This window comes from Megalobrama amblycephala, linkage group LG6 (genome assembly GCF_018812025.1).
Source record: "Megalobrama amblycephala isolate DHTTF-2021 linkage group LG6, ASM1881202v1, whole genome shotgun sequence".
NCBI classification, from domain to species: Eukaryota; Metazoa; Chordata; class Actinopteri; order Cypriniformes; family Xenocyprididae; genus Megalobrama; species Megalobrama amblycephala.
In genome coordinates, this window is record NC_063049.1 from 32083321 (window position 1) to 32227499 (window position 144179).

Genomic DNA, 144179 nt, shown 5'->3' on the forward strand with positions numbered 1-144179 from the left:
CCTTTATGTGATATTTGCATTGGTTAGGATGCTGCATGCTATGTCAAAGACAATAATGACTTTAATAAAAGGCCTATAGGCACAAAGGCATATTCAAATTACACATGGACAAAACCATTGCTGGCACTTCTTTTTGATAAACTATTTAATTTATTCTGTGATATTAAAAAAGGGGGAAACATTATCTCTCCTCGTGTGAACGAAGGAAATGAATAGTGAATAAAGCAATTAAAATAATTATAATTAAAAAATAATACAGTGACAGCCACTGTAATGTGAAATGAGACTAAACTACATTACAGAGTGAAGTTTTTAAAGATGTTTTACAGTGCTAAGATAAAGTTCAAACTGTAATTTTCATATCAAGTGTTCCATTTAATGCTTTTGAACTTATCCACTTCTTAAATTACCTTATTTTTCCTAAATACAGCAGCAAATACTATAATTGTACAGTACATAAATCTGTTTAATAAATTAAGTTAATAAATTAAATTTTAGTAACAAATACACAAAAATGTGGCACAGTGATGAAAAAAAGTGTCTTTTTTTATTAAACATGTATTTACAATATAGCTGTACATTTACATTCATACAAAACAGCCCCTAAAATAATTAATATCAATAGATGTACAAAAGAGTTTGAGAGAGAAATATATCAAAGGACACTTCAGTTTCCAAAGAGAAAGATAAAGATTTGTCAGTCCAGTCCAACATAATACAACCATTTGTGTGTGTGTGTGTGTTTGTGTGTTAGCAGGGAAAAACAATATAATAAATATCATCTGGAAAAGAAAAAAAAATACAGTGCCACTTACTTTACAATGATTATTTTGTGTATTGGAGTAAAGAACAGATAACATCTGTTGTGTTAATTTAATAGATTTTCAAGGAAGTGGTTGATATTCAACAACCACAGGTAAAAATGTATAGGCATGACAAAATCTTTACTTCAGAGTCAATACTGATTCTGTATTACAGGCAAATATTAAAGGACTAACTGCTACAGTTACGACCTACTCAGAATTGTCTGTGGAGATTCTCAGTTATCCAGATCATTGAATGATGTCTAGTGTTATTCTTGTCATTTAGACACTGTGAACTGATCGTGAAATTCAGTGATACATAGTTTGAAACAGGGACGGCCAAGACATATTATCCGTCTCAGATCTGATGTGCTGTGACAACATATGATCAGATTTTAAAAGGGATGGTCTCTGATTTTTATTTTAGTCAGTCTTCAGATGTTCTTCTAATGTTGAACCTTCAGAAACATGTTATTACCAGATGTAAATGGGGTCAGATTGACTTAGGGAAGAGTGGATGGCCCATGACAGCAGTTTTGCCCCAATTCACATCTGTGATCGTGATTCACATTGTTAGCGTAACACAGAAAGTCCTGAAACGGCACTGTGTGTGATAAGGTTAAATTCCATCATCGGTTCACAACATCATCGTGTCAACAGAGAAAAATGTCCAGGTAACCTAGAACAACTCAGTCAATCCAGAATCACACTACTGTTCAAATGTTTGGGGTTGGTATGATTTTTTTTAATGTTTTTGAAAGAAGTCTCTTATGCTTAGAAGGCTGCATTTATTTGATCAAAAAAACAGTAATATTGTGAAATAGCCAAACTAAAATAATGTTTTTCTATTTTAATGTATTTTAAAATGTAATTTATTTCTGTGACAGCAGCCAGGATTCTTTGATCAATAGAAAATTTAAAAGAAGAGCATTTATTTATTTATTTTTCTTTCTTTACTGTAGCTTTTGATTAATTTAATGCATCCTTGCTGAATAAAAACATTAATTAAAAAAAATCTTACTGACCCCTTAAGGATTTGTTCATCATCAATATGGCAGATATTTCACATCATAACACAGATGGGTAATGTTACATTAGACAGCATCATGTTTAAATCTACAATATTTCTGCACATTTTTTTTTTTTTTTTTCAATTTCAGAATTAAGCCACTTTACCGAATGAGTTTGGTCTCTGTTAGCAGCTTCTTTGTGAAACAAAAATCATTTCCTAAGGACAATTTTAAATTGTCCTGCATGTTTGCACATTAACTCGTTTCATTAACAATGCTTTTAGGCAGAATAACATAAAATTATAAGCCAGGTTTGGACAAGCTACTGTTCTTGAAGCGTTATACTTTTCAAATAGTGTACCACGACTTCCTCCTACAATTTTGCCACTTCAAAGATGTTTCTGGTAACCTAAAAAATTCACAGGCTTTAAAATATGTGTTTAGTTTGTTGTTTTGTTAAGAGTACGATTAACACTTCAGAATCTGCATTCATGCACTAAAGATGACAGTGTCATTCTCCATTCCAGTTTCTATCCAGAGGGCATTTTATTGAATTAATACAAACACCTCCTAACACACCACTCACATCCCATAAATGACCTAATGTTGATTGATCCAACACTTGGGGCAAGCACTGTGAAAACTACAAGCTACTACTTACACAGATCAGAAGATTCCGCTGTTCCCAAAGCGAGGGAATCTCCAATTAACGATCCTTACTGGATAGAAAGGGCCTCATGACACGTTTGCCGAAGGAGACACAGGAGGAACTGACAGCTGAACTGAAAACTACAGGGTCGGATCGTCCATCAGATGTAGTATTCTTGCATGCTGTCTCTCATGGAGTTGTGAAGGTGAAACTCTGCCCTGTAAGCAGCTTCAAGGCTACGTTGGTGCTCCTTTTCTTGGAGGCTTGCAGTTCTTTGAGCTTGTCGATGTTGGTAAAGGAAACGGGTCATCACTGCCAGCACACAGACTGTACTGAAGACTGCAGCTGTCACCACACCTGTGAATCAGAACAGACACTCAGATTATGGGTGTCTTGAACTGGAAATGGGGCTGCTCACATAGGACCCATTCTTGCATTTCAAAAAAAGCTAAATGGAGACCAATGGAACAGAAGAAAAGAAAGGTCTGTCAAGGCACAAATTTATATATTAAAGGGTTAGTTCACCCAAAAATGAAAATTCTGTCATTAATTACTCACCCTCATGTCGTTCCACACCCGTAAGACCTTCGTTCATCTTTGGAACACAAATTAAGATATTTTTGATAAAATCCGATGGCTCGTGAGCCCTTTACAAATCTTTGTGTATCAAACGATCTCAAAATTCCAAAGTCACTTGATTTCAGTAAACGAGGCATTGTTACGTCATAAGTGTTTCAAAATTTCAATGGTTCACATGACTTTAGTCATGATTTGAAACAAAAGATTTGTAATAGAGGCCTCAAGAGCCATCGGATTTTATCAAAAATATCTTAATTTGTGTTCCGAAGATGAACAAAGGTCTCACGGGTGTGGAACGACATCAGGGCGAGTAATTAATGACAGAATTTTCATTTTTGGGTGAACTAACCCTTTAAAAGGGTTGCATCCTTTCAGAAAGGCCTCTTACCCTTTAAAAGAACATTCCATGTTTAAGTTAAACTTAGTAGGCTGCATAACAGCATAATGTCCATTATCACAGAAAATATTTTGGATCTTGCATCTTTATATGCCACACCTGTGAGGTTGATGAATTATCTTGGCAAAGGAGAAGTGCTCACTAACACAGATTTAGACAGATTTGTGAACAATATTTGAGAGAAATAGGTCTTTTGTGTGCATAGAAAAAGTCTTAGATCTTTGAGTTCAGCTCATGAAAAATGGGGGCAAAAACAAAAGTGTTGCATTTATAATTTTGTTCAGTTAAAAAAAAAAAAAAAAAAGAATAAAATAAAATAAATAAAATAATTACAATGACAGTAAATGTGCCAATAAATGCAATAATTGAATACTCACACATTCTAAAATTTTTCTTTCTCCTTTAATGGAACATTTATGCTGCCAATAAATAACTAACAGTCAACAATCCCTTGTGACAATTTTAATGGAGATTTTATTACCATAAGTTACTGCGCACAACAAATTACCAATACAAAGTCATTACCCGTTTCTGAAATAAAGAGAGCAAAAAGGAAAGATGTACATAAACAATACGTGTGATAGTGAAAGCTCATTTCATACTTCACTGACTGTTACAAATGAGACAATGAAGCAGACTGAGGTGGTAAAACAAACCTCCGATTACAGCTGAATCAGGCTGGCTGTCGTCTTCCCGATGCTCGTTATCTTTTCCCACCTCCTCTCCGTGATCTACAAGATGGTAGAACATGCATCACACAGAAATACAGCACAGTCTGAACTCTAAAGACATTTTTTTTTCTCTGACAGTGCAATATGTGCGTGCAAAATGCAGTTGCTTTACATTTTAAGGGTTTAACCCTTTTGTTTTTCAGAATGACCATTATACCTCATTTTCATTATATTATTTCTTCTTTTAAAAAATATCTGTTCAAAGTTAAAAAGTTATTTTTGTGTCTAAATCTATTAATTTCAGTTATGACAGATTAGTGCTTGTGTTGCTTGGCAACTCTATGTAAAAATGGTTTAAAAATTCTGCATCGTTCTCTATCATGTTTCAATGATATCCTGTGCATCTGATGTTTTTTAAAATTATAAACTGATTTACATAAATTAGCATCTGTATCTATCTGTATTGTACATTTTAAAGAAATAATTGAAAAGATAATGGCTGATATAAAAAAAGGACTCTCTGGTTCTCTAACATCACATAAATTTTAATATAAAATGGGACCATGCTCATTGCCTCTTGCAATTATGTTTAAGTGTTCGCTTTTTAAATTGCATCTATTTTTCTTCTAACTAAACCAGCCATAGGAAGTCTTTATTATGCCAGTAGTAACTATAAAGCTATTTGAGCCATTAGTAGCACAAAAAAGCACACCAGGTGACCCACTGTCATCAGAATTACCATGGTGAATTAGGAGATGTTTACCACCAAACACATAATTGTGGTGCCCATTCTTTTTTTAAATTGTTATTTAAGTGATGGATATATGTCTGACAGCATTCCATACCAAAACCATTCCTTAAATTGTATTGCAAAGAAATGCTTTACTTAATGCTCTCAAAGGCAAAAACGATCCATTCTCAAACAGCGTGATCATTTCGTACTGATTTCTAAGAACTTACCTAAACGAGACACCGAGGTTGAAAGATCAGCTAATGCTCCGCAATTTGATTCCAGTAAATGTCCTCGTATGCTGACCAGAGAGCTACCTCTGTTCAATAATGCTGCCTTCAATGGAGCAACGTGGTTGTACTGGACAGATGAGAAGCAGCCGATGAATCCTTTGGACCCAGCATGAGCTACCTCATCATCCATTACATCACTTCCTGTTTGGAAAAAAAAAAAAAAGTATATAGGTTAGACATTGTTTCTGTCACACACATTTACAGTAATCACTCATTAAAAACATTTATTTGAATTGTGCATATTATTGTAAATTGTGCATTTATTTCAAAAGTTACAATACAGACAGGCACGAACACTTGAAGTTTCAGTGTTTTCCAGACACAGGCACAATTTTGCTCATGTGTTTCATGATTGTCAGATACCTTGAATGACTGAAAAAAGATAAAAGGTTTCAAACTGAAGTCAGCCTTCATTGTTGAATCACCCTTGTTTAATGTCAGGAAAGGGGAAAATTCAAACCTATCAAGTATCATGACAGGTTCTGAATAGTCAGGGCACTATGTGCGGGAGTATTTTAGGTGAGGAAGGTGCAAAATAACATTCATGAGTATGTATCAAGATTTTTATCCATATTACAGATAATGTTAAATCCCCCAAAGGCTTCAATTAGTGTCTTTTTAAATAGGATCAATTAGATTCATTACCTGTGACTTTTCCCAAGGTCAGTGACTTCATAGAGTTAAATGCTGCTTCATATGAAAGTGTGTACTTCTTATTTTCATGGTCAACCTATAAAAAATAAATACATAAATAAAAAAAAAAGGGGCAGTTGAATGAATACATGATAAATCACTCACTATATCTGTCCACAATTTAGCATATTCAGTGTCTTGGCATCATAGTTTGGTTTGAATCAAATAAACTCGCTAGGAGTAATAGTTTAAAATTCAGAGCTTGATTTTCAAAAAATCCACATTCAAACCAAAATATCTGACTTTCTTTTGGTTGGAGCTAATGACTGTAAATTAGAAAGCTGTCCAGCACGATGAGAACAATATATATACAGAGTTTGGTGACTTTTGTCAAAAGGTGGCGCTACTGAGCCCCTCCACCACGTCTGTTTTGAAGGCTTTGCCCATGTCTACTGGCTGAGACCTCTAACGTGTATGCCAAGTTTCATGCAAATTGAAGCATGCTAAGAGTCTCAATCCAAAAAGAATATTAAGGTTTGATCCATTGCCATGGTAACAGAACTTAAGATATCAAGAATCCTTTTGCAGGTCTACATCTGCCGTGTCTTGACATTATTCTGACGAAGTTTGAAGTGAATCGTGTAAAAATAAGGGCGATCTCAAAGCATTTTGAAAGTGACACATTTCCTGTTGCCAGTTGGTGGTGCTATGACTTTGACTCACAGTAGTCACATCCATGTGATTGGCCTCCTACAATGAACACACAGCTGAAGTTTTATCAAAATCAGTATATGCAGAAGTTATAACACACTTCCTGTTTCCCTATTTTTTGCCATAAATTCGTTTCAACGCCACGGCCAAAAATCTGCTCACAATTTAGCATCCTTAATGTCTTGAATTTACACTGACTGAGTTTGGTTGCGATCGGATGAATCCCCAAGGAAAAGTACATCAAATTCCAGACCATGCATTTTTTAAACAGCCCATAATAGCTAACTTCCTGTTGGGCTGGCGTGAGACTTAGAGTGCAAAAGTTGTTCAGCTCGATGAGATCTATAACTGTATGAAGTTTGGTTACTGTAGGTGAAACGGGGTGCGCTACAGAGCTCCTCAAATACAACCATATAAAAGGGTGTGCCACAGAGCCCCCCCACGACCCCCCCATGACAACTTGTGCCCGGCCGAAGATTACTAAGTGTGTGCAAAGTTACAAGAGTTTTTGAGCATGTTAAGGGACCCAAAAGTGCCCAAAAATGTTACCTAAGGAAAACAATAGGGCAATTTAACCAAAGCAATCAATTTCAGTTATGTAATGTCTTTTGTGTTCTAACATTTGCTAACCATAGCATGTTTTTATGTATGCAGTGAAATATAACACCTGAACAAACACATCCTTTCCCTCCCGCTGGATTTGAACTCTATGCATCCGTCCGTCTGCCAGGCTGCTCAGGATGGGGCTAAACACATCCGGTCTCTTCTCCTTATGCAGTTGGTACCAGATTTGTAAACTCCCTGAGAGGAACAAATCAATGCATTAGCATATTTGGCAAACGTTACTTATAGCTCTAGTCAGGGATGAATGATTTTGTTGTGAGCATGTTGTAAATCATTGTAAAAATCCATTTTATTATCCAGTTGGTACTTGGATTAGTCAAGCAAAAATTAAAACCATGTAACTCCAGTCATGGTGAATTATGTATGTTCCGATATAATAGTGAGTCATCCTGTAGCGTTCTTACAGAGCTCAGCAGATGGACTCCTCAGCACCAGCACCCAAGATGAGTCTTGCATAAGTCTAAGACAACGCATTTATATATAGACTATGCAGGACCTTAGCAGCTGCTCTTAAAGATTTATAAATATTAATTCCCTGGCAGCCTCTAGCCCTTTTTACTCTGTATTGAATTTGTCAATACACATTTATTTGTCCCTCCTACACACATATAGTGCAAATAAAGGGTCAAGGTGCAGGTTGTTGCTGAGATTCCCTCACCAAGTTGGTACAGTTATATCTGAGACGTCTCTTGACTTTCTTTGTGTGCCAAGGATTACTGCACTTTACACTTTCTGTCAATATTTCTAAAAAGCATTGTGATTGGTTTTAGCACAACAAGAATGTGGGTGGTACTATTATGTAGGAATGAGTGTTGCACAATAAAATCCATATTTTGGTAAGCTGGGTGAAGGCATGACTGATCTTAAAAGAATAGCTCTTTCTGCTTTTTCTCAGCCTCTTGTGGTTCCAAACCTGTATGATTTTCATTCTTCCATGGAACACAAAACTTGGGACAGTGGGATGCCGCTCTTTTCCATACAATGAAAATGAATGGTGACCAAAAGGACAAAAAGCACAAAAAGTATCATAAAAGCAGCCATATGATTTAGCACTATATTTGAAATCGTCCCATATCATATCATAACCGTATCATATCATAACCGCCATATCCCACCTCAGTAGCAGCAAAAGTGTTTTGCAATAAACTATGAACACAATAAGTACACTGTAGGCTACTTATTTTTTGTGTAAGTACATACAGGACACCTATTATAAAGTGTGACCAAATGTCCATTTTCTTTTTGAGTACTACAGCATTGGCTTTTCCTAGTAAATGTTTTACTTAATGCTGAAATATGTATCTAAAAAGCTCTGTGTGACACACAAGAGCATTCAGCTAGACAAAACCAGCATTCTTGTATAGTGTAGAAAACAGACAGTCTAACTAAAAAGTAGAAAGCACATGAAATTTGGCATTGGCCAATTTCCTGACACATAAACTAGGTTTTGAAGCTTGAATTAAACGTTTTGGGTGAGTAACTACATTTTGCAATAGAGTTCTGATGTTCCAGCAAAAGCTGTGACAATTACACTTACACTTTAGAGGATGTTAAGACAGTTTTAAAAAAATTTGCCAAAGCGATTGAGAAAAACTGTAATGTGAGCTTGAAGAATAGCATAGAATTAGGAGTTCTGGTTATGTGAAAAAGCCTGATCTTGCTTGGCTGTTAATGTTTTGCTAGTTAATTGTGATTTACTGTTAATACGATTTATACACCTTCCAGTGATCTACAAGGCTGTAAAACTGACAGTTAAAGAACCAAATCAGCAGGATTAATCAACAGCCTTGCGGCCTTAATCTAATTAGAGAAGAACACAATCAGAGAACTATAACTTTTTATGTTTCTTTAAATTTAATCTCGCAATACAGTATTCCACATAATAGGGGATGTGAGTAATTAATTTAATACTGCAATATCCCTATTATAGACATATAAACCTTTCATAAACTAATGTGATCCAGCATGATATACGTTTGCACAGCCATCTCACCGTTCCGTGCTAAGATGATGGCTACATACTGCTGGCTGAGAGTGTTGACTGTGAGCAGCATGGCAGGACTCTGAGTGGTCTGGAAACTCAGTGCCATGTTGTCCCTGGTCTTGCTGTACTGAGAGGGGACAGACAGCACTGTGGCCGACCTGTTCTGTATGACAGAGAATGGCTCCTGAAATATGTAGGTGACCGACGCTCCTCTTTCAAAGGACATGGACACCTCTGTGGACACAAAAAGACCAGATGGATATTGTCACTGGCTATAAATCTAATCAGAGTACACCTGATTTCCTACAAGTTTTGTTTAAACACTTTAAGCAGGGGGTATGTGACCATAGAAAATCCATGAAGACAAACTCTGAATGTTGGCTTGATAAATCCTTGTCTGAATATATATATATATATATATATATATATATATATGTAAGTGTATATCAGTGTAATAAGTTTTGTCCTGTAAGTTTGAAGGCTGTACAGCTTTGAAGTCAACATGAAAGACCATTTACAACTATTTTTCTATAATATGATGACAGACAGAAGGATGGAAGGAAGGAAGGAAGGAAGGAAAGAAAAAGAAAGAAAGAAAGAAAGAAAGAAAGAAAGAAAGAAAGAAAGAAAGAAAGAAAGAAAGAAAGAAAGAAAGAAAGAAAGATTTAAAGGTTTAAAACAAGGGTTAGTTCACCAAAAATGAAAATTCTGTCATACTGAAACTGCCAAAGTCACATGACTTTGTTCAGTAAAGGAGGCTTCATAACATCATAAGTGTTTCGAAATTTTAGTGGTTCACCACTGGGGGCGTGACTTTGGCAGTTTGATACACACTCTGAACCACTGATTCGACACAAAAGATCCATCACATAAGATGAACCATTCATTAGAACCATTAGAGCCATTCAGAACTTCATGAAGCAGTGTTTTTAAATCGCCCATCACTAGATACTGTTGAATAAAGTTATTTTGTTTTTTTGCCGCACAAAAGGTATTCTCGTCGCTTTATAACATTAAGGTTGAACCACTGTAGTCACATGAACTGTTAAATATGTCTTTAGTAGCTTTCTAGGCATCTGAAAGTGTTAATTATCTTGCTGGCAATGGAGGCCTCACTGAGCCATCAGATTTTATTAAAAATATCTTAATTTGTGTTCTGAAGATGAACGAAGATCTTATGGGTGTGGAATGACATGAGGGTGAGTATTTAATGACATAATTTTCATTTCTGGGTGAACTAACCCAAAGATTTACAACCATATTTAAATATTTAAATATTCCACATATCACAATAAATCAATGACTATTGCAGCAAGAATCAAACAGATACTTTGGCAATAATAATTACAATTTCTTTTCTGTCAGTTTTTGAATAATGTGCATCATCACAATGACGAGTCCTATTAGATACAGACTATCAGACAGACAGACTAAGGCAAGAGCACAGAAAAGTCAGACTTTCTCATCTCATCCTCAGTGCCTTTGATCAGCACAGCTCATCAGATCAAACTAAAGGCAGCTTAACACAAATCTGACTTTCTGATGTCTTCATGAATACAAATGTGTGGATTTTCCCTCCTTATTTACTGACAAAGATTATACAACCTTTATTATATTGTATTATATAACCTTATATAACAATATTTCTGTAAACATTCAGAAAGGTATATGTTTTCAAGTACATCTGCCAGTATGTCAAAACTTTCATTAACAAGAAGCTAGAAGATTCCACCCACATAAAAATAATGGCAAATTCAAACATAGCAAGGTTAAGATAAGCCAATAATGCTTTGTTGTTCTGTATTAATGGCAGTTTTTTTGTGAACTGAACGATACTTATGTAAAAAGTAGCTTTGTTTCAAAGTCTGTACATCAAGATGTTCAAAAATCCCACTCAACACATACGCCTCCAAGACTTCTGTGCTTCAGTTCTCATACAGGCAACATCAAAGCTCTCCAATCCAGCATCAGAGAGCCTTTGATAGAGCCGAGTTATTCAACGACTGGCAGCGCTTGCCCGCTGACATATGGGTAAATTATTTTTACAGTACATTATGCAAATATATAGGCATCACTAAGTCAACCATGAATTCATGTTTTATATTACATGGCAGTTTCATCATGTCTGAGACAAAGATGATGCTGTTGGAAGTAGGCTATTCATTATTGCATAATGACTGTCTGCAAAAACAATTCTATTTTACATTTAGGATTTTAATTGTTAGATTGCATGTGATTATTAAAAAGGAAATTAATTTCATATTTTATTCATTTATTTATTTGATTATGTTTATTTGGTATTCACCAAGTCATAGTAAAAAGCAGATTCTCTCAAATTAAGTATGTTATTAGTGATTATGAATAGTCTTTTTAAGTGCTTTCTTTTTTTCTGTGTTTTGATTTGACGGTTATAAAAGGTTTCATTTATTGACATCACTAGTTAAATTTGGAATATTACCTTCTGTGCAAGAGGGTCCCCCATAAGCAGAGTTAGTGCAGTCGCACATGTAACCGCTGCTCTTCTCAATGCATTTCCCCCGATTGTGACAGAGCCTAGCTGAGCTGCTACAGTGACCCGCACACCCTGAACTCACTCCTGGTGTCACTTTGGCCCGTTCCTCCATGTCAAAACTCACTCCGTTCATGTTTAATGACCGAATACATCCAAGAAAGCCTCTTTGTCTTGTGGCTGTGCCCCCTGAGAGACGAAATTATGGAAATAAGAGCAATCAGAAATACTTTTCAGTGGCAGATGCATGAAATGACACCTACTAGACTGAATGAAGAATAACAAACAAATACAACTCCTTCCTTTCTGTAATGCACATTCAAAAGGTCAGTTTTACCAACAAACAGCTGGTTTCCAAGCTGCAGGCGAAGGTGTCCATCAGGTGGGGTTTCTATGATCCGCAGGGGCAGCTGGTCGACCTGCAGGCATGCCTCTTTCACATTGCGTTCGGCTCGAACCCAATGCCACTGCCTGTCGTTCAGTGGCACAGGAGATTTGACGGTCAGGACTACTGGCCCGTCGCCCGCATTAAAGGAGAAAGTCACTGCTGATGGAGCTGGGTGCACAGGAACATGAGGATTTGAAAGCAGCCTGAACAAGTAGAAAAACTAACACTTCTAAAACCGCTAGCATTAAAGCAAATCATAGTGCAGGGGCTCTCAACCCTGGCCCTCGAGATCCGCTTTCCTGCAGAGTTTAGAGCCAAACTAATCTGCTTGTAACCTTCTAGTAATCCTGAAGACCTTGATTAGCTTGTTCAGGTGAGTTTGATCAGAGTTGGAGCTAAACTCTGCGGGAAAGTGGACCTCGAGGGGCCAGGGTTGAGAACACCATAGTGTGTTAACATTAGTTGCATCTATATTAAAGGTGCCCTAGATTCAAAAATTGAATTTACCTCGGCATAGTTAAATAACAAGAGTTCAGTACATGGAAATAACAAACAGTGAGTCTCAAACTCCATTGTTTCCTCCTTCTTATATAAATCTCATTTGTTTAAAAGACCTCTGAAGAACAGGCGAGTTACGTAACAGTCGGGGTGTACGCCCCCAATATTTGCATATGCCAGCCCATGATCAAGCCATTAGACAAGGGCAGAACGTCTGGATCTGTGCACAGCTGAATCATCAGACTAGGTAAGCAAGCAAGAACAATAGCGAAAAATGGCAGATGGAGCAATAATAACTCACATGATCCATGATATTTTTAGTGATATTTGTGAATTGTCTTTCTAAATGTTTCGTTAGCATGTTGCTAATGTACTGTTAAATGTGTTTAAAGTTACCATCGTTTCTTACTGTATTCACGGAGACAAGAGCCGTCGCTATTTTCATTTTTAAACACTTGCAGTCTGTATAATTCATAAACACAACTTCATTCTTTATAAATCTCTCCAACAGTGTAGCATTAGCCATTAGCCACAGAGCACAGCCTCAAACTCATTCAGAATCAATGTAAACATCAAAATAAACACTGTACTTACGCGATTAGACATGCTGCATGACGAACACTTTGTAAAGATCCATTTTGAGGGTTATATTAGCTGTTTGAACGTTTTTTATGTTGTTTAAGGCAAGCGCGAGCTCCGTGGGCGTGGAGCACGAGAATTAAAGGGCCACACACCCTGAATCGGCTCATTTCTAATTATGCCCCAAAATAGGCAGTTAAAAAAATGAATAAAAAAAAAATATGGGGTATTTTGAGCTGAAACTTCACAGACACATTCAGGGGACACCTTAGACTTATATTACATCTTTTAAAAAAAAGTTCTAGGGCACCTTTAACGAACTAAAAATACACAATTTTGCAACATTTTGGTTAATGTAGTTAGTTTCTACATACATACATACTACATATACGTACATACATATTACTACATATACATCCAGTATATGTTAATCAGTGAGATTTTAATTAATACTTTTATTTAGCAAGAATGCATTCAACTGTTTAAAAGTGACAGTAAAGGCATTTATAATATTACATATGATTTCTATTTCAAATTCTGTTCTTTTGAAATAATAAGAATAAATATTTATAGAATGGTAGTGTATATTAATATATTTTTAACATTTAAATTTGTATAAATTAACATTATTTTATGTACTATGGACAAACATGAATTAACAGCAAACAGTAATATATTTGTAAATTAAAATTAACACTTAAAATAATTAAATGCTATTTACAACATTTTTTATATAAAATATTACCCAAGTTATATTACAATTTGAGGCATCATTGCATTAACAATCAGCCAATCATAGTTCAAGGCTCAGTTTCCTCTCTAATGATTTTCCATGTGTATTTCATCATTACACAGTGCCTCAAAAAGTTTCTCAACCCATTTATTTATTAGTCTGTATGGATTTGTACACCAATCGATAATGGATGGATAAGAATTGAATTTTGTTTAGTTTTATATTAAATTATTTGTGCTATTAGATTTCTAAAACAGAAACCCTAATATGACATTTCTACAGTCTTACAAATGTATGATGATGACTCACAGCTCAGCTCAACCCTGATAAAGTCTTGAATGCCCCTGTTTTCCAAAAAGACCCCGGAGGGGGAAGCAGTCTTGAAGTAGAAGGAGACATCGAGGGAAAGCTCTGCCTGAAGGGCTGGGAACTGCAGACTTGAAGCCGCTTGATAAAAAGATACAGCATTCCACAGAGACTCTAACAGGGAGGAAGAAAGATATATGTCATATATTTGATAGTCTGGACCGTTTACATATTCCTTTCATACATAAAATTATCCGCCATTTGTGTTCTTGTTTTCAAACATCATGTTTCACAACAGAGGAACAGATCGGTTCAGTTCACGTACTGTCACCAGAGCACTGCAGGGGTCCCACGACATACATGGCTTCAGAGCCTTGTCTGTAAGTATCGCCAATCACAATCTCCTGCACTGGCAAGTGCTCCTTATATGAGAGGACACCAGTGTCATTCTCCCTGTAAACAAAAGCTCAAATTCAAAACAATACTAATAATAGATGTATAAGGCAACAAGTACATAGCAACAGCATTTAGACGAAAAAAAAAAAAAGACTGCACACAAATAGACCATGGTTCGCATTCACTAATCCTTCATACAGTAGCCTATGCATATACTTATATAATGCAGAAAACATGCAAAAATCATCAATTTACTTATATTTTTGATGCATTTTAAAATAAACTAAAATGAAACATGGATACGTTAGATATACACTACTGTTAAAAAGTTTGGAGTGGTAAGATTTAATTTTTTGAAAGAAATGAATGCTTTTATTTAACAAGGATGCATTAAATTATTTAGAATTAGAGCCGTGTGGAGTACGTTTATGATAGATGGATGTGGATGGAGACACAGCTCATACTCATTTAGTAACGCTCACTGCCATTATAAAGCTCGGATGCATCAGGATATTTATTAATATTTCTCCAATTGTGTTCATCAGAAAGAAAAAAGTCATATACACCTAGGATGGCTTGAGGGTAAGTAAAGCTTTAGGTAATTTTCATTTGAGTGAACTAATCTTTTTTAAATTTATACAAAAAATATATTTAAAATAGATGCTGATATTTTGAAACATATATTCATCAAAGAAAATTGTATCACGGTATCCGCAAAAATATTAAAGCAGTACAACTGTTTTCAACTGAGATAATAAAAAGAAATGTTTCTTGAGCATCAAATCAGCATATTAGAATGATTTCTGAAGGATCATGTGACACTGAAGACTGGAGTAATGATGCTGAAAATTCAACTTTGCATCACAGGAATAATTACATTTTAAAATATATTAAAATTGTAAACAGCATTTTACAATATTACTGTTTTACTGTATTTTAAACAAATAAATACAGCTTTGGTGAGCGTAAGAAGCTTTAAAATAAATAAATAAATACATATCGTAAATTCTAAATGTGATAAATTAGTGACCCTAAAATATGTCTTACTTATTTCAGAGTAAAAAATTATAACCGGATCTGGTATAAATTCTGAACAAAAGTAATCTAGGCTTATATAAGGTGTTTACTGTTTTTCATCAGGTTTTGAGCCTTGTCTGCGCACATAATTACGCAACTTGTTCACAATTATCAGTGAATGAGACCCAGCGTTACTAAAAGTAAGGTCTATCTCTGTAATCGAACAGACATAATGAGTTGCATTTGCCTTGTTACCATGACATTCTGTCTGCATCACAGTTGCAAAAGTAGTTCATGTCGACACAGTTCTCTTCTAGTCCGCAGGAGCACTGCTGCACCCCTGGCTGGTATCCACCCCAGTAGGTCCTCTTCTCTCCTCTGCGGTCCACCCACCAGGACAAAGGGGTGCCATCTGCAACAACACCAGATGTATTCAAGTTATGGAGAACCTGTATAAATGTAAGGCTCAAGAAATGTAACATCAATATTGAATTAATGCACAACAAACTCATTGTTGCTATTTTAGACCTGCACAGTCCTCTACCGCCTCCCAAAATAAAAGACAGTTCTATGCATATAGGCACAAATATTAAAAACAAAAACAAAACAGTTTTTAGTGCGTTAATAATAATGTAGGGTATAAAGACATAATTTCATATGCAATTGACTAAATCACACACTGACATTATAGTGCTTTTTTTACTTACTTATACCCCAGTTAATGGGGTAGCCATAGGTAGTGACTGTTGATATATCAAAGATGTTAAGGTAAAATTTCAATGATCAAATAACTGATAAGCAAACAAACAAACAAACAAACAAACAATTATGTATGATCTTCCCTATGTGGTCCATTTTGAACATGCGAAACAAATTTATTAAAAATGTAAGGAAAAGTAACAGTAAAAGTGACAATAATTACTTGATGACAGTGACTATGGGAAATCTGATACCCTTGATTTGTGTGAAAGAGAGAAATTTGCAGTCTCAATAATAAATCTGAAAAAACTGACAGATCTTTAAACTGACTGTTTAATTTAGCACACTAAATCAGAACACTTGTGATAAGGTGTGAAACTGTAATAATGACTTCCAATAAATCTTTGGTCTGCACTGCATATTAACTCCAAGTGGAATTTAATCTGGGCAATAATTATGGTTTCGGACTGGGATGACTGCCAGACTGAAAATAAATATATGGATATTCTTTCATTCTCTGCTAGCTTATGAACTACAAGACATCTGTAACTTAAATAAAACTACATTTGGGATTTCTCTTTTATATTTTAAAATTTGATAAAATCTATTGAGATCTACTTCCTGAATGTGAGTGAGTGAGAAACACTTTATTCTTTACACTTTATGTGATGCCATGATAATTATAACGTAATTACCATAATAATTCACCCACACCTCTAAATTGAAAGAAAGAATTGTCAAACTAGATAACAACCCTCAAAATAAATATTTTAATTGTGTTAAACAACTATGATGGAAACCAAACAAGAAATATTTAAGCCTTTTTTAAGCCTTTAACATTAATATTTCTCTTTAACGTATTGCTTTATGTAATTTAGATATCAAATGGAGCATTTTCATCATAAAATATACTACTACTACTAATAATAGTACTTCCAACATAACTCTATAAACATCTTTAAAATTCAATAATTTTTTGTATCTGTTGAGAAATATTCACATGGCATGTTCAACTCATATAACTGTACATTTTAGTTTAATTTAAATTCTGTTTTTTATTCTTCACATATGTAAATAAGTAGTGCTGGGGAAAGTTACCTTAAAAATGTGTTAAAATATTGTGTTGCTTTCTAAAAAAGTAACTAATTGTGTTACTTTTTATGGAAAGTAATGTGCTACGCTACTTTTGCATTACCTTTTCTCACCTGGGCTGGGCTTGTTTGTTTGTTTGTTGTTTTATATCAAACAAAACAAAAGTTTCATACTTTTAATAACAACAGGGGAACAGAGAGAAAACTAGAATTTCAAAAGCAATAAAACAAATTATGCTTTTTTTTTTTCAAGACAGCTGGACCAGAAGAAAGAAGATTTTTTTTTTTTATGATACAATAGGTAGAGAATAATAATCTTGTTTATAGTCTGCAGTGACATGATATCTCCCTCAGGGGAACTGAGATGCATCAATTTTTCATAAACTGAGGAAAACTGCACATGACTCCCTTCAAGAGCAGCCAAAACTGAAATAACAGCTTTTCGAAATCTCTCTCTTCCTTCCTCCAGACACTGGATGACCATTATGACCTTTCTCACATACGTTTGTTGAGATGCTAGTGATGCATCTTTTGTTGAGATGCTAATGACTAGATAATATTGCATACCAATATTATCTAGTCATTCACTTCATAAAAAGTGTCTGTCTTCATTTATTTTCTCATGATGCTTTGACAGACCAACATGTACATAGGCAAAATTCTCTTCAAGAGTGGCATGTCTAATTTTGATTAATATTTCATAATTCATCATAATTCAGAAAGAATAAAGAGAGGAAAGAATCATCTACCTGACAGAGGGACCCCTCTAATCAGTCTAGTATATCTAGCATTGATTGTTCTTTCAACAATGTTGATGCATACCAAAACACTGAGAGACTACTGTAAGACCAGCACTTACCCCAGGGGTTAAAGAGCCGTGACCTTCTGCAGTGGTAGGCGATTCTCTGCTCACAGTGCTCCGACAGAGAAACCAGGGCTTTCAGCTGTTCAGATGAGGTGCTATAATTGAACCATCCGACATGTGGCTTCTGCTGCGTAGAGCCTCGTACTCTGACTGCATTCGAGCTGTTGTGATGAACCACCGTCCACACTTTGTTTCCTGTGAAGTTTGTTGCAGGACATATAAAAGGTACAAAAAAAATGAGTGTCTTTTTTATCATTTTAAAAATAGGAGATATAGGGCCAAATTTACTAACCCTCTTCTGGCGTTAAAAATCTACTGTCAGGATTTACTTCAGGATTTAAATTCTGAAGAAGCATTTAGCATTTTAGTACGTAAAACAGCAACTGCATGTCAGTAGATACTATATTCTGTACTGTATGAAGTTTTGGCTGTAACTTCAATTGTACAATATGTGATTAAAATGTAATTTTTTAAATATAATCAGGGTTTGAAATGAACTTTTACACACCTGCCAATTTGGCTAATAAATTACAGATACAGATATTAAAGATACAAAGATTAGCCTTGACAGGCTGTCAATTCATAAAGTGATAAGCAACAGTTTCCTCACAAAATCAGCGTACTGAATTCAGTGTATTAAAGCCTTCTTCCCTTGACATTCATTCATATCGCACACGGGACGATTCATTCATTCACTTCAAGAATGAGTTTGAATTTAAGTGTTTGAAAATACAACTGTGTAAACGGAAAAAGAAAGGGTGATCTATATTATCATATTTCATATGAAGCATAGACATTATTCAAGCCACAATACTGAAAAAAATAAAAAATAAAAATAAAATCAGAACAATCTTTCGGCCTAGTCACAAATATTTGTCCCAAGCTATTATTAATGTCATGTAATGTAAAACTATGAGAATAGCATGATTCTGGAGTTATAGTTAGACATTACCGTCAGATGACCGGTGCTGCTGGTGTGCGGACACAACGTAGGCTACTCGAATTTAAAAGATGTAACGCTTCCCGTCCAGAGTACGACCCTCTTTACACTTTGTTTTGCTAATGTTGGAAGCTCGTGGTTTGGGGACATAATCTATGAATCATACCAAATTGACTAGTGAGTTATGTATTACCAAAGAAGACTACAGAATAACACAAGACGGGTCACTCGTATTGTTTTGAATGGGAGAAAGTATAACGCGCAATATGGCGGGATAAGTCCCGCCTTCTAAATAAGAGCCAATGGCCGATTGGTAAAGTCATCGCGTCACTTCAGCGGCCGTTAGAAAAACAGTCAGACGCGCGCCTCAGAAGAGACGCGCATTTAAGTCTGCACATGCGCATTAGCTTGATCCAGCCTGAAAAATACAGTTTTTTTGTCATGATTTGAGCCTTTAGAAACTAAATTTATGAGCCGGTTGTTGTTAGATTTCATTGGTGATTTCAAATATGAAATTTAATCGTAAGGTTGGCGAACAGTTTTGGAGAATTTGATGTTTCCCCATTCAAAGAGATTGCATGATGCCCAGGATGCCCGAGAGGTGTTTCAAAGATGGCCGCCGAGTGAAATGACTTGTCTTAAAGGGACTTTGGTATTACCCACCACAGCTGATTTTCACACGCATTTGGTAGGTTGGCGGGTATTCATTTCAAACCCTGTTTATAATGTATATAGGGCCTGTTAAAGAGAGTAAAACACATGGGAAATATATAAGTTTTGTCAAATATAACATTTGAGCTGGGCTGAGGACAGGAATAACTGACCTGTAATATTGCAGTAGACCTGAACGGGATCAAGAGGGCCACTTCCATCAGGATCTATAGAGAAATATCCAGAAGTGCTTCCTGCAAGCCTGTAGTGTTCACATGAAGCTTCATAGACAGCTAGGAACATAAACAGAGAATAAAAGATTTCATCAAAGCACCTGAAACATTTCATAAACAAGATAAAGGCCATTGTTTGAATCTTATGTACAAAACAGTGCTGTCTAGATGTCTGTACTTTTAACAGACATTATCTAAAGATGATTCCTGTTAAAAACTGACTTTGAGGAAAAACACAGATCTTCAAATACAGGATCAAAGCTTCCTAAAAAATGTATTTGATAATCTCCATATGTCATGTTAGTTTCTGTATCATGTGCATGTTTTCAAAGAATAAGCTCTAATTTAAATACCCAAAGGGAACACTGATAGTGAAATGTAAATGTGTAAAAGTAAATGTGACCCAATAACTGTTACTATTTAGTTTAAAAAGTCTAAAAGTTAGGTGTTGTGAATAAAACCTTTCCAGAAATGCTGTGTGTAAAGTAAATCTCACATAATAAAAAAACAGTAAGTGTGTTTGAAATGTAGGAATCCATTGCGCAGACCTACAGTTATGGCACGTAGCTCCACTGTATCCTGTACCAGTGCAATCACAGGTGAAAGAAGACCACGTCTGGGAACACCGGCTGCCATGCTCACAGAAATGATATAGACACCTGCCATAGAAATGGAAGAAACAATGTATAAAGAGATACACAAACATTTAGTTCAATACATATTCACTGTGAAAGGAATGAGAACAAACCCAGCATGACCAAAGGTTACAATGTAGATTTAATTTAATCAGAATAAAAGCAGTCAGCATTTATTTTTAACAGGCTCATTTCAAATAAAAGTCCTCAGTCGACAGAGAACCGACTACATGTCAATCTCAAGTCAAAATCAATTTTCTGAGACTGAATGAGTATGTCACTATACAATTAAGTTGTCTGTTGCCGGCATTGAAATAGACCTTAACATGGCCTCGCCGCTCAGACGGCATCAAACAGTCTGTTAAATCAAGAGAATCGTTAAGCTTTTCGACAGAATATTTAATATCAAGTGCAGCTGGATCTAATTTACAAAGGGTAAAATTAATATTTAGATTTGTGTGAGGAGAGAATCAGAGACAGGATTGTCGCTTGACTGGAAAAAAAATGAATTTCCTTTTCAAAAATGTATTTGCTTTTCTATGAAAAGCACAAACTCATTTTGGTTTATAATCTTTAATAAAGGAAACCTTTTATAAATGAAAGAGCAAAATAAACTAAACAAATCTAAAAGCTTACTCAATGGAGGCAATTCAGTATAGTATTTGATAACAAGAAATGTCATCTTAACCCAGCACTGAATATTTAAAAAAAAAAAAATACGGTAGATGAATATTAATTTGCAAACTAAAAATGTTTAGGATTTAGGATTTGATTTAGCCAATTTCAGCTCATTTAATCTTTTCTGATTTCCTCAATAACAGTGCTACATGAACCCTTGATTTCTTCTGTGAAGGAGAGTCTTGTTTCAATGCAATGGCTGTCGATAAACTAACACACAGACATACTAAAAATTGATATGCTTGCAGGAGATGTGTTGATTAATAGCGCATTAATTTGTCTGCTTAACTTTCACAATTACCAGCCTTTTAGGCCTGCATATATTATTTCACAGAGCTCAGTTTGCACGCCTGGTCCCTGAAGAGCCCACTTTACGAGGCCTCCACGTGCAATACAGCCATTCAAACAGCCATTAACCACTACAGGGAGAGTCAACTGCAGGCTGGATACTGTTTCAGGTGATGATTTCATTACCTCTGTGCTATTTCTAGTCATGCTTGGAAAAAGGCTTTGCTGGACCATAAAATTATGCCAACCAATGTGCAGAACTGCTCTGGAGCAATAAACCGCCCAGTGAAATTTTAGTGATAGAGGTTGCTGGTAAGGGGACATTGTCTAAAGTAAAAGTCGATGACCTGAAAATTTGTTGTTAGGTTTGTGACGTGGAAAAAAACATGACACTGTGTGCGTTTTCAATGAATAATAGACAGTTGATCTGCATTTGTGATTTTAACTGGTCATATAAGTCTCATTAAGTCGCATAACTGTCACTTTAATACTTCAGTAACATTAAAAATTTAGAACAGCATTAATATTATTAGCAATAAAAATCAATAACTGTAATATAGAGACATAAATCAAAGAACACATTCATCAAAATGGGAATTAAAAGATAATTGTTTCATGAGAATGAATGACCTTATTATCAATGGGACATGCACAGCAATGTTTAGGAAGTTAATTTTGAGGGTTTCCAAACTGATGCCAAGGATCCCCAAATATGATGATACCTTTGCAAAGGAACGTACCCCCTCTTCAAATGTAAAGGCAGCTATACCTATATGCTACCATTCAAAAGTTTGGAGTCAGTTTTTTTTTTTTTTTTTTTTTTTTTTTTTAAAGAAATTAATATTCATCAAGGATGCCTTAAATTGATCAAAAGTGACAGTAAAGACTTTGACATTGTTACAGAAAAAAAAAAAAAAAAAATCGAAATAAAATGTATTAAACTTTTTTGGTTTCCACAAACAATCATTTTCAACTGTGATAATACATGAAGACTGGGTAATGGCTGCTGAAATTTCAGCATTGCCACTAATAAATTACATTTGTTTTAAATTGTAGTAATATTTCACATTTTTAATGTTTTTACTGTATTTTTGATCAAATAAATGCAGCTTGATCATTTCAAAAACATTTAAATATCTTACCAACCCCAAACTTTAATGGTACTTTCATGCATAAAATTATTATTTGCTAAATTCAGTACTAGTATAGATTACTATTTAAACTATCTGAAAGAATATAATTAGTGATAAAATTTACTAAAAAATTTAATTCTTTAATAGGCTCCAGCATCACCAGGACCCTACATGACAAGCAGTTGGATGCAACAATGGATGGATATTTCTATTGGATTTAACTTATATTTAGTTTTTAAACTTATTAAATTAACAACATATTCAGGATTAATTCTACAAAATGCAGTCAATAGAATGAAGTAATTAAAATTTGAAGACCCCTGAACTAAACTACATGCTATTAGCAAAACAATACACATTTATTTAATATATATATATATATATAAACTATACTTTGATATTATTTACTAATTGAAACAGAATGAAGTTACAACATTGCCACTTTTATTTAGTCAGTCAACACTGCCGTTATGTGATTGCCAAACTAGTTCTGATAAGCTTATGTAGCTCATTTGCAGATACCTCAACCTGAAACAGTTTCCCATGTGTCACCACCTTCAGACAAAATAGGACTACATCATTAAAATAAAAAAATAAAAAAATGAATGTCTTCCACTGAGGCTTCATTAAGTTAAAAAATGTAAGTGCTAGACAAAATTTTTTTTATATTGTCTCCATGGAGAAGCTCTCTTTGACAATATCCAAAACCCAAAAGAGGGCAAAGCGTTGCAGGGGTCAGCTATTTTGGCACTTGATTATCAGAGACACACAGTCTGAGGCTGCGTACAGAGGGGACAGAGACGGAGGAAAGGTTCAGTCTAGCAGCCAGGAGCATTCGCCCTCTGGCAGGCTCACAAAAACTGTCACATAGCTCACAGCGGAGGCCCTCAGACTATGACAGCTGCTCATGAATGATTTAGACTTGCCACTGATGGAGGGGTCTTGTCATGTTCATACAAGTTCACTATTAATAAAATCCCACTGTACAGACAAGCCAGAGGGACATGTCCCTGCCATCAAATAAAAACATACTGAGAGACTGAATTAAAGCTAGTATGGTGATCTGGTTGAAGTGATTTGAGTGCTTTTGTATAGAATAATAAGTGCAAAAATTCACTGAAGGTAAAAAATATTGTTACTGGGCTAGAACTGAATAATGTTTGAATTACAGGGATAGTTTCAGGTTTGTGTGCCATCCAGAACTGAATTGAAAATGCCTTTAAAATTTTAGTTCAGTTCCTGAATTTGACCTGAAGTAGCAAACAGGATGCAGAATTGCAATTTAAATGTAAGGAAAATAAAAATTAAAATAAATTAAATTCACAGAAATTCAAATATGAGTTTTAAATGTCACCGATATAAATTTGTATTTAGTTTATATATTTCATCATACTTAATAAATAAATGGGGTGAGAGACAGACTAATTGATCAAATTATTGAATTGATCAAAATATTATTTTAAAAAATATGATTATTTTAAATATACTAAAAGAGAAAATGGTTATTTTAAATTGCAATAATATTTCAAAATATTACTGTTTTTACTGTAATTTTGAAATAAATTAAGCATTGGTGAGCATAAGCATGACCTTTTTCAAAAAACAAATAAAAAAAAATCTTACAGACCACAAATATTTGTACAGAACTGTATATCCCCTTTGTCTTCTACAGATCTATAACTGAAGATCCCACCTTCAGTTGTTGCCATTTATCTTGTTTACTCAAAAGAAAGTTAATAAGGAGACAAGATCAGAAATCCCCCATCCAAGCAGGACCCCTGTAGACCTGGGGGACAGCAGGGGTCATGTGGCTCATGGTCGATGAGGCCTCTGATTCCAGTATGCAGTAATGAGAAGAAGTGCCAAATGAACCACTGAGCTTGTTAGTGGGCCACAAACCACAATGAAAGTACAAATGAACTTCTTCCAATTCTAATTAGGGCTCTGCCAATAGCTCAGACGGCAAGACCTGAGGCCTTAATGACAAAGAACAGCTCTGATACGTTCAAGTTTCCAAGGTGCTATGAATAAAATAAAATCCAATGGATATTTTTGTGGTAGACAAATGTAAAACAGCAAAAGAAATATGGATGAGGCATATGTTCAACTGTGAAATGAAAACTGCACCTGTCACGAATGCCACATAAGTCAAACTGTAGCTGACTGTAGCTTCCTAGATGGCCTTGCTGGACTGACAGAAGATCAACTGGTTGGTTGTTGACAAGGATGAGCCGGACGCAGCCTTGAAAGGCCATTGTGGGACTGAAACAGCTGGATTTGTTGTGGAATACAGGACATCCTGAAAAATGAGAAGAAAATAAATGTGACTGTAGGTATGGATGTTATAAAAGAAAAAATGGTAACACTTTACAATAAGGTTCATTAGTTAAACATCAGTTAATGTATTAACTAACATGAACTAACCATGAGCAATACATCTGTTACTGTATTTACTAATCTGTTAGTTAATGAAAATACAGTTGTTCATTGTTTGATCATGTTAGTTCACAGTGCAATAACTAACGTTAACAAGATTTTAATAATGAATTAGTAAATGTTGAAATTAACATTAACAAACATTAATAAATGCTGTATAAGTGCAGTTCATTATTAATTCATGTTATTATTAACTAATGTTAAACTAACTAATGTTGTAAAGTGTTACCGAAAAAATAAATCTAAAATCAAAAACTGCTTCAAAAGTGATACTGATGTTATCTATATCTTCCCAATTTCACACATCATTATCTTTTATGGCTTCATTTATCCCACCAAAATACAGAAAGGCAAAATTCTTAGGGCAAAATTGGGGCCATTATGGCCATTTTTTATTATATATTTTATATAATTCATTTAATATTTAATACATAAATAATATTTAATTTAATACATAATTACATTTATCTAGAATAGTTCATCTTTAGCTCTTGCTAGTGTTACTGTTGATAAAACTATTAAAAATTGTTTCTGGTAATTGATATAAAGCTGAAATAAAATAAAAATATTAGATTATTAGAAATTATGCCTAAAGCTAAATACAAATATAAAAAACAACATCTAATAAAAATGACAAAAAAAAGCACAGCTAAAATTAAAATGAAAACTGAAAATACAAAAATAAAAGTTAATTCAAAATATTAATAAATACTACAATATTACATAAATAATATTAAAATGACACTGGCTCTTCATCTCGAATCTGTTTCATTTTAAATGTTTTAACTTTGTGAGTTACATACTCCAAGTTTTAATGAATGCAACTGTCTAATCTGATCCCAACTATAACTGAAATGATCTTTTAGTCCTTTCTGGAAATATATGCGCACTCTTTTACCTCCAAAATAGTGTTTGTCTTTTGGTTCCAGGTAGTTCGTCAGCTGGATGGTGGATGCGGGCTCACTGTCCAGGGTCATGACGATCTGCAGACCTCTAGCGTTGAGACTCACTGAATGCCACAAACCATCATTCACCCTCTGACCTGTCAATCAAAATTGCCACGTACTGTTTTAAAGAACACACCGAGTACGTATGAACATGAAACACCTTTTAGTGCAAGATATCACATGATGTTAAACAAACCACACACATACTGAAAAATCATCCAAGTCAACCGTCAGCTCTCACCAAAAAAACAAAGCCATGATGAAACAGAGAACTCTATATCACAATACAAAGTGCCAAGAAAGCAAATCTGCTGGCAAAATAAAAAACCTGCCCCCTCTACCCCCATACCCAAAAGATAGATTCTCTTTGAGGTTTGATTTAATTAATTCTGGCCATTACATGTGAAGGGCGCCCAAGCTGTGTGCGGCCGCTGTGTGTCTACAGTCTCCCCTGTGCCAGCCATCTGTTTGTCGTTTGAGCTCAAGCGCTTCACTTCTTCTATTCCGGTAATTACAACACTCTCTATTTCTGCCAACACTCCTATGACTTGAGTTAGACCAAAAAAAAATGGTTTCAGGTAGGATAAAACAGCAGCTCTAACACAGACTGGCCCTGCACAACAGATGGAGAGCGCCCTCCTTCCCCTGCTGCGTGTCGATTGTTGTTCAAACATCAGGATTTTTCACTAGACGGAAACACGCAACTGTCTGTCTCAGACACTAATCTTGTTTAGACCAGCATGTATGTTTCCTTTGATCTTTTGTCCAGAATACTGAACAAAAATGACTTTGCCTTTTTTGGGTGACGAGATAAGCTGTAAGTGCTGACTTTCATACAAATGGTTTTGTTTTGTTCACGCATCTCATTGGTGAGAAAAGGGACCATAGAAAAAGCATGTCATTCTGTGCTGTGAAAGTAATAGGATGCCTCTGCACTGCCAGGCTGGCTGAATTGAAAAACAGAGACATTTATACTCTTGATCGTTATGTGCACATAATTGCTGAAACTGAGCAGCATTTCCAATTAGACTCCTTCAAAGCAGTCATTTCAGTGGCTAGAGTGTGTCATGCCTGGATAAAAGTGACAGCTCTACCATTTGATCACTGCTGCATTTCTGTGTCACTTGCTGAAGCTTTACACCTTTTACAATTTGCCTGGTGCATGTTAAATTGCTGAGCTTAAGAATGAATGTTGAAAAGAAAAAAACGTTATATCAATTACATGATTTAGCAACATAAGTGACTGGGTTTGTTATGCTTCTCCATGTTTTTAATCAGTTTATGTACATGCCAGCATTTAAAGAACAAAGTCTTGTTGTAAAATTATGCCTATTCTGCCTCAAAAAAAAACAACAACTTGCTGGTTTTAGCTGGTTTAAACTGGTCTCCCAGCCTGGCCAAGCTGGTTTTTAGCTGGTTTAGCAGTTTAAATTAACTAGCTAGGCACGACAGTTTCCCAAAACCACATTAACGTTGTTGCACATTCGTCACTCAAACCACATTTGTTTAACAATATAGAACTGTCATTTGTAACGTCATGCAGTTGGTGGAGTATTAACTTCTTCTAATTAGGTTGTTCGAGATCATACTAAGGTCATACTAACAAGAAACTATGCTTGTAACCACAGGTTGAGGGCTGTAGTTCCAATCACACAACTTTGCGATGCTGCATGAGAAAAGTTCATTGGAATTATGGTTTCGGGAAACACTGATTTGTTGGAACATGAACCATAGTTGACCATCAATGCTTTTGGGACATTCACCCCAGACTTGGACACCAACTAAGACCAGCAAACAAACTCTCTAGTTTAAAGCCCGGAACACACCAAGCCGACGGGCAGTTTTTGTTCCTTGGCTGACTAAGGGTGCTTTCACACTTGGTTCGATTGCCTGGACCGAACCCGAGTTCGATTGCTCCCCCCTCCCCCTGCGCCCACTGGACTGTGTTCACATTAGGCTATATTATTTGGGTCCGACCCGCGGTTCGTTTGCGTCATCAAACCAGCAGCTGTTTACTACGTTGCTTAGTAACGATGGCACAGGAGAAGGCGGCAAAATGCATAACGTTGCTCTCCTCGCTTTTATATTTTTGTTTTTGAATCGTTGGTTTTGTTCATAACGGCTCTTGCGTCTATCTGCCGTGAATGTAGAATGCTGAAGGTGAGCAGAAATGAGAAAGGCTACCCAACAGCTCTCTGTTTGCAGCACGTCAGTCGCGCTCGTCGGGAAAGTGAGTGAAACACACACACAAACACAAATTATACATTTTCCGCAATTTGGTACGTTTGCATTCATATCAGAAGCGAACCGTACCGGAGTTCACTTGAACCGCACCCCAGACCACCCTTTTTAAGTGGACTCGGGTACGGTTCGCGGGTGCGCACCCGAGTTCAGAAGACCGTGTTCACATCATCCAAACGTACCGAACTCTGACGTCAATCGAACCTGGGTGCGCACCAAAAGTGTTAATGTGAAAGCACCCTAAGTTTTCTCCGTGTGTTCTGCACCGTCGGCTGAAGTTGGTCCTCATCAGCTTTTTTTCGACCGATTCGACATGTTGAATCGGAGTCGGAGCTCGTCAGTCAGTCGGGCCATCTGATCATTCTGATTGGCTGTTCAGCTACTGCCACCCGCTGGTACAGAAAGGCATTTCTTCTTACGCAGGCGCAGAACGGATGTGCTACTTGGCCATCGGGTGTTGAATATCGGTTTGGTGTGTCAGGGCAACTTTGGACCCAGATGCTGCCGACGTGAGCCAACCCCGCAGTCTGCTTTCATCGCCACTAGTTCGTCAGCGTCGGCTTGGTGTGTTCCGGGCTTAAGATGCTTTTTCTGCAGGGTTTGCCCACAAAGTTCCCTCAATGTAACTATCTGAACTGTATTTTTTAGAGGACTGGCATATAAAGTCAAGCTACAGAAGAGCAGAAAGGGGTTTACTCACCAGCTGACACTTCTGACATCTTCAGAGTTAACGTCTGGTGTGTGAGGTGGAGGCGCCCACTGCTGATCTGCAAAATCAGGTAATGAGGCTCCTGACCAGAGATCAGTGGACTGGACAGCAGCAGGCCATCAGGGTTCCAGGTGCGAAACTGCAGGCGCACCGAAAGGCCCTCCAGGACCGGTGCAGGAGCTGGCAGCGACAGAAAGCTGCTGCTGGAGCTCTGAAATGTGGCAGCCACCAGCTGTGGTTCCGAACAGGAAAAGGTCACGTTGCCCTGTGAGAGAAGGGAGAACGCCAAAGCAACAGTTTACATGCAAGCAGGGAATGACCAAATGGCAATGCAGCCTGCGTACAAATGACCCAATTGCATCTATTGTAGCTGAGTGCACATGAGGTAATCAGTTCATTTATATCGATGTCAGATGACACTGCTGAGGCCAAAATCAGATTCAGTCAAAGAGATACTGTATGAGACTGTCCTCAAAAAAGAAAAGGACAACTCCTTTAAAAAAAAATCTACTTCTTGTTACAAATGTGGAATTTGTATTCATGACAGTTTAAAAAAATATATTCCACTTTCAAGAAGTTCCTTGACTCTAAAAATAAAGTTTTCAAATATTATTAATCAGTAAAACGTTTTGCTAAAATATTTCCTTTTTTTTAATTTTATTTATGCACTAAAAACATCTTGCAAAGAATTTAACAGAGATTAAAACATGCTCATCATAGAAATGGTGTATTTAAAACGTGTATATTAACTGCAGTTGAAAAACTTAGTGGAAAGAACAAAAGAGTGTCATTTTTATCATTAAATGTACAAAATTAAAATGCAATTGAGAAAACTGGTAGCACAAGAGACTGACAAAAAAAAAAAAAAAAAAAAAAAAGCTTGAGGGTTACATGAGAATTGGAGAGGCTGAGAGCCAGACCCACAAAGGCAGCAGGCGGTCTGGATAAATGTCACCAGCGCTGCTCCACGGAGAGTAACAGAAACACAGAGAGCACATCCGCAGGACAGAAGCTCACGTAGGCGTGAAAAGGTTACTGCACTGTGAGGAGAACACCTCATTGATCCCTGTGCCACAGGGCAGTACAGACACCAGATCGCTGAACTGAGGCCTCGGCAGACCTTCTACCAACCTGACAGCCTTAAGCTGTGTAACATCAGTGCTTAATTTGAGCTGGATCCTGCCGGATCCTGTTCCGGAAAAAGTCAGATTTTGGATTTTTGCATTCCGGCATTTGTTAAACCATCCGGCATTAACAAGTGCATTACATGTTGGTGACTGTGTGTGTGTATGAGAAACAGAATGAGGCAGAGTGAGCATGAGTTTATGCAGATGTATTTGGAGGTTATGTTTTGCTATTGACTCTCAGCAAATATATTTTTGACCAATTAGCTTTCTTAAGTTCAAAATCACTCTCATTGGCTGCTGCTTACTTGCTAATTGTTTTGTGCGCAGTAAAGCATTAAGTTTAGAGAGTAGCGTATGGTTTGGATAGAGTGTATATACCTGACGAATGATTCTAAAAAGTTAATATCGCTAAAATGTCAAAAAGACAGTTAAGCCTATTTTCATTTTCCATTTCCACGAGTAAAGCTGATGGTGTTTCTGATCAAAAGAGATCCCGAAGATGGAACAGCTAATTCTAATCAGACAAGAGCAGTTAGATCAGTCAGAATCAAAAATCGGTGTAATGAAAGAGGTAACAACATCAAAGGTGAGAGAGATTATGGTAATACTTTATTTTAAGGTGACATAGTCACACGTCATTACATTACTGTAGTAATAACATCAAATTATGCATAATTACAACTAACCCTAAGCCAAACCCTAACCTTAACCGTAACTCTTTAGTAAGTACATGTAGTTAATTAATATTACTCAGTACTTACAGTATTTGAGTAAGTAAAATGTAACTATGTCACCTTAAAATAAAGTGTAACTGAGATTATCACTGATCAACTGAACGATACTGGGTCTCAATGGCACAGTGCCACAGTGCCACAGTCCCTCAACAGACCGACCATACCGGCATGATGAATACGATCCTCAACTGGACACGACCACAACGCAGCCCTGAAGTATCAGCAGAGATCGAGTCAACTAGATCATCCATTGTGAAGGCCTCATCGAGATGACAGCCAGTAGCACAGTTCCTCAACAGACCGACCATACCGGCGTGATGAATACGATCCTCAACTGGATGGAACTGAAATAAATACTTTGATTGTTGCGATTCTATCAGACTTATGATAGCAACCTGATTCGTAACAAAGCACTGTTCGCCAGAGGAGAACTGGCCCCCCGACTAAGCCTGGTTTCTCCCAAGGTTTTTTTTCTCCATTTTAACATTGTTTGCCACCTGATGTCACCTGATGGAGTTTGGGTTCCTTGCCGCTGTCGCCTTTGGCTTGCTTAGTTGGGGACACTTGACATTTGACTTGACATTTGATATTCAACAGTATTCTTGACATTTATTCAACAGTGCTTCTGATCTGCCTGCATTGACACTATTCTTTAAGAGCTGCTGTGCAGCAAAAATTATGTACCAATTATCAATGTAAAGCTGCTTTGACACAATCTGCATTGTAAAAAGTGCTATATAAATAAAGGTGAGTTGACTTGACTTGACTTGACTCAATGTAGCTATATTCAAGTATTTAGGGCTGTGCAGAAACCTATGAATGATGCTCCTATAGTTGTGCCATCACGGTTTAGTGACATCATTGTATGTTCAGAGAAAACTGAAGTTGAATAGTCACAGTTTTAATTGCAATGCTACTAGTTTTTTACAGAGCTAGATGCAATATTATCAAAGTCCCTTTAAGACAAGTCATTTCACTCGGCGGCCATCTTTGAAACGCCTCTCGGGCATCCTGGGCATCATGCAATCTCTTTGAATGGGGAAACATCAAATTCTCCAAAACTGTTCGCCAACCTTACGATTACATTTCATATTTGAAATCACCAATGAAATCTGACAACAGCTGTCTTATAAATGTTTTATCCAAACGCTCAAATCATGACAAAAAAACCTGTATTTTTTAGGCTGGATCAAGCTAATGCGCATGCGCAGACCTAAATGCGCATCTCTTCTGCCATGTTTCAGAGGCGCGCGTCTGACTGTTTCTATAGAAACCTGTGCTTCTAATGGCTGCTGCAGTGATGCGATGACTTTACCAGTCGGCGATTGGCTCTTATTTAGAACGCGGGACTTATTCCGCCATATTGCGCGTTACACTTTCTCCCATTCAAAACAATACGAGTGACACGTCTTGTGTTATTCTATAGTCTTTGAATATTATTCTTCTCTCCTCTGAAGTGATTTAGTCATGGTTGTCTAGTCATTTTTATTTAGGGAAATAGACAGAAGTGTGATGTGATCATTTAAAAGATATTTTGGTTTCTAACAAGCAGCTTTTCAGCAGTAAAACAGATCTCAAATGTGATAAAAATTTGATTTGTGAAATTTCTGAGAAATTAAAAGTGTAAAACTTGGCACAGTTTGTGCACACCTTTAATGATTGTTTCTGATATTGAAGAGGCAGAAGTAATATGTTTGGGTATGATTGTGAGAATCATAGCCAGAAGGCAGAAGTGAGAAGATGAAAAAACCCATGTCTCATAATAAACCAGCTGCTTACCACACTGTAAATCTGAGGCTTTCGTCGTTTAGCCAGGTCGATGACATTCACTCCATTGTAGTAGAGGTTTTCCATGCAGCCATGAAAGTTACGTCGAATAAAGGTTCCAGGTTTACCTGGCAGTGGGATCCCACCAAAGCTTAGCTGTTATAGAGAATGAATAAAACATCTCATTTCAAAACACAAACAACATTAAATATGTTTTTCTATTTATATATGCCATATTGCAATGTATTATAAATATTGTATATTCATAAATATTTAGATATATATAAGTGAAATGTACACACACGTATCCCTCACAGCCCATAAAAGCCGCCTCTGAACATTGTCTTGAGACTGGCACATTGTAGTGGTAAACAAAATGCCTGAAGTCTTTGGTATTTTGGACTGTCTTACATGATTTGTTTCAGGTCATGCCACAACATTTCAGTGGGTTTAAGGTCAGTACCTGACATGGCTTTTCCAAAAGAGATATTTCCAAAAGAGACTTAGCCATTACGTTGTACATTCTGTGAAGCATCATTGTTATTCTGCTTGAGCCTCATTCTGTTAAGCTCCATCTCACATATGGACAATCTGACATGGTTCTATACAATTTATGGATGCAGCCCAGAATTTATTTTTCCCATCAGTTACTGTCCAGCTCTGCTGCAGGGCAGTTTTAAACTATTTTGAATGCTTTGGATGAGGTTTTTCTTGTTGGAACACTTTTCCTACATTCCCCAGTTCTTTCTATACAGCACATCTGTCTGCAATACTGTCTTTAGTCCAGTGATGTTCCTTTACAAAGGGCACTAGATTCCATTTAAAACAGTAGGATTGTAAGGGCTTATTTAAAAAATAAATATATAAATGAACAAGACAATCGAGTAATTAGGAAGCATAAAACGACAACAGCAGTGTCCTTGCTGCTGAGGGAAGTAAAGGTCAGTCTGTGGCCAGGCGGTCTCAGTGGCAGTCAAGCGACAGAATGTCATGTCAATCCTGGATCTTGAGGACACCTTGTGCAGCTCATACACAGAACAGTGTCATCTCTCATAGGTGAACTGCTGCCTTTATAGTGCTATTAACTTCAGGTGCTCCTCATCAGCTGCGCTCCAGTTAGCCTTTGACTATTGTAAGTCTGGCTCTGGGACAGCCAGTGGAGGCCTGGGGAAACAGTGATACAAGGGGAGGCAGATACTCCATCACAGTGGATTTATGAACTACATTTTCCCTTCATTGATCAATAATGTATTTTCTTGTGGTAACCTAGCACCACACGGCTATTAAAAAATCATTTTCCTACACCCCCCGAAAGCCAAACCTGCATGATGAAGACAATACAAAATTCAAAAACTCTTCTTTTTTTTTTCTTTTTTTAAATGCGGTAGTAATATAGGTACTTTACTTCAAACACCTGCTTTTCATCTGTTGGTTGGATCTTATTTTTATTGCCCATTATCCTTTTACAGTAGTTCAATTACTTATTCAATTATTTGTTCAGTAAATTATTTAATTATACTTGGACAATGGAAATGATTTCATTTCAAAATGATACCAGTGCGCTTGATATACACTACCGTTCAAATGTTTGGGGTTTGGGATTTTTTTTTTTTTTTTTTTTTTTTGGAAAGAATTATATTCCACAAAAATATTGTTGAAAACAATTGGAAGATGAAAATAAAAAATATATATATTGTTAGTGTGAGCACTCAGAATTATTTCTGAAGGATCATGTGAGACTAAAAATATTATATTTTGCTATATTTTATTTTAGAAATATATCATTTTATTTTTTATTCAAATAAGTCCCTGTTTTCTATCATAGCTATATAAAAATCAACATACATCTAAGTCAAATGATTTTAGCATAACAGGCCATTTAAAAGAGCCAACTAGATTTCTTGCACCCCTATTTAGGCTTGTGTACAACTTACAGCACACACATTGCACAGATGAAGAATTTGCCACCTCAAATGCTTGTCATTTCCAAAAAGAGGAAAATAGAGGGTCCCAGGGTCCTACCTCATAGTCGACCTCTAGAGAGTCTCCATCACCCTTGGTCCTAAAGTGCTGAGTGTGTCTATCCAAAGTGAAGTTGACCTGCTTGTTAAAGCGTTCGATCAGAACAGAGTGCCAGTGCAGATCGTCCAGGAGACTTCCTAAAGTGACCACCATACGAGCACTGCTGGATCTCACCCGGCTGTCATCTGCCAATGAGAAGGTTTCTCATGAGTCATATATTAATAGCCATGAATAACTTCCAGTCATTAGCATGCACTTCCATTCAAAACTCAAGGGTTGGTCAAATCTTTTAATTGTTTTTTAATATAAGTCTTGTATGCTTATCAAGGTGGCATTTATTTGATCCAAAATACAACAAAAATTGTAATATTGTGAAAAATTATGAGAATTTAAAATAATTTATTCCTGTGACAGAAAAACTGAATTTCCAGCATAATTACTCCAGTCTTCAGTGTCACATGATCCTTCAGAAATCCTTCTAATATTCTGATTTGGTGCTTAAGTAACTTTTCTTATTACTGTCTATGATGAAAACACTTGTGCTGCTTAATATTTTTGTGGAAATCATGACACATTTTTCAGGATTCTATGATGAATAGAAAGTTCAAAAGAACAGCATTTATTTGAAATGGAAATCTTTTGTAACATTATAAATGCCATTTTGTGTAACGTTTTTTGATCAATTTAATGCATTCTTGCTGAATAAAATAATTCAATTCTTTCAAAAAAATCTTACTGATCAAAAACTTTTGAAATGTAGTGTATGTATTTAAAGGTGCCCTAGAATCAAAAGTTGAATTTACCTTGGCATAGTTGAATAACAAGAGTTCAGTACATGGAAATCACATACATTGAGTCTCAAACTCCATTGTTTCCTCCTTCTTATGTAAATCTCATTTGTTTAAAAGACCTCAGAAAAACAGGCGAATCTCAACATAACACCGACTGTTACGTACCAGTCGGGATCATTAATATGTACGCCCCCAATATTTGCATATGCCAGCCCATGTTAAAGGCATTAAACAAGGGCAGGCAGTATTAACGTCTGGATCTGTGCACAGCTGAATCATCAGACTAGGTAAGCAAGCAAGAACAATAGCGAAAAATGGCAGATGGAGCGATAATAACTGACATGATCCATGATTACATGATATTTTTTGTGATATTTGTGAATTGTCTTTCTAAATGTTTCGTTAGCATGTTGCTAATGTACTGTTAAATGTGGTTAAAGTTACCATGTTTCTTACTGTATTCACGGAGACGAGACTGTCGTTATTTTCATTTTTAAACACTTGCAGTCTGTATAATGCATAAACATCTTCATTCTTTATAAATCTCTCCAACAGTGTGTAATATTAGCCCATTAGCCACGGAGCACTATCAAACTCATTCAGAATCAAATGTAAACATCCAAATAAATAGTATATTCATATGATCCGACACATGCATGCAGCTTACATGACGAACATCTTGTAAAGATCCATTTGAGGGTTATATTAGCTGTGTGAACTTTGTAAATACACTGTATTATAGTCGAGAGCTCGGGGGCAGGGAGCGCGCGATTCAAAGGGGCCGCAGCCTGAATCGGTGCATAGTTAATGATGCCCCAAAATAGGCAGTTAAAAAAATTAATTAAAAAAATCTATGGGGTATTTTGAGCTGAAACTTCAAAGACACATTCAGGGGACACCTTAGACTTATATTACATCTTGTAAAAACTGGTTCTAGGGCACCTTTAATATATTATTTATTAACACATTCTCATGAATTCCATCATGATTATTTTTTTCTTCGTAACAGTACAAACACTACAATAGTCTCCACTCCGAAGTAAATATGATTAAATGTGTGAATACTTCAGCCCTTTGAAGTCGCTAGCTTCCCCCAGTACTGTAACTCACCCAGGTTTAGATGTAAGGCCAGCCTGCCACGATGAAGCTCCAGAGTGATATAATCTCCTCGCTGGCCTTCGCCATGCAGTAAAACACCTTCTGTCTGTCGACTCTTAAATCGCAGCGATATAACATCTTTCACCGTGCTCATAGACTTCTGGTTGAATCGGTAGAGCAAAGAGCTTCTGCCATCAAAATCAGCCACATAAGATCCTATGAACACATGAGATTTTTGTATGAAACAGCTACTGGAGACATTCTTATTTCACTTAAAATGTAAGTAAATAAAATGACAGTACACAGAAAAAAAAATATTAATAGGTTATTCATTTCACATTAAATGTTAATATAACATTAAAAATCATGATGAAACTAGAAGATGATCTGCTAAAGCTGTGATCTGCAGGGATTAAAGATGAAGGGATGCCTGTGACCACCTGTGAAACAACAAAAGACTTTTGGATAAAGAGGGGCAGTCATATCGTAAAAAAAAAAAAAAAAAAAAAATTCTGGCATTCAAAAAAAAAAGAATATTCAGGCACCTTGAATTTGCAGCTAGAAACATGTCAGGAAACAACATTTTTGCAAACTTAAAGGTCCCGTTTTTCGTGTTTTTTTGAAGCTTTGATTGTGTTTATAGTGTGCAATATAACATGTGTTCATGTTTCGCGTGTAAAAAAACACAGTATTTTTTACATAATTTACTTATCTGTATTCCGCTGTTTCCACTGTCATAAAAACGGGCTGATGACTTCCTTGTTCTATGAAGTCCCTCCTTCAGAAATACGTAACGAGTTCTGATTGTGCCAGCAGTTCCTGTGTTGTGATTCGACAGCTCTGAGCGCACCGTGCCCGGAAAAATCACGCCTCTTACCATAACGTGGAGATGCACGCGCTCAGTGTTATCGTAAACATGTCTTTATTTTACCCTATCAATTTGAGCCGGAATCAGACCCGGTGATTGGACTGCGGGATGAAAATAACAGCGTTTCGACGACATGGCGACAAACACACTCTACAAACGCAACTCTTGTGTATTCCTGTGGGCGGAGGTTAGTCAAAAAACTGTTTTAGTGACGTCATTAAAGAAGGAAGTAGAGGGATGTAGTCCAAACTGGCCGTTCGATGTAGGCGACTTCTGTTAAATAAAATATCTCGCTTGGCATTGAACTTTGAGCTTTAAAATTTTACAGATTTTATTTATACTCTAACAACAACAACATTACACACTAACTAAAGTTTGAAACATGGGATCACGAAGAACGGGACCTTTAAAATCCAAATTTACAAATCAAGTATAACAGCAATAGGCAATTTATGTAACCCAAGGCTGGAACACACTACAAAACTTTTAAAATCTGAACAACCTGGTCAATTTTGTAAATTTTCATTTACAATTTACATTTAATCATTTAGCAGACACTTTTATCCAAAGCAACTTACAAATGAGGAGAACGACACAATCAAATCAACAATAGGGCCATAATATGCAAGTGCTGTGACTAGTCCCAGTTAGTCTAGCACAGTAAACGTAGGTTTTTTTTAATAAAAAATAAAATGAAAAATAGATAGAATAGAAATATAATAGAATAGTAAGAGTTAGTATTAATGGGCATCATACACTGAATGAATACTTACATAGTCCCAACCTTCTTGTTCCAAACAAAATAAATTCATGCAGAAACATGTGCCTTGTTGATAGGACATGCATGACAAATACAAATAACGTGTTCTAAAATTAGCTCACAATATCAAACATTTTTGATATCCTCCAACTGGATAAAACCATAGTCTGAAGCTAAAAAAACAACACAATTTTCTGTGAAATCTGTCCACTCCGACTGCCTAAATTCTGCAGACTGGCTCTGACAACTAGCATCAGCTCCTCCAAACTGCAAAGTGGGGCAAAAATTTGGGCAACGGTCATGTAGTGTATTCCAGCATAGAACTGGAGTTCTAATTGAGCTACTTAGAAAATGGGAAGCTATAAGAAAATTAGTTCTTACAGGAGCACTGTTCCCCATTGAAGTCTTAATCGAGCAAGTTAATGGGGCTCAACAGCTCACAGCATAGACGATCAACTCAGCGAATCAAGTGTTTCACTAATGTTTAAATCTAGTGTCTGAATGCCATAACATGTCCTTAGATCAAATGTTTCACATACTCAGTTCTATACTACATACTGGTAAACAGAAATCTTTCTCAATTTTCAGATGACATATTCAGTGAATGAAGTTAATGAAGTTTGTCTTGAGATGGTCAAAAAGGCATATGAAGGAAAGCATCTGCTATGACTCATTTCCCTATTACCCTTTTAAGCAATGCAACCAGTGTGACCTATTGTTTCAAGTAAGACAGAAGTTTAAACAATTCTTTCTTTGTTGACTTTTATAAGCAATACTCATGAAAAAAAAAAAAAAAACTTTTTAACAGTCTAAATATTCTCAGACTCAAAACACAGAATGTTCTTTTTTCATGCTTGTTTGCAAAGTTTTTTTCAGAAATCTCTATATCTGTGTTCCAGTTCATTACTGAATAACGCCAATCATGATGCAAAAAAACCCCACAGCCTACGGGAAAATGAACGGAGTGAGTTTAAAAAATAGATAGAAAATGAATGCCTCCTTTTTTGGATTAGTGCAGCAAAGCAGAAAAGCCTGTATATATTCCAGCATTGAATATAATGACCTATTTTTGATAATAAGCAACTGCTCCATTTGGTGAAATAAGGATACTGTGAGCCATGAGGGATGTGGTCTGGGCATAACAGTCTTGCAGTCGTGATAATGACACTTATCTAGTATTGCACCATTCTCAGGTTCAGCTTGAGTTCACAACTGTCACAGCAGTCGGCTGATTAGCATTATGGGATATGCGGCTCAAGTTAATCTGAGCTGTTAGGTGCAATCACCGCACTACCAGTGAGCACTAGCCGTCAAATCATGTATAATTAAAAGAACATTTATGCTCTTCTTTCAAGGTTATATTCGACACTCAAGATCCAGTGTACATAATCAGACCAGTGCTCATAGATTCATCATATCAAAACGCTAGGTTTCAGATTTGTCATGGGATTCGCATGTGAATTCTTTAAGTGTTGATTAGCACAGACAGCTGAACTGTGATTCTTCATGCAGCATTTATCTGCAAAGCACAGATTCATCCGAGTTTAATACACGGATCATGCCACTGAATAATCATTGGTGCTAAATGGGGGACCTTTTTATAAATGTCTATGTAATTCAACAATTGGTCCATTTTGTGGATCTCAGTATCATTAAAAGGCACATTTCTTTTTATCTATCTAGCTAACATAGCCTATCTGGATAAGTGTCTGATATTTAAACATCTTTGTTCGGTTTTGGAAACGTATTAACAAAGAAAGTCATCAAATGACCTTCATTTAAAGAAACAAAGTGAAACTGCTGCTGTCATGCAATGAATTATCTGTGTCACTTTGATTCAACACCTGTAAAAAATACTGTGTGACTAAAAAAGGACAAAGGATAGAAGGAATGTGAAGATTTGCAGCAAGAGTTATGGGTAATGTTATCACCTTATATACTGTGCCACAACTATTTTATTACCCCTGTTACCAAGACTGCGGAAATGTGCTGTGTGAACTGCTATCAGATCTAGGATGCTTCTGTAATGTAATTCTGCAACACTCTTTTTTTTTTTCTTTTCTTTTCTTTTCTTTTCTTTTTTTTTCTTTTCTTTTCTTTTCTTTTCTTTTCTTATGGAATGATGTAAAATATGAACTGCATAATATGGAAAACTACATCTAAACTCCAACTTTAATGGTAAGCACAGAAATACTGTGTAGCCTTAAAAATAAATGCAATAGATGTAACTGGTGTGTCTCAGAAAGTAAAATGCCTGCTGGTCATTTGTAATATATATTTTAAACATGAAATACTCTCACTCACGGTAAGCACAGCCGTACACAGCCACCCTGAGGCCCACCCGACCGCCGGGGCTCCAGTCCAGAGGAACGAAGCGGAGGAACCGGGTTCTGATAGACTGACTGAGTTTATGGTGGACCGCACTGTCTGGATTCACGTTACCCACAATCCTCTGGAAATAGAAAAAAAGGAGAAGGTTTTCACTTATGATTATGGTACAGTTTGGAGTCACAGTAGTTTTCTGAAACATTAGAGGCACAAATCACGTTTTCAATATGAGAAGTATTATATATATACACCGATCAGGCATAACATTATGACCACTGACAGGTGAAGTGAATAACACTGATTATCTCTTCATCACGGCACCTGTTAGTGGGTGGGATATATTAGGCAGCAAGTGAACATTTTGTCCTCAAAGTTGATGTGTTAGAAGCAGGAAAAATGGGCAAGCGTAAGGATTTGAGCGAGTCTGACAAGGGCCAATTTGTGATGGCTAGACAACTGGGTCAGAGCATCTCCAAAACTGCAGCTCTTGTGGGGTGTTCCCGGTCTGCAGTGGTCAGTATCTATCAAAAGTGGTCCAAAGAAGAACTGTGGTGAACCAGCGACAGGGTCATGGGCGGCCAAGGCTCATTGATGCACGTGGGGAGCGAAGGCTGGCCCGTGTGGTCCGAAATGTAGCTCAAATTTGTAGCTCAAATTGTTCAAGAGAAGTTAATGCTGGTTCTGATAGAAAGGTGTCAGAATACACAGTGCATCACAGTTTGTTGCGTATGAGGCTGCATAGCCACAGACCAGTAAGGGTGCCCATGCTGACCCCTGTCCACCACCGAAAGTGCCAACAGTGGACACTTGAGCATCAGAACTGGACCACGGAGCAATGGAAGAAGGTGGCCTGGTCTGATGAATCACATTTTCTCTTACATCACGTGGATGGCCGAGTTTGTGTGCGCCACTTACCTGGGGAACATATGGCAATAGGATGCACCATGGGAAGAAGGCAAGCTGGCGGAGGCAGTGTGATGCTTTGGGCAATGTCTCGACGGGTCGAGGCTGTTTTGGCAGCAAAAGGGGGACCAACACAATATTAGGAAGGTAGTCATAATGTTATGCCTGATCTGTGTATATAATATAATGAATATAATGAAATGATTCGTTAATAATGCTACATTTTATAAAATTTTCAGTATGTCCATTTATTTTTAAATAAAATCACACGAACCAAGGGTTTAAACTATATAAAATTCAGTAAAAACTACTCAAAGTGACATTACATTTTCATGTCTTATTTTATACCACATTCATGGAAAGTGCCTTATAATAATTTATAACATGCAGGTTGATCAGGCGTTTTCTGCATAATGTTATTTATGAATGCACAAATCCAATTGAATCCAAAGTGCAGTATTTGTTTTGAAGGTCTCAACAGTTTATGTAAATGTCAACTCATTTTCATCTGCTAGCACACATAATTTGACAGTAATTTGTGTCTGACTCACTTCACAGTTGAGACTTGTATGAGAACCGATGACCAAAACACCACATGGTTACGGATGAATCACAAAGAGAAGACGTCAGCTTTTTTCAAAGATAGACTTTTCCATGTCCCTTTGAGATAAATAACATCAATAATATCATGAACTCCCCTGGTGAGCCACTCGCAGCCCACAAATGCTGTTATGATGCCAGCAAAAACAACAATCTTACATTAGTGACTTTAAAGGTTCTGTTTTGTTTTGCTTGCAGACAGACTCGGAATAAGAAATACTGCACTAGCCAGAAGTTTTAAAGATAGCACGTTTGTACATAAGCAAGCTTGGCGCATTGGAATTTGTAGAAAGATCTACTTTAAAGTCGGCATGAAACAATAAGTTGCAATAGTCTATTCTTCCCTATTGTGAGGTATATCAGAGAGAAATGAGAAAAGAGAAGAGATGTTGCTGCAAGAGTGAGAAGTTATTTTTATTAAAGGTTACAAGGGAACATTTTCTTTCTCAAAGTCTTTTGCTGTTGTTGTTTTTTTTCATTGACTGTACAAAGATAGGCTGATTCAAATCAAACAGTTCTATACTTCATGATATGATACAATTTGTTCCTTTGCTAAAGTGCTTTAGATATTGTTTTCCATTATTAAACGCATCAACATCAACCTGATCACATTTGTCATTACATCATCAGCTCCTCGCCGACACTCATTTGAGCACTCAATGACGACAACATCCTGTCCCTGACTGCTTCTTCCTCTCTCTTTTTCCACCTCTGAGAGGGAAAAAAGAAAACAACAATACATCCATCCAATTACCTATCAGTTCACCTCAGCCCAAGGGCACAGCGGAGCTCCCATCGGATCTGGGGAGATGCCCCGGTTACAGGCTGCCCACGTAAACAGTTCCTCTCTATACTTCATTAACTCTATTCCTGTATCGACTCCTGCTAGACCTCCTCCTCTTTCATAAAGCCCCCGTGCATTGCTGGCGTTATCACGGACTCTCCGTGGACCGTTTCATCAGCCCTGTTACGTCTGCAACTGTTACATCCTCATGTGATTCACCAGTCATTGTTTCCCTAAACCCAGTGTGAATCTACATCAGAAAGAAAAACCAGCACAGATGAGCTCAATTGGGGTGGGTTTTATCTTTGTTATCTGGCAGGAAAACGCTTGTTGGTGCTTGCTACTGTATGTCTCTAATGAAGGACAGATTTCAAATTCAAATAGCAAACCATGGTTATTATCATTAGCTAAAACATAACTGAGATCATTCAAATAAAACTGAAATAAAATATAAATATTAGATGAAAAATTAAAAACGCTGTAGCAAACATATCTGATGAATGCTAAAGGATTTAATATGTCACTTTCCACCAACAGGAAGCAGTTTCTGAGCTGCCCAACTGTTGATCGGGGCTTCCACTGACCCTTTCTAAACATGAATTACACTCCGTCCCCGGAGAAGCAAGGGCCCGAGAGTGTCAGAAATAGACAGCACCTCAGTGCCTCTGTGACTGTGTTTAAACGAGAGCTAAGACAGCAAAACTGTCCCCAGACAATAGACAACGAGTCTCTTCCTTTGCTTGCTTTCCTCTCTCACTGTCTCCAGTGTGCATTGCCTGTGCCTGGAAACATCATAAATGTTTTATTCACAGTCGTTCAGCGGAGCAGAAAACAGACAAAATATCTAAAGGTATCCGAAGGCCTGGCAAGTGACGATTTCTTCATTGTGTGAGAGCTGTTGGTGTGTTGCTAGCATGTGTACTGAGAGCCAAGTGAGAAACTCACACCCGAGGTGATTTTTAGAACACTTCTTCTGCGATTCTGATTCTGGCCCGTTACGGCTAAATGAGTCGCAGACTTTTACATCAATTATACTTTATGGGACCCAAATGGGCCGCCAGGCTCATGCTTTAAGCAAGCTAATCTAACGAAACCATGGACCCTCCTATTGATTGCCTATGGGGCTGCTCAAGCCTCCGTGTAATGTGAGACCTGGGAGGTATGGATGTGAAATGGAGGGAGAGAAAGAGAGATATAGAAAGAAATGAGCTGATTTTGATACATGACATGCGGTTAGCGCATGAGAACCAAATGAAGATGAACTGACAAGCAAAAATTATGCAGTTTTTTTAGGACTTATTAGGGGCCAAGCACCGAAGGTGCGGAGGCACCTATTGTTATTGTTGCCGTTCTTTTTTTTATTTTTTTCTTCTTCTTCTTCTTCTTCTTCTTCTTCCGCTCTTGAAGTCTATGGGAGCCCATAGAACCGCTTGCGGGAAAGTTGTGAAATTTGGCACACAGTTAGAAGACAGTTTGACATTTGTCCATAGCAAATTTGGAGTCTCTAACTCAATCCCTCTAGCGCCACCAGCTGTCCAAAGTTGCACTTATGTTTATGTTAATAACTTTTGAATTTTCCGTCATGAAATTTTTTTTCTGAATTTTCTGAAAAAACTACTTTTTCGAACTCCTCCTAGGCCATTACTCCGATTTTCACGGAAATTGAACCAGATCATCTTCAGACCATGCTGACAAAAAGTTGATTCCTCAAACCATTTTCGAAAAACACACGAACGAATTGTACGTAGTGCTTGCGAAAATAGAAGTGAGGCTGTATCTCCGCAACGCTTTATCGTATTCAGACCAAACTTCCTACATGTCATAACAAGCATGACCTGAGACATCATGCAGTGTTTCGGCGCAGCGCCACCTACTGGTCCGGAGATATGAAAAATGTGTATTTTTGCTTATAACTTCTGATGGGTTTGTCCAAAAATCATAAATTCAGTCTTGTTGGATTCGGGGCATCATGCTGAGTCAAATGATATCCAATTTTCCCATATCGGACATTTTGGCCGTCGGCCATTTTGAATTTCGTGCTAAAATGCTGTATTTTACGAACGCATTAACGTATCATTACGAAACTCAGTATGGGTCATCGGGACAATGCCCTGAAGGAGCCTGAGAAGTTTCGGCACTGCGCCACCTTATGGTCAAAAGTTATAATTTACAAAAATGCTAATAACTTTTGACTATATTTACCGATTGTAATGGAACTTGTCTCAGTAGATTCCTTGGGTCATGCTGAGAACATAGATATCAAATTTGCCATAGTCAGCTGAACTTCCTGTCCGCCATATTGTTTTTCTTTAAAAACCTACTATCATCTTCAGACCATGGCGACAAAAAGTTATGGATTTCAAGTCGATATGTCAAAACGTTTTCATATACCAGAGCAAAGAATTTGAGGCATGATACAAAAACGACTCTTGAAGCTGTATCTCTGCAATGCTTTGACATATTGACACCAAACTTTGCAAGTGTCATTGTCACCTCACTCTGACCATACCACATTAATTTGGTCACAGCGCCACCTATTGGTCGAAAGTGATGAAACAGTAAATCCTCATTTTTGATCATTATTCAGCTCTTTTGCCTAAAATGACCTCAATAGGTCTTTAATTGCTCCCTGTTGCAGGTGGTCTGATGCTCAAAGCCATGTTGGCTGGCTTATTGTGCCGCTTTTGTGCTTGGCCCCGTAATTGCTGCTTGCAGCTATATTTATATAATATTATTAATTAAACAAATAAATCACTATCACAGTATAAGTATACATTAAAGGATTTGTTCACTTCAGAATTTACTCACCCCCATGTCAACCAAGATGTTTATGTCTTTCTTTCTTCAGTCAAAAAGAAAAGGTTTTTTAGGAAAACATTCCAGGATTTTTCTCCATATAGTGGACTTCAGTGGGGTTTAACGGGTTGAAGGTCCAAATTGCGGTTTCAGTGCAGCTTCAAAGGGCTCTACACGATTTCAGCCAAGGAATAAAGGTCTTGTCTAGCGAAACCATCGGTCATTTTCTTAAAAAAAAAAAAAAAAACAAAAAAAACTTGTATACATTTTTACCACAAATCCTCATCTTGCACTGCTCTGTGATCCGCCAGAAAGGTCACGTGTGATATAGGCGGAAGTACCGCGGTAGGGCAAAAAACTTCATCTCATTTTCTCCTCCAACTTCAAAGTCGTCTTGTTTTATCTTTTTTTGTAAAGGACGTTAGACTTAGTCTTTGCACATTCACTTTGTAGACATTGGATTGGTACTTTCATCTGTGTCATGTGACCTTTCTAATGTGATTACGTAATGCGTGGTGCATCACAAAGCAGTGCAAGATGAGCATTTGTGGTTAAAAAGTATATACATTTTTATTTTTTAGAAAATGACCAATCGTTTCACTAGACAAGACCCTTATTCCTTGGCTGGAATCGTGTAGAGCCCTTTGAAGCTGCATTGAAATTGCAATTTGGACCTTCAACCCGTTGTAACCCAGTGAAGTCCACTATATGGAGAAAAATCCTGGAACGTTTTCCTCAAAAACCTTTTCTTTTTGACTGAAGAAAGAAAGACATAAACATCTTGGATGACATGGTGGTGAGTAAATTATCAAGAAATTTTAATTCTGAAGTGAACTAATCCTCTAATATTTTGCCTCAAATGATAATTACAAGACATTATTTTATTGTTGCATATGCATTGAACATTACAAATATTTCCTTGCATATAAGTGATTGAAAGAGAGAATGGGCTGTGTTTTATGTAGCTTTTGATCGCTTAAAGGTGCCCTAGATTCAAAAATTGAATTTACCTCAGCATAGTTAAATAACAAGAGTTCAGTACATGGAAAAAACATACAGTGAGTCTCAAACTCCATTGTTTCCTCCTTCTTATATAAATCTCATTTGTTTAAAAGACCTCCGAAGAACAGGCGAATCTCAACATAACACCGACTGTTACGTAACAGTCGGGGTGTACGCCCCCAATATTTGCATATGCCAGCCCATGTTCCCAACATTATGAAAGGCATTAGACAAGGGCAGAACGTCTGGATCTGTGCAGAGCTGAATCAACAGACTAGATAAGCAAGCAAGGACAATAGCAAAAAATGGCAGATGGAGCAATAATAACTGACATGATTCATGATAACATGATATTTTTAGTGATATTTGTAAATTGTCTTTCTAAATGTTTCGTTAGCATGTTGCTAATGTACTGTTAAATGTGGTTAAAGTTACCATCGTTTATTACTGTATTCATGGAGACAAGAGCCGTCGCTATTTTCATTTTTAAACACTTGCAGTCTGTATAATTCATAAACACAACTTCATTCTTTATAAATCTCTCCAACAGTGTAGCATTAGCCGTTAGCCACGGAGCATAGCCTCAAACTAATTCAGAATCAATGTAAACATCAAAATAAACACTGTATTTACGCGATTAGACATGCTGCATGACGAACACTTTTATAAAGATCCATTTTGAGGGTTATATTAGCTGTTTGAACTTTTTTTATGTTGTTTAAGGCAAGCGTGAGCTCTTGGGGCGTGGAGCACGAGATTTAAAGGGCCACACACCCTGAATCGGCTCATTTCTAATTATGCCCCAAAATAGGCAGTTAAAAAAATTAATTAAAAAAAATCTATGGGGTATTTTGAGCTGAAACTTCACAGAAACATTCAGGGGACACTTTAGACTTATATTACATCTTTTAAAAAAAAGTTCTAGGGCACCTTTAATGCAATGGATCATACCTAGTTCAACAATAGAATTGTATTGTATTTGTATCAATGGAAAAAGCATAGAATATTTCAAAGTTCAAAGACTTTATAGTCTGCCTCCTTATTCACAAGTTTTGAACCTTCCAGTTATTCAAGCACAACAACAGTTTTGCTGACGTAAGGCAAAGCCTTTATGGTATTGATCCAATGATCTGCTTGAAAGAACTGCCAGGATTTCACAAAATCTGCCCCCTTGAGCAGGCTACATCCACTCAGGGGGTGTGGGGGGAATGCTTAAAGGTTCACCAGTTTGAACAAGGTTTTGTGTCCCTCCTGATTAAGGACTGTTAGGCCTGTTTCATATAGCTAATTAATTAGCTATAGCTAATTTATTACAAACTTTATTGTCATGAAATTTAATTTACACAGCGAGGAGAACCATATATTGGACCATATATAGTTCAGAAAGCTACTTTATGTGTGGCAAAAATAGGCACGGCACTAACACTCAGCTTACACCTCCTTCAGCTACATTCCTGCTAAGTGGTACTGCTCCACTCATGCTTGCGGTGTGAATACTGTAACCTGTTAATATGGTCGCCAAAATAAAAATCTTTTGTGTGTGGTGTGAAGCAGGCCTTGGCTTATACATTAATGGAGAGAATGCAAGCTTGAAATCTATTCTGAAAGACAAAAAAGACAGAAGGAGAAAAGTGAAAAAGAACAAAGGACAAAGGGAAAAAGAGGGAGGGAAGAAAAATATAAAAGGTCTTTCTGTCATTACAGTGCTGCTTGAAAGAAAAATGATCCATCATATAGAGGTATCCTGGATGTCGTGATTATAACAGCTAGTTTTAACATCTGTCATGTTGTTAACGTTTTCCAGTTTGATTCCTGTCATTCTAAAGAGCAAATCCTCCCTGGAAGACTAGAAAGTCTCCGGGTAACCTTCTCACATTCTAGAAACACACAGAATGTCTGCGGAAAGAAAATGACAAAGGACGGCACGAACACAGCTCAGTAGCTCGAAGCCCCACAGGCTATAAGACGAAAGAAATGACCGTGGCAAGGCCCCCACAAAGCTTATGCAGTCAGCAATTTTCAGTCAACGTAGGCGAATCCTGTTTCCCCGCCAGGAGATGATGGCAATACAAGATGAGAGAAGATGAAGACAAAGAATGAAATGTGTCAGGGAAACTCCAGAAAGATACATGTCAACAGCTATTTCAGCTTTTGAAGGCTATCTTTAGTTCACCGAGGCCACAATATTAAGACTTAATGCGACATGAGCTCTTTTCATGTAATTCAGCACCTCGTAAAATAGTTTTCTTGTGAGATTATTGACTGGTTATTGATTAAAAATACAAGAAAATCATGCTTTTACAAGACGACGCACTTGTTTCTTTCTCTCTATCCTCCTCTGTTTCACAGCAAACACTATTACGCATCAACACACTCAGCAGCAGTAGCAGTGCAGACTGGAGAGAGCAATTATCTGTCACTTTGGGGAGCCCATTCACACCTTTCTACACGAAGACCTTCTCTGACATACAGCGGAGGCAAACAAGCTCTGCGGTTACGCCGTCCTCTCAGCCCAAAACCTTTGCCAGCTTTCCCCGCCACTTCTGATACAGATATAACACTCATTAAAACAAAAAACAAGCTTGAGAGCAAATTAGGAGTGTTTTTCTTCTTGTTCTTTTTATTGACAAGCCATTCTTTTAATTTGGCAGACACTTTCTTTTCACATAAACACTGTGAACATAAAACCCTTGATGCTGTCTAATACTCTTTACTGTTGGCTTGTCACAGCTCGCTAAAATAAGAAAAGTGAAGTTAGTTGGGAGAGAAAGAAAGAAAGGAAAAAGCAGAAGATTCATTTTTCATTACATTTATACATCTTATCCAAAGAGGCTTACATTGCATTTTAAAGATGCTTTTATCCATACATTCAGGAATGCTAATACAAGAGCGCTGAGGATCTGATGACTGGAAATATTTGTTCGCTCTGTCTTTAAATTTTGCTGCTGGGAAAATATCAGCCTAATGTACCATCTTTGCATAATGAGTTTTCACAATAATGCCAAAAGAATGAGAATATTATGTCGTCGTCGTAGAAAAAATAAGCCAAGGCAGCTGGAGAAAAACATACTACTTTTCAAAAGTTTGCGGTCTGTAAGATGGTTTGTTTGTTTGTTTTCATTTCTGAGAGAATGTTTTGTGCTCAGCAAGACTGCATGTCTTACAGTAAAAAAAAACATAATATTGAGAAATATTATCGCAGTTTAAAATAGCTGTTTTCTATTTTTATATATTTTAAAATGTAATTTGTTCCTGTGATGGCAAAGCTAAACTTTCAGCATCATAACTCCAGTCTTCAGTGCCACATGATCCTAAAGATCGCATTTAGATATGCTAATTAGCTGCTTAAGAAACATTTTTCTTACTGTCAATGTTCAAATCTGTTGTGCTGCTTAATATTTCTTTTGTGGAAACTGATACTATTTTTCCAAGATTCTTTGACGAACAGAAAGTTTAAAAGAACAGCATTTATTTGAAATAAAAATCTTTTGTAACATTTTTGTCACTTTTGATTAATTTAATGCATCCTTGTTTAATAAAAAGTAATAAAAACTGACCCCAAATTTTTTAAAGTAATATAAATATACATACTGTAAGAGATTGAATAAAAGCTTGTAATATTTCATTTGGTGTGAAAATATGTAGATTTTACTGTATACATTATATTTAAAACAAATCATTGCTTTGCGATAAATGCAGGTGTCGAAATTTAGATAAAGATAAAACGTTCTCAAAATGATTCCTGTTCGCATAGATCCGCGGACACAACTCATTTTTCTGTATTATGCGAGACAAGTAATTTGGCAGCTATCACTTTAAAAAAAAAAAAAAAAAAAGACCAAGCTTCTGCACACATACACACTCAAACACGCAAACCTATAGACTAAACACGTAAATGAACGGCAAGAATGCATTAAAGGTATTCAGGGTTTTTTCAGTAGAAAATGTGTCATTTAAGCGGCCCCTAAAGTAATAATTAACTATTTTTACAATGGAAGTGATTCAATCAAAAACCAACTTTAGCTCGATAATAATTTTTCTATTGTCACTGTGATGCTGCTTTGAAACATTATGTATAATGAAAAGCGCTATATAAATGAAGATGACTTGACTTGACATGATTACAATTGAAAATGTCTGTATGTTCCCAATACCTCACTTATAGGAATATATATTTATATCCTTTATATTTATATATATATATATATATATATATATATATATATATATATATATATATATATATATATATATATATATATATATATATAGACATGTCTTTTCTGTGATGCTTTGATGTATCTATGTGTAAAGGATCAAGCTTCTAAACGACACTTTTTTGAAGAATTAACATAAAATCAATCAACTGGTACCACAGAAACATTTAGGCTATATACAGATTACTAAATCAATCCATTACACATGACAGCACAGTGTGACTCAGTGTCTGACACCATTTCTTACTGTATATCATGTCAAAAATTCAGAGCTTTATAATGAGCCAATTGTGTATCAAATAAAAGTGCAGGTGGAGTATTAATAAAGCTGAGAGACAAGAAAAAACTGTCTGTAGTACAGCTAAACCAAGCAAATCAAACCTGTAAAATGCAGAGAATTTATTACTGCATCACTTCACACTGCTGAACATGTTACCTTTACCACTTTATTCTACATTTCCACCACATTAAAAGCTAATTACATCTTACTCGACTGTAATCTTCTCCTTTCATTAAACACACTTTGAAAATGTCATTATATCTTTAATAAAGCGCCAGTCTCGTCGTTTGAATATAATTACAAAGCAGCAATATGAGACAATGAATATTCCATCATTTACAGGCATTATAAGTGTGGAGGCCAAGCCTGAGGACAAAGACAACAGATGTGTTGGTGGATCAAGCTATCTTCAAACACCTGTGATGATTGAGAGGCTGTGGCAAGTTCAACATCATTAGTACGTTGTATTTCAGGAATCTCAGAAATTGCTGGCAGCAATTCATATGTTTGTAACTGAATTCAGAGTTCAGTTAATGGGATCAGAACTATTCAGCCCATGAAAATAAGCTGCACTGAAGATGTTCAAAACAAGACCATCATTTTCCTCTGCAGCAGCACAGGTGATGCATAATCAATTAAATCAGTAAGTATTAAAAAAGAGATTGTCAAAAAGGATGACTTCATACACTCTTTTGAAAGTGAATTTAAATAGGTGATCAGAACCCAGACGCAAAGCAAAAGAGTCTTGTATCACCCCGAAGGGGTTTATTTTCCACTAATGATCGGGCGAATGTACATTACGCCACTATTGCCAAATAAATAAATAAACTGACATGAAATATTGAGTTGAATTCAAATTATTTGATTATGTGCAAAGAAAGAGAATGAGGAGTAATATGAGAAGCACTGAACTACCACATTGTAGGAAATTGGTTGTCAGAGACAATGGTGAAATATGCAGTTTAACGATCATTACAAAAAAAATATTCAACTGCAGAATGTTGTGACTGACCAATCTGAATTTAGTATTCCAGATTGCTGTGTAATAATTTCGTATAATGACCACTAAACTGTATAATCTTCCATTGCCCCAGACAACTGATTTCCCATAGCTGTACGAGTTCAATATTTCTTCCCACATAATATAATAATTTAGACCAAAATCAATATCTCATTTGTATTTCTTCATTTATTACACAAGCAGGATAATGCACAGACAGCCAGTCATTTTCACAAAATAAGGCCCTTCGGGGTTTTCCGATAAATTGGTACCAAAATACACACACTTACCCCAACATTGTCCTCCAACATGTACTGTTTCCAGATGCGTCCGGTGTCACTGTACAGGAGCATGTAGGCACTGACCCAGTCCGAGCTGCCGTGACGACCTTGTGTGGCCACTGCTGTGACCTCCATTCGGTCCTGGAGGTCAACCTGCAGCCAGGGCGACCTGTCCATCGACTCTGGGCTCCAACCACCTCCTCCTAGAGAACCCCATTAAGTCTATTAAAATCTTACTAAGCTTTGAGTGTCAAATAGTACCCTTGCTCAAAAGCAAGACATACAGGAAAGGAAACCGGTACAGGTTTTCATTGAAGCGACTATATGAAATTATAAAATCTGCATTTCAGTTTGGCTTTTCAGTTGGTTTTGTATTCATGGGCTGAGCTGCTGTCAATCAGTAGACTGCTTCCACTCCAAAAACAAGCCAAGAGCCTCGACCTCTTGACCTCACTTAACATGTACAGCATTCACTTCAGATCGCAGAAGGCTGTCGGCACATGCGCTCCATATAAAAATGCATTTCTGCCTCTACAATCTTCCAGCTCAGAACTGTGTGGAGAAATTGGTCTGACTTGGGCAGAGAGGTTCATTACTCAAGCACTGCGGACACCACAGGAGCAGATCAGAGCAGAATTTTAAACTGGGGACCTCTGACTTGAAAGAAGCAGCGTTTACACAGACCCCCTAGAGACAGGAATCATTTAGTTTGTTACAGATGCACGCAGAGGTTGGTCACATCTATAAATAGCTCAGGACATGCAGAGATAGGGTGAAAGCAAACAGCTCAATAACGCATCAACTTGCCATTTTCTGAAGTTGTAGTTTTTTTGTTGTTGTTGTTTGTTTTGTTTGTTTGTTTTGTCATTTTAGGCATGATTTAAAAGCACATGGATGCAGTAAATATTTAATTAGTGCTTTGCATCAATGCATCTTGTACGGTATTTCTTCAATCTATAATTTATTCATATGATTTAAAGTCCCCCTGTGGTGAAAATCAAGTTTTTAATGTTGTTTATTTGTCTATGTGATATATGCTTTAAGACAAACCATGTGCAAATTCATAAGTCAACACTATTGCTGAGTATTGTCTCTTTAAAGGTGCCATCGAATGGAAAATTGAATTTACCTTGGCATAGCTGAATAACACGAGTTCAGTAAAAACAACAATATAGTGAATTTACATTCACAATGTAAAATAACTGAATATATTTTAAAATTTCACTTATTTCTGTGATGGCAAAGCTAAAATTTTCAGCAGCCATTACTCCAGTCTTCAGTGTCACATTTTGAACAGGACTTTTGAAAACTTTTGTATGCAGAAGAGGTTCAATGGGTTCATAAACAAAAGGCTCCCATAACTCTAAGAAGGCTTAAATTCCCTAGGTGTCATTTATGTTCTCTCCTTAACTGACCCAGATATGAATAAATTAACAAACAAACAAGAACTTAAACTTACCATCTCTTTTGTTTAGCTTGGCAAAATATGCAGCCCGACTGTCTGAGAAATGTGAAGAGCTCTGAAAGGAAGTTGCTGGCAGAAGAGATGCCAGAGATCCATCACAGCTGTCTGGATAACACAACAAATAAAAAACAGACAAATATTAGCTAATATGAAAATAAACCCCTCTACTCACGAATGTGTAAGATTTTCTTCAGGCAAATCCTTTACTGTTGAGATAATCTTCCATCAGACAGGTGAGATGGATCTCTTCACTAATACATCTGTTAAAGAAAACCTGATAGTGTGGAACTTCATGGCAAATTCATCTTTATGTTGTTCATATCACACCTAGTTGTATGCTAGAGAGTCTGAATAACTGAGTGAACCTTTTTAAGTTCAGACCTGTAGATTTTGAGGCACAACCTGAAAAAAAAAATGGAAATCAACGTACAGATATCAAATTAAATTAAATTTAGCAATTATTTGAATAAAATAAAACAAACACACACATAAAGATTTGACAATGACATGGTTTTACATTTTTTTTAAAGGATGCATAATCTTTGTAATTTAAACAAAAAATGGCGTAGTGGTCAGAAGCTTAAAAATGAGATGAAGAGAAAACAGGTTTCTGGGTCAAGAAAGCAACTGCTGAAGGTTATCTCTATGGTAACAGCAAAATATACCTCTGTACTTTAGTGAATGTGTCATAATTAGGGTTAAAACTCAGTAGGGGTCTTGACTTTACTGTTTGATAGAAAAGGTTATGTGCTATTTTATCATGTAAAGTTCACAGACAAGACCTATTTATACTATACTACAAAAAAAAAAAAAAAAAAAAACATTTCTAGCTCACAAAATCCACACACACACACAAAAAAAATCAGCTAGAATTTTTTTAAAAATTATTTAGTAAACATTTTGCCCATAAAACAAGCATGCTTTTACAAGGTCAATGAAAGTTGCCCCTATAATGTCCCACATCAGACTTCCAATGGCTTCAGGACACAAATACTTTAAAACCTACTATTAAACACCACAAATGCCATTTTGAACTGTAAAGACAACCGCATGTTTGTAATCAATGACTGAAAATCAAAATGAATTTAATTAGCATGTCGACAAACATCTCAAACCTTCTCCTGGGTGTCTGCTAAAGATGCTCAGCTTCTTTCACTGTGGTTTTCATTACAGCTCCCCAAATGATGTTAATTACTTTGCATTGCCAGCAAAGGCCTTGAGGCAGGAAGAAAGAGATATGAAAGGGTAATTGAATATCAATAATTACACATGGGATTTCTCGGTCAGCTCCCTACCGGTGTTGCATTCCACAAACACACTTCCATTTAAAAACATTCTGGTGTACTTTATGTTTGCCGTCCAGAGGTACTTGCGAGAGACAAAGCCTTGGAAGGGCACTTAAATAAATTGATAGCTATAAACATAATGAAATGATAGTCATCAATTCGCAGAGTCAGATATATGAATAATTACTTCAATCACAAAAAGCATAACAGAGAAATGCTGCACGCTCCAGATAACCCCTCCTTTTAAATTTAGACGACATATGTTCAGCTATTAACCTCCCACTAAGCGCTAACCACTTTTGACCTTCATACATATGTGAAGTCACCGCAGTGTCTGAATCTCTTCTCTGTATCATATTCTTATGTTCAAGCTCTCTTGACCTTTGCAGATTCCTAGTGATGCGAACAATAGCAGAAAATAAGATCTCTTTCCTGAAAGCTGTCATGAAACGTTAATTGTCAGAAAATGAGAAGCTCTTATTTAAGCAGACCTTACAATTTGCATGGATTCCTAAGATGAGAATAATGAACTTTCATCCAATTACGGGAATTTGGGTTTTGAGTATTTTTTCCAGATGATGATGGCACGACACTGACATTAAACGGAAAATAACTGCAATGTGGCATTTACTAGGAATATAGCTATTCTAGTCTCCACATCATAGCATTCAATTGTTTGGTGTTAATTGAAAAAGTTTAACACATTAAGAAGTAAATTGTTTTATTGTGAAGTCATCTGAATGAAAAGTGTACTTGCAGAAAACATAACATTAATGGGAAAAAAGGCCACTAAAGAGCACTTTAAGAAAGTACACCTTCACACTTTATACTAAATGTCAAATTAAAAGTTTTACTTTTTAAATGATTGTTTTTCTTTATCATGCTTTATAGAAGTTCAGATATTTTGAAGTGTTGACTAACAGTACATGATTATATTTGTATAGCTGTAGTACGTTATTTGAGTTTACATTTAAAGTGATTATATTTAAAATTTCATCAATTACAAATGTGTAATTACAAATATATTTAAATACATGACATATTCATTTCAGTAGAAATGAAATTGAAGTATATTTTAGTTTATATAAAGCATAAAGCATTCAGCAGTACAGAATAAAAGACAATAGAAGTAAGGGTAACACTTTACAATAACATTCATTAGTTAACATTAGTTAACTACAGTACATTAGTTAACATGAACTAATAATGAACTGCACTTATACAGCATTTATTAATCTTTGTTAATGTTAATTCAACATTTACTAATACATTACTTAAATCTTGTTAACATTAGTTAATGCTCTGTGAACTAACATGAACAAACAAGGAACAACTGTATTGTCATTAACTAACGTTAACGAAGATTAGTAAATACAGTAACAAATGTATTGCTCATCACGGTTAGTTCATGTTAGTTAATACATTGACTAATGTTTAATTAATGAACCTTATTGTAGAGTGTTTCCGAAGTGAGTAATTATGACATTACAAATAAAGATGCACTTAAATACTACTTAAGATCAGATAATTGTAATTAATATAAATTTACACTATTTTCAAGTAACAGTATTTATAGTGTCTTTGTTACACATTGCATTTACTGTAAATGCTATCGTAAATTATGCATAATTAATTACATGCAACAAATCCTAAACAAAAGCCTAATCCTAACCCTATAGTAAGTACAAGATGTTAATTAACAAGGCTCGAAATTGTACGGAGCCCCTAAAGGGAAGTGGTGGTGGAAAAAATTTGGGATGGGAGGAAAAAAATGTTTTCAAATCTTTTGTGTTCCCTCGCAAAACTTTTGCGTTCCCTCATAAAGATATTTGCGTTCCCTTGCAAAACTTTTGCGTTCTCTCGCAAAGATATTTGCATTCCCTCACAAAACTTTTACGTTCCCTCGCAAAGATATTTGCGTTCCCTTGCAAAGATATCATCATTCCCTTGCTGTGAGTGTTAATCCGAGCTCACAGCAAGGGAATGATGATATCTTTGCGAGGGAACGCAAAAGTTTTGCGAGGGAAGGCACATATCTTTGCGAGGGAACGCAAGGTTTCTCGGGGGGACGCAAAGTTTTGCGAGGGAACGCAAAAGATTTGAAAAAAAAAAAAAAAAAAAAAAAGTTCCTCCCATCCCAATATTTTTCCACCACCACGTCCCTTTAGGTGCTCCGTAACCATTTTAGTCACATATGCTCCCTAAATGTACGTGCGACCTTAAAACATATTTGCAAATAATTGTTGAGGTGCGACCTGTTTTCATTTCTCTACAAAACATTCGCTAATTACAGCACAGCATGCCTGCTGTGAGCTGCTGATACAGTGACTGGTCCACCGTTCTATCACGCAACCAATTAAACTTCATCTATATGTTCTTAAGTTTAAAGCAGATTTTAGGTTGGTTAATATCAATCACTCCCTTTCACTGCGCTTCGTTGTCACGTGACAGGGAGCTAGCGCGCAAAATATAAAGAGCTGAAGAGAGAAGATGAAAAGAACCGTTACACACGACTGGACATTAACACTTAAGTTTTTTATATTTAAAACATATGATACAGTTAAGCAACATTACAGGACCAAGAGTACAGTTTTCATGAATATCCTGAATAAAGCATCACGATTGAAAATGTAACACTGATACAACAGGTCAATGAACTGTAAAAAGTAGTTAACATTAAACCACTTACATTTTAGACGCAATAGTGACTGTTTTTGTTTTGTTTCAGCGGCGAAAATAGTTCCAAACAAAGATCACAGCAGAACCATCTCACATTTCATGACAACACAATCGTGTTTTCTTTCATTACTGAATGATTCAGCATTTTGAACGAATCGGTTGAGTCAAAGAATCAATGACCTATTCATAAACATCTGCGTCATTATTGAATGAATCATCCGTTCGAACGAATCGTTTCAATGAATGACTCAATTACTCACTCATTAACACGGTCACCTCCCGCCACCTACTGGCGGTTTAGTTTCATGTTTAAAAGTAATCATTCTTTCCAACATTTCTTATTTGTATATTAAAAAAAAAAATGAAAACAATCTCATAACATTATTTAATGCAGTTGTAATTTTCCAGTGTAAATTATTTAATTTGACTGGTAACAGCCCTATAGTATCTTATTATTCTAATTGCATTTATTGATCAAATTTATGAATTTAAAAATGAAAGATGAAGCATTTAATAAGATTAGGGGAAAATAATACCTTTATAAAGGTAAAAAAAAATGCCCTCGGGGTAAATACCACAAATATGCAGATTTAAATGTCAAAGCTGAGTGAACACTGATGAGAATATTGCTTCAGTAAATTATATTTACAACACAAACATCCTATTTTTTCCAGACAAGCAGATTTTTTATTTGGACAAGCGAATGACAAGGCTTTTTAGCTGTGGTGCTCCTAAATTTTTGAAGTTGGATGCACCAGTGCTACCAAGTAAAAAAGTCAATTTCGAGCCCTGATTAATATTATTCAGTACTTAAATGTATAATTACATTGTAAAAAAGGACATCTTAAAATAAAGTGTAACCCATTTTCATTTAATTAACATGCAATTAAGTATCTGAAAAAAGAACATTGAGTTCACACCTAAGTATATTCTTTGAAAGTAGCTATATTATTTCTGTAATACAGTAGGTACTCTTTTAATAAGTAAGCCAAAGTGGACTTTTTTCGCAAGGGTCTGTAGATATGCTAGTTGCAGAATGTTGTTTGGTGATGCGAAGAGTGAAAATTAAACAATGAAACACACTTATTATCATGCTTTAGCAGTGGAGATAATGGGAGAATCAAGTAAGGGAATTAATTATTGTGTAGTCCGGTCTCTAAAACTCACAAGTATGAGTGTAATGTGCATAAAAGTCAGAAACTGTCATGTTCATCCACACTGATAGATGGCATTTAGTGCACATTACTGAACAAATCTGCACCTTTTGATGAAAGGAATCAAAATATCTAAGTTACAATACATCATGTAGTATTACTGCACAAACTTACAAGGGCAATGACAAGAACCTTTTAGAGAAAGCCTGTGGCGGCCCCGGCTTTCCCTGTGTGCTTGTTGAGCTGCGTTTAGGATTACTGTGCCTCCAGCGTGGAGTGGCAGATTATGAGTACAGCGATCTGAGCGTGTCAGCACTCACAGGCCGCTGATCCGGGATAAGGCAGGGGAGCAGATCTGCTTGGACTCCAACTCTCTCCCCATTGTTCCACGTCTCCACGCCAGTGCACAGCAAGAAACTCTAATCTGCTGTAGAGCAAGCGAGGACACAGTGAAAACTGGCGGCCAAGCGATTACAATAATCACTGCATTCCAGCCATCTGCGGGTCGAGAGCTGTGTTCATTTAGTGAATCCATTCGGTTTCAAATAGTGTGCATGACTGGCTAGAGGGAGCCGAACAATGTTTTCAGCTCGATGAAGTAACAAGGATTGAGTGCAGATGAGGTAAAATATCATTTCATTGCTGCAAAAACCCTCTGCGTGACCTGACTTGACTGCACTTATATCATGTATGTGAACAGATGTCTGTAATACTGATTTAAGAGCCAAATGAAGAGGATCAAGCTGTTTTCATACATCTGAGTGTCTTATTCTCCCGTCGTGTATATTACATAGCAGCTGTAATACATCAGAACTCCTCAGGGATTATGCATATGACACTTTCACACGCTCTAACGGCACCATTCAACCCCTTTATGATTTAACCCTTTTATTCTTCCTATTCCTCTAATTTTTATCTACAGTCTCATTAGCTGTGAGAAACGCAATTCATATTATACCACTACACTTTGTTTATTCAAATTAGACACACCGAGTTTGTTTAAATTCACAAAACACTATATTCACACTATTTTGCAAGCTATTTTGAAAGTGTAACTCACCAAGCTACAAGCTAATCTTAATCGGGATAGGTTAAACCACAAGGCACTTTGGAAAACGAAGTTAGCTACACTAAAAGCAGCAATCGGGGGAACTTACTTAAAGGTGCTAAAGAGGATCTTTTCGTCGACTGAGAAACCAAAGACTGTTACTGAGTTTTTGAAATGAGCGCATGCGTAAGAACAACCCCTCTCCTTCGAAGGAATGCCTCCCAAAACTCGTAAACACTCGTATTGGAACACGAGTGTTTACCACCGGCATTCGCTGTGTCGTGTTAGTGGATTCATTATGTCGGACTCACCGCAGGTAACTCATAATCTGCAGTTGTTACTCCTGTCTCCTGACAAAAACATTGCATGTGGCACCTGTGGAGTGTGGAAAGTTACTGGAGCGCGCAGCCGCGCTCGTCTCTCACAAGGAACGTCATGGCAGTGATTGACAAGCCAGAGGGCCAATCCGCGCACGTCTCTCACAAGGAACGTCACGGCAGTGATTGACAAGCCAGAGGGCCAATCGTTTACGCGATGATTGGCTGATGTTTTTAAGGCCCTACCTCGTGCACAGATGATGTATATTAAAATTATTCCTTTCAGTGCACCTAATAAATAGTCTTTTATCAGTTAGTAAAGACAGTTTCAAGTAATATTGCAAAAATATATAAAACAAAACATCCTCTTTAGCACCTTTAAGGGGCAATACACATTTTTAGAAATAAAAAAAAGTTATTCAATGATAGACAGTACACTACCAAGTTTTGGGTTGGTAAGATTTTTTAATGTTTTAAAAAAGAAGTATCTTATGCTCACCACAGCTGCATTTATTTATTTATTATCAAAAATACAGTAAAAACAGCAAAATTGTGAAATATTATTACAATTTAAAAGAACTGTTTTTTGGTTTTAATACTTTTAAAATGTAATTTATTCCTGTGATGCAAAGCTGAATTTTTAACATAATTACTCCAGTCTTCAGTGTCACGTGATCCTTCAGAAATCATTCTATTCTGATTTGCTGCTCAAGAAACATTTCTTATTATTATCAATGTGCTGCTTAAAATTGTTGTGGAAATTATGATGCATTTTATTTTTCAGGATTCTTTGATAAATAGAAAGTTCAATTAACAGCATTTTTTTTTTACATTTATTTATAAAATTTATTAAAACATTTATTAAATAGAAATATTTTGTAACATTCTAAATGTCTTCACGGTTACCTGTGATCCATTTAATGCATACTTGAATGAATAAAAGTATTAATTTATCTCTTTTTTTCAATCTTCCCACAAATGTTTGAATGGTATCACGGTTTCCACAAAAACATTGAAGCAGCACAACTGTTTTCAACATTGATAATACTCAGAAATGTTTGAAATGAGCACATTAGCATATTAGAATGATTTCTGAAGGATCATGTGACTCTGAAGACTGGAGTAATGATGCTGAAAATTCACAGGAATAATAAATTACAATTTACAATATATTCACATAGAAAACAGCTATTTTAAATTGTAATACTTTTTCACAATATTACTGTTTTTAGCAAATAAATGCAGCCTTGGTGAGTAGAAGAGACTTGTTTCAAAGACATTAAACAACTGTAATGTTTCCAAACGTTTGATACTGTATATTTTCTGCCTTATTCTGTAATCATTTTTTTTTACATTGTATAAAATCCATGAGGACTTAAAATCATCATATCATAAAATACAGGAAACAATTTTCATAGATATTAATGTATTTGATTTCTTACTAAATTAAAAGCAAGAGATGAGATAAAATAAAATCTAATCTGTCAATTAGACAATGTCACAGTCTGTTGGTTTTTAGTTGGACTTTTAGTTGGTTTGACTTCAGTCACATGTTTCCTTTGTTCTAGTTTCCTGCCATTAATCTGTTACCATGGACACTCATTTAATGATCACACCTGCTTGACATTTAGTTTGTTATCTTGTGTATAAATGCCCTCTGTTTTCAGTTCCTCATTGTCCTATTGTTTGTGTCTTGCTACATGTTACCTGCTTCTTGCATTGGATTATTTGAGTTTGTTTTTAAATAAATACTTTGTTTTGGAACCTTTTTCATCCTTCTCTTCATCATCTTAACCTACATGTGACAGACAAAGGTCAGATAAACTGGTATTACACCCGACATTTCTGTCCCCCTCACTTCTGAAATGACGGCTACACCCCTGAGGGAAGCACTACACCGCAGCTTGTTAGAAGCTTTTTATTAGAAAAGATATAGAAATTGGCAGATTCAGAAGGTTTTGACTTCTAAATGCAAACTAGACATGCACACATTAAAAAAAATACCACCTGAATAGCAGTAAAGGTGTTTATGCGCAGACTGAGTGAAATCTGTGTAATAGGCAAAAATCTACTAAACATATTTCACTCAAGAATTTTCCATATTACACCAATTTCACTCCACATGCACACCTTTAACAGCATTCAGATGGTTTATTCAATGTCTGCATGTCCTGAATAAATGCATGTGTGTTTATGCTTTGACATCAAAACCAGAGAAAAACACATTGACTTCCAATTCTTATGTAAAGACTGGAATGCATGTGTGAATTACACTCTCTGTAATTCAAATCAGGCCCTTTCAGTTAGTACTTGTGCTTAGATCTGGTCTTCATTTACATGATTTCTGGTAATTTAGTGTCTCTCCTGAACTCTGCTCTCATTTGTCTTCTAATCAACACAGAATGGCCATTTTCATTAAGCTCAAGTGGATTTTGTTTTTGTTCTGCAGTTTGTGTATTTGTGTTAGCAAAAGATTAATAGTCGAAAACTGTCCCTCAATGATAATATGCATTTAGTATCAATGTAATTGTATTATCCTGCTCTCAATGATAAGCATAAATAGCTTTCTCACTCCTACACATGCTGGGAAATGAAAGCTCTCAATATCTGATTCTATCAGCATTCGTTTAGTGCGAGTCATCCATCTTTAACATCATTGACTCCCACTGTCACAGACTGCAGCCCAAACAGATGCTGGCTGCATTAATTATATTTCACAATTGTCAGCAGATTAACGAGGACACTTGTGGTCGCCAGCATGTCATAAAGTGTCTGACTGCATCAAACTGTAACAATCTTTTGACCTTTGTAAGCATTCAGAGTAGCCAAAAGGTCAACACTCAATGTTAAGACCAAAATAGCAATTTGTTCAGGCTTAAAAAAATAAAGTGAAACAGTATTCAGTAAAAAAACAATACTGAATCCTTGTTTAGTTCTACGGTTCAACTGAGACTTTCACTGCTGGCAGGTGAGCTGATTAGAGAAAGGAAAAGCTATTCTGACAGACTATCTGAGCTCAGTGTTTTTTCCCACAGTCTCAGCACTGAAAAACAGGTTAAACAAAAGCTATCAGCTTCAGCATTTCTCTCTCAGCCATTGTTGTCCCTGAGATTACAAGAGCCAAATATACATATACTATCGAACAGTATAGATAAAAAGAAAATGTGCATTAGTGGCCTCCACTGAAAAATCCAGAACAGATTAACTAAACTGGTTCAGTTGGAAACCATTTTAAATTACAAACCATCTAGGTTAAACAACATTATGAAGGATACTAGTACACTATCATTCAAAGCTTCAGTAAGGATATCAAGGCCCAGTTTTACAGACAGGGCTTAGTCTAAGCTAGGATAGGCCTTAGTTCATTTAGGCATTTAAATAGCTTTTATAAACATTCAGAAAATTTTTTACTGGTGTGCATCTTGAGACAAACCAATGGTACTGACATATTTTAAGATCTGTCAGTACAACTTACTTTCAGTTAAAACAGCTCGAACATGCATTTTAGTCTGGGACTAACTTAAGCCTTATCTGTGAGACCGGCGACAAAAGTGACAAATCTTTTGTAACATTATACATCTTGCTATTTCAAATAAATGCTTTATTTTTAAAGAACTATGCATTCAAAGAATCATAAAAATGTATACTGTATCACAGTTTTCACTGAAATATTAAGCAGCACAACTGTTTTCAGTACTACTACTAATAAAAACTGTTTCTTGAAATCAGCATATTAGAATGATTTCTGAAGGATCATGTGACACTGAAGATTGAAAACGTTTAAAAAATCTTACTAACCTCATAAATTTTGAACAGTGGTGTACACTTTACTACAAATGTAGTCCAAATAAATCACCAAACATCACTGTAATTTCAGTATATTGAACAAGGTATAATCGTATAAATAATTACATTACAAAAAATACCAGGTATAACAATATATAAAAAAAAAAAAGAGGTATATGTCAGCAATAAGGTACGAGAGGCTGTGCTGTATAGTGAATAAGTCACGGCTGAAGGGCGTGATGCGAAGCCTAACAAATATCAAAGCCAAAAATTTGTATCAATGCAACTTTCATGAATTAAACTTTCACCAAAAGCCTTCCTTCCACCCGAAAAAATAGTCCCTTACTGTGAACAGCAACAGAAGTTACATTATTATGGCATTAGATGGCAGCAAAGACTCTAGGTGTGTCCCAATTTGCGCACTTATGCACTATTCTATGACGTTTTTAAGTACAAATAGTGCGAGTAATGTGTTCACACAGAAAATTCCAAAAAGAAAAAGTGCACTTTAAATATCTGGATGATGCACTAAATTAACGGAAAAAAATGAAGTGTGGAACGTTGGACACTTCATGCACTCTGTCACAGCTTTAATTACGTTGCGCGGGGCGGGGGGGTGGTCAGACTCAGATGTTTAATTACAAAATAAACGTATAAAATTCATACACTACACGGATGAGTACATAGTACATAGCGTATAAGTTAGTGGTTCAACGGATCACAAAACTCATGGTTCGGATCATATCACGGTTATTAAGTCATGGATCGGATCATTTTTCGGATCAGCACAAAAAAAATTGGGGGGTGGGGGATAACTTTGCATTTATTACTTAGCCCACTTTAACTACTCCGATACCACAGCAGAAACTACTAGCCTAACTAAAACATTATTAAAGTGAACAGACTGTAAAAAGAACAAATACTCTACACCATTTACAAGCATAGATAAATACAACATAAATTTACAAATACTAAAGTATAAGGTCTAGTATTAATTTTCACATACAGAAATGTAATAATTAAATGTAAAATGACACTGTTCACTGTATAAATTTAATATAGATCAATCTTTGTTAAAGCTGTGTTTTGTTGTTTTATTTACATGACAGACAACAGCAGGTATTTTTAGGTTGCTGTCACTTTAAGACTCCTTCCACTCACACATCTGGTAGATACATGTCCGAATTCTCACCTTGTTCAAATAAAAAAAAGTGCAAATGATAACCTTTCACTCTATTGCAGTTAAACTCGCAAGTGATCCGCAAATCACGTGCCGAACCATGGCCCGTACGGATCACGGATCAACAACGATCCGTTTAACCACTAGTAAAAGTGCATAGTGTTTAGTGCATCATTTGGGACGCAACTTGTCTTTATGAGTGTGTCAGTCAGTAGGGAAGACTTTTACGTTGAAAAGACTTAACTGTTGTGAACACAGAACAAGACGCAACTGACAAATGCTCTGACTAGCGCTGTCAGTCACGGGAAAACTCATTAACTGTTAAAAGGACAAGATAATACATTAGACATTTAAACAAATTTTTTATTATGAACATAGGACTGACCTGAAGGAAAATGCTAAATCTGAATACAGGTAATAAACTCACTTACTCGATCTCTTTCTCACATTACTCTTCTACATAATACAGAAAGCATCAATGAACAATATCAATTGAGAACTAACAGTTTACATTGATAAGAGTGGTTGCTAAGGGTGTTGTGTAGTGATACACAGATCCGTTGGGTGAAGCGGTCATAGCCGTGTTTTATCGTGAATAAAACACAGCTATTGACCAATCAGAATCAAGGACAGGAACTAACCATTTTATAAATCAGCATATTAGCCCATAAAATGCTGGGAAAGTTTTGAGTTTGCATTAATGAGAGAGATATTTCTTTTGTGAGCATTTTACAAGTAAAAGAGCATTGCAGGAACATCTTTATGCACATCTAATTTATATGCACATTTATTATTAGCAGTGACCAGGGAAGGGACTACATTGCTGGTTTCAGCAAAATAGCTTTAGTGTCACCCGTGAGGTCAATTGTGCAGCCACAGTGGCTTGGGAAATGTGACCAGAACTTTTTTTTTTTTTTTTTTTTTATTGGATGAAAACAATATTTCAGTTCTCTCAGTCTAGGAGTGAAAATGCCTTGATGGCTTTATATTTTGATGACATTCATGCTGGTTTTGGCATGGCTACACAGGTTGAGATGGTCTACCTGCAACAATAGCCAGCTTAACCAGCCTGTGCCAGTAACAGTCATTGTCTTATTCCAGTAACAGCTTGTGCAAGCTTGTGCCAGAAACAGAACAGCATAGCCCATCTAAAAAAAGTGTTTTTTTTTTTTGTTTTTTTTTTCAGCAGTAGTGTGAGGACTGTCATTAGTGTGTGGTCTCTTTTTGAAAACATGAATGATGTCCTAAAGCAGTAGCTCTGCATGCACACTGGCCCAGGGATTTGCTGGCCTAGCAGTTAGCATGAGAATACTGTTCCATAGACAACCATATGAGAACTTGACCTTCCCATGCAGAATGGGAAGGAATACTTTTTGTGACAGATATGCATCATGAAGCCTAATAGGAACATTACTCAATGCCTTGATACGTTATTCTCTCCAATGATTTTAAATAGAAATTGTAGCCGGGCCCAAGAAACATTAACCCTTCTTTCAAAGTCAATGATAACTGCTATCCATTTATGCTCTTCAGATTTTTCTTAGATCTCTTTTAATCATCTCTTTAATACAAAGCTTCACAAAAATGCATTGCATATTATGTGAAAAACCTTAGTGATCATACTGACACCTTCACTTAAAATAAAAGAGGTTCATGCTAATTTTGTGCATATTTGCCAGAAAACTATAGGGACCTTATTGCCAAGACAACTGCTAAATTGATCGAGAGAAGGTCACCCACCAGGAAGCCTAGCCAAGTTAATTTTTAGCATCAACCAAGCTGTTGATTGAGACTCAAGCTAAGGATGTAAAACAGCATGTTACACCCGGAGTGCACCATTGCTCATAATTAAAGGCAGCAAGACAAGACCCAGACATGCAGGTTGAACACTCACTGAACCCCCAAGTGCAATACAATATATTGCAAAAAGATAATATAAAAGCTTTTTAAACATATATTTAGTGCAAATTTTCATCTGATTGTTTTCTGGAATATGCCCAGGAGCATAATTTTTTTTTCCCAGTCAGTGACAGTTCTGATTTGTCTTCCTAAGACTGTGAGTCATCAGAGTCTAGTGGTGTAATTTTATACTGTGCATGGGGGTTGGGTACAAATCCTGATATAATATACATTTTTAGGTAACACATTAGTTTGGGGACCAATTCTCATTAACTAGTTGCTTATTAACTTGCATATTACTAGCATATTGGCTGTTTATTAGTACTTATAAAGCACACATTAATGTCTTATTCTACATGACCATATTCTACATCACTTAATCCTACCCAATACCTAAACTTAACTCAGGGACGTGCACAGGGGGGTTGCTCAGGTTGCCCGGGCAACTGCCCATATGCCCTTCTCGACTCACGTTGCCCTTCCGAGGTGGAAAAAAATAAATAAAAAAATCGTACAATGGATGCAGAATTTCACGTAGGCCTAGATAAAAAAAAAAAAAAAAAAAATCTCAAAGCCTCATTCACTTCCATATTCGGGCACCCGTCCAAAAGTGAAAGTCAGTAGGGGAAGGGCAAACTCTGTTTACGTGGCTGCAGCGCTGCACGCGACCGGCACCTGAGCTGAGCCTGCATGAGCGGCACTAGAAGGAGATTGTCGCGGTTGTCGGGTGAGACGACTTAACGTTGTCGGAAAGGTGAGTAAGGTTATAATCGTTAACGAAAACGAACGAAAAAACGAAAACTAGGTGGGGAAAAAAATCGTCGTTAACTGAAATGAAAATAAAAACGAGGCATTACAAAAAAAAAAAACGATAACTAACCAAAACTGTAATGTGTGTTTGGCAAAACTAACTGAAATAAAATAAAATTATAGATTAAATGTCCTTAGTTTTCGTCTTTGTCAATGTCTTTCATAGAGCAAACGTTCAGCTGCATTTCATTTCCCTGCGTCTCTCACTTACGCGTCTCTCTCACATACTCGCGCGCGCACAGCCCCTCCCCTCCGTGCACACCGCGCCTCCATGAGAACGAGTGTTGGAAGCAAGTTCGCGAAAGGTTGGTATCTCGTGAAAACCTTTACACAATCACACATTAAAAAGTGGTATAAAAATATTTTTAATTCTGAATATAATTGTGTCAGTGTGTTAATGTCGACCTGAGAAGCGATTGCTACTTTAGAAAGTTAACTAGACGCAAGTTTGAGGTAAAATGCACTTGGGTTGTCGATGTCAAAACACTATTTAAGCTGTGATTCAAGTAAGGAATAATTGACGACGGGCCGTTGAATTATTAGAGGGGGGGTTAGAGGAGTGGTTGGTAGGGGAGTGCCCTTTTTTTAGGTCAGAGCAACTGCCCCTCAAAATTCCTGTGCACGTCCCTGACTTAACTACTACAACAACTACCTTACTAACTATTAATAATCAGTAAATTAGGAGTTTATTGAGGCAACAGTTGTAGTTAAGAGTGAATTTGTGTTCTCCAAACTAAAGCGTGACCAATTTTGATAATGAACTGATCTCTCGTGCCAGTGATCGCCCTGGATTTTCATCAATGGAAAACAACAGATTTGGCTTAAAGGGTTAGTTCACCCAAAAATGACATTTCTGTCATTAATTACTCAGCCTCATGTCATTTCACAACCATAAGACCTTTGTTTATTTTTAGAGCACAAATTAAGATATTTTGATGAAATCCAAGATTTATGTTGCAGAGCTTCCATGTTTACATCCGAACGCCGGCTCAGTATTGGCTGAGCCAGCATTCGGACGTAGAACCTGGAAGCGCTGCAATGTAAATAGCGTATAGCAGAATGATGGGGAGAGACGAATTTGTTGAATAAAGTCGTTATTTTTGTTTTGTTTTTGCTCACAAAAAGTATTCTCATCACTTCATAATACTAAGGATGAACCACTGTAGTCATGTTGACTATTTTAACAATGTTTTTACTACTTTTCTGGACCTTGAAGGTGATAATTTTGTTGCTTTCAATGGAGGATATAAAACCTCTTGGATTTCATCAAAATATCTTAATTTGTGTTCCAAAGATGAGCGAAAGTCTTTCAGGTTTGAAACGACATGAGGGTGAGTAATTAATGACAGAAATTTCATTTTTGGGTGAACTAACACTTTAATATCTCTGTTTGCATTGCATATCTTTTTTATTTTTTATTTTTTTTATTATATACGCTAAGCTTTCACTGTAATAATTACTGCAATGTCCCATTGTATCACTCACGTTTTGGTACATCGATTCAGTCTCCAACATATTCTATAGCTTATGCAATGGACACCACAAGGCTAAACTGCACCTTATGTCTGCATTTGGAAATGCATTTTGTGAATCAGAGGATGTTCTCCAGTCCTATAGTACAATGTAGTATAGTACCTATATAGTACAAGTTAAATGGATATGTAATACATATCTCATTAAATGCTAAAACTGTTTGGTTGTATTGTGTTGACAAATTAATATTTTGTAAAATATTGGATGGATTCCCCCAAAAACCTGCATGCAAAGCTCATTCTGCAAGATACACATAGGTTAAATGTCATTTTGGCTTCAAAATGGTAAAATTCACCAAAAGGTGACAACTTTGGGGCACTATTAATTTATTTTGTTAGTAATCGTGGAACTTAATTATCAAAGGGAAAAAAAATTATGTCTTTTGAAAGTTGCGTTTGAAATCTACATGTCTCCATTGGGGCCACGTGCCCCCTTGATTTGAATGAGCATGACAACTCTGAATATGCCTGGCCTTAATGTGATCATCTCAGAACAATTCATTACTAAATGAAATGTCTTCAATTAGACTTTCTCAACTGCCCATATTTTTTGTTGTTGTTGAACATATTGCAAGACATTGCTAAATGAATTAAAACATGATATTTTTGTAACGTGAATAGATTATGATGAATGTCTATTGTCATTTTTCCACTTTCCACGCCTGTGAGATGAGTTTCGTTTTGGCTACTCTGCCAGCTATCATTTTTCAGCATTATTGGTCAGCATTTCCTCCTAATAGCTTTTGAACAGCTGTTATTCCATGGCCTCTGCAAGCACGGAGCTGTACAGGAGATTGGCATCACTCGGTCCCTAATTAGGCTGCCTGCACTTCACCAAAACAAACATTGCTCTACAAAGAGATCCGACTTAATAATGCCAACAAATTGCTTTCTGTCTTCCAGCAAAAACATTTCTGCTTTTTCGTCTCTATCTGTGCCAGAATAAAATCAAATGTCTCAGGTAGGTGTGTTGTGTTTGGAATCTAAAATAGAAAGGATGATTAGAAATTATAACTTTGTTATAATGCAGAACATGATGAACTGGAAAAGATGGATTTTTTGAAACAGAGCTGATGGTTTTGGTTAATATGAGATTAAATGAGTATACATGCTTCTATAGAAGATCTGAAATAGAAATGAATGGAATGAGGAGGCTTGCAACACAAGAAGATCAAGTAGCTCAAGGATACATGGCGCAATTCAATTCAGTCCTCTGTTATGAAGCACAGACCTATTGATGGCAAGATCAGCCTTTTTCTCCAATAAACACTGAGCGTGGAAACCTAGGAATGAAAATAACAGCTAGAAGGCAACATCAAGCATCATAGCACAAGGAAGAAAATACAGATACAGAGGATCATGAAGAAGAGATATGAACCACCAGACCAGAGATCATGATGTTATATCTATGATATCTTGTGTTAGAATGATAAAAAAATGTCCCCCATGGCACACAACGCCAGATTGAACACTTGTGAAAAAGTGGTTAAAGGACTTACATATCAAATTCAGTCAAAGGTTATTTAGACAGCGCCACGCATTGGCTAAGTGACTTTAAAAGGTCAGTTCACCCAAAAATGAAATTTCTGTCATTTGAATGATGGTAATTATGTTTCTTTCTGTGGGGGATATATAAAAAAAAAAAAAAACCTCTCGGATTTCTTCAAAAATATCTTTTGTGTTCCGAAGATGAAAGAAGGTCTTATGGGTTTGGAACGACACGAGGGTGAGTACTTAATGACAGAAATTTCATTTTTGGGTGAACTAGCCGTTTAATTCCACATCTATTATTGATTCCTACATTTTCTAGACTGAAATTGGGAGTCTTGACATAAGTCCCAGGGCTAGACCACTGTTAACCTGTAAGCTGGACAGAGTGAGGGAATGCCTGAGGTTATTGTCCTGTGAGCTTCTGGTGAATATCACATGTGTCCGCTTCTATCCCATCAGCCCAGATGGTGGGGCACATGCTTTGCCCCCCAGCTGGCTCATGGAAATGTCACAAGGTTGGCTAGCATTTGGTTCATAATGGGAAAAAATACAGGAGCAAAGGTGTATGTTTTTCTTTTGCTGATGTTCTGCCTTTAACATGACAATGTTACCACATCACAGTTTAAGAACTTCAGTGTGACATACTTTGGATTCTAGGATGGAATAAGGTTTTAACAGGGAGAGGTTAAATCATTTGGAATGGGACCTGATACGCACTACTTCTCAAAAAAAAAAAAAAAAAAAGTTTCAAAGAGTGTTTTGGTAATCTTAGCACTGGGAAGAATGTTCTTTGATGTGGTTTTAGGATGAAACTCCCTCCCTGAAAATGTTTTTTAAAACTCTCATCAGGTTTACAAAGGGAGTGAAACTGGCAAAAAAGTCTTTTGAAAATCATTCCACTGGGCATTTGGTTTGGTGAAAGAGATCAAGAGAAAGAGAGCAGGACTGAAGTGGCATATGCTAAATACTTTGGCATTGCATTAAGCCTACTGTTTAAAACAACAGCATCTCTCACCCTTCAAACATTCACATGGAGTCACAACACACTTATTTATACCACACTTTAATACAATAGTTATATACAAATAATTACATAGTGTTCAAATATTTGTAATCAGTAATATTTTTTTAAAGAAAATAATACTCCTATTCAGCAAGGAGACATTAAATTGATTAAAAGTTCTAGTAAATACACTTACAATGTTACAAAAGCTATTTCAAAACAAATGCTGTTCTTCTGAACTCCCTATTCAAAGAATCCTGAAAAAAATGTATCATTGTATTGTCAATGTATCGTGCCAAAAATTACCTTTTTTCAGCATTGTGTCAGAGTTGTTCAGTTTCATTGTGTTTTTGTTCATATGTTTTGGTTTCCTGCACATTCAGTTTAGCGTTCTCCTCATCCTTGTTAGTTTCCTTGATTTCTCATGAGTTAAAGGGATAGTTCACCCAAAAATGAAAATTTGATGTTTATCTGCTTACCCCCAGCGCATCCAAGATGTAGGTGTCTTTGTTTCTTCAGTAGAACACAAATGATGATTTTTAACTGCAACCGCTGCCGTCTGTCAGTGGTATAATGCATGTCAGTGGGAACTTGGACTATAAGAGTAAATAAAACACGACAGACAAATCCAAATTAAACCCTGCGGCTTGTGACGACACATTGATGTCTTAAGACACGAAACGATCGGTTTGTGCGAGAAACCGAACAGTATTTATATAATTTTTTACCTCTAATACACCACTATGTCCAACGGCATTCATCACTCGATTCATGAGGTCTGATCGCGCTCTGACAGCGGCAGTGATGTCTCGCTCTCATTGAAGTATATGCCCGAGACATCACTGCCTCTGTCAGAGCGTGATCAGACCTCACGAATCGAGTGATGAATGCCATTGGACATAGTGGTGTATTAGAGGTAAAAAATTATATAAATACTGTTGGCAGCGGTTGCAGTTAAAAAGCATCATTTGTGTTCTACTGAAGAAACAAAGACACCTACATCTTGGATGCTCTGGGGGTAAGCAGATAAACATCAAATTTTCATTTTTGGGTGAACTATCCTTTTAATGATTACTTTCACCTGTCGTCTAATTAGTTACCTTTAACTGCTCTGTGTTTTGTTCAGGTCTTTGTCAGTGATTGTTAACATGAGTGGAAAGAGTTTATATTTCTCCTAAGATTCTCCTACGTATTTCTGTTGTTGGATTTAAGACTATTTAGACTGAATTCTGGTGTTCTTCGTGTTGGCTTGCTACCACGTGTTACACATTGATAATAAGAAATGTTTCTTAAGCATCAAATCATGAATAATGACTGCTGAAAATTCAGGCGTGTCATCAGGAATAAATTGCATTTTAAAATAAAGAGAAAAATGGGTTTGATTCCCATGCAATGCATGAACTGAGAGAAAAAAAATTGTACCTTGAATGTAAGCTGCTTTGGATAAATACATAAGTATTGTTGTATCACATACTGTATGCATTCTAAATTACTAAAATGAAAACAACACTTTTCAAAGATGGTACTCAAAGTATGTGACTGGAAAAAAAATAACCCAATTTGGGGGATTTTAAAATGTTCAGAGGAAAGCTTCAGGATTAACATTCAGATGTTGTAATATTACATTTCTGTTCCATTATTCCTGTGAGCGTCTCAGTGCTGCAAACATAAAAATGAATATTTTCATCTGCAAAAAGCAAATGAAACAGTATCTAACTACTCTGACAAGTTACATATTCATGTCCACATATCTTATCTGCATGTGAATCGTGTTTTAATTGGAAAGGAATACCGAATGCACACAAAAGAAGGTTGATTGCATGCATTATCATGGCTGGTATAACCCAAGAACATTTACTGGAGTGCTGACTGTATGAAGATTTAAGATAGATAATTAATACTGAGAGCTCACTAGAGACAAATAATGGATGACTGAATAGAGAATGCAAGATGTAAAGCAATGCAAACCACCATTTAATGTGCATTTCTCATAAATTATTTTCAAATAAATGAAACTAGACCAGCAACATTATCATCCTGCCAATAGCTCACGTGCAAGCCTGTGTGCAAAATCCTCATTCATTTATAACTAATCATTTTCCAGATTCAATCATCAAAAGATATCAGATGAAAGCAAACAAGTAATGAGAGGCCACAGTCATGTTCTAGTTTCTTGTTTGTGCTCATCTCAAACGGACAATTCAGACAGTTTTCAAAGCATCTCTCTAAAATAGTTTGTCATATCATTAAAGTAGCTATTTCAAGCTTTACATTTAAAGGGGTGGTTGATTATGATTTCACTTTTTTAACTTCAGTTAGCGTGTAATGTTGCTGTTAGAGCATAAACAACGTCTGCAAAATTACGACGCTCAAAGTTCAATGCAAAGGGAGATATTTTCTTTTAAAGAATTCTCTAAGGACTACAACAAACGGCTGGTATGGAACCAGGTTAGTGACATCACTAACCCTAAAATTTACATTAACCCTGCCCCCGAGAACATGCAACAAAGGGGATGAGCTCATGTCGGGCTACTTTAGAGAAGAGAAAGAGTTGTTGTAGAAGAGTGTTGTCACCATGCCATTATTTTATGCCAGACTGCTTCACAAACAATGGTCAATTCAACACTGGATTTGCACAAAAGATTAACATGACACCACATGCTAATCTCCAAAGCAACTACAAAAATAAATCCACTAACCATTCAGAAATATCCAGATGCATTCTATAAGTTGTAACTTCTTCCTGAGTCTCTCCATCAGTGTCCAACTCTGGTTTGAACACTGTAAGGCAGAACACCATTACTGACAATCCTCATTTTGGCTGTGTGAGATTCTCCAGTTTTGTTGATGAGAAACTTAAGCCCTGTCTCAAATGGCACATTTCTATGCACTTTCGGTCTTGTGTACTTACAATGGCTGCCACGTGCGCGTGTCCATTAAGTCCACGAGACCGTAGGGTGTCCCATTTGTAAATTTAAGGCTTCAGAAGGGTGCTCGTGAGCTCCCCCTCTGCGACCTCGATGCACACTTTTGCTGAGTCCACATTGGTGCGAGCTCCACGGCAGACTCCTTGCCGGCATTACGTCACAAAAGTGCGGACTTGTAAGAAGACCGTGAGTGTTTAGGATACCATTTGGGACAGGACCCAAAGCGTGAGCTGTTAAAGCTCTGCCCTCTTCTGGAAAGCGGCCAGGAGCAGCAGCTTATTTGAATTTAAAGGGACACACACAAAAATGGCGTGCTTTTGCTCACACCCAAATATTGGCGATTTTCACCAGCTATAATAAATGATCTGTGTGGTATTTTGTGCTGAAACTTTACAGGCACATTCTGAGGACACCAGAGACTTATATTACATCTTGTGAAAGGGGCATTATAGGTCCCCTTTAAGTAATATTTTACACTACATGACCCAAGTTAATTCAGCTTAATTAAATCTACAGAACCAAACAGAAGAATAAAAATATAAAATAACATTTGACCCCTTTTTTTCTTTTCAATCTTGGATTTACATTTCTTTGAATGTATTGGTTAACTTTCCCAGAAGTTGTTTTACACATGCTAATGCTGTAAACGCTTTGAGAGAAAACTCTTCTAAATAAATAATTTTGTCTCTCATGCACAATACTCTAAAAAGAACAAGAGAACAAGCTCTAATCTAACTCCTAAAAAACTACCTGTTATGTATTTTCTGTTCACTTACACTGTGGGAAGAAAGTTATAGGACCAGTGTGATGGATTATCACACAGAGAACAAAAGGAGAGCCATATGTGTGCTAGTAACTGTAAATGAACTGTAATATCTACAAGAGCAATTCCTTCTTGTACCAAAAAGCCACAATGATTGAAAAGATTCATGATCCAAAAAAAAAAAATGTTGTTCATCTAATCATAACAAATGAGTGATTCAGACAGCATACGCTTTACAACGACTCTTATTTAACTGGCTGAATGACTGATTTGTTGACCACAAACTGCCTAAGAGGTCATACAGTAGCTCCACCGGATATAGCTTATCTCAGATGACTGATAGATAATAGATGCATGATCCACAGTAAGGCGGTCTACAATACTCTACTCTATGATTTAGGCATAGGAGAACTACTATGGCTGCAATTATTGTCTACGATCATCAGACATACAGTAATTGCAGACAGAGCACATGTGTGTCAATGTCAGCATTTCAGGACAAACACAGGCTAATGGAAATGTATCTTTAATAAGATTGCGAGCAGAAAATCCACAGATGTACAATCTGCTGACTATCCACTAACCTGCAATACAAAAAAAAAAAAAAGTCAGACCTAGTTTGTCAGTATCAGAAATTCAGCAAAATTGGACTCATTTTGTTACACGTATCTCCCTTTGCAGATGTGAAGCTGGGAATGCAGTGATTTAGGTTGAATAAAGCCTTGATTAATCAATATTTTCATGCTCTGACACCCACACAGCATAAATCAGCATGGAGATGAAGTCAAGTTTACAATATGGACAACACTGTCAATGCTCTTTGCCGCCTCTACTCTTTCAAGGAGATTTATATTATGTGCTTAATGACATTCTCTCCATTTAGCCTTTTATCACTTTCCAAGATGATTCAGTGCAATTTATTATCTTTTTACATGAATTAAAACAGAAGCCAGTTAGTTAGTTAGTTAGTTGTGCATCAATATTTGAAAGAAAATCTGAAATGGTCCATTTCATCTACACTAACTCTAGTGCCAAACTATTATACAGGAAACAGAAAAAAATCCTCTAAAGATTCCCTCCCCTACAAAGCCCACAGGGAATCTGGTCAGCTCCACAGGAGAGCTCCCTTTAAAAAGCCTCCCGCATTTGACCTCATAAGAAAGTTGAAATAAATGACTCTATCATGCTAATGCCCGACAAGACTCTGCTCTACCCCACTGAGAGGGGAGTTGTATTTAGAATGTTAAATCAGTCCGCCTGTACCACAACAGCACTCTGACATGCATTCAAACTGAATAAATATCTGTGTCCTGTTTGGGTCAATGCACACATTTTGCACTTCAAACTTGGAGTGAAACTTCAAAGACAGAATTTAGGACAGAACTTTTAGCTTCTGTCAGTTATGGATAGGTTGATTGACAACACTGCATGATCGATCAACGCTTTTATTCACAGTCTTGTTCTAACAACAACAGCAAGCTGCAGTGTGTACATTTTAGCGGCATCTAGCGGTGAGGTTGCGAACTGCAACTAACGGCATCTCACCCCTCCTTTCGCGTAATTTGAGAAGCTATGGTGGCCGTCTGGTCAACACAAGTCAAAGATGTCGTCGTCTGAGACAGCAGAGAGTATGTTAGCCAGTCAAGCAATGAGGTGTCTTCTTACTTATAACAAAGAACGGTCTCTACTTCTAATTAACCATACGACTACTACTACTACTTTGTGTGTATTCAATGTAGTTACGATGCAAGCTGCCTCTAAAAACACAAACGATTTAGAAGAAGAACAACATAGTGACTAAACGCGCTCTGTAGAGTGTTTGTCCGTTTAGGGCTGCTGTAGAAATATGCCGGCGCATAATGACGACTTGACATGGAGGGGGGACCCGCGGTGTATGAGAAAGAAATGGCTCATTCTAAGATAATAAAAACATAACGGTTCATTATGTTAGGTCTTTATACACCACTGAAAACATAGTTATGTATATTATATTGCATTTCTGTCAATAGATCCTCCAAAATTTTACACATTGCACCTTTAAAGTTGGCATTACATGAAAATTCAACTGTTTTCTAAATGTAGGTTATTAATCTTCTTGTGAACAATTCATCCATGCATAATTTCTTACTTTTGTTTTTTAGTTTTTGAAATTTGTTTAGACTTCAGTTTTTTTTTTTATTTTTTTTTTTTATCAAAATGTCATAATTTCATCTCTCTGGTGACATATGTCTGTCAGACTTCTCCAATCATTGAGTCTTCTTAAATCCAAACCTTTTCTTACAATCGACTGCAAGCTCTCAGATCTGCATCCATCGATCAAATCTGGATACAACCATGATCATTTTTTTTCATTTTCGTTTCGTTGAGGTTTGGATGTGCATCAGAATATGCAAGAAAACCTCTGTCACTCCTTCCATTTCATCACAACTTCAAAGAAATAGTATGGGATCAATATAATTTAACCCAGAATTCTCCACTAAAAGTCAATAAATTCTTTGTGAGGGTGTATATTTCCATGAAGAACCTTTTACTCATAAAAAAAAGGTTCTTTATTGGCATCCATAAGTTACCTTTAACAACCATGGAATCTCTGCAGTGCACAAAAGTTTCTTTATAGTGGAAAACAGTTCCTAAAATGTTCTTCAAGTAAAGAAAAGCAGTTAAGAAATGTTGTGGAAGGTTCTTTGTGGAGCCCAAAAATGGAAAGGTTATTTTAAGAGTGTTCAGAACCTTCACATTGCACAAATGTTCTTTGTTACAGAAAACGGTTCCATAGATTAGAAAATGTTTGCCACACTAAGAAAAAAAACTATGGACCTTTCCCAGAAAGTTTCTTTGGGGAACCAAGAAATGGTTATTATAATGCAAAAAAAAAAAAATCACTTTTATTTTTAAGAGAGTATATCAATGTATGTCTGGTTTCACTGTCCTTGAAGGGTTATTTGACTATTCTTCTCAACTGACTATTCTTTTTAACCAGGTGGTGTGAAATTCAACAACGTATGTTCTAGAGATGCTGAGATATCTAAAACATGTATGCAAGTCTCACACTCAGAAACATGCTTTGCAACAATTCTCATTGACTTGGATCAACTATTCTGCATCTCTACATATATTCGTTTTTTTTTTGTTTTTTGTTTTTTTTTTTGGTTAAAAATGCTGAACATTTTTAATACAATCATGTCCACAATGTCAGTAAACACTGAGCCTCTGGGTCCTCGCTGTTTGCCCTAGCCAGGTGAAACAAGGCTTTTATCTTGTGTCATGTTGGGACCCTCAACTGTCCCAGTGGTCACAGTAAAAGGGATGTAGTTGTTCTTCCAGGGACACCAGATCTGAAAGGACATCCCCTTGTTATCCCTCTCTGAGAGCAGAGCCAGGGGCTCCTGAGAGAGACAGCAGCAACCATTATCTCTGTTACCTGACACAGATGACAAGGGCATGATGGATCTCCAGCTTTATTCTGGTACCCCTGTGGTAAATATGAGAATATCCTTTTGCATGTCCTCAGTGAGGATTCACTTCATCTGATCCAGCTGATCCTGATCCACAGAGCACATCTCATGCGGAGCAGAGCCATGAATGACTAAGGAAGTTTTTGTTTCGTATCATGTAACGACGCAAACTGTCTCTGAATACAGATAAATGACAGATATCATTGTCTAGTGAAACCTACAGATTCTTCGAGTAGCATGGTGTTTCTCATCTTAATAATACAGAAAAAAGGTGGATCTGTGAATAATGTGCTCCCCTGATTCACACAATTATAGCTGTGAAGACACTGTGAGAACACTATAGACACATCAAGTTTCACACACAGGAATAGCAATCATTCACAGTAATGAAAATATAATAAACTGTGTTGGAAATGGGATGACAAAAGAAATCATCCCTTTTGGCACACATAACGCTGAAATAGCACAGAGGAAACCAAAGAACTGGTAAAACCATCAGTTTAACTGATTAGAAATGAGTAATGGAGTGAAATCACATCATCAAGACCACCACTCTTCAAAACAATTTTGAGGTAAGAAAGAATTTCACACTTGGTATATAATTTCATTTGGGATTATGTCATTGCATAATGGATGTTAAAGGACAGGACTGGAATCATTTGGATCAGCAGGTTATCTTGTTTAATTTGATATACATGTTATAACTAGAAATGCATATTTGAGCAGATGAGGAAGGTTGTAGCACTTTTCAATTCTACTGGAAGCACAAAAATGAAAGCAAAATGGTACAGTATATGAACAGAACTGTTGTTTTAAGAGCTGTTTTAAATTTCTGTATTTGTTGACATTTTCCCTTTGCTGCTGTGAATTAAAATGTTTCCTATAAAATGTTTATAACAAAATAAGGCTGGTAATGGGGAACTTGCCAACATCAGTTAATCCACAAAATGTAAAATGTACTTTATTAGTGTTACAACCCATCCGGTATTCCCATGCGTACATAAGCGCTCTCTGTACTTGATATTAATTTAGACAGTTTAGTAATAAGTAGTAGGTTTGTAACAGACACATTTGGGAATATTATATCAGTTTAATACACACACAAAAAAAAACAATGAGTTACAGACGCTGAAACAAAATGTTACAGCATCGCCTACTTAATTGAGAACGGATATAGGCTGCAAGTAACTGCTTCTTACGCCTCACTTTCCGAGATACAACCACTAACTTTGAATTGCTCAATGCCTCACACCTGCTCCACGATCTTTTGGCAGATGCTTATGAGAAGTCGCATCGTGAAACGCGAATGCACCAGTCATTCATCATACGTTAATTGTTACGGGTTCATCAGATCCAGTAAAAGTTCACATTAGCAGGAATCTTTAAGTCCTCTCCACTCTTTCAATAATTGAATTAATTTAAGGATCTCTGATTGTATAGCATCGGTATGAAATCATAAAAACGCATTTAAAGAAATCACAAACCAAAGCAACTTCTAATACAGTGTTCAACGGCACTGCATGTACTTACAGTGACTGGCGCACATTGCCGAGCTGAGAACGGAGAACAGCGTCAAACTGACAGCAAAAGCCTGTGACTTTGGCAACTGCATCTTGTCCTGGTTTCCCGATGTCCGTATATCCTAAATGCGTATGAAAATAAACGTATTTCCAATACGATGTGCGCGTCTCTCTGTTCTCGTGAGTATTTCAGTGGCTCGTGCCTCTCTATCCTGACACCAGTGAGCAGCTGAAAGAAGCTCTTAAAGACACCCACAGCTCCCCAAACGCCGTTATCGTCATCCCTCTAACGCGCACACACTTACACACCGCGCTCCCTCCTTTACCACGAGTCCCTCATTTTCCAAAACAAACACTGGTTGAGCTCCAAATGCATCAGAAGCCAGTCCCATATGACGTATAAATGTGTTTTGGAGGAATAGAGGCGAACGATGTGGAAAAGTGTATGTGGCATATTCATCAGGGCATAGTGATTTCATCAGTGAATTGTGAGCCAGCACGCTTTCAGCACCATGGACAGCTCCACGGCTGCTTTCCCTGCTGTAGATAGTTAGAAAGATGGTGGTTTCAGCTAGTCTAAATCACTTGGTTTGGACATTTATTAATTTAGCATATGCTTTTATCCAATGATTTACAAAAACAGTAAATATCTAGCTTAGAATATTTTAGACCAGCTAGAAACCAGATTCCATGTTTCAACACAAAGATACCAGCTTAAACTGGATTTTCCAGCAGGTTGAATTCTGATTGACAAGCAAACAGCAGTGATTTAATTAAGCCTAGTTAATGTTCCATTACTTTACAGTTGACATTTTTTCTAGGTGGTTTATAAAGCATTGGGGAAATACTTCCGGAGGCTATGCACTCGGCATTTCAACAATTAGAATGCAGTTCTGAATATGTCCCACTCTTTCTCTGTTGTCTGTAATTATAGGAAAAGAAATTTTAAAAAGTTTTTTTTTTCTTTTTTTTTTTGTGAAAACATAATTTACTGATTCTAAGAACAATTAATATTAGTAGTGGGCAAATTCCACATCCTTAGATTATGCATGTTAATCCTGTATTTCTTATATGAACAGAAAGTATATTATAACTTATCAATAAACAGTAAAGAAGTTGACCATCAGTGTCACCGACCACTCAAAATTGTGAATAAAGATGGATGCTCTACATATTTTCGTAAGTGTTTGCCATTCTGTGCACCTATATTGTCATGTGCACTATTTATTTATTTATATTGTTCTTGGGCTGGTGGTTGTAAACACTTTTGGATCTCATCCATCTTACTTTACTAGACAGCTGGTGACACCCATAGGCTTTAAATGGGATGACAACACCTGCCTACTGACTAAATGATTCACATGGAAAAAATGAACAGGACATGGTGTGAAAATCAATTAATTACGTTCAAGTGCCATGAATCAATATATAAAAAGCTTTAGTACTTGATGCTTTTAAATTCAAGAACTAAATTTAATAAAAACCTGCTTCATTTACTCATTTTTGGTCAACTTTTTATCTTCATTTGGAGGTTATTCTCATTTGCTTACATTATGCTGACTGCATCACTGGCCAGATCAACAGCAGGAGGGTTAAACAACCTTAAACTAACCCAGTGACCGAAACTAAATCACCACAGGTGATGTGCAAGATTTTTGTGCTAAATATAGCAGTCAAAAGTTTAGCAGCCTGATCTATTTCCAAGTGCAGTAAACAGATGTTGTTGAATGGCATTTCGGTTACACTTTATTTTACAGTGTAGTACTGAGTACTATTAATTAATTTCATGTACTTAATATAGAGTTACAGTTCGGGTTAGGGTTTGGTTTCGGGTTAGTTACTTGTAATCCATAATTTACTGTAATTACTATAGTAAGTACATGTAGTAACATGTAACTACGGCACTGTAAAATAAAGTGTTACCAGCATTTCTTTTTATTATGTGTAATGCTATATTTAAGCACTCAAACTACTACCAAATAGTTGAATTAAGAGAGATTAATGGGTTGGTTAACCAAAAAAAAAAAGAAGAAGAAGAAAAAAAGAAAAGAAAATTCTGTTATCTTCTTAACCCCATGTCATTGAAAACCTGAATGTAAAAAAATATATATTATTTTCCAATACAAGTGTTCTGCAGAAGAAAGGTCATCCAGGTTTGAAATGACATGAGAGAGAGTAAATGATGACAGAAATTTAATTTTGGGAGAACTATTGCTTTAAAGGGATAGTTCCCATGATTTTATCCCATGATTTACTCACCCTCAAGCCATCCTAGGTGTATATGTGTATACGAGATCTTCTCTCAGACTAACACAATTGGAGTTATATTAAAAAATATCCTGGCTCTTCCAAGCTTTATAATGGTAGTGAATGGTGCTCATGATTTTGAAGCACAAAAAAGTGCATCCATCCATCATAAAAGTAATCCACACAGCTCCAGGGCATTAATAAAGACATTCTGAAGTGAAGCAATGTTTTTTTATAAGAGTAGAGGAGCTTTTTTTGGTGAACTATCCCTTTAAGTCAAATAAATCCAATAAAGAAGTTACGATCGATCGATCAATAGATAGATATAATAACAATAGATAGATATAATTATTATTTTATATAGTCTTTATTTTATAAAGTGTTTTGTAATGTTTTAAGTAAAATATTGCTAAATACGTGTCATCTATTCTCATACTCAACAACAAAAATGGACATTCCAATGGAAATTCAAAGCTGTTGTAGACCGTTGGATGATAAGTGTGTTTGTGCAACAGTGGCTTAATGTTGCGGTCAGGACTCATCCCCCACTGGGAAGAGTGATAAGCATGTTATCGAATAAGAGAGTATAAATAAGGCTTCACATGGGACAGAATGAAGAGACAATGACATTAATATTTAAAGTTTCACCCTATCAGTTTAGATGTCTAGTTTCTCATGGGTCAAAGTATGAAAGATTTAAATATTAAGGAAGAAGTGAAGTCACCAGCACTTCAATATCTCTTTATCAATTATTTATTAACCCAAAACCATGCATGATGATATATCAGATAATGCGTATAGAACGTATTGCTCATGAAACAGTTTGCTTAAACAAATACATGACCACTCAAGGTTTTTTTTCTTGCAGTTTGCTATGAATTGATCTTATTCATGAGCTGTAACAGTTTTTTCTATATTTGCACTACTTCATCTTACATGGATCAATACTGAATGCTTTGTAGAGCATCAATTGTGTGCAATAAATATGCTTGTGGTCTAATTAGTGCAAAAAGTTTCATGATCTCACCGCCACAATGATGCTAGTATTACGCACTCTATATCTAATCACCACATGAGGACTTCAACGTGCATGCTAGTTCCTGTTTTCTTCTCCAGTGGTTGTGATGGAAATAGATTTTCAATGTGACAAGAGTCTCTTGAGAATGTATAGCTGAAGTTTTTGTTTGATAGACTGTCCAATTATAGAATCATTATACACTATTTAATTGATATTTGAAATAATCTATGTGTAAAACCACTTTAATGCTTTAGTAGAAGAAGGTGCATTGAACTATTTATTAATGTGCATAATGGAAAGAAAAAAAAATGATTTATGTTCCCTGCATTCTACTGACGGCACTATTTCCACCATCTGCATAAATGCATTCAGTTCTCATTTATCTAGCAGCTCAATAGACTCTCCCTTAAGGTCTTACCCTGAGCCTTTTCTTGTCGGATGTCAAGTTATGAGTCTGTACCGAATCGCTATTAAATTACAAGGCCGTTTTTGACACTTTCTTCCACCCATACAAATCCAATTCTGGTTGAACATCGCCTTCCTAAAGATGGAGAACCATGAAAAATGTTTTATTTATTCTAAATTCTCAAAGGTTGCAAGATTTTAAATATTTCAAGATCTATTATACCGCTACTCAGAAACGGATACAATCTCACCACAATGAAGAATATGACTGCTTAAGGCTGTATACCAATCCTTTTCAATGTTCAATGATGCTGTGTGAATGCAGCTCTTAGGTAATTTCCATATGGTCTTTAATCCTGGGAAAACAGAATTCAGAGGTTGAGATTCTGGTTTGATAGATGTAATTTATTTGGTGTACTATGGCTAAGCATTAAAAGCATTACAAGTTTCTTTCTGCACCAAACTCCAAAATATATAATGAATAAATTCTACACTGAAATTTACAGATCATCCTGAGCATTTACTGATATTCACAGTAATTCAAGTAAACCTGACAAAATTTCAGAGTAAATACAAATCATTTGAATTTGTCACTGTTACATATTATTTATACTGTATGTGCCGTTTACTTAATAATGTTATGTTTATTACATAAGGTAAACACATTTATTGACTTAATTTGCCTTATTAAATTAACTATTTGCTCTACAAAATGCACTCAAAAAAAAAAAAAAATAACTCATTGAATGAACTGAGTTTATTGAGTAATATCTAGTGAATGGGGAAAACATTGTTTCATGAAGCTTTACGAATCTTTTGTTTCGAATCAGGGATTCGGAGCGCCAAAGTCATGTGATTTCAGTTCGAATTACGTCATAAGTGTTTCGAAATTTCAATAGTTCAAGTGACTTTGGCAGTTTAATAGGCGCTCCAAACCACTGAATCGAAACAAAAGATTCGTAAAGCTTCGAAGCTTCATGAAGCAGTGTTTTGAAATCGCCCATAACTAGATACTGTCATAAAGTCGTTATTTATTTATTTTTCTGGCGCACAAAAAGTATTCTCGTCACGTCATAACATTAAGGTTGATCCACTGTAGTCACATGAACTGTTTTAAATATGTCTTTAGTAGCTTTCCGGGCGTTTGGAAGTGTTGATTGTCTTGCTGGCAATGGAGGCCTCACTGAGCCATCGGATTTTATGAAAAAATATCTTAATTTGTGTTCCGAAGATGAATGAAGGTCTTACGGGTGTGGAACGACATGAGGGTGAGTAATTAATGACAGAATTTTCATTTTTGGGTGAACTAACCCTTTAAATACTAACATAAACTTTCCCTTTACTGAAAAACACATAAAATAGCACTTTAATCCCTAAATGTACTCTCCTAACGCAGTCCCTTGCAAAGCATGCTGGGAACTATGGATCCACTGCCCAGTTAGTTGTGTCAACATTAATTTGTGCATTTCACTCAGCAATGTTAAGTTGATTCAACAAAAACGTATTAAGTAAAGCTGACAATACTCATTTTTAGTAGAAACAACCCAGTTACATTAAGTTCATGTAGTTACATGAGTTTTTTAAGTAATGTGAACAAGGATGGATTGAGTGAAACAACAGTGAAAGTGTTGAGTGACCACAAAGTTCCTCTTGTAAGCAGATCTGGAGTGAAATGTGAAGATTCTCCTGAAATCGTTCATTCTCATTCTCCTGTAACTGTTGCAAGGGATGGATTTTGTCTGCTCTGGTCTCCTTCATTCTCGGCACAATGTCAGATACGAGCCACTTCATTACTCACACCTCTCCAGAAGAGTCTTCACCTTCACTGGCCCTGTCAGCACTGAGTCAGATATGTGTGAGGCTCGGAACTACAGACAGTTCTCCAAAGTACATTTCCTTCATGCGACAGCTGTCTGTATCCATCTACCTTTAAAGAGTGAACATTTGTATACAGAGTGCTTCAGGTCTTAAAATTTGTTTTGTTTAATTTAAATTTAACAGAAAATATACACTGTAAAGTCTTTAAAACTTGGTCTCTTCATATAAAACATGAGTGGATTTTATGAAACACAATTCAAGACATTTCCTCCATTAGAGGACCTAAATTTAGATGCATTTATTCTGGGCACCACGATCTGAAAAGTCCTACACAACTCAGTGTCCTTTCCAGCTTAAATGAGTCACAGTGTGGATTCTGAATAAAAACATTTTTAGTATTCAGGCCAGTGCTGATATTAACTAAAGCTATTTAAAAAAAAAAAAACAACAACAACAACAACAAAAAACAATTTCTGTAATTAAATTAAAGCTTAAATAAAAAAATAAAAAAATGTTAGATGACAAACTTAAAATACAATATATAAAATAAATATTTAAAAAAAATGAACGAAAATGCCAAAAACACATCATAATTACTCATAATTTCTCATAATTTCATAAGACCATAATAATAATTACTAAAACTAAAATTAAAATTAAAACTGAAAAGTATTGGATTTATTATCGTGTTTGAAGTACTGCAATCATATTTCCATGTGGTAATGATGAAAAAAATAAAACCAAATCTTTTGCCTGTAATTACTTTCATCACAAGTCACCTCAGGCTCTTGTGCACTAGATCGAAGTCCATCTGGCTCTGTTTGTTTACTGCACTAAAGGACATATATTCACACTTCATACTAAACAAACTGAATCCATTAGAAGAGGATGAGTTTGTTGGCTACCGTAATCCAGTCATTCTTCACTTGTGACTCTAGGTTAAAAAAATAGGAGAGAAATCAAACTCTCACTGGCAAAATTCAGGCAAGGACTCATCAGTTTGATTTATAGAAACTCCAGTGACACCCATCATTTCTGTAATAGCAGTTACTGACAGATAGCATCACAGGAGATGGCCGATGTCAGGCTGAGAAAGAAGTAATGCTCAAACAATGCTGAAATGCATTTGCTATTTCAGAGAGGAGACACATTTGTTACAGGCTGACACTAAATATTATGAATGGTCAGGCTGGAGATTGTGGCATTCTCAGGGTTTTCAGTAATTTAAAGGCGAGTAATTTTCTACCATTAAAAAATACATTTCCCTCATTTACACCATGAAATGAATAGCACTTTTGGAAAATATGTTTAAATTATATAAAACCGAATTAACAAAACAGCTTTTTCTGATATGACTGGAAATGACTATCTCATGTAAGTATGCATTATATTAACAATATTTCTAAATATGCTGTTCATTTCTTTATGTCTAAATGCTATTCAGCAGAATATTAGATACTGTTTTTCCCACAGACCTGAACAATAAACACCAAACAACTTGAGCACCTGAGTAGAATACACTGAATCATGCAACATGCTATCGGAATTAATAAGAAAGCAAGAAAAACTCCAGATTGGCCCTTGTAATACCTTTGTCTATACAAGTTTAAGTCCATTTCTCATGTCTCAGTGATTATTTTCTGTCATAAAAAATCATAAATCATCTTATCTCATTGCAGAAATAAGTGATTAGTTGGACTGAGCTAAGAAAAAAAAATGTCTTTGAGTTGTCTCTCTCCCTCATGCTGTCCTTAAATTAAAGAAAATATCCAATCTTTTTCTGCACCAACAAAAGAAAGACTCCATGGAAACCTGACATCCACAATCATCACTGTGTCTTATTGCTTTTCTCGCGTAATTATCTCTGTAGAAAAGAATGACCCTGGCTAATATGCACTGACTAATGCTGCCATTAAATGACAAATCTACCATAAAGTTTCTAGATGAAATTAAAGCTCCACATTGCTTACACTGAAGGAAGAGTAAATGATATGATAATTGAGCAATATCAAAAACATCACTTGCTGTTGTTCCAAATATCACCACGACTTTGACTGAACTACAGTGAGGCCAGAAATCAGTCAAGGCAAGCACACAGTGTGATGTTTTTGTTGGACTGCTGTACAAAAGCAATAAGGTAATTTTCTTAATTCTAAACTCTGCAGGACAGTGGGTCCCCAGGAGCAGGGTTGAAGACCTATGGTGTAGAAGGTTTGGTTGAGCTTCGGCTTATGTTCGCTGGTCAATGTTTACATGTGAGTAAAAGCCTAAATTAAATCTTTTTATCATAAGCGATCAATTCTCTTCAGAAAATTTGGACTAAACCGCTCAATTCATATGGATTAGTTTTCCGATCTCTTTATGAAGTTTTTGATGCCTCAAAGTGGTAGTTACAAAGGCAATCAATGGAAGGAAGTCTGACAGCATTCTGTCATCAAAAAGACATTGTGTTTTGAATATGAACGAAAGTCTTACAGGTGTGGAATGACATGAGGGTGAGTGATTAATGGTTAATTTTGGGGTGAACTAACCCTTTAAGCAACATACAGCAGTTGTGTTTTATTTATGAATAAATCAGTGTTTTGGAACGATATGGTTCTGTAAATGATACATTCCTAAATGACTCAGCACATTTGAATTATTCATTTCAGTAATTGATTCAATGAATCAATCATAGACAATAATTTGTCGCCACCTGGCGTAATTATGTAACCTGTTACTTAAAGGTGCCCTTGATTCAAAAATTGAATTTACCTTGGCATAGTTAAATAACAAGAGTTCAGTACATGGAAAAGACATACAGTGAGTCTCAAACCCCATCGTTTCCTCCTTCTTATATAAATCTCATTTGTTTAAACGACCTCCGAAGAACAGGCGAATCTCAACATAACACCGACTGTTACGTAACAGTCGGGGTGAACGCCCCAATATTTGCATAATGCCAGCCCATGATGTTCCCAACATTATAAAAGGCATTAGACAAGGGCAGCCAGTTAACGTCTGGAGCTGCACACAGCCGAATCATCAGATTAGGTAAGCAAGAACCACAGCGAAAAATGGCAGATGGAGCAATAATAACTGACATAATCCATGATATCATGATATTTTTACTGATATTTGTAAATTGTCTTTCTAAAAGTTTTGTTAGCATGTTACTAATGTACTGTTAAATGTGGTTAAAGTTACCATCGTTTCTTACTGTATTCACGGAGACAAGAGCCGTCGCTATTTTCATTTTTTAAACACTTGCAGTCTGTATAATTCATAAACACAACTTCATTCTTTATAAATCTCTCCAACAGTGTAGCATTAGCTGTTAGCCACAGAGCATATAGCCTCAAACTCATACAGAATCAAATGTAAACATCAAAATAAATACTTTACTCACATAACTCGAAGCATGCATGCAGCATGCATGACGAACATCTTGTAAAGATCCATTTGAGGGTTATATTAGCTGTGTGAACTTGTTTATGCACTGTAATATAGTCGACAGCTGGTGTGGCAGGGAGCATGCGATTTAAGGGGGTGGCGCCGAGTGTAAATCAGTGCATTGTTAATGATGCCCCAAAATAGGCAGTTAAAAAAAATTATTTTAAAAAATCTATGGGGTATTTTGAGCTGAAACTTCACAGACACATTCAGGAGACACCTTAGACTTATATTACATCTTGTGAAAGAACGTTCTTGGGCACCTTTAAGAAAAAAATCTGTCATTATTTCCTCATCATCATGTCATTCCAAACATGTAGCCTATAACTTTCTCACTTTTCTATAGTTTTGTTGTTTGTCCTTATTGAACTTATTGTAGGCTATGACAAGCTGCATAACAATCCTTTAAACTCATATTATTTTATTTTTCAAAGAAAATTAACAACATAGGAGTTTGGACCTACAGGAGTATGAGTAAATGACAGATTTTCTTTTAGGGGTAGGTAGCTTCAGTGGCGAGGGATCATTGGCAGTTTTTAAAGACAGAAAAACAGTGTCTTGAATGGAGAGAACTGCCAAAACATTACTGCATTTAAAAACTCATAAGCTATAAAGGATGAGCATCCCTGTCAACGGAAGAGTTCTCTCACGTTCCTGCAAAATAACCTGCTATTTAACCTGCTGTAAGTGATTTCAGCAGATTTTTTTTTTTTTTTTTTTTTTTACCTCCGCCATCTTCAACATGCGCGCTCAACAAAATGCCACCGTCCAAAGATATCTCACCAAACCGGAACGCTCAAGGTGAATCAGGTAATGACAACTATGCTGATATTCAGAACACTACCATGCCAACACGATCACATGAGAATGCGTATCAATAGTACGAGTTTGTACTCTCGTAGAATATATACGCCAAAATGAGTTTTGGCGTATATATAGTTTTCGTACGTATAATAGCCATAATGTGCGTATCATATGCACGCGAAAAACTGCGTACCATAAGCATTTTGGCGTGCTTATGGTACGCAGTTTTTCGCGTGCATATGTATATATTCTACGAGATTACAAACTCGTACGTATATATTATACGAGATTACAAACTCGTACTATTGATACGCATTTTCGTGTGATCGGGCTCAACATGCACGAGCAGCAGTTCAATGAACAACACACCAGTATAAAAATGATAACAGTTCAAAAAAGTAGTTAATATTGAGTAACTTACATTTTAGACATAATATCCAGATTCTGTGCCGACTTTTGTTCAACCAGACGAAAATAGTTTCACACTTTGCGCTTACCCATCTCCGAATAGTTCACATAGAAGTGGCATTTGTTTGGTCTCTGAATGAAGTGTTTTTGAACAATTCGGCTGAATAATGGATTCAATTACTCTATATTAAAACAGACAAAACAACACTTCCTCTCATCTACTGACTGACTGAACCATATAACCTGCAGAAAAGTGAGCATTTAACACTGAAGCCTGCCATGTTGATAATAATAGTCAGAAAAATCATTTGTTTGTTTACTTAACCTTTAGACATAATGTAAAAGAAAATCTTTTGTAAAAGTTTGCAAATGTGTTTTATGTTTTGTGTTTTATGTTTTATCAGACTTTTATGGCTCATTTAGTAGGCTTTGATAGGCCTATACTCTAAAAAATGCTGGGTTAAAAACAACCTAAGTTGGGTTAAATATGGACAAACCCAGCAGGTTGGGTTAAAGGGCACCTATTATGCCCTCTTTCACAAGATGTAATATAAGTCTCTGGTCTGGTCAAGTTTCAGCTTAAAATACCCCACAAATTTGCCCCTATTTGGGGGTGAGCAAAAACATGCCTTTTACTATATTACTATATTGCTGGCTAAAAAAATAAACCCAAAATTGGTTGAAAAAGATGGCTGGGTGAAAACAACCCAATCCCTGGGGTTGTCCATATTTAACCCAGCAGTTTTTAAAGTGTTATCAAGTAAACCTAAGTTGCTTCATTCCAGTAGATGTTCATCTTAAAATACTAATAACAATATAACAGTTATTCTTACATTTAGGCCTACTTGATTAAAGGTAACTTAAACTTCACAGCAAAAAGACACATGGTCCAACCTTAAGGTGGACATTTTTACATTCCTACTAAAGGTCTTTTACTTTCTAAAAATGTATGAGCTATCAATCAGAAGGCATAGATGATTGTCTACAAATAAAGAATAAAAATAAATTGAATACATACTGTAAGCTAGGAAACAGTGGACAGTGGACACCAGCTAATCGGAGACAAGAAAACATGAGCAATCACACATCAAAACGAGTGTACGTTTGCAGAAGACATTATTTAGCTGATGTTTTACATGTAAAATAAGTAAATTCAAACTGCAAACTGTAAATTCAATACTTGAAATGGTTGTAAAGTAGTATTTTGTTGTTCTTCTTTTCAAACACGTTTAAACACTTCTTCTAAATGTGGTTTTATTTGAATACACATCATTTTGTTTTCATTAACACTCAACAAATGCAGCATACACACCTTCAGCCACCTGCTCACCTACATCTGTGAAAGTCTTCCAAGTGTTTTAAAAACATTGTGAATATCACAACATTTTATAAGTCAAAGCATTGTTCATTTCTCTATTTTCATCTCTCACAGAAGTTGAGTTGGGGGCAGGGGGACAGGTGGGCCGCCAGCTGTTTCTGCAGTACACAGCCATCACCCAGAAGAGCCAGATGGGAAATCTAAACACCTCAGAGAGAGGGCTCCCCTTTGAACGTGAAGGGCCATCAGTGTGACAAATGGCTTTATTTATATGCAAAACCGAAAAGAAATATATTGGATCAGTTTTACCTTGCTGAGGATGAGACCAACGCTAAAGGCAACCACAACATCATACAGCACAGCGTTAGAGTTTTCACACTTCATTCTCCTCTGAGAAAGATTAGCAAGGTTATGCAGGTGTCACATAAAGTCATGAATGACAGCAATTTTGTTGTGCACGGCATCTATGTTTCTTTTGAGATTATTAAACTATTAAGTCCTAACTGAAAAAACAAAATTGCCGCTATCCAAAAACAGCAGCTGCAGCAGCAGAATGTATTGTTGTTTTGTGTTACCGGAGGATGTATTATAAAATTATCTTGCTTCCCACAACCCGCAGTTCACAAGCCTCTTAATCAGGATCTGCAATATGATTAATATGATTGAACTTCCCCCTCAGGATCTCACGGGCCTTGTGCGAAAGATTTCTAATCTAATTACCATGATTATCTTGAGAGAGAGGAATACTGTACATTATAAAAATATATTATTAAAATTCGCAAAAATGATTCAGTATTTAGCACCAGCGAACAAATGAGCCAAAAAATGGTACTTCTCTGAATCCAGATGAACTGCGTCAGTTTTGCTCCTTTTCAGAACAATTTAACATTCATTGGGTGAAACGGATCTGTGTGATGGAAAATTACAGTTTACGATTACATTGACAAAACAATCATTATACATTTATCAGGATCATTGCTCATTAGCTGCAATTTTGCCCGGAAATGAATTAATTAAGATGCCCTCTGCACTTCATGATTTGTCTTTTGCTTCAGGGCCCACCAACAACCATATCACAAACTCCATTTGAAGATCACCATTCGTTATTGGGCTTAATTTCCACTTGGGAAACAACAGGATAAATGACAGGGAATGTGGGGCATATGGCAGACTCCCAGCTGTCCCATCCTAAAGCACAGTGTCCATTAGCATAAATTGTTGTTAACATAGCTTGGCTATATTATTGTTGATATTACCTCTCACTATAGCACTCATGTTCTTCTGGACAGTAAGTTAACAAGAGGATGCCGTAAAGACATACCATTAGACATTAGAAATACCAGTTGAAAGTTCATTTTAACCCCAAGAGAGTAACAATTTAGACATCCTGACAGCACATCTCAGGCCACTATTAGCTGATCTGGATGTGGGAAGTGTAAAATGCCTCAAGCTGGGTTCGTCAGGAGACATTTGCTGAGTCAGGTGTATGTTGTGGGCGATTGTAGGCCTAATGGATAAAGTACCTGGAGCCATTTTGGGAATGAAATCACACAAGTGAAGGCTGGAGGGAAAACTGAGACTTTATAGACCTGAACAATATCAACGTGGCAAGCGCAATGTGAAATGACTCTTATCTCGACATGATGGGAGACATAAATCATGTTGCTGACAGCCATTTGACTGTAGTGATTGTGCTTTGGGTATAACGTGTTGTATATCAGAGCAGTGTTGCTGCACCATTGAGCTTTGTTAACTACATTAACTGCATGTCACTAAATGGTACTGACAGATGCTCCAGAAACAGTTTAATAAAGCTAAACGGTGCCAACTCGTTGCATACAAAACATTCCATTATTCATTCTTACTTCTGTCTGCACTTGTTATATAAATTAACAACAAAAAAACAAACAAAACAAAATCTATATTTTAATCGCAAAGTCAACCATTTCTGCTATTTAATCCTGGAATAATAAAAATAATTTTAATAAATCACACATTTTCAAAAATATCTACTGTTTTATTCAGTACAGAGATGAATATCTATAGATTAATATTATATGAAGGTCTTTTTTATCCAAATGTCACTCTTAAAAATAAAATGTGGTTTATTCCAGAAATTTCCAACATATAATGAATAGTAATTTCTGATCTTGACACTGAATGCTCCAGTGATGCATGTATACTGTATTCCCGTTTGGACATTGTTACACTACGAAAAAATGTTTTTTACGCATGTTTTATTTCTAAAAGTTGAAGTCGAAGAAACACCAAACTCATTCTATATGCTACAGCTATAAATACTACAACAGATTTGCCCATTAAAAACTCTGATGAGAACCCTCTTCATTAAGCATCTTGATATTTTCTAAGTCTGTTGAGTGGATTTTTAAGTGCATCCAGATGCAAAATTGTGAAAGGGAATGACTGCATTCTGCCTTTAATTACACGCATTAGCATTTGTAAACCCAATCATTACTCCAAGAATGGGTAAGTTTGTTCATGGCTAACTTATCAGCCACTTTTAGTTTCTTTTATTACTTCACTAAGTAAATTTCTATTGGTCTGTATAGGTCAGTAGATCACACTGACCAATGTCTCTTGAGGCGTCGTCCTGTCCAAAGGAGTCTTCAAACCTCCCCAGATCATTGGCAGAGGAATATTCATTGCTTCTGTTCACAATGACAGAGCTGTGATTCAAACAGTAGCACTACCAAAGCCTGAACGTGCACAACAGAATCACTCCCCCTGCATTATAACCTCTATAAAAAAAAAAGTTAAAAAAAAAAATTAAAAAAAAAATCACACACCCTATTCGGCTTACTCTTTGTGTTTACAGTATATGAGGCGTGGGTATTTTCTGAATCAGTATAAAGTCCAAGGTCTATTTTATGTTTCATACTGTAATTGATTTGTAGTTCTCGAAGTGGTTGATTCTCATCCTTGAAATTGACTGTCATGTTTATATGTGGATTTTGACTGGTTTTATTTCAGGTCAGATCTCTGCCTGAGAAAACTGTTTAATTTTTCAAACTTTATATAACTCCCATTACATTATTCGGTAACAAAAAAAAAAAAAAACTGGTAATATATATAAAAGACATGTTTTAAAGTGAAAGTTCTAATTGGCTTGTTGTGCAACTATATTATTCAAATGAGTGCCGAGTGGGAGAAAGCTGTTACTGACATGCACAAACGTGTAATCTTTAATTGCTGTAACTGTGAGGCTGTTATTGATGCTAAAGCAAACAAATGCCCTCAAACAATTAGCAATGTTATCATAGCCTATACTTCCACATGACTCTACACTCTACACAGTATGTTTACAGACAGTAACTTAATTCTGGGGCTCTCAGGGCCATTTTTAATTAGGAAGGGTTAATTTATCTTTACTGAAATGCACAGATTGTTTCAAGACATCATAATGCCAAGGGCATAAGTTAGGTCATAATTTTAACAATGTAGGAATTTAAGTTAAATCAAACATATATAGACGCACCATGTTTTACAGGCGTAGTTGCCTTCTACAGCTGGTAAGTTGTTCTTCTAAAGAGAATTTATACAAGCATGTATTTGTCTACTACCTTTTATATGCTAAAGGTACAGGTTTTTGTACAGCTCTTATTCAAAGTAAAAATAAAGGCACTTTAATAGGATTTTGTGTTTAAATCCAAGCTCATTTCATAATATGATTTAAAGGTTTAGTTCACCCAAAAATGAAAATTCTGTCATTAATTACTTACCCTCATGTCGTTCCACACCCGTAAGAACACAAATTAAGATATTTTTGATGAAATCCGAGAGGTATATGTCTCGTCCATAGACAGCAATTTAACCGGCACTCTCAAGGTCCAGAAAGGTACTAAAGACATTGTTAAAAAAGTCAACGTGACTACAGTGGTTCAACAATCTCTTCTCTTCCCTGTCATTATCCTTACATGGATGCTGCAGTAAGCACAGTGAAGGCTTCCGTGTTTACGTCGGAATGCCGGCTCAGTATTGGCCAAAACTGATCATGTGAGCAGCACAATGCATGCGTGTGATGCTGACGCAGGAGCCGGCCAATAATGAGTCAGCGTTCTGACGTAGAACCTGGAAGTGCTGGATGTAAACAACGTATAAAGGGGGTCGCACACCGGACGCGAAGCTCGGCGCCGCGCAGCGCCGCGCCACGTCTTTAAAATTCGAACACATTGTTTTCTATGAGAGTACGCACACCGGCGGCGACATTCGGCGCCTGTCCGCGGCGCCCAGCTACGACTCAGGAAGTTGTTCAAAATCGTGCCGCGCCACAGAGCGCCATTTCAAGGTTTTATATTAAATTTATATTATATTTCCCTCAAATCGTCAATGTACATACTGATTTCACCCTGTGCTACAAGATACACTTGTTTTACATTCTGAGTTCAACAGCTTGAGTAAGGTCTAAACATATTTGGGGAAAATGTATAATAAACATAGCCCTTTCTAATGTATTATTTTGCTCTTTTGTGCCATTTTTCCATACACTAACCTCAGTGATGCGAAATAACAAAGCACAGGCAAATTCGATTGCCTCTATTTTTCAGTCTTCGACGTAAAAGTAGCAGTGCAGCAGTTTTTTTGTTGTCCGTCAATATTTGATCTGTTTGAGGAGGACATAAAAAACAGGGCATTCAAAAACCTTCATAGTCTACATTGGATAAATATATAATATAATGTAATTATGTCTGTTGAATACTGCATAATTTAGAAGTTAATATTTTTTAGTACTGTGAAATCCCCACAAAATACGAAATATTAAATATATTATATATTATAATACATTAGTTGAACTAATAATGAACTGCACTTATACAGCCTTTATTAATCTTTGTTTAAGTTAATTACAACATTTACTAATACATTATTAAAATCAAAGTTGTATTTAACATTAGTTAATGCACTGAACTAACATGAACAAAGAACAACTGTTTTTTAACTAACATTAAGTTAACAAAGCTTAATAAATACTGTAACAAATGCTCATAGTTCATGTTAGTTAACCTAATACATTAACTATGATAACAAATGAAACTTTATTGTAAAGTGTTACCGAAATAACTTGTTTTGCTAACGTTTTTACTCGGACTAGCTAGTTAATGTTAGTTAAATAATATTGCTACAATGTAACAGTTGCCTAGACAACCGATACAACAAAACAATAACAGACATAATGTGATCTTCATTAATGAACCTTCAAAAGTCAGCTATCATTCAATTCAAATAAAAAAATAAATAATAAATAAAGTAAGAACTCATCGTGCAGCTCTTCTGTCAGAAGCCGATTCAAAATTGAGCTCGCGCGTATAGAATGTGCGCGTCCGGTGTGAGATACCTGAGACGCGGCGTGGCGCTGCGCGGCGCGGCGCCGAGCTTCGCGTCCGGTGTGCGACCCCCTTAAGAATGACACAGAAGAGAAGATATTGTTGAATAAAGTCGTTATTTTTGTTTTGTTTTAGTGCACAAAAAATATTCTCGTCGCTTCATTAAATTAAAGTTGAACCACTGCAAAAATATCTTAATTTGTGTTCCGAAGATGAACAAAGGTCTTACGGGTGTGGAACAACATGAGGGTGAGTAATTAATGACAGAATTTTCATTTTTGGTTGAACTAACCCTTTAATATGTTAAAAGACACATCTTGATGTTATGTAAACTAAGAAACTACCAGTGAGCAATTTTTCCTGGGTAAATTATGGCTGTTTCTCAATCCCTAGAACGCAGAGAACGGACTTGCGTTCTCGTGGAGTCCGGTCTTGCCAGGCGACCTTAAACTCGGAAGGACACGAGGACACAGAATGCATCCTTGTGAGAATTGAGATGTGCTGCGATCTTGTTGCTCAACTGACCGTCCCAGCATATAATAAGTAGTGGCTAATGCACAATAAATGCAACATAACATCACAAACAAATGTAATAACCTATTAAAAGACTTCTATCATATTATTATAGACATTGTTTTCATATAATTTAATCTGTTTATTTTACCGCATGTATTTATGAAAATGAGTGTGTTACCTATGCTTTGTCAATGTTAAGATTCTTTTTTTATATAGCAATAAAAATACTGCAGGCTTTCTTCAGGTTATCGCATTATTAAAATTAAGCAAAACAAATGGACAAATATTACTTGCGAGCTTGTAGCGGGAATCTCATAAGTGAGAATGAGAACTTTAAAGCTTGCAGGCTTCTGTACGTCGACTGCCCGCAGTGTCTTCTGGGACTTTTAACGGTTCGATTCTCTCAAGTCTGCATTCAATGCATCCTTGATATCAAGAACACATCCGGGTACTTTTATGTGTCCTCTGTTCTTGGATTTGAACTTCGACAGTTGATGATGACGAAGAGCGAGAACACAAGGACGCAAGGTCACTGAAGAATGCATATTGAGAAACAGCCTATATGTAATCTTTTGCAAACTACTGCAATTTACAGCTGGTTGATCTCATACTTTCTCTGTACTGCTCCCTGTAGTTTTGGAGAATATCACCTCTGAGGTGTGTATGCCACCTGCAGTGAGTCAAGAGTGAATCCATCAGGTGTAAACAAGGCTTTAACTTGCACTTAAGTATTAGTCTATAAAGGGAAATTAAATACTTTTTATCAATAAACACAGAAGCGAATACTTAATTTGCATGTTTGATATGTCAATGCAAGATCGAGTGAACTCCAGCACAGTAAAATAACCTTGATAAGGGAATGTGCTTAAAGTCCATATGTCCACCTAACTCCACCACCATGCATAATGCAAACAATATTTAAATTAGTAATATTTACAGTACCAGAATCTCAAATCATTCATTTCTCACTATATGTGTGTTTGATTCAAAATGACAGATGACAGTTTTTGAAGCAGATGACAGTTTTTGCAGCATGTTACGTAAAGCAATGTTGTCCTTTATCATTTATCTCGGGGAGTAGTTTGAGGGTTCTTTTTTTTTTTAATTCTCAGATCACAGATGAGTGTCAGGACAGACCGCTGTCACACAAACACCACAACAGAAGAGCTGTCAGTCAAGCGCAAACACAGCCTGTGACATCTGAGGCCGGCACAGACAGATGGTCAATAAAGCTCTAATATGACCTGTCATGCTACATGACAAGAGCAGTGAATATGACACTGGCGGATTTTGTTTCCTAAAGGGCTCTTATCATGAGGAATCAAATCTTACTTGATCTCTTGAGATAAAAGTGTTCAGTATATTATGAAAACATGCTCTAATTTTCAGAAATCAAAACTTTCCCTCAAGTGGAAAAAAAAAAAAGTTTAGTGAAATCAAGATGCAAAAATCAAAACAAACAAAAAAATTCTACAGACATATACATTTCAAATACATTGAAACCCATCACATGCCCTGATTACTTCCCACATTTATGTTAATATAGTCTATCCAGCATTCAGAAACTTGAAAGAAGCAGAGAGATATTATTTAAAAACAACAGAAGTAATAAAAAAAGTAAACCCTGCGAACGAACGCAAAGTTTCGCAGGTGAACGCAAAACCATTGAAATATAAAATTTCCTCCTATCTGATTTTTTTATTACCATGATGTATAAATCTCAATTTAAAAAAAAAAAAAATGACCCTTATGACTGGTTTTGTGGTCCAGGGTCACATTTGCAATCTATATTCTATTGGTCACACATAGGGTTGCAAGGGGGCGGAAAGTTTCCGGTAAATTTCCGGAAACTTTCCACGGGAAATTAACTTGGGGAATTTTGGAAATATTCCAATTTGGAAACTTAACAGGAATTTATGGGAATTTACGGGAATATATGGAAATTTATGAGAATTTATGGGAATTAACTGGAAATTTGGGGCAATTTATATAAATGTATAATATTTATATAAAACGTATAAACATAAACGTATAAACATAAATATAAACATTTTGTTTGTTCATAACATGAAATAACAGTTATTTATTTTTTCGCATTCAATTAATTCTAATTTAGTAAATATGTAAAATAAATATATTTTTATTGCAGCAATTACTCTTACTGCATAAGAGACAAACTCATCCAAATGGCTTTCAAAGGTTTTATTTCTTGCAAGAAAGGTCAGACAGTCATACAGAAACACAAGTAACTGCTAGACAAAGAATGAAAGCTTCCCCTCTGTCCAATTATTGTTCCCTTTACCATATTAGGAACATGTTTACCACTTCAGTATTTTTCCACCTGTCATGTGACAGTCAGTCACCCTAACTCGCCTAAAGAATGCATACTCAAGCACTTCTGAGAAAAACAAAATCATTTAACCATAAGCATATAAGTAAAATCATATGGAAATTATACAGAAACTTACAATTTCTTCCACACCAACCCTTGACAGAGAAACAAATGTTTAATGTATATCCAACAAAGCAAATACTACATTTGGCCAAATGTCATTGGATTCCTTTCAATCATGGCAAGTGTCAATCACCAGAAGATGTGAGTGCTTATAAAATACATTAGTCACGCATACAAGATTACATGAGAACCAACTTCATTGCTTTAGTGCTGTTACACTCAGCTGCTGTCTGCCTACATGCACTACCTTAGAATAGTAAATGTAGGCAGGATTACATAAAAAAAACCTGCTTAGACTGTGCACTGTATGCAGGAATATAAATCATATAAAGGAACATTTGAAATGTAAATTTTTCTTATTGTTGATGAAAGGCCACTGATGGTCACATTCCTTCCCACAAGGACAATGAGATATCTAAATGCTTCTTTGATGGTCTCATTGCAACTGTTTGGCATCTCATCTGTTTCAAGGACAGTAAAAAGAAAAAGAGAGATAGATTCTGAGTTTTGGTATCTTCAATTGAATTCCTATTTGAAACATTCCACTAATCTTCTTCTCTGATGTATTGCACAGTTGGCTCCCATTCACCAGGAGATTTGTCATAATACCCAGCCAGAGCCGGATTTATTTCCATCTTGTCTGTGGCCTTTTGTCTTGATCTTACACAACATCCCTTCATTAACATAACTGATCCTCACAGGGGGCGTTTTCCATACATGACTGAATGTCTTTTTACTCGTGAGCAGTTTAAACCAAAAGACTAGTCCAGAGAATGCCTGAGATGATCCAAAATGTCTTGATAGACAATCAGCTCATATTCTGTTTAAAACAGTGGTAGAAACAATATGGATAATGCTTTAATATTATGCAAAAAATATTGACTTACTGCTAATTATGTCTTTAAATGAAACTAATAATGTCAGAGTATTGTAATGTGTTTGATACAAAAACAGACAGAAATTATTTTCAATTAGATTTTTCACTCCGGTAATAAACCTAAATTCTGATACCTAAAAACTGTTGAACTGGTGGTTGAAAAAAAAAGCATTTACAAAAGTCTCTGCATCAGTAAACTGTATTCTTTATTAATAAGATGCAACATTATTGCATGGTGGCATAAAAAATGCTGAGAGCCCAGGACAGCTCATAAACATGTAAGTGCCTGCCAAAGACCCTAAATATCCACTGAATGCCCTGCTCTCATATCAGAGGCAGCGGCTAATGTCTCGGCGGTCTAGAGCACAATGTGCAGATGTAAGCAGGTTTGGGTCTTTACTAGCCAAGTGAAGAATCTGACACATATCCCAGAAGAACAAAATCATTAAGTTGAGAGCTGTTTAATGGGCAGATTTTACATAGCTCTATGTCTTTGTTCATTTTAAAGTTGAGTAAATACGTCTGAGGAATTAAATGTGACTGACTATGTTTGTTTTAAGCATATTTATCATTTCAGATTGAAAAAAAAAAAGTTATCTTGATGTCCAATGTAGATATTAAGGTACACAGAAGAATTGTTCTGTCATTATGGAGTTTAGCTTTCTCTTATAGTGCAAAGTGAGGAGAAAGATCATGTTCTGTTTCACTGTCATTACCATGCTAAAAGGAAATCTGGTATATGAAAGGCCATTTCTTTTTAGAGAATCTCTATTCTTCTTAACCGGCTGAAGAAATATACTCAAACCACTTATTATCTATTTTCATGCTAGCTGAACTCTGTTGCCCTTTTCACTCATTCAAGATGCAAAGGCACACTGATAAAAATACACTTGCTTAGAGCATATACATTAATGTTCATGTAAATCCATTTCCTTGCATATAGTCTGAAAGGTGTTTGCATTGACCTAGTTGCTAAATGTCTGCATGTGACATATCCTGACATAGACATATACATTTACTCTAATATAGCATGCGGTAGCAAAAATAAGGCACTTTAGAATATTTTAAAAGATGGAATTATGCAAAAGAAATGGCCATGAACAAATGGCATAAAAAATGGATTGATTTTTAAAAAAAATAATAATAATTAATTACACACCAGCACAGATGGGTGATTATCATTAATATTGTTGACAAAAGATATACTTAATAAACATATTGTGACTAAATGTATGTAGTCTCTGACTATACTGGCAACACAACAGTTCCACAGCAACGGCAAACTTCTGACTAAAGGACATTAATGAAAATGATGTGCAGAGAGTCAGAAGTACCTTGGCAGAAAAAGATTGAATAAACAGTGAGTCATAGCCAAGCAGGGGGATTAATTATTTACTAGAGCAACGCATCAGTGGTTTATTAAATTAAATAATGTCCGATGTTCCAGAGCATTCCAGTAATCACCGCCATTTCTGATCAATACCTCAACCAACTGCTGTTAAAATGATTCTCATTTATTAGAGACAATAGCCCATACTTTGTTGAACTGCCCTGAAAAAGAGCTGAGTTTTAGTTCAAGTAAATCATTGGTAGTATGTTCAGGGTTGTGAGTATTCACCGGATAATAAAAGTGCACAGAAGTAACTTTCACTTGTTATAGGGTTGAATATTCCTTTTTGATTATTTACAATTATTTTCCAGGTGCACTAATGGCACAGAAAGTCAAGAATATGGGGGTAGGATTGTTGCAAAATTCCAAATAAATAGATTATGATCCACAAATAAATTTAAAGATATTCACAAAAAATAATCGTATCCACAAATGAATAGAATGAGATCCACAACTATATGTTAGGAGTTTCACAAAAAATAATTGAATTCACAAATAAATAAAATGAGATTTGCTAATAAAAAACATATTCACAAATATGTGAAGAATTTGGTTCCAAAACGCGATAAACGCCATTTTCAAAAAATTGAGTTTCCGCCAAAATCAGTATTGTATCTGGACGGTATTGAAAAGCCATTTATTAATTTTGCACAAAATGCGATATCCGTCGTGTTATTCTGTCATGTTTTCTCCCTTTCTTCCCAAAACGCGACAAACGTCAGTCTCCTTTTTCTGCAGAACGTGATATATCCGCTCAACCAATCACAGCGCACCTTTCCACGCGCTGTAAACATTGAAGGCTTTTTTAAAAGCCGTTTTTAATACCAATGTACTCGGCAAATGTGTTTATTTAACCGTGCGGTGGCGCCAGATACTCTTTAATCGGTAATGACAAATAATTCATAACATTAACAAAATTACCATTTTTACGGAAGAGGATTAGGGCCAAGCAATAATAAAAAAATAAAACCATCTCGAGATTAAAGTTGTTAAATTTCGAGAAAAAAGTCGAAATAAAATGTTGAGAATAAACTCGTTAAATTACGAGAAAAAACTCGTTAAATTTCGAGAAAAAAGTCGAGATAAAATGTTGAGAATAAACTCGTTAAATTATGAGAAAATCGAAAAACGAATTTGTTCTCATAATTTAACTACTTTTTTCTCGTAATTTAATGACTTTATTCTCATAATTTAATGACTTTATTTTCATAATTTTATCTCGACTTTTTTCTCGAAATTTAACGAAATTTTTCTCATAATTTAACGAATTTGTTCTCGTAATTTAACGACTTTTTTCTCGTAATTTAATGACTTTATTCTCATAATTTTATCTCGACTTTTTTCTCGAAATTTAACGAAATTTTTCTCATAATTTATCGAATTTGTTCTCGTAATCTAACGACTTTTTTCTCATAATTTAATGACTTTATTCTCAACATTTTATCTCGACTTTTTTCTCGAAATTTAACGAGTTTTTTCTCGAAATTTAACAACTTAATCTCAAGATGGTTTTATTTTTTTATCATTGCTTGGCCCTATTCCTCTTCCGTACCATTTTGGGAACGACGGCTGAATGTATTTTTAGTAAAATGCCTGAATATAAGATAAATATTGGCAAAGTTTAGACTCTGTCATATATGTGAATCAACTTACTTTGTTGTGTATTTTCAATTTGAAAAATAACTTTTATATTGATGGATTTATTGCATTTTGGGAAAAAAAATAATACGTTTTTATAATAGTAAAAATAGTAAAATAGTAAAATCAAAATGTAGATTTGAATTTTTAATGTTTTTATATCCAAAAGATGCTATGTGAAAGTTTGAAACAGAAAATAGTGGTTTTCATCTTGCCACTTTCTTGGTAAAGAAAACACAAAATTAATCAAAATGGAGTTATTGCATTTTGGAACCAAACTCTTCATGTTTTTATGTCGCAAGCACAACTCTGCCTGCATTTATTTGTGAATCACCACCTGTACATTTGTGAATTGCTTTCTGTGCATTTATGGATCGCTGCGCGCATTTGTGGATCTCTTCCTGCGCATTTGTGGATTTTGAAACAATCTAGCGTCAAGACTTCAGACAAATCCACAAATAGGTCGACTCCACCCACCGACTAATCAAGCCAATCAGATAACGACCACGTGGCGCTGACCAATCACAGCACACTTTCGCTACAACCAATCACGTTTTGCTTTACAATCGGGGCGGGAACGCTTGTTCGAATTGAGCTGAAGCTGTTTGCGTGATAAAAACAATCCGTTTACAAAATGTAACAGACTTTATTGTGATTGATCTTTAAATTTGTTTTGTGCATATTTTTGTAGGTGTAATTATATAAGGTCTGCATTATCCGTCTTACAAAGAGGGACTCTCTTATTTTGATGGGTATAATGGTCTGAATGTTACTGATCACTGCAGTAATGAACAAGAGAACGTGTCGTGAACATTATTACGGTTCATCTGAATTTTCTTATGGATAGAAAGTTTACCAGTTTGTTAAGCAACCCTGAAAAGGCAAAAGCTCTTACAGTGATTGTCTGGAGTTAAAAACGGACATTTCATTGTAGCTAATGTGCAATAAAACTTCATGAAACTCATCAGTAAAGTTTCAGGCATCATTCAGACGGGGATGATATTAATATATTTGGAGTATATTCTTTATATTGCCATCAGGATCAGTGAATCGGGATAAAGGCTATGCATGAATTATGATCATACACAGATCCCCAGCTATAACACCTCTACCTGACGCGAGCGGCGCGGCACGGCGCGATGCAGCAAATAGAAGGCATTATAAACAAACGGATTACATTAGTGTCCATGTCCATGCAGCTATACTGTCTGCAAGCGGCATGGTGAAAAACGACGAGTCAGTGGCAGTAAACGGATGTCCCGTTTTACACTAGCTATAATACCAAACTTGCACATATAATACAAACTATGAGCCTGAATGAGCTTCAGTGATGTACCAGTAGGCTACGAGTCTCGGCATCACTGCAGCTATGGTTTTGGATAATGCAAATAAAGAGGTTGCAATGCTGAAAAAAAAAAAAAAAAAAAAAAAAAAAAACTTTTTCTAAATAACTTTTACAATAATAAAAAAGTCGGATTCATCTGAAACATTTTCATGATCAAGTGTTTGACTGCTGGACATTTTACTTTTAAATAAAATGCATAATCTATATAGGCTATGTAATTCAATAACCTGTCACATTTAAAAAAAATCTATATCTTCTCTACAAACAATGGTAACGCTAAAACGTTTAACTAATGTTTAAAATATTATTTAAGGGCCTGTTAATGTTTAATAGCTGGTTTTCTGCTCATATGCTCGATGTTTGATTGATAAACTGGGAAATGCTGTTGTTATGTGATGACAGTTTCATTTATTTTACAAACTTGAATGTTTATCACAAGGTTATCCGGTTAGATAAGTTACTAGCTAATTATTGAGGCTGTTCAATCTTTAATAACGTGACGCTTCCAAAACGCATCTGTATCCATTGTTGTTCCCATAACAGAGAGCGTTTTTAAATGGCGCATAAAATATAATAGTTTGGGTTGGCTTGAGACACAGTCTAATGGTCTAACGAAATATAAATTTTAAACCTCTTTTTACTGTACCATTGTTTAAGAACCCTCTACTTCATATCTAAGCCAATGCAGGACGAGACCGCCCCGATTGTAAAGCAAAACATGATGAAATTGTGCTGTGATTGGTCAGCGCCACGTGGTCGTTATCTGATTGGCTTGAGTAGTCGGGGGGTGGAGTCGACCTATTTGTGGATTTGTCTGAGGTCTTGATGCTAGAATTGTTTCAAAGAGATACACAAATGCGCGCAGCGATCCACAAATGCACAGAAAGCAATTCACAAATGTACAGGTGGTGATTCACAAATAAATGCAGGCAGAGTTGTGCTTGCGACATAAAAACATATTTGTGAATATGTTTTTTATTAGCAAATCTCATTTTATTTATTTGTGAATTCAGTTATTTTTTGTGAAACTCCTAAAATATAGTTGTGGATCTCGTTCTATTCATTTGTGGATACGATTATTTTTTGTGAATATCTTTATATTTTTTTGTGGATCATAATCTATTTATTTGGAATTTTGCTACAATCCTACCCCCATATAAAAATTCTTATTTAGTACTTCTTAAGATAATCTTAAGAACATGTAAGTGTACTCAACTGTGCTATTTTGAGACACCATGAATATGAACTAAAATGTGCTTTTAACATTATCTCTGTATTAAAAAAATATATATTTAGTTACCACTTGTAGTACACTTGAATCTTTCATACAAAGTGTACTACAAGTGGTAACTAAATACTTTTTTAAATACAGAAATAGTATATTAAAAGCATATTTTAGTTCATATTAATGTTTTTTTAAAATAGCGCAGTTGAGTACACTAACATGTTCTTAACATTATCTTAAAGCCCTGAACACACCAAGCCCACGCAGATGAAAGTAGACTGTGGGGTTGGCTCACGTCTGGGTCCAAAGTTGCCCTGACACACCAAACTGACGCTCGACACCCGACGGCCAAGTAGCACGTCCGTTCTGCGCCTGCGTAAGAAGAAATGCCTTTCCGTACCAGCAGGTGGCAGTAGCTGAACAGCCAATCAGAATGATCAGATAGCCCGACTGACCGACGAGCTCAGACGCCGATTCAACATGTTAAATCGGCCAAAAAAAGGCGACGAGGACCAACTTCAGCCGATGGTGTGGAACACACTGAGAAAACTTAGTCAGCCAACGAACAAAAACACACGGCTTGGTGTGTTCCAGGCTTAAGAAGTACTAAAGAACAATTTTTAGTATATTAAGTACAAAATTATTGTGTGAAAATAGAGCACTTTAAGTACATTATGGAAGTGTACATTTTTTCACCTGGGGCGGCAAGCCAATTATTACCATTTACAACAGAACAATCCAAGTGTTTTTTGTTTGAACTTAAATATACAATAGTGATGAAGTAAAGATGAACAGCCGTGATGACTGACTTAGTGTCCATTGTAACAGAAGAGTGGCGGAAAAATCAAACATAGGAACACAGGAACAGAAGAAATACAAACTAAACGTCCATAAACTAAACTAAACTAAACTGAACATAATGGTGACGGTTATGACAAGTGCAATCATTTGAAAAACAGCATTGAAAAGAAAGATTGGACTTATCATTATATTAATGATAGCACTTTCAATAAGACATTAAGTAATAAGGAACTGCACTTCTACAGCATTTAATCATCTTTGTTAATGTTAATTTCAACATTTACTAATACAGTATTAAAATCAAAAGTTGTGTTTGTTAATGTTAGTTAATGCACTGTGAAGTAAGATGAATAAACAATGAACAGATACCACATAGTAACAGTAACCAAGCTCCAACAATTGTCGCTTAAGGACACCGTGCCCTTCTCTTCCTTAAGTGTCATCTCCTAAATAAAAGCCCTGACCACCTTCCCACAACACTTTCACTCTTCTGTTTCCGACCACAGAGTTCAATTAACAGAGAATTTCACAATCCTTCGCTTGGCTTGTCAGGCCTGGAGCACAGTGACTCTGAATGACTTTGAGAGGCCACAGAAGGATCAATAAGTCACAGACACCTTTCTCAACAGAGCTGCCAGCCCCACTAGACACTTATAAAGCAACAAAACATGTTCCAACAGCGTGTGGACTGATTTAGCTTGAGTTTATTAATTCAAAGAAAATGAATATATTCTGTGACATTAGATGTGTCCTTTCCTGAACATGGAGAACTCTTTATTGACAGCTAAAGTGCAATCAAACACACTCAAATTCAAATATATATCATTTTTAAGTGAGGAAACACCAAATTGTTATATTATGTTCAAAATACATTCTGCCTTCAGTCTAAAAAGCCAATTTTAAATGTATAGTTTGTCCAAAACAAAAAAAAATTAAAGCTGCAAGCAGTAATGAAAGGGCCCTCGCACCCGGGCTCACCGCCACCCGTTGGCATCAGGAAAATAGTGAGCAGTGGGCGACATGCATGTAAGCGAGTGAATACACATGTGAAGTTTGGGGCAGATCCAACATTGTATACCTAAATTATAACAACTTCCTGTTTCATGGCAAAACATCAGACTTTGTCAGGTCGTCACGGACACAACCTTCAGAGAAAACTCTAGATCTTCGCAATTTAACGTCTCAAAGGCCTTTAGATTAGACTAACCAAATATGATGTTGATTTGATTAAAGCTCTAGGGGGAGTTTGATAAAAGTACAACGTGTGGAAATGGCAAAAATTGCCAACATTTTGCAGAGAAAACACAAAATATCTCACTTCCTGTTGGATTTACAGATTTTGCTCTCAAGGACTTTTTTGTAGGTATTGGGCTGTTATATCGGTCTACCGAATTTCAGAACTGTATGTGAAACATAGCATGAGGGGCGCTTAATTGAAATTTTGTAGGTGGCGCTATCGAGCCATTTTGCCACACCTAATTCTGAAACCCATATCAGATGTAAATTTTCACCACTTCTGATGCGTTTACAAATTTTTTGAGCATGTTTAGGCCCTCAAAAATGCAATTCATTTAGAAAGAAGAAGAAGAAGAATTGGCTGAGAAATTACAATAGGGTCCTCACACCATCGGTGCTTTCCTTCTTTGGAACTCAAAAGAACATATTTTAAAAAATGCCTCAGTGTTTTGTTTTGATGTTGCTTTTTTATTCCACACAATGAAAGTCAGTGGGGTCCAATGTTGTTCTGAGCCCCATTTAAACAAAACATTTTCTATTACTGTGTGTTGCAAAAGAGAAAATCATACAGGTTTGGAGCAACATAAGTAAATGATGACAGAATTTTTGGACAAACTATTTTTAAGGATAATCGGTTACTCACTGCACACCATCCTCTGCATTTTCACACTGTGTCTGTTCTTCCTGTTTTTCCTGTTGCTGTCTAAAACCCACCTCAGTGAGTCTCATTAATAAACCCAGAGACTGCAGGCTTTGCTCTAGACCTACCACAGCTCAGAGCGGAATATGATGGACATTTTGTCAACAGAATCCAAAGATGGATTATATGAAAAACTGGATAATTGTGGTATTCAGTCTGAGCCCATCTGTTCATGTTTAAGATTCATTGAACCTAATTAACTTCCCACATGCTTTGTGAAGGTTTGACATGTAGCTGATTGACACTGTTCACTTAAGAGAAGCACACACAATTAATTTTGTCTTACTGTGTTGGACGTAGAAAGAAGGGGAAACAGGTGATTTCACACTAAATACTGCATTACATATTCCCTGGGGGTAAGTGTGGTAGAGATTGAGCACATTTGATCCTGCTGTTAAGGGAATATTGTAAACGGAGGGGGCAAAGTGCCTGGCAAGTATATCATCACTAAAACTGCTGAGACTGGACATGTCACCAATAACCAGGGCACATCAAACATGCAGATACTCACCAGAGGTGTCTATTCCTAATATACGAAAATGACTATTCATTCATAATGATTTTTCCTTTCAATTTAAAGGCACAATATGTAAGATTTGTATATTAAAATATCCAAAAAACACTTGCACAGTGTTATATATTTCGTTCAGCTGTGTACTACGCAGGGTTCCTACACATTTTCCATTTCAAAATTCCATACTTTTCCAGACTCAAATTTCCAGACCTCCTTCCAATCAATTTTCTGCCATTGTTAAGCCTTGGTCTCCTTTTCTCTGCTTCATGTTTGTAGTAGGCTTCTTACAGTCTTTTAGTGATTTTTAAATTAGTGTTTGATTGTTGAAATAAAGTTTTGTATTTAGTATAGGCGTAAATATTTAATTTGTTTAATTCTAATAATTCGACACATTTACTTCATAGACATCCTTCTCTGATTTATTTATTTCCATTCTGCTCTGTGTTTGCTCTGGTGTCGGTATTTGTTGTTGGTTTTAAAGCATTTCTATACAGTAGCCTGCGAGTACGAGTAGCCTACACAAGCGTAGTATCAGCGCAGTTTCTGTAATATTTTCGAAATTCATGACTTTATAAGAATCTGCAATCAAAAAAGGTGTAAAAGGTGATGTGTAGGAACTAAGTTGTTGTAGGGGGGGTCTGGGGGCATCCTCCCCCAGAAGATTTTTGTGATTTAAACATGTAAATGAAGCATTCTGGTGTACTTTGACAAGAATATAAATGGAAATAACAACATTTGCTTCAAGTAAAAATAATAATAATAATAATAATAATAATAAATTATTGGCAGTAGGGCTGAGCATTACACAAATTTCACAATTGAATGTGATTTTGATTCAGAAGCTTGCGATTTGATTTGATTACCTTTGATTCAGTATTGATTAATTTGGGGCCTATCAGGTACAGTACATGGCAAATTTTCTCAAAGAAAAAATCTCTCAACTAATGCTGTAAACTATACAGGCAACTACAGCTGGTACATCATTATAATATTAGGTTAAAATTGATTTGCAAACTACTAACATATAGTCTAAATTACACATAAGGAAGTTTTTATAAATTTTTAATGACAATTATTTGTCTACTCTTTTTTTTTTTATTTAGGCCTAAACATTTAAATGGTGGCTGTCATGAAACAGATTTATACATTCAATATTGAAGCACATGTTAATTGCAAATACAATGAATATGCAATAGCCTATAGTGCATATATTTAGCAAAATGCTCCTCTCGAAGTTCATTTTTGTGGCTGACATTAGATTTTGGACATTGACTGGCTTATCTGAGGTAGGCTAAATGTGACATTTTTACAAGCTGTTTTATTGACACCTTTCTGCAGTTGAAACACTGATTGATTGATTGCATGTGACATGATACGGATTTTGGTAAGTTGTACTGTATCTTACAACATACCTGAGGATGTTCATTCATGTTTATTTTGTGTTGTAACTATTAAAGCAGAAGAGATGGTTAGTTCGCGAGCGCTACAGCGATCTATCACGTCACAGAGCGCCAAGAAAGATCACGACTCACTCCAGTCTATGGAAAAGTAGCCCATTTTCTTTTTCCATTTCTTTTTTCCATACTTTTCCACACCTGGAAATTACTCAAATCAAATTCCATACTTTTCCATACTTTTCCAAACCGCGTAGGAACCCTGACTACATAATCCTACATTTTTCCAAGAAGTTGTAAATTCAGAAAAACTAACAATTTTAAATAGTGCCTGTCCCTCCATTGTCACTTGTCGCCTGTCAATGACGTAATAAATGCGTTATCCCTGCTTTTGCACGTTATTAGACAAGGTAAGCAAATGTAGGCTACATAAGACTAATCAATGTTATATAGCTCAACATGATGAAATGTTAGAATATCATCAGTATGATATTCTAATGTTGATCTAGCTTACTGTTACTCTCATACAACCAACAAACTAAAACATAGAATATCATTACAACTTTCATACCACAGTCATGTTAAAAAACATGAATGCATTCACTCATCCATAAACATTATTTCCCCATAAACATTATTAGATCCATCGGCATGACGACAAGTTCCATGATTCCACACTCATTCACTGCGTCATCAGTCTACGCCTTTGTTATTGTTTTAAAGAGATTAGCGAACCCTAGCGGCGAAAAAATACATATTGTGCTTTTATCCCTAGATTCCTTGTACTGCATAGTAACCAGGGCACAGACGCTGTTGTTGTTTCGTTCAAACATTATGGACCATGGCAAGCTAACTTTGGGACAAAAGGAGAAATAAAACGAGGAACTTTGACTTGACAGAACTCGACGCCGCTCTTGCACGTTGTTAAACAAGGTAGGGCCTAAGTAAATGTAGGCTACATAAGACTAATATAGCTAACCACGATGAAATGTTAGAATATCATCAGTATGATATTCTAATGTTGATCTAGCGTATTGTTAGTCTCATAAAGCCAACAAACTAATACATAGAATAACATTACAACTTTCAGTGCAGTTTAGTATAGTGTAAGACCAAGTGAAACAGTGCTACATTCACAATTTTAATTCGTCAAATAAACTCAGGGCTCTCAAGTGTCACGCATTGAGCGTGACAGTCACTCATTTCGGTCTTTTGTCACGCACTCCCGCCACACATTGTATTTCTCACGCAGAAAAACTATTTATCATATATTTAATATGCCGCAGCGCCCAAAATGTATCTGGCCGCGCCGCTCTCTCTGGAACCGGGAAGGTTCCAGAGAGAGCGTCTCGAACCTGCCACTTATCAGCCAATCAAAAAAAAGAAAGAGGCTACACAATAGCCAATCAGAAAATAGCACTATTGTATCTGGGTAAGATTTAACGCAACAACCACTGAAAAAAAAGCATATCCTGGAATTGTTCACCATCATCCTCGTTCACCCACAGAAGGAACCACTGGAGCTCTGAGCATCACTTTGAGCAGTAAGTCACGATCTCCTGTTTTAATGTTACAACAAATTCACAACTTGTTTGACACAAACAATGACAACTTGACTGCTGTTAGATAATCAGATAATCAGCATCAGTTTTTCATGAGTGTCTGAACCAGGGCTCTCAAGTTTTGGAGACAGGCAAGAGTGACATAGGAGGGTCCGGGGGCATGCCCCCCCGGAGGAAAATTTTGTACATTTTAAATTTAAATGCATGAATCTAGTGCATTCTAATAGCAAAATTAAGTGACTAGATCAATGAAGAAATTTGTTATCTTGTAAACAATTTTGTGCTCTAAAAGTAATGTATTTATTGCTGATGGTTGGGCACATTAGTCATGTACACAACATATAGTAGGCTAAATGAGAGTTCGTAAGTGGTCAAACATGTAGAGTACACATTTAAACCATTATAAATATGTAGCAAAAGAGGTTACCTTTGTTGAATTAATTTATTTGTGGGAGCCTGTGTCTGTATTTGTAGAACTAATGGTCACTCTTTGATTTGTTAACCAATCCAGAATGCACTAAACACACCACTTCATTATAGATAAAAATAACAAATGAATAAAAATATATAATCATAAGCTGACCAATAAATAAATAAGTAAACTAGGTGAGTATATAATTCAGCTGATTATCTGATTATCTAACAGCAGTCAAGTTGTCATTGTTTGTCAAACAAGTTGTGAATTTGTTGTAACATTAAAACAGGAGATCATGACTTACTCTGTGCTCAAAGTGATGCTCAGAGCTCCAGTGGTTTCCTCTGTGGGTGAACGAGGATGATGGTGAACAATTCCAGGATATGCTTTTTTTTCATTGGTTGTTGCTTTAAATCTTACCCAGATACAATAGTGCTATTTTCTGATTGGCTATTGTGTAGCCTCTTTCTTTTTTTTTGATTGGCTGATAAGTGGCAGGTTCGAGACGCGCTTGATTCCTGCCCGGTTCCATAGAGAGAGCGGCGCGGCCAGATACATTTTGGGCACTGCGGCATATTAAATATATGATAAATAGTTTTTCTGCGTGAGAAATGCAATGTGTGGCGGCAGTGCGTGACAAAAGACCGAAATGAGTGACTGTCACGCTCAATGCGTGACACTTGAGAGCCCTGGTCTGAACTTAGCCAACAGTTTTACAGCCTGTTCATTGACACCTGCTCAGAACAAGTAGTCTAGGCCTAGTTATATTTTGCTATCACACGATCACTGACATTTTGTTACATTAAACATCTCTCTCTCCAAATAGTTTTAATAATTTTTTTTTTAATTACCATTGTGTATGAAATGTGCTATACAAATAAATTGCCTTGCCTTGCCTATATTCAAAGTCATCTGAAGCCATTCCATAGCTTTTTTTTTTCTTCCAAGAATTAGGCTAGAATACTTTTTGCTGCTGAATTATATACTCACCTAGTTACTTATTTATTTATTGGTCAGCTTATGATTATATATTTTTATTCATTTGTTATTTTTATCTATAATGAAGTGGTGTGTTTAGTGCATTCTGGATTGGTTAACAAATCAAAGAGTGACCATTAGTTCCACAAATACAGACACAGGCTCCCACAAATAAATTAATTCAACAAAGGTAACCTCTTTTGCTACATATTTTTAATGGTTTAAATGTGTACTCTACATGTTTGACCACTTACGAACTCTCATTTAGCCTACTATATGTTGTGTACATGACTAATGTGCTCAACCATCAGCAATAAATAAATTACTTTTAGAGCACAAAATTGTTTACAAGAGAACAAATTTCTTCATTGATCTAGTCACTTAATTTTGCTCTTAGAATGCACTAGATTCATGCATTTAAATTTAAAATGTACAAAATTTTCCTCCGGGGGGGCATGCCCCCCGACCCCCCTAGATGAACCGATGTCCACCCACTACAGTCTCACAAAATCCTGTGGGAAACACTGTGGATGCATTAATCATTGCATCTGTCTTTCAAAGATGTCAGGTAAAAGGCAACTAATAAACATCATCTCATTCACCCTAAGGTCAGGTTACAGGATGCTGGCCCAGAGAAGGTGGCGAAAGTTGTTTTTTTGTTGTTGTTGTTTTTTTTTTATGGGGGGGGGGGGGGTGTCACTCTTGCCTGTCTCCAAAACTTGAGAGCCCTGTAAACTGACCTGTATAAGTGGTATTTTAGCTTTGCAAGTAGGCTAGTTCGGTAGAATGAAATGTCCTCATTCCTTTATATCCCTTGAGACTCGATTGTGGTAGTGATATCTGTCTCTCATTAGCAATCGCGCCCGTGATTCTCGGCCACGACCTGCTATATACCACTGTCATGCAGTAGCGTGTTTACCCACCACGCAACGCACGCATTTGCGTGGGGCCCCGCGGGCCACGGTGGTGTAGTCTACGTGATACGCAGGTATATGCCGTATACCCACTAGGAAAGGTCAAGGATTTGCATATACCCGCTTTAAAAAGCGCGAGGATACGGATTTGGCGCTTTATAATGTACCGTGACAGGTCGTAACGCCTCAGTTCTATAGAGAAGCGGCAGCCTGACGCGCACGTGAACTGATCTTCTCCTAGGCTCCTTCTCCTGTTACAGCGCGAAATAAACATGAATGAACAACTAAAGGTATGTTAAAAGATACAGTTCAACTTATCAAAATCCATATCATGTCTCGTGTAACCTAATTGTTTAATCATTGTTTCAACCGCGGAAAGACGTTAATAAAAACGCTGGTAACAAACAAACTTAACTTCAAATTTACCTCAGAACAAGCTAGAAAAATGAACTCTAGAGAGGAGCATTTAGCTTAATATATGTACCATATTACATATTAAATATATTTTTTAATGTGCTTTAATATATAATGCATGTTTGAATAATCCATCAAGTTGACAGCCACAATTTAAATGTTTATATTTCAAAAAACTAATTGGAGTACAAATAATTTTAAAGTTAGTAGGCCTACCAACTTTATTATTATAAAAAAAATCCTTAAGTGTAATTTAAGTTTGTATACAAATCAGTTCGTTTTAACCTTCAATATTAATGTAGTACTACCAACTGATTCCCATGTATATTTTACAGCATTACTTGAGAGATTTTTTTTCTTGAGACAATTTGCCATGTACTGTACCTGATATACAGTATATCCAAAATAACTTATTCTGAATTTAATTGCAAGCTTGTGAATAAAAATGCATAACTATGATGACAGACTGGCAGGAAATTATGCAAAAAAGAAAACAAAATCCAAACAGGGTGATATTGTGACATACTGATAAGCCTAATCTTTCCATTATTGTTAATAATAGTTGCAACCTGCACTCTTAAATGTGCATTGAAAATTGCCTCCTGGAGATTTGCTTAGGGCCCCCAATAACCTAAACACGCCACTGCAGTCATGTTAAAAACATGAATGCATTCACTCATCCATAAACATTATTAGATCCATCGGAATGAGGACAAGTTCTATGAGCCCATGCTCATTCACTGCGTCATCAATCTAAGCCTTTGTTATTGTTTAGAAGAGTTTAGGGACCCCTAGTGGCAAAAAAAACATACTGTGCCTTTAATACACAATGGCCCGGTTTCACAGACAGGGCTTAGGCTAAGCCAGGATTTGGCTTTATTTCAATTAAGGTATTTAAGTAGCTTTTAGAAAAAACATTACTGGTGTGCATCTTGAGACAAAACAACGGCACTGATATTTTTAAGATATGTCAGTGCAAGTTACTTTCAGTTAAAACAGCTCAAACAGGCATTTTAGTCTAGGACTAGCTTAAGCCTTGTCTGTGAAACCGGGGGAAAGACAAATAAAACCTGATTAAACCTTAATCATGCATTTATTGTCATTTATCTGTTGAAAAGATTTTGCACAGAATTCAACTTTTGTTCTTTTATTTTTACCAGATCCAGAAGTTTAATGAAAGGATTTTAATGAGCATTACTTGACCTTGAGCACTTCAGAAAAGCAACGAAAGCACTAAAACTCAAAGGTGCCCCTGCATCAATGTAGAGGTGGTTGAACTCTGAGCTCCTGTAATTAACTTTGTCTTGCTTTGTGAGGTCACCCCACTCAGAGTGACTGTACAATGCAGTGCACGAATTTCACCATTAATTTAGCAATGTGTGAACAACACATACTGTTAGGGCTCGAAGTGTCTTGTCTTGGCATATGCACCCCCCTGGGCAAAACAACAACCCGTTAAGCTGCTCTGTGCTTGTGTATGGAATATAAATGCTTTTTTTTTCTGCCCTGAGGCTTCAAGTCACCCTGGGAGAAATTTGTGAATAAGCAAAGGTTATCCAGGAAGGGGTAAAATCGCCAGATGTCTCTCTGTCACTGCCATAATCTTGTTTTTACATTTTATTTATTTAAAAATAAACCAGATTTAACAGTAATGATATGCATTTACTATTTTACTTGGAATCTAATATACTCTGTTGGATCATTGTCCAGTTATATTCATCCACTGTTGTAGTCTACAATTATTGCAAGTAAGTTTAAAAATCTTAGATACAAACACAAGACAGAACTCTTTACTTTTAGAGTTATTTTTGTTTTTTTTAAAAATCTCTAGACGAAGCATGAAATGGAAAAGAACGCTGGGTCTCCAGATGCACATTAAAAAAAAAAGTTAAAAAATTTAACTTGACAGCCAATGTGTGCGAAGTTCAATTGCGCTACAGTAATGGTAGGGTCAATTGCACACCAAGAAAATCGCAGGAGATCTCGAAACTCAAATAGATGCATTCTGTATCCTCCAGTCCTTCTGAGTTAAAGCTGCAGTCCATAAGTTTTGCCTCTTTGTCGCCATCTCTGTTTGAAACCTGCAATTGCAGTTATTTGGCGGTTGTGCATCGGCACGGCTGAATCTAATGTTTGCTGTCAGTCACCTCATCGGTGTGGATAATGTACTTAAAGGATTAGTCCGCTTTTAAATACACTTTTCCTGATAATTTACTCACCCCCATGTCATCCAAGATGTCCATGTCTTTCTTTCTTCAGTCGAAAAGAAATTAAAGTTTTTGATGAAAACATTCCAGGATTATTCTCCTTATAGTGGACTTCAATGGGCACCAAACAGTTGAAGGTCATAATTAGTTTCACTGCAGCTTCAAATTGTTCAACATGATCCCAGATGAGAAATAAGGGTCTTATCTAGTGAAACCATCGCTCATTTTCTGAAAAAAATTGAAAATTATATAAGTTTTAACCAGAAATGCTTATCTTGAACTAACTCTCTTTTTCTTGTCCTCTATTAGAATTCCAGCAGTGTAGACACTGCTAAGCGTAATACTGTCCTCCACAGGTCAAAATTTGAACTAATTTTTATATACAATATGCTAGTTCAAACTTTGACCTGTGGAGGGCAGTATTACGCTTAGCAGTGTCTACACTGCTGGAATTCTAATAGAGCAGAAGAAGAAGAGAGCTAGTTCAAGATGAGCATTTAAAGTTAAAACTTATATAATTTTCAATTTTTTTCAGAAAATGAGCGATGATTTCACTAGATAAGACCCTTATTTCTCATCTGGGATCGTGTTGAACAATTTGAAGCTGCAGTGAAACTAATTTTGACCTTCAACTGTTTGGTGCCCATTGAAGTCTACTATAAGGAGAAAAATCCTGGAATGTTTTCATCAAAAACTTTAATTTTTTTTTGACTGAAGAAAGAAAGACATGGACATCTTGGATGACATGGGGGTGAGTAAATTATCAGGAAAAGTTTATTTAAAAGTGGACTAATCCTTTAAGAATCACAGATTCTACATCTTGGAAGTATGACCAAAATAAGAATTGTCATCGGAAAATGTCATCTGAACAAGTAAGTAACATGTCTGCCACTTTTGTTCTGACCAACTGAGAAAAAAAGCATTACAACATATTGCGCTGCCAATGGTGATTAAATCTAACAATCGCTTAGCTCGAATCACGTCAAACCATGCAAATTATTATTATTGTTATACTTTGTTCTCAAATTGTTAATGTTAACAACATCAGCATTGCGTGACTATGTGTATTTAGTGTGTATTAGCATTACCTGTAGATTTCGATTTCTGTAGCCACTCCGCAGTCCGAAGTGTTTTGCTTTTGAATACGGGTGAATCTCAAGTTGTCACTAATGATTGTCATTTGGACCTTTCTGGATTACAATCTGCCATCAAAATAATAAGTGTAATTATTGCAGCTGCTGTGAGAAAAGGCTATACATTTTCTGCTGTGAACACTCCAGTCTCTTCAGCATGGATAACATAAATAAAACACGGGTTACAATGGTGATAATTCACGTTTCTTTCTTTAATCAGAATCAGAAGTATCGGCATATCAGCATGAACCGCTGCCTAACTTACACTAGTACAACTCGCTTCTTCTCTTTCCAAGCACGTTCCCTTAAAGGGGCTGAGGCACAAAATAATTTCCCAACTAACATATATATATATATATATAACTCTGCATAAGACATGAAAATACACGAAAACATTACTAAATCAATTATTAGTGTCTTCACATCCACATCAAAATGTATTTTTCTTTCTTTTCCCATTTAAAATAAAAACATGAATTAACAAACTAAAATAAATAATGAATTAAACTGAAACTAAAATAAAATAATGAATTTAAGGTTACACAAGTTTCCCGCTATGAATCGGGCTAATGTAAGGAGATAGTTTTAAACACTGGCTGGTTATGTACTTGCTCAAAAATTGATTTTGGATCATTTTTAACCAAAAAAAGTTACTGACTGTTGATTTTTGAATAATCTAACAGTAAACTGCTAAAGGATATCTTTTAATGTTTTTTTAGACCTTCTTTTAACTTGAGCGCCGCGTTTTTAGAAAGCCATCGCTACATCCGAAATCGCATACCATCTGAGTAGGAACTACATTTGAATTTGAACTTACTTCGCGACTCTTTAAAAAGTATGTCCTGTATAGTGTAAATATAAAGAAATTCGGATGACATCTGCCATGTTGTTATGGTCTTGTGACCTACCAGTGTCAGTTGCGTCACTTCACTGCCATTCATAAATTCTCTCCCATGGCCTCATGGGATAGTAAATTGTCCATCGAATATGCACTTCAGAATCTCACCGGAAGTAATAAGTCATCAGGGGACTTTTCACCTTCTGTTTTTCACATATTATATTTTGGATGCAGCGCATGTCACACGTGAGACGCTGCAAAAGACATGAGACACGAGCGCAACGGTCAAACACATCCATCTATCACATGTCTACGTACAAAAACAATGGTAAAGTAGAGGAGTCGAATGTAAAATGCGTTCTGTGTGAACAGCACCATAAGTTAAACTTTTCTCTAGACCTTGCACTTTTTCCGTTCCACTGACCAGCGTCTTGCGTTTTAATAGCAAAAACACGTTCTGTGTGAACCGGCCCTAAGTGTGCATATTTGTATGCAGCAGACTGCTAATGGTGGTTCTCTTGTGTCCATTTAAGCATTGTAAGGTGAGAGTACTGCTGTGTTCTCTGCTCTGAATGGATGGAAACAGCTGTGATTAAGGATGGCCCATGGAAACACTAAACGTGGTGGGGCTCCCCGGACCATCTCCCAGCTGCAGCACACATCTGCCTGCTGCTTTGACGACAGGGAACACAGGGAGAAGTTTGGGCAAAACAAAGGCTGAGTTGTCTCTTGTGAGTTCACAGCATGTTCAGTGGTTTTGTTTTCATTTTTTCTTGCTAATTTCTCATGCTGGTGTAACATACAGATGTTGTTGGTCACCAAACATCTGTGACAGTGGAAAACAGTATGTTGCTATGAATTGCCACAAACAGGAGAACATGCCAAGACACTAAACATGAACTCAATTTATCAAGTTCACACGAATGAAAAAGTTTCAATGATATTCTTGCTAATGTCAATGCTTCAATAGCAGTAAAGATTTCCTCTTGCAGGAAACCATCTTTGAACATCATGACACTTCAAAGGAAGCCATCATACAAATCAGACTAATTCGCCAACAGCATCAGTACACATATGAGCATCAGTACACATACAACACTCTGATAATAGCAGCATTAGGATACACGAGATAGTCCATTAGCAGATGAGAGGGTCTCCAGTGTTATTACTGCTCATTTGCTCAGCACAGTAATACCTCAAATGTCTGTTCAGATCCACAGGATAATGAGATGTAACATTTGAAAGCGTGCCATCAGAAAGACAGCGCTAATGTTATGGTTAATTACCATATTTAGTTCTGCGTAAGAGGAAATGGAGGAAAATGACCTTTAGGAGATGAATCAATCAGTTTGTTTAGCTGTTGCTATGCACATTCACATAGAAATGCAGGAGCATTTGTGATGTCTGCTATGATGTGAGAAATGTTTACCCAAAATAGGGGAATATAAAGTAATTAATTCTTCATAATGCAGACCACACAGAGAGGTCAGTGGGGTGTTGCATCCGGATGTCTCATTTGTGTTTGATATTAGCAGACTGAAATGGTTTGTTTGTCACAAATGATTTTTCCCCCCTGCAAAATTCTTTCCATTATGCTAATTTGTTTATCATCATTTCTTTTCAACTACTGAGCTACAAAAAAGCATCTGATGCAGTCTCATAAAAAGTACAGAAAATGCTTAATAATTAACTAGGCTTTTAACCTATAAACTGGCCTGTGGGCATTTCCACATTACCTAATTTAATGGCTTTAAATTCAAGAAGTACTGTCCTTATAGAAATAACACACTTTATTTATCTGTATGCATAATTACTGCACTGCTAGCCCTGCCATTAACAATGAAAGCAAACACATCTGAAAAACTAAAAACTTTAACTCCAAACCGAAGTGCTCAAAACTGGCCACTTCAAAGGGCCCTTCAGAATGAAGGATTTCGAAGGGTACAACTGATGGACACTTCGGGCCCCCATGATCCTTTGCACAGGGAAGTTCGTTGACGTCACAGAATGGGTACAGGAGGCTCAGAGTTCGATTTTTACCTATAAATGTAAGGATAATATTTTATTATATGACCGCAGTATTTATAAGAGTTAGATTTGGTACATTATTATGGTCAAAATGACATTGTACTTCAACAAAAATACTTTACAGCTCCCTTTATCAGTCCATTCAAATGTTACAAATACATATACAATATGGTGCGATAAACCTAAATAAATAAACTAACGTTAAACAAAGGGCGCAGCTTGCACAATCTACTCCTCTTTGATTGTCTCGTTAAGATTACGCAGAAGTGTGTTCCAAAAAAAAGTTTTTTTGACTCCTACACCCTTCATCCCTTCGAAGCTCTCACTCCAGAGGGTAAACCCTTTGAAGGGATTAGGGCATAGGGATGAGCCCTTCCGAATGGAACGCAGGGCTATTCTTCTTTTAAGGTGCTCTAAGTGATCCTGGGTGGAGTAACTTCCTGTTGACGTACGAAGTGTTGTCAAACAAAACAGAGGCTAGCTAGACCCTCCCTCCTCCTCCCCCCTCCCCTCCGTGCTTCCTGAAACAGTCATGAACGCGCATTTAAAATCATTCTTGTCGGTTATTGGCTGGAGCATGTTTATTATGTTTTGTGGTCCAGGCTGCACCAGTTTGTTTTTATTGCCATTTTCGGAGCTTGTGGCGACTACAGAGACCATGTTTTTTTAGTGTGTTCAGGGGACAGGCAGCTAGCAGATAGTGAGGAGATGTTTGCTGTATGTGACAAAAAATGTTTTGGCCTAAAAACGCGTGACATCACTTACAGCACCTTTAATCCAGATTAGCAGCACAGCTGAAAGGTTTGTTTGAGCAGCGCCCTCTACTGTACAGGTGTAAATATGCATTTCCTACAGCCTTATTTATTTCACTTTTGGTGTGAAAGGGCCTTAAAAATAGAATTTGCCAAAAATAGAACTTTTTTTGTTGCTATTAGGGAAAAAAACCAAGCAAGCAAGCCCATGTGATAAAAAGTAACGTAAAAGTAATGTAACACGTTACTTTTCATAAAAAGTATATAGTATAATGCAAATGCATTACTTTTAAAAGGAACTTTCCCCAACACTGCACAGGACTACTATACTAAAACTATAACAAAACAAAAACCAGCTGTTAATTCAAAAGAACACATTTGTCACTTGAATTTAAATTATGTTTTATTAACGTAGTTCAGGAGGAACAAGTCAAATAAGCTACCCAATCATTACGTCATCTTAATGATTAAGTCATCTCAACCAGCTGTCAACAATCTGTAATCAACGTATCTACCAATCGGCATGAGTTCTGGCCTGTATATAATCACAGTCAAAACTCACCCAAGGATCCTCGACAGTTTCCAGAATCCCTCCACCACCCCGTCTCCTCACACTCTCTGGGTTACTTCATATAATCTAAAATGGGGGGGGGGGTACTCTGTGTTCGAGCCGATTACCGAGCTCGGAGCCCTCTCCCCGGACAGCACGGCAAATATGTTTACCAATTTATTTACCTGACTTATTTGTAAGTGTGAACTCGTGAAGCAGTCTGGGACAAAGATTTTATAGGTGGCCTCCCCTCACACATATACTCATACCATAAGCCCCAGGACAATGTTCCTGGTTGCACCAAGCAAACAGCTTATGCTGGTTCTGAACAAGCCCTTAGGTTTGTGGTCTTCTGCTTTTCTTATCTTGACTAATTTTCTTTAAATCAGTTCAATGGTTGAGTCCATATAGAGGAGAAAGTGAACAGTTCCAGCTGTGCCAAGAACATCTCCGTGTCACCACTGTACACCACACAGCATCTGGACGACTAGTTCCCCCATGATTAAAAGCAACAGCAACCACATGTGCACAGAGAACAAGGACAAACTTCAACAACTGAAAAGAGAATTTGTCATTGGGGGCTTTGTTTTTAAACCGTTTTAATGTAGAATTTACAATATTGTTGAAGTACAGTATCATTTATTTATTTATTTTTTTTTTTTGCAAAGCAGCATTATCTCAGTGTCCTCCACTTTATGTTTATGTCTGTATTTGTGTATGTTCATGTTTACCATTTGACTATGTATGGTTTATGTATGGTCCTGTTATCGTCACTGTATGTCTTAGCCTTCACAAGAATTTTAATGCCCAGTTTTCCCCAGTGTGTTAACTCTGCAAATGACAAATAAATGACTCTTGACTCTTGATTATCTCTGTTAGTCTAACTAGAATAATAATGTTTGCTGTTATTAGTTTAATTGGTAATGTAATTTAAATACATTTTCCTATATTCATCAACTGTTGCATTGTGCAACTTCCTACACTGTAAAAAAATATATATTTTTCATGATTTGTTATCATAACATTTTTTCTTTTGTCAAATCAGCTTGAATAATAAATGCGGTTCAGATAAGATAATATTTTATATATATATATATATATATATATATATATATATATATATATATATATATATATATATTAATAGTTTCTGTTGATTAAACCAATCGCCTTCATTGTATTAACTCAAATTTTTAAATTCAATGAACTCAACATTTTAAGGCAACCAGGTAATTTGCTTTTTTAAGTTAAACCAACAATTCTTTTTTTTACAGCGTATACAATGCCTATAAAATTTTGACCGTCAAAAATATTGTGCATTGGTTACAACGTTGCACCCATGTCAGTTTGCTGCTCTGCTATGCTGCACTGCTGTAGCAGATAAACAGGATGTAAGTAGAATCAGTTGTAAATGGTATTCCAGAGCCTTGGAAAGAGATGAATAACCGACAAGGATTTGAAGCTCTTTAAAGCGGGTCATGACTTCCGTGGTCTTTGCAGGCTGAGAGTCTCCAGCTAATGGATGAAAATAGAGGCAATATTCAAGGTAAATGTTAAAAAAAACACTTAGCATCCATTCGCCATGACTTTCAGCAAAACAAAACATTCAAATGTAAAGGAGCAAGTGTCATGCTCAAAGTGTGGAAATGAAAGACTGAGGCGACCAAGAAACAGTCAGTCATGAGCTTGGCGGACCTCGAGTCCACCCTATGGAAGTAAAAATGCCAAACGCCACTGGTGAAGGCATGTTTTCTGCAATCTTTATCTACATTAGTGGTATCATCAATATTTTCCAGAGGACTATTGAATACAGTGAATTTAGGGCATCTCTACTATCTGACCTTGTCAGTTATAGGAGGCCAAGGTGTAAAACGCTGAATCAGGTGAGCTGGAAACCATGTAAACCCTCTTCCAAAGCATGCGCTGTTCTTTCCGATTGCCGTATCAACATGTTTAGTTCTGTGCGGCAATAATCTGTGTGTGTGGCAAAGGAAAAAAGGCAACAATAAATGGTGTTCAAACACAGCTGTGAAAGATCCAAGTGCCAGAGAGGACAGCTGCTCATGCATCATTTATCCCATTGGCACCTGAACCAAGAAACTGTTCTCATCTCTCCCCTAGTAACAGAATGACTTCAGGGCCTGTAGAAGTTGCCCTGTAGTTTGTGAAATCAGTTTTGGTCTTACTTTACTTTAAGTCAGGCACTTTGAGTCAGGCAAACCACTCAAGGCACTTTTCTAAAGGTGTAAGACTAGTCTAAATGAAAAAAGGATTGTTTTCGCTGTGCATAAATGTTGTATACTGTATCTCACTGAGATCACCCTCATGGACCTAAAGCCAGTGAGTGATGCAGAATTATGTGTGGAGTTCTACAGAAAGAGCATCCAGTGATTAATATATGTATTCAGCTCCAACATGAAATCAATCAATTTTAACTTATTAACTTTAGATTAGACATTTTTGGGTGAACTATCCCTTTAATAAAAAATAAATCCAATACAGAAGTTAAGATAGATAGATAGATAGATAGATAGATAGATAGATAGATAGATAGATAGATAGATCAACTACAAATATTGACAAGAAATCTTTAAAATTTATCACCGAAAGTAGTATAATTTCAAACTATACAACACATACCAATCAGTGATAGAACAACCGGAAGGAGCAACATTAAACTGAAAGGTCACTTGGCACGACTGCATCAAAGTATGTGACGAATATCCATTAATTTGAGCACTGGCCATGATAGTTTGTCTTCTGGCTGCCTGGTTCAATTACACTCCTCACACAAGAATGGAAAGTGACAACCATCCATTTGTTCTTTAATTACAAATCAGAGCTACAACAAACAAAGATATCTCAAGTGGTCAGGAGAAAACAAAATCTCATTTAGACTGAGAAAGGAAAGGAAAGGAAAGGAAAGGAAAGGACACTACGAATTGTTAATTAATAGCAAATAATAAACAATAATTTTACAGCATTTATTAATCATGTTAATTTCTACACATATTAATACATTTAAGCATTTCTTTTCATACTTTTCTTATAGCAACACGTCTCATCACTTACCTAGACATCTCTCTCTGGTCTTAACACATACACACACGCACATTCTGATCAGATGGAAATGATGTATGACTTCATCTCTCTGTCATCGCTGCATGAAGAAACCCTGCTAGTTTGGAGTGAAATTACACAGACAGTTCATTGCACCATTTCAGTGAGATGGATTGTGCCTCTTGGGCTTAGTTTATTTTGGGTGAAGTGTTGTCAGACAAGTGGCCCAATACATTATGGGGCCATCACGTTATGACAACTGCGTTCAAAAGCAGGAACATGCTGATGTGTTGAGACAGAACCTGCCCTGACTATTGATATGCCATCTCTATTGATTCAATAATTTGTTCTGTTTGTTTGTGACATCAGGTAATATCCACACCTTTAAGTGGCTCCATTCTGAATGCATTTCATACCTCTGATGTTCACCTTACACCATTCAGTTAACACAGAATATGCAGATAATTCTCCCCACTGTCATCAAATGATAACTGTAATATTTTATGCAATAATCACAATATAATGCAGGTGAGCAGGTAAGAATTATTGGCACCTTTGGTAAATATGAACAAAGAAGCTTGTGAAAATAAATCTGTATTCACTCTAAAAACTAATTCAGGGGAACTTTAGTCATTACTTAAATATATATATTGTTGTGAAATAAAAAATCAAGTTCTGAAATGCTGTTAGACTTTTTACTTGTAATTGTTATTTTATTGAGCTTGGATGACACAAATTATGCCTATTGATTCAATATACTATCATGACTTGTCATAGTTTAACATTTTCAGTTAATCAAAAATGTATTTAATTTTAAGTTCTGTTAATGTAAAATACAATCTGATGACGTGTAAACGTGTTTCATTGTTTTGAGTTGTATGAACACTTCTTTTAAAGGTGCCCTAGATTGTTTTTTTACAAGATGTAATATAAGTCCTAGGTGTCCCCTGAATGTGTCTGTGAAGTTTCAGCTCAAAATACCCCATAGATTTTTTTTTATAAATTTTTTTAGCTGCCTATTTTGGGCATCATTAACTATGCACTGATTTTTGCAGCACGGCCCCTTTAAGAGATGCGCTCCATCTGCCACACGAGCTCTCGACTATATTACAGCGCATTTACAAAGTTCACACAGCTAATATAACCCTCAAATGGATCTTTACAAGATGTTCGTCATGCATGCTGTATGCATGCTTCGAATTATGTGAGTAAAGTATTTATTTAGATGGTTACGTTTGATTCTGTGTGAGTTTGAGGCTATGCTCCGTGGCTAAAGCTAACATTACACACTGTTGGAGAGATTTATAAAGAATGAAGTTGTGTTTATGCATTATACAGACTGCACGTGTTTAAAAATGAAAATAGCAACGACTCTCGTCTCCGTGAATACAGTAAGAAACGATGGTAACTTTAACCACATTTAACAGTACATTAGCAACATGCTAATGAAACATTTAGAAAGACAATTTACAAATATCACTAAAAATATCATGATATCATGGATCATGTCAGTTATTATTGCTCCATCTGCAATTTTTCGCTGTTGTTCTTGCTTGCTTACCTTGTCTGTGCACAGATCCAGCCGTTAATACTGTCTTTCCTTGTCTAATGCATCGAATGGGCTGGCATTATGCAAATATTGGGGTCATACATATTAATGATCCCGACTGTTACGTAACAGTCGGTGTTATGTTGAGATCCGAGTGTTTTCCGGAAGTCTTTTAAACAAATGAGATTTACATAAGAAGGAGGAAACAATGGGGTTTGAAACTCAATGTATGTCTTTTCCATGTACTGAACTCTTGTTATTCAACTATGCCGAGGTAAATTCAAATTCTGATTCTAGGGCACCTTTAATTTAGACGAACTTAAGTGAAACTGGGCTGGGATTTATATTTCCCATCATGCGTTGCCCATGGCACTTGAAAGGGAGATTAAATGCTAAAATTAAGTATTGTTTTGTTATGCTAATTTAGAAGAGTTTCTGTTAATGTGGGTTTTTGGAGATTTACCATCATGGTGACAAGCGGTACTTGGTAAGTTCATGTTACTTAGAAATGAGTTTTATTGTGTCCAAAAAGCGTCTTCACCTTACTTAAAACATTAAGTTGGATCAACTTAAATAGTTGCATTCATGTTGACAATCATTAAGTTCATGTTACTTTAGAAATGTGTTTTTAATTGTGGCAAAAAAACGTCTTCACCTTACTTAAAACATTATGTTGGATCAACTCAAAATATTGCTTTGAATTAATGTAATTCTCCCAGTTGGCTAGTTAAAAATTAAAAATTCTAGCGGAAAAAGTTAACATTTTTTTTTTGTTGAAACAATGTTTTATTTTTTAGAGTGTTGTTAATCCTTTTGACCTCTTATTCAAAAAAGTCACAAAAATCTAACCTTTCATTGAAGTAAAACAATTAAAAATTGAGGCGGAATATCATTATGAAATAAAAGTTTTTCTCTTGCACAAATTGGCCACAATTAATTGCACCCTTTTATTCAATAATTTTTGCAACCTCCTTTTGCCAGTATAACAGCTCTGAGTCTTCACCTATAATGGAGAACATCTGACAAGAGATCAGAGACCATTCCTTCATGCAGAATCTCTCCAGATCCTTCAGGTTCCCAGCTCCATGTTGATACACTCTTCTCTTCAGTTTTCTATAGGGTTCAGGCAGAGGACTGAAATGGCCATTCAGAACCTTCATTTTGTGCTCAGTGGCCCATTTTATAATAATTTTGATGGTTGTTTTGGATCAATGTCCTGGTGGAAGAACCAAACAAGGCCCATTGTAAGATTTCTAGCAGATGCAGTCAGGTTTTGATTTTTTCTGTTGGTATTTGATAGAATTCATGATGCCATGTATCTGAACAAGACGTCCAGGACCTTCAGCAGAATAAGCCCACAAAATTAAAGATCTAGCAGTATATTAGTTGTAAACATGGTACCCTTTTATCCCTTTTTCCCCCAACCCATCTTGTGTGTGTGCTGCCAAAAAGTTGTTGTTTATTTGTTCGTGTTTTTTTAAGTTTTATCTGACCATAGAAACTGTTCCGTTTGAAGTTGCTGGAGTTTGTTTTTGGATGAGAGCTGAGGATTTTTTCTTGAAATCCTCCCAATCGACTTGTGGAGATGTGCTGTTTGATTTTTATTTATTTTTTTTTCTTTGAGGCTTTCTGACCCCAAGACTCAACTATTTTCTGCAATTCAGCTGTGATCATTGGAGAGTCTTTGGCCACTCAAACTCTCCTCCTTGCCGAGCATTTGGCATGTGTCCTCTTGCATGAAGATTTATAGCATTTCCTTCTTAAAGGGGTGGTTTACTGTTTTTTTTAGGCTTGATTGTGTTTATGGGTCGCAGTTTAACGTGTCTTAATGCTTAGTTAAAAAAAAAAAAAACACTGTATTTTTTATATATTTTACCTTTATTCTACATCGCTGTTTCCATTGTCATTTGTCATTGTCAACTTCCTGGTTCTATGATACCATTCCCTCCGAAATATGCAATGGACTCAGATTGGTTAGTTGGCCCAGTGTATTGTGATTCGGTGAAGCGTCCAGAAACACCACGCCCCTTACCATTAGTTGTTACATGTGCTTCGGTGGAAATGTAAATAATGGCGTTTATATTGCCGTATCAAATTGAGCCCGAATCAGACCCAGATAGCAGTAATGATGAAGAGGATCAAGCAGAACCTCTGTAAGCACGGTTTTTAAAGGACGTTTATGAATGGTATTTCTGTTTGTATTTGAGTCAAAGTGTTTAGATATGCTGTCACTTGTAAATGTTACTCCTGTTTGTTAGCTTTCAACATAGTTTTATCCTGATTAAAGCTTTTCTGTAGCCGAATACATCATTGAGTAGTAGTATTTTTGTAAAGGTATTATTTAATTTATAGCATGAACAACTGTTTGCTATGAACATAGACAAACAGTTGTTCATGTTTGTTGGCGTCCGGAGTAGACAACTGCCATAACTTTAAAAGACAATATCTCAGTTTGCATTGAACTTTCAGCGCTTTAACTTTGCAGATACTGCTTATGCTCAAGCAGCAACATTATACACTAACTAATGTTAAAAAAATGAAATCACAATGAACCACCCCTTTAATTATTGCCCCGATGGTGAAAATGGGAATTTTCAATTCTCAATTTTCATTTCTATTTTCTTACAGCCACTTTCAATTTTGTGAAGATCAACTATCTTTTGCTGCACATCAGAACTATATTCTTAGCATGGTTTTATCTGTTGTGATGGATCATTAAGATAATTTGGCTATTGTGTTTCCTTATATTTAAACTCCTGTGAAACAGGAAGTCATGGCTGGAAAATGTCATGTTCCTAGTCACCCTGGTGTGCTAAAAAATTGTAAATATGAAGGGGAATATACTTCAGAAATATTTTAGGCAGCAAGTGAACATTTTGTCCTCAAAGTTGATGTGTTAAAAGGAAAAATGAAGCAAGCCTAAGGATTTGAGTGAGTTTGACAAGGGCCAAACTGTGATGGCTAGATGACTGGGATCAGAGGATCTCCAAAACTGCAGCTCATTGATGCACGTGGGGAGCGAAGGCTAGCCTGTGTGGTCCGATCCAACAGATGAACTACTGTAGCTCACATTGCTCAAGAAGTTAATGCTGGTTCTGACAGAAAGTTGTCAGAATTCACTGTGCATCACAGTTTGTTGCGTATGGCTGCATAGCCACAGACCAGCACCAAGAGTGGGGCATGTGAGCATCAGAACTGGACCGTGGAGCAATGGAAGAAGGTGGCCTGGTCTGATGAATCACATTTTCTTTTACATCACATGGATGGTCGGGTACGTCGCTTACCTGGAGAATACATGGCACCAGGATGCACTATGGGTAGAAGGCAAGCTGATGGAGGCAGTGTGATGCTTGGGTCCTGCCATCATGTGGATGTTACTTTGGCATGTACCACCTACCTAAGCATTGTTGCAGACCATGTACACCCTTTCATGAAAATGGTATTCCCTGGTGGCTGTGGCCTCTTTCAGCAGGATAATGCACCCTGCCACAAAGCAAAAATGGTTCAGGAATGGTTTGAGGAGCACAACGAGTTTGATGGGTTGACTTGGCCTCCGAATTCCTTGCGAGAATTTATTAATTAGGAGAATCAATGAATAGTGAACATATATATATATACACACACACACATATATACATACAGTCAAGTTTTGTTATCACGTATATATATAAAAAGTTGAATAAATGGCACTAAATGAAATAAATCGCTTGACAATTAATAGCAAACATAACACAAACGTGTTAAACTAGAATGTGGGCATCACTTTGATGAGATTTTTAAAAGATGTGATGATAAGAGATAAGAAGATGTTGAAAGTGTTGATAATAATCTTGTTTGTCTTTTTGAAGATGAAAGATTTTATGAGAGAACCCAAAAAATGAAACTAAAGTATTGTGAATATTTAGTAATAATTAAGTTGAAGGTGCTTATTTATAAATTACATATTTTGATGGATGTCTTTTTCATACATTGTCCACTGTAGGTCAGATGTAACAGAACTTCCTCTATGAACTGATGTGAAGGCTCATAAATATCTTTACTTCAGCTCCACACACTATTTCCAGAGCACTTAATCTCACATCTTTCTCAGACTGTCATCCTGGATGGACAAAGACCACAAAGGAAGCCTAAATGAATGGTGTCAGGATGATTGGATTTGCTCAGTGGACCATGTGAGAATGGAACCGATGATTATCTATGTTTGAATTAAATCCAGTTGAGTTAAATACAAATCCAGGTCATAAGAGCTTTATTTGAAATCCCACTGCAAATGACTTTAATGGTCCTCCGACTGAAACTGGAAATACTGTATTTTTGTCACAAGTTACTATTGGAAAAAAGAGTTTATGGCCTCATCAGGTTGTGGTTGTCTCATGTTCATGAACAGCTGTCACAGGTGATTGACAGTGAACGTGATTTCACCAAGTACGACATTTTCCTGGATCAACATCTTTGTTGATACTGGATCAACATTCTAATCAACCAATCAGATTTGAGGGATCAGTTTGCCATTTATGTCAACTTTAGGCTTGCAACCAGGATTAGGTGCTTCTACATCAGTGTTATTCACATATCTTTCCCCTCTGATTTTAGAGATAATTTATGGGTAGGATTAGGTTTAGGGGTAGGAATAGGGTTAAGACTAAATTTTCGGACAGGAATGTTGTTCCAGGATAAAAAAAATTATGTTGATCCAGGAACATGTCTTACTTGGCAAAATCACGGTGACCGGTGATGGACAATGCTTCATAAAAGCAAAGAGCTTACATATTCTTTATCTGAAAACTATCATATTAAAACTGAACAAACATCAACATTAGAATAAACATCGTTATTACACAAACATTTGGGGTCCGTAAGATTAAAAAAATAATAATGATAATATTAATAACTTTTATTCAGCAAAGATGCATGATGAGAAGTTGACCAACAGTGAGATCAAAACATTTATAATGTTACAAAAGATTTCTATTTCAAATATATAACTTTCTATTCATCAAAGAATCCTGAAAAAAGTATCAGTTTCCAGAAAGAAAAAAAATAATTTCAACATTGATATTAATAAGAAATATATATTCATCACTAAATCAGCATATTAGAGTAAAATCATGTGAAATAAAATATATTGAAATAAGGCAAGGCAAGGCAATTTTATTTGTATAGCACATTTCATACACAATGGTAATTCAAAGTGCTTTACATAAAGAAGAAGAATAAAAATAGAACATGAATAGAAATAACAGTGATGATACATAAAAGATATAAAATACATTAAAAATGAAATAAAAACAGGAAAAAAAATTAAAGAATAAAAAGATAATATGTATAAAATAGGATGCAAACAGTTCGGACGTAGCACAGTGCTCAATCAACAAATGCATAGGTAAAAAGATGTGTTTTGAGTCTGGATTTGAATGTGGCTACTGTAGGAGCACACCTGATCTCTTCTGGAAGCTGGTTCCAGCTGCGGCTGGCATAACAGCTAAAAGCAGACTCTCCCTGCTTTGAGTGAACCCTTGGTATTTCTAAGTGAGTTGATCCTGATGATCTGAGTGATCTGTTAGGTTTATATTCTATGAGCATATCTGCAATGTATTGAGGTCCTAGGCCATTGAGTGATTTATAAACAAGTAACAGAACTTTAAAATCAATTCTAAATGCAACTGGAAGCCAGTGCAAGGACCTGAGGACTGGTGTGATGTGTTCATGTTTTCGGGTTCTGCTCAGAATCCTGGCAGCAGCATTCTGTACGAGCTGCAGCTGTCTTATGGTCTTTTTGGGAAGACCAGTGAGGAGCCCATTACAATAATCCACCCTGCTGGTGATGAAAGCATGAACAAGTTTCTCTAAGTCTTGACTGGAGACAAATCATCTAATTCTTGCAATATTTTTGAGATGATAATATGCTGAATTAGTTATTGTCTTTACATGGCTACTGAAACTCAGGTCTGACTCCAAAATTACACCAAGATTCCTGACTTGATTTTTAGTTGTTTGACCCCTAGAGTGAAGGTACATGTTCACTTTGAGAACTTCATCTTTGTTTCCAAACGCAATGACTTCAGTTTTGTCTTTGTTTAACTGAAGGAAGTTTAGGCACATCCAATTTTTAATTTCATCAATGCATTGGCACAGGGAGTCAATGGGGCTGTAGTCGTTAGGTGAGAGGGCTAGGTAAATCTGGGTGTCATCTGCATAGCTGTGATATGCAATTTGGTTCTTTCTCATTATTTGGCTCAGTGGCAGCATATATAGGTTGAACAGGAGGGGTGCGAGTATTGAACCTTGAGGGACTCCGCATGTCATGGATGTCCACTCAGACTTATGGTCACCGATACTCACATAATAACCTCTCCCTTCTAAGTATGACCTGAACCATTTAAGGACCATCCCAGAAAGCCCAACCCAGTTTTCGAGCCTGTCAAGAAGAATGTTGTGATCGACAGTGTCAAACGCAGCACTGAGGTCAAGTAGAACCAGCACTGATAATTTACCTGAATCTGTGTTTAGGCGAATATCATTTATTATCTTTATGAGTGCTGTCTCTGTGCTGTGATGCTGTCGGAAACCAGATTGAAAGTTATCAAAGTATCCATTCAAGCTTAAGAACTTGTTCAGCTGATTGAAAACAACTTTTTCAATGATCTTGCCTATGAAAGGAAGATTTGAGATTGGCCTGTAGTTGCTCAATATGGTGTTATCCAGATTGCTCTTTTTCAGGAGGGGCTTAACAACTGCAGTTTTCAGGGATTTTGGAAAAGTCCCAGAGAGAAGTGAGGCATTTACCACTTCTAGGAGATCTGCTTCTAAACAGTTAAACACTCTTTTGAAAAAAGATGTGGGAAGTGTGTCAAGGGTGCAGGTTGATGTTTTAAGGTGCTGTACTGTTTCTTCCAAAATTTTACCATCAATTGCTTCGAAATCAGACATAATAGCTACTTTCTGAGGTTGTGATCTGATCTGTTTTACCCCAGTGCACCCTAAGAAAAGATCATTATTAAAAATTGTAATAATATTTCACAATATTGCAGTTTTAACTGTTGATCAAATAAATGCAGCCTTGTTGAACATAAGAAACTTAAAAAAATAAATTTAAAATATAAATTTATCTTACCAATCCCAAACATTTGAATGGTAGTATATATATATATATATATATATATATATATATATATATATATATATATATATATAAACAAATTATTTCAATTATACATTACAGTATTTTAAGATGTAAAATATCACCAAAAAAAGGGTGAGGAAAAGATTTAAATATCCATTTTGCAAAATGACATCTGTGCTTCCCCCTCTCTAAAAGCACCAGCCGCCACTGATTTGAGTAATGTGTATATCAGTTCAATGATCTATAAAAGGTCATCTGCCCCAGCTCTGTAATATCATGACTAATCCACTAATGCTGCTCAGTAGCAGATATTCTGAGAAGTCTGAGTAAATTGGAGATAACCTGTGTGTAAACGCTGTGGTTCTGTATGCTGCTCAGTGTCCCTCAGTTATTAGCTGTATCCTCCATCTCAGCACTTCCTTGGATGACAGATTTGCCAGGTGGTGGTGTTCTCTGGACAGACTTATTTCTGCTGATTCAGATTTCACTGACCTTAAACCTCACTCACTGACTGAGAGTTAAACACCTTGGTTTAATAAACCCAGTATGCTATTATCAAAATATGTCATAATTATATAAGATTTCTTTATTATTGTTTTCGATTGTTTTTAAGCAATATACTCGACTGTTTGATAACTAGAGAATATGGCGCTATTGTGCAGGAATGAATATGTTTTCCATGCTTTCCAAGTTGTTAATAACCCCATTAACCATTAATAACAAATTCAAACATTGTTTCATGCACAAATGAAGTCATATGTCTGCCAAAGACAATAATTAGATCTAAAATATGACCAGACATCTGTGAGATGTGCTGAGGCATTAAGTCTGAGGTTTCTGTCTCTCTACCTTAAAGGGATAGTTCACCCAAAAATTCTGTCATCATTTACTCACCCTAAAGTTGTTCCAAACCTGTATAAATTCTTTGTTCTGCTGAACACAAAGAAGATATTTGGAAGAATGTTTGTAACCAAGTAGATCTCGCCCCCCATTGACTACCATAATGGGCGGGGGGTGGGATCCTATGGTAGTCAATAGCCGCGTTTCCATTACAGATTTGTGCAAAACTTTAGCGATATTTTCTAAATGTCTATAAAAAACTATTGCAAAATGACGGCATTTCCATTAACCGATGTTATGTAACTAAAACTCTCACGATGAGTCATTTTGCTCTCACGATAAGTCATTTTCTAAAAGATACTTCTTTCTGAGAGCTTTATTTGGAACGTAATATTTGCCACAGCTTCTGGGAGCCCTTCTCCCTCATATATGCTTCCCTGGGTGCTTCTCAATACTCCAATGGATACTCCGGGCCTGAGACCTGGAAACCTTTTTTTTTAATTCTTTAAATGCACCGCAAGTTGAGAAACGAGGAAGCTTCCTGAGGAGTGATGAGCGTGGATGCACAGGTGCATAGACATCTAATGCTATTAGTTTCTATTATGTTAAATATTAATTGTTAATAGATAAATACTATTAGTCTTAGATGTCAAATTTCAATAATATAAGATCCCTCAAGGCTCGAGTGCAGTTGATGATGCTTTAAACTGACGCTCGAGAGATCAAGAATATTCCAATATACAAATAAGATTTCCTTCGATTACCCCATCCTCGTTTTCTTTTCTTGCATCCTCCCGTTGCATCGAGGTGAAGCTGAGGCGCTGATTCCATAAAAACCTTTTTGCGATATTTGGGAGTTTTTGCGAAATTCATGTGTTTCCATTGAGCATAATTTCAATTCACAATTACAATTTGCCCAATTTGAAGGGTAATGGAAACACAGCTAATCGGGGACGAGATCTGCTTGGAACAACTTTAGGGTGAGTAAATGATAACAGAATTTTCATTTTTGGGTAAACTATCCCTTTAAACCACTGGCTTTCCATCTTGAAGAATGTTTTAACACTGCTATGATTAATAGAATAGAATAGAATAGAATAGAATAGAATAGAATAGAATAGAATAGAATAGAATAGAATAGAATAGAATAGAATAGAATAGAATGTCTTAAAGACTAATTCATTTTTTTAAAAATCTAATCCAAATGTAACCTAATATGGCACAAAATATATTATTAACAAGCTTTGTTTGGCACAAATTATGACTCAATATCAACAAAATGGCGAAAATGTAAATGGTTTGAAAGAGAATACATTAAAACTAAATGCCCTACATTTTATTTTAAAAAAGCATATACATTAGGAGCCAATTAGGAGTCAGCATATTCAATTTGGGATTGACTATGTAAATTCCAAGAAAGCTATGACACTGATTGTGATTTAATAGGTCTATAGTTTAAAGTAGTTTAGTAGACATTTAAACATAGAAAGCTGCCCTTTCAAAACAATATATTCTCATTTATCATAACATTTCCCTTAGTTTTACCCTGTTTTCCCATTATATCTGTTCTGCACCTTTTGGGAAAGGTTAGGAAAATATAGGTGCAGTAAATATGTTTTGTGTGTGTAGCAGTGATGTAGAACTAAAGCAGACTGACTGACCCCATGGGCCAAAACAATGGAGATAAAATGGATGGATTAGAAATGGTATCTGAATCTGTCATGGGTTCCCTGGGAATAGACTAAATGACTCGACTGTCTTCTCCATATACGTGACAACAGGTCAGACATAGCTGTCCTTGGCTTCATTTTCAGCTGACTTAACCCCCGCAGACACATTTTATCTTCTGTCTCTGCTTACTCATGCATTTTCTGTTGCATTTCTCCTTGTGAGACACACATACACATAAGTTTTCTGTAAAATGAAGATGCTTCGGCTTCAAATTATGATTTTATTTCAGACAATAATTTCACAATTTTGATTTCATGTAATAAAGTAAAAAGTTTGCCATCATTTCTACAGCCCGAATTCCGGAAATGTTGGGACGTTTTTAAAATTTGAATAAAATGAAAACTAAAAGACTTTCAAATCACATGAGCCAATATTTTATTCACAATAGAACATAAATAAGAAATGTTTAAACTGAGAAATTTGATGCCTACTACAGGTCTCAAAAAGGTTGGCACAGGGGCAACAAATGGCTGAAAAAGCAAGACATTTTGAAAAGATTCAGCTGGGAGAACATCTAGCAACTAATTAAGTTAACTTAACTTAAATCAGGTCTGTCACATGATTAGCTATTAAAGGGATGTCTTAGAGAGGCAGAGTTTCTCAGAAGTAAAGATGGGCAGAGCTGTGAAAGAGTGCATAAAAGATTGTGGAATACTTTAAAACAATGTACCTCAAGGTACATCTACAGTGCATCATCTACAGTGCATAACATCATCAAAAGATTCAGAGAAACTGAAGAAATCTCTGTGCACAAGGGACAAGGCCGAATACCTTTATTGAATGCCGACACTGCATCACTCATCAGCATGATTGTGTCACTTCCAGAAACCACTGTCGGTAAACACAATCCGCTGTGCCATCTGCAGATGCCAACTAAAGCTCTATCATGCAAAAAGAAAGCCATATGTGAACATGGTCCAGAAGCGCAGTCATGTCCTGTGGGCCAAGGCTCATATAAAATGGACTGTCGGTTGGTCAAAGTATGGTCAGACGAGTCCAAATTTGACATTCTTGTTGGAAATCACGGACGCCGTGTCCTCCGGGCTAAAGAGGAGGGAGACCTTCCAGCGTGTTATCAGCGTTCAGTTCAAAAGCCAGCATCTCTGATGGTATGGGGGTGCATAAGTGAATACGGTATGGGCAGCTTGCATGTTTTGGAAGGCACTATGAATGCTGAAAGGTATATAAAGTTTTCCAGACAATGTCTATTTCAGGGAAGGCCTTGTGTATTTCAGCAGGACAATGCAAAACAGCATGGCTTCATCGTAGAACAGTCCGGGTGGCCTGCCTGCAGTCCAGATCTTTCACCTATAGAGAAAAATACGTCAAAGATGATCACGAGATTTATGTTTCATATAAATGCTGTTCTTTTGAACTTTTCTATTCATCAAAGAATCCTGCACTGTATCACTGAAGACTGGAGTAATAATTCTGAAAATTCAGCTTTGCCATCATTACATTTTTAAATATATTAAAATAGAAAACAGTTATTTTAACATGTAATAATAAGATTTTTGCAGTGTTACAGTTTTTATTTTTGATCAAATAAATGCAGCCGTGTTGAGCATAAGAGACTTATTTAAAGGTCCCATTCTTCGTGATCCCATGTTTCCAACTTTAGTTAGTGTGTAATGTTGTTGTTAGAGTATAAATAAAATCTGTAAAATTTTAAAGCTCAAAGTTCAATGCCAAGCGAGATATTTTATTTAACAGAAATAGCCTACAACGAACGGCCAGTTTGGACTACATCCCTCTACTTCCTTCTTTAATGACGTCACTAAAACAGTTTTTTGACTAACCTCCGCCCACAGGAATACACAAAAAAAGGGGGCGTGGTCTTGTTGCGCTCCCACGGAGAAGAGCAAGAGTTGCGTTTGTAAAGTGTGTTTGTCGCCATGTCATCGAAACGCTGTTATTTTCATCCCGCAGTCCAATCACCTTTGTTTGGCCTTCCCAGGGACGCTGTACTTAGAAATCAGTGGTTACAATTTATGTTTAACTCGGTTCCCGAAAATTATAATCCACATGTTAAACTATGTGCAGCACATTTTACTGAGGACTGCTTCCTCAATCTCAGTCAGTTTAATGCCGGATTCGCACAAAGATTATTTTTGAAAGATGGAGCAGTTCCCCCTTTGTCTGGAGAAGGCGTTGTTTGTGGACCACAACCGGTAAGTGTATTTTATTATTTACGTTGGTGCGTTTAACAGTTTCTGTAATTTATCACACAAAGGGCAACGCTGTTTAGCTTTGTTAACTAGATGGCAATTGAAACTTATCCGACCAAAACTTTTAAAAAGTGTAGTAATTCAACCGGACACCATCGATTGTTTGTGTTTGTTATGATCAGTTTAAATTATTTGTTGATTATATCTGTTGTTTACTGTTTAACCACATGCTGGTTTAGCTGCAGCCACGCGAATCATTGTTCTATGTTTAGGCCTATGTAACGTTACCTACTGTAAATAAACAGCTTACCATTGTGACACATCCTGCAAAAGACGTGTTTGCACAGGTTCTACTCGATCCTCTTCATCTATGTTCTCCGGGTCTGATTCCGGCTCAAATTGATAAGGTAAAATTAAAGACATGTTTACGATAACACTGAGCGCGTGCATCTCCACGTTATGGTAAGAGGCGTGACTTTTCCGGGCACGGTGCGCTCAGAGCTGTCGAATCACAACACAGGAACTGCTGGCACAATCAGAACTCGTTATGTATTTCTGAAGGAGGGACTTCATAGAACAAGGAAGACATCAGTCCGTTTTTATGACAGTGGAAACAGCGGTATACAGATAAGTAAATTATGTGAAAAATACTGTTTTTTTTTACACGCGAAACATTAACACATGTTATATTGCACACTATAAACACAATCAAAGCTTCAAAAAACCACGAAGAACGGGACCTTTAAAAAACATAAAAAAATCTTACCGACCCAAAACTTTTAAACAGTAATGTATGTATACTTCCTCTCCAATTAACGTTAGCACATTAAGACAATCGATTTTTGTAAAACCAAGTTATTTTTCTACAAAATGATATTGTAGGAATAATACAAATGTCATCTCGTGAAGAATACAATTGTTGTTGCTGCTACAATAACAGGCCTCTCAAACTGCTATTTATATTAATCTGAATACTTCCTGTTTTATTCAACCATACAATTCAAACACAAAAGACATTAGATCTTACATTACTTAGCCATTGATCTGATCCCAGAAGAGTGATGGGGCAGATTCTGTCAGATATTAAAAACAGTGCAGATCTACATGGTGTCAGTTGCACACTCTTGGTATAAACTATCATTTTGAAGGAGATGTTTCTTGGTGTCAGTGAACACTGACACTTTGGTGGGTTTGATTTTGTCCCTGCAGCTGTCTGGTCTAAAAATAACCCCCATTTGCCCAGTAGAATGAATATGGGATTTTCATGCATCTGCTGCCTCTCATAACAATTAATCAAGGAGATCATGTCAGAGCTTTAAATGAATTCTCCCTTCCTTGGAGAGTCAGAATGCTTTAACTAATTGTTAGGAAATGTGTGACTGAAAAATAGGCACAGTCCCAGGGTGAGAGCATTGTACACACAATTCAGCCTGTTACTAATTTGCTGTCTTGCTGGATTTGAAAGAATTACCACCATATTAGATGAGAAGACCATTAAGAAATAAAACATCCCTTCACGAAGCAAATAGAGCCCTGTGCTACAAATAGGTTTCATTTTGTCAATACAATACTTAACAGAACAGATTGTCATCTGGCCTGAATCATGATCAGTGCCGCATTACAGACTGGCCATCCTGCAGCACAAAGCCCCATTAACTTCCATTCTTAAAAACATACATTTTCATCTTTGACTGAAATGCTACAAAAGACCAAATCATGTGATGAGAGCTTGGTAAGAAAATGATTCTTCTTTCCATGTATATTGGTCCTAGCATCCTCATGAGCCTACATAGGACAAGCAGAATGGGTGTACAGATGGATGGATAGTTTTTCAACTACTGTTTTTAATTTAGTTTTGCTGTAGTTTTTCGTATATTTAGGTCTTGTGATGTAGGGTGTCACAATCCTTTGCCTTGATCATGATAAAGGCTCTAAATGTTAAGGTTTTTTGGCATAAACAAAACAAAAATAACTACTTTATTCAACAAATTGAACCATTGTCATATGTGTTCAGCTTCGTCCAATACTGAGTTGGCCTTTGGACGTAAACAAGGAAGCCTGCACTGAGTTCACTATGCATGGTTCAAATTGTTAAAGTAGTTATTTTTGTTTTGTTTTTGCGCACAAAAAGTATTCTCGTTGCTTCATATCATTAAGGTTGAACCACTGTAGCCACATTGACTATTTTAACCATGTTTTGGTTAAAATAGTATTATTTTAACCAAAAAATAGTATACTATTTTAATCCATGTACCTTTCTGGATGTCAAAAGGTGCAATGACGTTGCTGCCTGTGTGTGGATCAGATACCCTTGGATTTCATAAAAAATATCTTAAAGGATTAGTCCACTTTTAAATAAACTTTTCCTGATAATTTACTCACCCCCATGTCATCCAAGATGTCCATGTCTTTCTTTCTTCAGTCGAAAAGAAATTAAAGTTTTTGATGAAAACATTCCAGGATTATTCTCCTTAGTAGTAGACTTGAATGGGCACCAAACAGTTGAAGGTCAAAATTAGTTTCACTGCAGCTTCAAATTGTTCAACACGATCCCAGGTGAGAAATAAGGGTCTTATCTAGTGAAACCATCGCTCATTTTCTGAAAAAAAATTGAAAATTATATAAGTTTTAACCATGAATGCTCATCTTGAACTAGCTCTCTTCTTCTTTATTAGAATTCTGGCAGTAATAAGTGTATTACTGCCCCCCTTGGGTCAAAGTTTTGAACTAATTTTTATATGCAACATCCTAGTTCAGTAGTATATAACAATTAGTTCAAACTTTGACCTGTGGAGGGCAGTAATACACTTAGCAGCATCTACACTGCTGGAATTCTAATAGAGGAGAAGAAGAAGAGAGCTAGTTCAAGATGAGCAATTATGGTTAAAACTTATATAATTTTCTATTTTTATTTTTATTTTTTTCAGAAAATGAGAGATGGTTTCTCTAGATAAGACCCTTATTTCTCATCTGGGATCATGTAGAACAATTTGAAGCTGCACTGAATCTAATTTTGACCTTCAACTGTTTGGTGCCCATTGAAGTCCACTATAAGGAGAAAAATCCTGGAATGTTTTCACCAAAAAATTTAATTTCTTTTCGACTGAAGAAAGAAAGACATGGACATCTTGGGTGACATGGAGGGGAGTACATTTTCAGGAAAAGTTTATTTAAAAGTGAACTAATCCTTTAATTTGTGTTCTGAAGATGAACAAAGGTCTAATGGGTGTAGAACGACATGAGAGTGAGTACTTAATGACAGAAATTTCATTTTTGGGTGAACTAACCCTTTTGACTTTGGCGCTACAAAGTCAAAAGGGTGAACAATCACTGATTCGATTCGTAAAGCTCCGAAGCAGTGTTTTGAAATCGGCCCATCACTAGATATTGTTGATATGTTTAACTAATAAACTAATAAATTACATTCATTACCATAATCTTGGTTTATTCAGTAATGTTCACTGCAAAAAAAAAATTATTGTAATTGTACCATAAAAGTAAAAATGCGACAGTAAATAAATATTAATTGGTTAACAGTAAGTTCCTGTATATGGAGAAAAACTGTAAAAGATCTAACCTTACATTTTGTGTAATTTAACAGTAAAATACTCCATATTTCATTGGAATAACTGTGTCCACTTTGCACATACTTCACAACATTAAATTGAACCAAACTCTACCTATGTCCAGGATGACCAAATGAATTTGAGACTTGAAGAAATCTGTTACTATTTTAGTGCTGGATAAATAAATAAATTAATAAATAACACAGGAGCCTGTTTGAAAAAGTGATATGTTGCCACTTATCTCACTAGGCCTGTACTCTCCTGACAGAACAGTTTCACACCTTTAGCACAGCTTCTGGCTCACCTCAGTTCTACTTCATACGCAATCTGACTGCATCCGAGGACATGGTGTCTGACTGCAAGTCCTCCAGGATTCACAGTTTGTTGCAGAAAATACCTTGTAAATTTGACAGGCTGTACTTTAACGTTAATGCAGCACTGATTTATTTTAAATCCACTGTTCTGGAGTTCAGAGCCAAAACTGTCCTAATACATCAACACTGCAAAAAGAGTGTGCAAAAAAGAGATTTTAATTTTCATCAAAAGATATTAGGGGTAGATTGCAGTGCTTGTGTGGGAGGATTTATTGCCAAGCTGAAACAGGAATCATGACTGTCATATTAACTGTTTAGCCATAAAACTCGCTTATGGAACCGCAGGGATATCTTTGTATCATTACATGCGCAAATCTTACTAATACTTTCTGCATGCATTTTTCTGTGAAAGAAAGTGCTTTTAC

General features: G+C 36.3%; 1 protein-coding gene and 1 long non-coding RNA gene across 2 annotated transcripts; one reads left to right on the forward strand and one right to left on the reverse strand.

Annotated features, from left to right (window-relative positions):
* Nucleotides 1-1704: 1704 nt before the first annotated feature.
* Nucleotides 1705-81107, reverse strand: cntnap5a (contactin associated protein family member 5a). Its single transcript, XM_048194071.1, has 24 exons — nucleotides 80740-81107; nucleotides 53874-53984; nucleotides 52424-52617; nucleotides 40528-40675; nucleotides 36608-36811; nucleotides 34707-34891; nucleotides 32697-32840; nucleotides 29048-29321; nucleotides 26058-26201; nucleotides 24851-25022; nucleotides 20542-20648; nucleotides 19930-20049; nucleotides 18160-18360; nucleotides 15766-15922; nucleotides 14423-14550; nucleotides 14101-14271; nucleotides 11931-12149; nucleotides 11543-11782; nucleotides 9094-9318; nucleotides 7144-7277; nucleotides 5778-5862; nucleotides 5070-5273; nucleotides 4095-4169; nucleotides 1705-2819 (listed from the first exon to the last, which is right to left on the reverse strand). The coding sequence occupies exons 1-24, from the start codon at nucleotides 80819-80821 to the stop codon at nucleotides 2623-2625; spliced, it is 3921 nt and encodes a 1306-aa protein (XP_048050028.1). The 5' UTR covers nucleotides 80822-81107; the 3' UTR covers nucleotides 1705-2622.
* LOC125270452 lies at nucleotides 24930-29089 on the forward strand. Its single transcript, XR_007185348.1, has 3 exons — nucleotides 24930-25056; nucleotides 26089-26245; nucleotides 28996-29089. It is a non-coding gene; the product is annotated as an uncharacterized LOC125270452 (long non-coding RNA).
* Nucleotides 81108-144179: the final 63072 nt, after the last annotated feature.

What these genes read in the sequence shown, in the direction of transcription:
- cntnap5a (XM_048194071.1), bottom strand. Translation starts at nt 80,821, where the DNA reads ATGCAGTTGCCAAAGTCACAGGCTTTTGCTGTCAGTTTGACGCTGTTC. An exon ending in CAAGCTAAACAAAAGAGATG is followed by an intron (nt 52,618 to 53,873) that starts GTAAGTTTAAGT and finishes GGGGTTCTCTAG; the next exon opens with GAGGAGGTGGTTGGAGCCCA. An exon ending in AGCCTCAGATTTACAGTGTG is followed by an intron (nt 29,322 to 32,696) that starts GTAAGCAGCTGG and finishes CTTCTCTCACAG; the next exon opens with GGCAACGTGACCTTTTCCTG.